This window comes from Numenius arquata, chromosome 2 (assembly GCF_964106895.1).
Source record: "Numenius arquata chromosome 2, bNumArq3.hap1.1, whole genome shotgun sequence".
In the NCBI taxonomy this organism is placed as follows: Eukaryota; Metazoa; Chordata; class Aves; order Charadriiformes; family Scolopacidae; genus Numenius; species Numenius arquata.
Window position 1 is genome coordinate 112031480 of NC_133577.1, and position 144179 is coordinate 112175658.

The 144179-nt window shown below is 37.4% G+C and overlaps 1 protein-coding gene across 1 annotated transcript; it reads left to right on the top strand.

Annotated features, from left to right (window-relative positions):
• Nucleotides 1–2483: 2483 nt before the first annotated feature.
• On the top strand, nucleotides 2484–67091 carry BRD1 (bromodomain containing 1). Its single transcript, XM_074144649.1, has 13 exons — nucleotides 2484–2785; nucleotides 6830–8210; nucleotides 21564–21720; nucleotides 28746–28877; nucleotides 29806–29934; nucleotides 30761–31073; nucleotides 31919–32179; nucleotides 35347–35835; nucleotides 53444–53579; nucleotides 54936–55063; nucleotides 60474–60583; nucleotides 62322–62476; nucleotides 65195–67091. Exons 2-13 carry the CDS (start codon nucleotides 6844–6846, stop codon nucleotides 65376–65378), a joined length of 3561 nt encoding a protein of 1186 aa, XP_074000750.1. The 5' UTR covers nucleotides 2484–2785; nucleotides 6830–6843; the 3' UTR covers nucleotides 65379–67091.
• The last annotated feature ends 77088 nt before the right edge of the window (nucleotides 67092–144179 follow it).

Genomic DNA, 144179 nt, shown 5'->3' on the forward strand with positions numbered 1-144179 from the left:
CTGCCTACACGTGAGTAGTTTGAGATGGAGACACGTGTCTTCAGTATGGGCACCAGGAAACGAAGCTCAGCAGTTCTTTCAGATTCTCTAGAGAATCTGAGGAGCAGCGAGGCCTTTTTGCATTAGGCTAAAGTGGATCAGAAGCTTTTAATTTCAAATTTATTAGGAGGTCAGATCCTGGCACCATAGCACACTGTCGTGATTGACTCAGGCTGTGCTACGAGAAGAAACTTCTTTACGGTGAGGGTGACAGAGCACTGGAACAGGCTGCCCAGGGAGGTTGTGGAGTCCCCTTCTTTGGAGATTTTCAAGACCCGCCTGGATGCAGTCCTGAGTAACATGCTCTGACGTGCTCTGGGCAATCCTGCTTCAGCAGGTGAGTTGGACTAGATGATCTTTATGGTCCCTTCCAACTCTAAAAATTCAGTGAAATTCAGTGAAATAGGTTGTGGGAATCAATAATGCTGCCGCTATCTTTTTAATAAAATCATTTTGGAACTGCCACTCCCTTTTTTTCATCGTGAGGTTGAAGACCTTACACCTTATGGATGGAGTGTTCTTACCAAGTGTGCCCTATGCACAGGGCAGGCAGAGCTGGAAGACAAATCCCAAGAAAAAGTCAGGTAAGTAGAGCTTACTAGAGAGAATAAAGCTTGAGTTTAAACTACAGAAAGATGGTTAAATGATACAAATACCAGTAAGGAACACTGCATTATTGGAGGGATGTCCAGCTAGGAAATGCTGTAGTCCACCTGGCAGAATAAAGGAACTGGAAAAGTGCCAGATTGACTTGAGCATCAGAGACGTGAGGGTATGGACACCATCAAGCTCTCTGTGGAAAACCTGTCTCCAGTTATAAAGCCTTTGTACAGCTGCAGGGCAGATATGCATGTGGATGATCACTTAAAAGATAAAACAACATGTTTTCTATCATAAATGAGATTTTATTATGCTTATTATTAGCTTCTTGACAATATTTATCACTTCTAGTCATTTTTATACTTTGCACACTAATGTATGTGATCTAGTATGCTGCTCCCTCTTTAATATCTACCACAAGCTGAATTCCAGTGCAACAACATTAACTTACATCAGCATCTTGTAAGACTTTCGGAGACTGATGGTAGGATCGCTTACGCGATACAACCGGAGAGTAATTCCTCACAGGCAGTACACAAATGACCAGATGGCCTCTACAGTTCATACAGCCTTTCTTTTTTACTTTTTTTTTTTAAAATATTGGAAATTGAGGTTACTGGGCCTATCTGATCCTAAAGATCTATTTCTACACTGAGTGCACTGCACAAATGTTAGCTGTTTTAATAGCTGTAAGAGATGTGTGCTGGATGGTCCCTGATGGGGGGGCAGGGAAGGAGTTGGAAAGCACTTTGCCTATTCTACAGGATTTCCGTAGCCAAGTTACTTAAGCTCTCCGGGCCTTAAATCACTTTCTACAAGTAAGTAATGACAGGTGTATCTATGTCTGATTTCCTAGTCATAAATTTATTGTAAACGTATTGTTACTGCCCTTTGAGGCAAGCAAACACAGTAGCGCTACAGAAAATGTAGAAATGAGTTGCTAAGTCGTTTTGAAGAAAGCTTTACTCGGGCGATGGCTCTTCCAGGTGGGCAAAGACGATCATAGCTGCTCTTGACCGTTTGCTTTTCCTCACGTGCAAGACTTGTTGTGTATGGTCAGCAAAGGCAAGTTTTGGTCTCAGGTTGGGCGAGCTAAAAGTTCTGTTTTTTTGAATAAGTGGGTGCAGCAGCCTTGCAGAAATATATTGCAGTAAAATCCTCCACATCTTGAATGTGGCTGTAATGGCTGTCTAAAAATAATACATAACAAAGGGTGCCCTTCGCAGGGAGAGTCAGAAATAACTTGCTTTTGCCTTGTCAAAATGTAAGGCTCTTACCAGGTAGCTAAAAAGCATCAGCCTGACCCCTGACCACGCAAGAGCCACCTTTCAAGCGGATTCTCCCCGTGCCAATCCGGAGCTTGGCCTTCCCCCAGAGAAATAATAAAGAACCGCTCGCTCGCTGCTGGTCTCGAGCCTCAGTTTTGTAACGAGCCGCGGCCCGTCCCGCCCCCGTTCCCTTCGCCCCGCCATGGGGCCTTTAAACGTTCTGGCCGGGGGCGCCGCGGCCCGGCCGGCTGCCCGGCCGTCCTGCCTGCCGCCGGGCCGGGCCGGCCCTGAGCGGGAAGGCGGTGGCCGGAGCAGCGCCTTCCCGCCCTCTCCCCCGCGGTCCGCCCGCCCCAGGGCCCCGTGCCGGCTGGTGCCAGGCCGCCCGGCCCCGCGCCGCCCTCCGCCATCCGGGGGGAACGGCGGCGACGCGCAGGCCCCGCCCGGCGGCAGCGGCGGGGCTGGGCGGTGCCTGGCGCCCTCACGTCCCTTCCCTCCCTCCCTCCATCCTTCCCTCCCTCCCTCCCTCTCCGCCCCCCCGTCGGCGCAGCGCTGTGGTGAAGCCGCATTGTTTGTGCCGAGGGGGGAGGGGAGCTGCTCAGCCCCGGGAGCTGAGCGCCGAGCCCGCAGCCGGACGGCGACCTGCGCCGCCGCCTCACGAATGCGCCGTGCCCGGCTGCAGCAGCAGCAGCCCCGCTCCCAGCGCCGGGTCGCCGCCGCGGGCAGCGCGGCCCTCTCCGCGCCCGCTCGCCCGCCGGCGGCTGCCGGACGCGGGGCCAGGCGGCAGCACCGGCGGGACCTCCGCCATTAAACCGGCCGCAGCGTCGGCCGCAGAGGCGGAGCGGGAGGTCTGTCAGCCGCGCTCCGGCGGCTCCCACAGCGTGAGTGAAGCCGGGGGGTCGGCGGGAGGGGGCTGCGGGACCGGGGACCGGCGGGTCCCGCCGCGGCGAGACGGCGACCGGCGGCGGGGGGTGGTGGTGGGGGGAAGGGCAGGGCGGGCCGGGCACGGCAGCGGGGGAGGGCGCGGGGGGGAGCGGCGGCCGGGGGCGAGGCGGGGAGGCTGGGCGGGGGGGAGGCGAGCGCGGCGGTCTGGGGGAGGGCGCCGCTCGAGCTGTTTTGTCAGCCGCCATATTTGTGGGCCGAGTATTTTCGCGGAGGGGAGGGAGGTGACTGTTGGGGAAGGGCTGGAGATGATGGGCCTTGGGCAGGAACCATCCTCCCGGGGGCCGGGAGGGGGGGGAATGCCGGGGCCGGGCAGGAACCATCGGCGCGGAGGGGTGTGTGCACGCTGGAGGCTCCCTGGGCGTGGGCAGGAAGTGTTCGCGCAGGACCGGCGAGGGCGGGCCCGTGGGCGTGGGCAGGCCGCGGCAGCCGCGCCGGTGGCCGGGATGCCGGGGGGAAGCGGGGCACGGCGGGGGTCCTGCGGCCGGCTCGGGGGGAGAGCGGCCCCGGGGATCCCCGCGTCGCTGAGCCGTCCGCGGGCCGGTCCACCGAGCTGCGAGAGCCCCGGTTGTGTGGGTTCCCCCCGAGGGGGAATTGCTGAGGGGGCGGGGGTTGCTCCTGCTCCGCAGCTGAAGTTGGGGGTGGTGTCTGGCCCGAATGCGTGTAAGCGCTGTTCGCTTACCCCCCCTCATTGTCTGGGACTAAAGAGCATTCCTGTGTCTTTCTCTTTCTAATGGTCTGCATGAAAGTGTCCATTGAGAATGGAATTCCCTTCTCCACTGAGCAGGGGATGCAGGGACCAAGGGCAGTTTATTTGAAGAGGAGGAAGGTATCTAGGACCGAGATTGTAAAAGGAGTTTGTAATCAAAAAGTACACGTTATCATACTTTTCCTGTTGGTTTTAGTTATCCTACACCTTGATAAAAAATATTTTCCCCCCTCATTCCATGCATTCCGCAACAAACAGCTGTTTTCACGGACATGTTTGTTGTGGTGAGGTTTCCCTCACTGCTGTGATTTTCCTCCCAAGCAGCTGATGTGATTCTAAGACAGGAGAGCTGTGGAAAACTTTTCTTTTTAATCTCCTGCAGTCGCTGAGTTGTTGCAAGAGGCAGAAAAGTGCTAACCGAAGTGCGTTAAAGTAATTTCATTTTGCTGTTACTGTGGTATCTCTATTAATACTGAATGGAAACTCTTAGTTCACTGACTGTTTTTCAAACTTAGGTCCGTGGTCTTCAGTCCGGTGGATCTGCAGGATACCACGGGGGGAGGGTGGGGAGGGAAGAGAAACGTCTGATCATTAACTACGAAAAGCAAACCAATTGCCAGGTATTTGCTATGCAGAAATCTGGTCTTCCACTGGCATATTTATAGGGCATTTGCAAACAGAAGAATCTTGGAGAAACAAAACACTGCTTTGGCTTCCAGAGCATTTAAGTAATTCACACTAAGTTTCTATGAAATTTGGCCAGAGTGCTACCAGTTCCTGTTCTGTGTTCATTGCATTGTATTTGTAGGGTGTCCATTCTGCATTTAACTGTGACTGTAATTTGCTTTCTAATTTAGCTTTATTTACAGTTGAGTGTTATAGGGAAGATACTTAGATGTTAGCTCAATTGGGTTTTTTTGTCATTCTGGTTTGTACAGATTATTTTACTTTTACGGTAGTAATCCTAAATCTTAAGGCAAGAACACTTGTGCTTCTGAATATTTTCTTCCTGTTCTTATTGCCTGCTTGCAGCCATGCTTAAGAATCTCGGGAACAGAGAGGAATGGAGAGCTTGGAAACCTAGCAGTAATGTGTTTTGGGTTTTTTTTTCTGTGGTACTGGGTTAGGTTTGATAGTGAAGTGTGGACAAGTTGCACATTTTTTTTCTTTCTGAAGGCTACTTCTCATCCCTCCCCCAAAATTTTGTCCAAAACAGTCGCTACCGTCATGTACCACTATGAATGCAACTAGGTAAGATCTAGGAAGGGACATTAAAAAAACCAAACAAAACAGATTTTTACATCTAGGCAGGCTTGCAATTGTATGAAGTAAACATAATGTAAATGATCTATTTTTTCTTGATTGGTGACTAAATTAAAGACAGATTGAAAAAAAAAAAAACAAAACACAAAACCATAAGATTAAACCTTTCTGCTCTGTAGTAGGTTACTGTACATTGACACATCGGTGTGTTTTAGCTGAAGAATCCCTCATTACTTGTTCACAATAATAAGCAGAAATCAGGACAGATCAGGCAGAAATCATTGCATTATCTTTGGCCTCTGAATTATAAAATCTATTGTGGAACTGGGAACTAACTTTTAATTTCAGTTAAATTATCAGTATGCCTTTGTTTCTAGTTATTGGACCTTCTGTAGCAGTATTAGTGGTTTAAACTTTTTCTGCAGTTAAGAAATCAATATGGTTTAATCCTATGTTGTTTTCTAGAATTAAGTAATTAAATATTTATTCCAAACTTGTTTGAAGAGGTGGAGCCTTTTTTATTCATCTGTTGTTTATATAGAGCAGATCAGAGGTTTGTCATGATTAAACACTGACTGTTGTCTGGTTCTGTGCTTGTGCTATAAAAACAAGTAATAAGAGTTAAGGATTAGTTGTATAAGTTGAGCAAGACAGTTCTTGCATGAATAATAAAACCAAGGATCTATAAAAACAGGGTCAGTTTGTGAGAGCAGATCGATTAGACCCTCTCAAGAACTAGTTTTAAGGCTAGCTGCTTAAATTATTGTAAAATTATTGTCTTCTGTACAAGGAGTTCCTTCTGTACTTTGAAGGTTCACCTTTTAGCATTTGTCATCATAGACTGAGCAGAAGGCAAGTTACATGGAGTAGCTTATGTAATTTTTCCAGTCCTTGCTATTTTCTTCATGAAGTACATATACTGGTCTTTAACGATAATTGTGTTTTGATCTCTCTATTTCTCTACTATTTTGGCAATACATGCTAACACTAGCTGCATTATTTTAACTAATACACAACACTGACTTGAAGTGCAGAATTTCTGATTGGTCAGAATTGAAATGGTGAGGTCCTAATAATACTTTAAGACTGTGATTAAAGATCAAGAGCTTTTTCTGTAGCTGGGGTTGAATTTTGCTGTTAATTAATGATTTATTAGGAAGGAAAGGGATATAACTTTTAAACTTGACATTATCAGTTGGGTTTATAGTATTTTTCAACCCTCACAGGGAGAAACCCCCCAACCTTAGAATGTCAAAAGGGATAAGTATGGCAGCTTTTAATTAGAAATGTTGTGATCAAAATGGGCGCTTGTCCTAGTCATGGTATTTCACGGTTGGGTGGCAAAAAGCTATCTTTTTATGTGGTATGTGGAACGATCTTTTTACAGTAAGTGATGAACTTGAAAATTACATTAAAGTAAAGGGCTGTCAGACTGCATACTTGCCAAGTTTGGAAGTATGCGTGTTTTTCTAGCTTTAAGTATAGGTGTAATAATTGAGTTAACGTGACTGTTTCAAATTGCACTGGAAAATATCATGGGGAAAACTTGTATTTTCTTTCACAGTGAGTTCTTTTGGGGGGAGATCTGGAGAAAATAATCTGTAGCTGTTTCAAACTGCAGACACCCTTAAGGCATTGGGAAATACTGTATTAAAGGTTTTCTTAAAATGTAACAGGTGTAATATTTTTTTTCTGGGGCACTTCTGAGATTTTTTTTTTCTCATGCAGAGGTCTTACAGATAGCTCTTCTATAGGATTTTTGTGTAAAGGATTTTGTATAGCTGTGTTTACGTAGAGAAGCTGTTGTTTAGGAGATTTACTTATTTTTAGGTTAAATTTGTACAAAACAGTGTGAGCAGTCCTATTAAGTGTGACAGGCTTTTCTTTTTTTTAAATTGTGTAGATAGGTTGGGAACTATGGAACTGAAGGGGTTTTTTCCTGCTATAATAAAACCAATATTTTAATACATATGTTTGGAGTTCATAATATTAACTGTTGCTCTAATTTTAGGTAAACATTACCAAATGAGGAGAAAAGGAAGATGTCATCGAGTATCGGCAGCAAGGCATTCTTCTTCCCCATGCAGTATTAAGCACTCCCCCACACGAGAAACCTTGACGTACGCTCAAGCTCAAAGAATGGTTGAAATAGAAATTGAAGGTCGCCTGCATAGGATCAGTATCTTTGATCCTTTAGAGATTATATTAGAAGATGATCTTACAGCCCAGGAAATGAGTGAATGCAACAGCAATAAAGAAAATAGTGAAAGACCACCGGTTTGTCTAAGAAGCAAACGGCATAAAAATAACAAAGTGAAAAAGAAAAATGAAGCTCTTCCGAGCTCACATGGTATACCTGCTACAACAACTCCTCTTCCAGAACCAAAAGTACGGATTGTTGAATACAGTCCCCCTTCGGCTCCTCGGAGACCGCCAGTCTATTACAAATTCATTGAGAAGTCAGCAGAAGAACTTGATAACGAAGTTGAGTATGACATGGATGAAGAAGATTATGCGTGGTTAGAAATAATAAATGAGAAGCGGAAAAGTGATGGAGTGTCAGTTGTTTCACAAAATATGTTTGAATTCCTTATGGATAGGTTTGAAAAAGAGTCTTATTGTGAGAACCAAAAACAGGGTGATCATCAGTCTTTAATTGATGAAGATGCAGTGTGTTGTATATGCATGGATGGTGAATGTCAGAACAGCAATGTAATCCTGTTTTGTGATATGTGTAATTTAGCAGTACATCAGGAATGCTATGGGGTGCCATATATACCTGAGGGCCAGTGGCTCTGCAGACACTGTCTGCAGTCCCGTTCTCGGCCTGTAGACTGTGTGCTATGCCCAAACAAGGGAGGTGCCTTTAAAAAGACAGATGATGATCGTTGGGGACACGTTGTGTGTGCTTTGTGGATTCCAGAAGTTGGATTTGCCAATACAGTTTTTATTGAGCCAATTGATGGTGTCAGGAACATTCCCCCAGCCAGATGGAAGTTAACATGCTACCTCTGTAAACAGAAAGGTGTTGGTGCCTGCATCCAGTGCCACAAAGCAAACTGCTATACTGCATTCCATGTGACGTGTGCTCAAAAGGCCGGTCTGTATATGAAAATGGAACCTGTGAAAGAACTGACTGGCAGCGGGACAACATTCTCTGTAAAAAAGACTGCCTATTGCGATGTACATACTCCACCAGGTTGCACACGGAGACCTCTAAATATTTATGGAGAAGCTGAAATCAAAAACGGTGTTTGTAGAAAGGAGGGATCAGTCAGAACTGCTAGGTCTTCATCAAAAGTCAGAAAAAAGACAAAAAAGGCCAAGAAAACAGTGGTTGAACCCTGTACAGTTATGCCAACAGTATCTGCTCCTTATATCCCCCCCCAGAGGTAAGCAAACCATCCAAGTGAGAGAAACCTTTACTTAATTAGCCGTTTAATATTAAACCAATGCTTTTAGATGCTGATTTGAAGCTTTTGTGCATTTCTTATATGCTTTCCTAAAAGGCCATACTCAGAGGATTAATGTAAATTATGTACATTGTAATCCTTTGAAATTGCATTAAAAACGCAGTAACTTCCCCAGATAAATTAGTGATCTGTCTTGTCCTCAGAAGCCTTTTTTTTTTTTTTGTCAGACAAAATCACGTTGTGTGCTCAGTTGTCGTTTGCTGTACTTTTGAGAATTAACCATTGAATTCAGAATACCATATGTAGTTGACCTTCATATTAAAAAACAAAACAAAACAAGCAAACAAAAAAACCAGCAACCAAGCTCAAGGTTAACTGTATTCATGATTTGGGAATCTGAAGTTCTTTTCCTAATTTTAAGAGCTCCAAACTGAAAATTATATTTGCATGTATAAAATTTGAAACCTGTTCATCTCACCTAAATTAAATATAAACTTGTACTGTAAGATCTATGTAAGCAGTACAAACAAACCCTCCAGGCAGTATTTTCCTTGTGGGGCAGAGCAACTTTTCCAGAGGTTTTTCCTTTTGTGAATGCAATAGTTTTTTATCAAGGCTTGGATGAATTTGGTACCTTGCAGACTTTTTTTTTAGAAAAGTTAGTGAGTAACCGATGGTAAGTTAGTTGGTTAATATATTCATAGTTGTGGAACCTGAGATGAATGTGCCCTCCTGTTCAATCATGCCATTAAATATCTGTCCTGTAACTTCAGTAAAACATTTATGGCTGAACAAAAATTAATTAATGCGTGTGTCAGAATTTTAATCCTAATCTTGTTTTTGCTTACGAATTTATACTTTGTAAGAAGTTCTGTTTAAGCTGATTTTTATATTAGTGTGTCTTTTGCAGTTCTTGCAGGAGCTTTTGTTATGTGAGTGCAAATATAAAGCATGAACACCAGAACTGAACTTGCTCCTTACGTTTAACATGTCATATTTTTGTATTTTAACAGTGGGGATCAGGGGCTGGAAGGTGCCTCTAGATCTGGTAAGGCTAGTGAGGTGATGCATCAGAAGGCAGGGTTGTTTCAAGTGATATTTTCATAAGTAATAACAGAATTGGAGCAAAATGAAGATTTTTAATGTCTTTATTTCATAGAGTTCAAAACCTCAGCATGAACTTCAGTTAGCTTAGAATAGTAGCATTTCTTCAGATTTCCTTCAGTTAAACTGAGTTATAATGCATTTCAACAGTGGAAGTAATTTGTTTCTAGGATTTGAGCAATGGTAGAAATATCTGTGGTAGAAAGATAGAGTTCTGGCTTTGCTTAATGTTTGAGACATGATACACTGGGCTGAGAAACGCAATATTGGACTATAGGGACTAAAACCAAGTTTGTCTTTATTGAGTATTTGTTTTGTTTCTAGCATTTACAACACCAGTATGTTTGTTTACCCCTTGAATTAAATTCTTACTGATTTAAGAACAGTAGTTTCGAAAGTTTCTCAAAACGGGCACAACTTCCATGTGCAGGCTTATTGTTTGTACTGTGACAGGACTCTGAGTGCTCGGACAGTGAAGGCTCTTAAAATAATGCAAATAAACTATGCTTTTTTTGAAAGCTGACTCCCAGGTCTCAGGTAATGGACAATTAAGGCTGGTGAAATTAATCTAAATAAAAACATATTTTGGTGCTGCAGTCCTTTTCCGTAATAATATGTTTTGTTAATGTAAGGAGCTACTTAACTGACTGACAAACAGCCTTTAGCTCCTGTGTGGTGTTTACAAACATCACATTGATTGCACTGTTCTCTGTTATAATTTGCTTAGTAGAATGGTGGTTTTGTTTAGTGATGCAGTGCAGAAAAGGTGAAGTTGATTGTTAAGTAAACAAGTACTGTTGTCCATGGGATGGGGGAGTTCATATAAAAGAATTTAGCTTTGTCTTAATTATGACAATTCTGATTGGTGGTGTAGTGTGTTTTCTTTTGTTTTAAGACAAAGTAAGAAATAACGAGGTAAATGAGAGTTGAGGATTAGAATGCATGTTCTCAGTTGTACCTCTGGCAATTCTTCCCGTAGGTAATTTTCATAAAAGCCAGACTCTAAAAGGAGATTATTATCAGTTTTTTCTTTTCTTTTTAACAGTGTTATTAGATGCCAGGAACAAAAAGACTTTTTTTCTTTTTTCCTTCTTTTTTTAAAAATAACAGCTAAATGCCCTTTCAAGACTGCAGAGAGATTCAACTTCTGTTTATGCTTGGTTTCATGTCACTGGACACAAGTATAGTTCCCATATTCTATATCAGAAGTGTAAAAAATGGGCACAGTTTAAAACTGTTTCAAAGTTGAGCATTGCTATAAATTGCCTGTCTTCAGCTGAAGGAGACTCTTGCTTAAGTACTCTTTGTGATGTGAATGTGCATAGTCCTAGAAAACTAGTAAAGCAAAACAGAAATGGGCATATTAAAAGGAAAAGTGATTCTGCTGTAGACTCAAATCTCTGTTTTCTCATTTTCTTTGGCTATTTTTTTTTTTTCCTTTACAAAAACTCGTGTGTGTTTACGGGAGTTAAATACATACCCATAAACTAATAATGAATGATGTGGATCATTTCACAGCAGTCTTCGTTTAAATTACCCCTTTCCTCTAATCTGTTTTTTAATGCGCCTTTTTCCCTTGGAGCTGAAACATGATTTGCCTTTCCAGAGATCTCGAGGAAGATCAGTTAAGGTATTTAAAGTATCAGAGAAGAAAAATGCACACATTTTCAACATCTCTGGAAATTAAGGCACGCATTGAGATGTTTGGTTTACTTTCTATTCATTAATAATTAGACTTTATGTCTCCTTGGCAGATAGCTGGGTCTTTAGAGTTGGTAGCTGGAGAAGTACAGAAATACGAAGATTATAGTGAGGGGGGATATATGTGGTGGATGTGGCCTCTGAGCACACCTGAAGCTTGAGGAAAACTCTCTTGCTGTTTATGTTTAGTTAAAGGTGGAAGGATTGTATGCTGTTTCCTTACCTGGATAGTGAGGGTGCATGAAAGACTGGGTATTTTAATAACACCACTTGTAATAATTCTGTTTTCCAAAACACCTATGTTTATGTTCAGGACATGTTAAAAAGAGTGGTGGAAAACAACATGATAATTTCCACACAACTTTCTGTAGCTCGTGAATTTCTGTATCAAGTTGTCTGTAGGTCAGGTTTCTGTGCTACTGCCTTGGATGATTTTGAGAGCTTTACACTTTTCAGTTACCAGAATTTCTTACGCAGATGTCATACTGTAAATTTTTTGCTGTTCAGTTACATAGTGTCATTCTGTAGGTCATTTGTAATCTAATTACATGGCCTCTCAGACTATCATCTGTGAACTACTGATTGAAGAGTGTAGGATCAGAAGGTTTTAACCATTGATGATAGGAGAGGAATGCCTGCTTCCTGTCTCCTCTATTTTTTTTTTATTTTTTTTTTTTTTTAAATCTATCCTGTTGCCTAGGTATTTTAGAAAGTCTGTACCTAAGGATCTACTTCCAAAGGTGCAGTAGGTCATGTTAGAGCCTTAAGATGACTCAGTCTTCAGTGCCATGAGTGCTGACTTCTTTGGAACTTGCATAGCTCTTGGAATAGTATATGGGACCACCGAGGAACCCCTTACGCATCTATGATTTGCATCAGACCTTCTGGCTACAGAAAGGTGTTGCCTCTTCACTAGGAAATTCCATTCAGTTTTTCTTGAAGTATAAAACTGTTGAGATTGTTGCTTATGTTGCACTCCCTGCATTGATCAGCTGCTTTTTTCTGGTGTTGAAAAGGCAGAAATAAGTGTAGTCAAAAAGTGATGTGCTTCTGGGAAGTGTGAGAGCAGCTGTGTTACGTGGTGGGGGTGAGTGAGGCAGGACAGTCCCTCAAACTGTTCCCCTCTGGAGGGACAGACAGTACCTGCACCTGTTGGCAAATGGTCATCAGAAAAGTGGCCTCCCGCTGCCACCAGCTAGGTTGGCTGAAGACAGGGGCAAATTTCTTCTTGCAGTGTTTGTATTCCACGAATGATGTGCGATGGTTGACTATAATGATTGATTGATTTTTTTTTTTCCCTAATATAACAGAAAAATAATTTTATTTATATTGCAGGTCCATTATTTCCAAGTTAAGAAAATCCTAGCTTTTAGGGCTGACTTGACAATCTAAATCTAGCTGCTTGTCTGTGTTAGTTATCTTGTACTGGCTCTGTGCTCCATTTCTTGTGCATTTTTTTTTTTTTTTCCCCTGTTGCTGCTCATCCTTGTCCTTTATAACAGCTGCCTTATCCAGTAAGTAGGATGAATAGACCAAGGAGAAGAGTTGCAGTGTTAGCTGTGAAAACTATGGTTTCTCTGACTTTTGAGTGCTTGATTCTTAACTACAAATAACATCATTTTGGTGTAACCTCTTGCTCTTGTATATTGAAAGAGGCGTTTAAAATGTAATTGCTTTATAAAAAGCAAAGCCAGTTTCAATTTCCATGTTCTTTAAAAATGTTGTGAAACTAAGATATTGTGGCTATATACGTGGAGGGAAATTGAGTGTAATATAAAATATTTAATCTTCAATATTTTCAAAATATACATTGAGATAACAGTGTAATTGTCTTTATTAAAATACCATACATGCAAGTATTGCTATATTAAGTGGAAGCAGATATTTTAAAGTGTATAAATATTTGCTTTCATCTTTAGTTTCAGTTTCTGCATGGTATATTTGTAGTGTCTGAAATTAAGAAAGCAGAAAGTATTTGAAATCCAATACTTTGTACAGAGACCAAAAAAATAAGCAAATAAAAGCCCTGCTCATGATAAGTAGGAATGAGGTGTTATACTTGTTTTCCATATTGTATGCATCAGTTGTGTTGCATCATATTATTGAAAGAGAATTGAAAGATCCTTATGGAAGTAGGTAAGTGCTGGGCAGATAACTGAGAGCAAAAATTGCTGGTATTATTTTAAAAGCTGTCTTTAGAAATCAACATGTGTGTGCTGCACGTTAACTGATTTTTTTTTTTTCTATGTTGACCTTTGCTTTTATTAGAAAGCATATTGCTCCTGGTAGTAAAACTGGATTTCTGTTATTGTATGTCTCAAGACAGAACCAGTGTTTCCTATTGTTTTATAATTTATCCAGTTGGAACTATCCTGAACTTTTATTACCAAATAATGAAATGTAGTCTTGTTATCTCCGCACAAGAATCTTGATTGTTTCTAAAATAGAGTATGGACCAGAAAAAAAAATGAACAGAAAGTGATGAAACACTACATAAGTAGAAAGGAACATTTACAAGGCCTTTGAGAAACACTGTTAGCCTGCATTCACAGGCATATGGCTTGTGGGTTTCTTTGGGGGATTCGTTTAATGTTTTTTTAGGGTACTGGGGTTTTTGCTTCTGTTGTTTTTTTGGTTTTTTTTAATACCTTCAGAAAATTTTTAAGTGGGGGGAAAGAATTAAGAAATGCTGGTTAAAATTCAGGATAAAAAAGCCATTGAAAAAATACTACTAGAGCCAGAGTTTCAAAAAAATTGAAAGCTGAATAAATCCAGACTTATGTCTGTTAGCTCTTTATCCTTGAATGTACGTGTATGTATACTTTCACAAAATCATGTGGCAATACTTATTTTAGTTACAGGAGAGTATGATGTAGATTTGCCTTATGGCTGTATGTAATGATTTAGATGATGGAATCACCTAGGTAAAGTGGAAGGGGATGTTAGCAGTCATTGTCCACTGATGTTTCTTGTAAGATTGATCAACTTTGAAACCTTTTTGATACATGTGGAAACTACTGCTGATGTCATCCTTACCTCTTTGCTGAAATAAAACAACAATTTTGCCTAAATCAAGAAAAGAGCTACTGCGGTGTTTGCTAGATACACCTCGGTGGTATTTAAAAAAAATAAAATGAGGTAACTTTAGATCTCTATTTTCAAGCTAGTTTGTCTTGACTCTGGTTTGCTTATTAAATAAGAATCAATATGTTCGAGAAAGTGTGATTTATTTATTAGTTTGTAAAACTGGATTTTGAGTAAAAATAATGGGGAAGATACTTGTATTTCTGGTATTAAAAGCCACATGTTAATTAATTTCTGAAGGGTGATTCCCCTCCTGCTAAATCCAGAGGATGGAAGTGCTATCTCATGTTTAAATACGCCCTTTTTACAAAATGGATGTAGGAATATACTGTACATATAATTTCTTTTTGTTCGTTTGGGTTTTCCCCCCTGTTTATTTTGCATGTACAGGGTAAAGAAGCTAAAACTAATATGTTAGATATTTCTGTAAGGTACACCATTAGTATTCTGTGTCCTCTAAGGATTTCAGTCCACAATGATTATATATGTGATAATGCAGTTATGAAGATCAAAATTAATGTGTTTTTATTTTTCTGTACTTCTAAGTTTCACCAGTTACGTGACCTTTCATTAGATTTTTTTGGTGGCAGTTAGAGGGTGTTGTGTCTTGTTAGTGCTGTACAAAACCAAGATTTTCAGAATGCGTTGTCTAAAGAACTGTCTCCTGGCAGTTTTTTATTCAATAATCAGGTTACAGAGTGCACAACAATTACTAGACAAATACTGAGATTTCTTTTATTAGAGATAAAAAGGCAGGTTTTGATTAATACTTTATCTTCTGCTGATGTGAATTTAGATTTTTGAGATTAGATTTCAAATTAATGCGTGGTATGGTTATGACTACTACAGAAAAATATTTTGAGTAATTTTAAGGAAAAGTCACGACTCAGTATTATGTATAGGAAGTGGCAGCAGTAAATCTTTGCATGTGATTTTTCTGAGAAGACCGAGGAAGTTTTCCAGTGTGACAGGGTGGAGGTTTTTTGATTGTTTTGGGTTTTTTCCTTATCCAAAGGTTTGGAAGATCACAAACTTAATTGTTAGAATAGGAACAAAGTAACCTGTTAGAACTAATAGAGAATTGACTGAAATAACATAGCATTTTCTTAACTCTTAAGTTCAGTACTTTATTTCCCTGTCCAAGAAGTTTTACAGGCTCTTTGCTTAAGTAGAAAAATAGATGCCGGGTTTCACAGTCATGTGGAGCAAGAAAAAGCGCTTCCTACATGTCCAGTCAAAATCAAGTATTATTTAAATGCCAATAAATGTAGAATAAAGAATAGGAACCTGGAGAGACTTTCAGGCTTCAGAAGATGAATCAGTAGATAAAATATCTACTATTGAATTCTCAGCCTAGCAGAGAAAGGCAAATTCAATAGCTAGAATTTTAAAACTTACAGACAAAAAGGAGTAACTATGAAGGTGATTGAACACTGCGTTAGGCTAGTGAGGGAAGTGATTTTGGAACGGAATATTCCCGTTTCTTCAAATCTTTAATACAAAAGTTGCAAAAGTAGTTATAGTTAGGAAACTGTGTATTTGCCATATGGGGATTCTGCAGACTTACTTTGCACAGAAGTTTAAATGAAATAATTGTCAGTCTCTTCAGGATTTGATACGTACCCTGTTAGGTATGCAGCTGACTTCTGCTACTTAGAAAAGAAACTTTAACCTTGTCCTCTGTCAGAAGGAAATAAACACACGCAAATGAACTCTAATTTTTACATAGTTGCTCATCTACCTGTATTCTCTTTAAAGCTTATCAAAGAGTTTTGTTTGTTTTGGGTTTTTTTAGTGAAGAAATAATATGGTAAGTTGATTTTTGTTTTTTTTTATTGAGGGAGGTGATAACAAATACAGACATAGCAATAAAACTGTCTCAATCCACTGTTTAAAAAAAAAAGTTGTATTGAAAGGTGAGTTTTACACCATTTGATAGCTTCTGCCAAAGGTTCTCTGTGAGAAGAGCAGGGTTTCATCTGTCAAAGCAGGCTTTCTTATCTTCAGAAGCTAAAGATTTTGGATATGGAGCTAGGAGGAATAGTTGGCAAGGCCCCAGAATTAATTGCGATTCCCAAAATAGACACTTTCATAGCTTTTTATTCTGTTTTTCTCCTAATTCTGTTCCAGTTAGTGTCAGTGGAATTACTATACTTGTTTGTAGGTAATTTTTTGTGTTCCTGCTTCCTATGAGTCTTGGTATGTTCTGTGGAACTTTGCTGAGCATGGGTTGAAAATTCAAATGTTCTTGAAACTCAGTTTACTTTGTTGCAATTTGTTCAATTTGTATTTTTTATGTTGGTTTTTTTCTGACAGGTTTTAGAAACGTATCTGCAGTCTTTGTGTTGAAAAATAGGAGTATTTTATTTGCCCTGTAAAGTAGAACGTCATTTGCTTGTTTATGGGTTTTACAGTAGGACAAGAGAAACTGGTATTTTATTAATACAAAACAAAATTTTATGGAGTATAATTTAGTTTTACTAGTCTTTTGCATGTACCTTTAATACAGCTATATTGGATAAAGGAAAATGCAAAATAACAAACTGATGAAACTGGAGGCTCAGGACAAGTGTAGTAATTAAAATACTAGGTTTAGTCCATGTTTAAAAACTAATTTAATAGGGTATTTGATCTTTCTTGATCTTGCAGATTTCCATATTAAGTTCCTTCTGCCTGAGTTACTATAGTAATACTTCAGCAAAATGACATACTTAAGGAAATTTTCTTTCTAGTCTCTATTCTGAAAACTTGAGAATGGAGAGATGCTATAGAAGTCTTCATATATTATAATACTTAAATTATATTTATGAGGTTAAAAAGCATGTATAGTCTGTGGAGCGTTTAGTAATGATTCATAGAAAAGTGGCTGATTATCTCTTGTTGGCTTTCTTATGTTAAACTGACACATAGTTAGTCACCAAAAATACTGTTTTCACTTTTTTTTTTTTCTTGTAAACAGTTGCTGTAGTTACTACAGTGATATGTAACTGAAACTGGGAGAGGAAGGCAGTTGTGAGTAGGAAGAAGGAAGCTGTGAGATTGCCAATATGGCAAGAGCACATCTCTTATGTTGACAAAAGTTATTTTATGCATCTATCTGAAAGATGAGGAGACACAGGACTAACACTCAGCTTTCTCTGAATGCCTTGACCAGTGCATTAAGAGCATCACCCTTTGCAGGGTACATTATCCATCAAATGTCTCTGTGAGGAGAGGGTTAGTGTAGAGCAGATGATAAATCAGTTTCTCACCAAAGCTGTTGTATGTTAACTTCCATTTTAAATTACATTATTTGAGTCTGTCTTATCCTTTCAAAACAAACCAGTTTCCTCTCCTCATCCTCTTGCTTTTGTAAATTTAGTGTATTTTTAATGCCATATTTTACAGTTCAGCCTAAACTATGATTTCAGGCTGGAATTGCAGGTGCTATTTGAAAGCTTCAGTTGAAAGGGAATCTTTCCTTTTTAAAGACAAGGAGGGAATTGTGTGATACCTCCGTATCATGTTTGTGGTGCACGTCACAGTGCTTTACAGTTGAATACAAGTGGGACTGTGGAAGAGAAGTAGTACTGGTTTTCTCAGTTGCCTGTGGCACAAATAAAACAGTTTTGAAAACTGTTTTGACATCTGTGTAGCCTTGGAACATAGTCCAAAAAAAAGGAAAAAACAAGAGGGAGTATGACTGGTGGTGCCAAACCATCAAAAGGCTGCAGTGGTCACCAGCTTGGAACCTAATGCTTCTTTGGGACCAGTTATATATATAACAGCAGCTACTGAGTTTCACTGGAACACAGTCACCTTTTTAAGAATTTTCAAATTCTTCTATGTACGTCATTCTAAGTAATTGGTAAGTTGAGACTGTTCTTAAGACTTCAGAACAGTGGTTCAGGCTGCAGCAGGTTACAGTGCAAGAACTGTTCTCTCTGGGTTTAGCTTAATTTTGTTAATTGTTTAAATGTTTTGAGAGAAAAGTGTTTAGCAATTAATGTGTTCCGTTTCTGGATTCTCTTTGGGAATTTTGTCTTAACAAATTCTCTGTTCCATGAGGAACTTAGATAGCAAGAGCGCTTCTTGTCCCTCTGCTTGCTTTCTGTAGTTCCTATAGTTATGGCTTTGTTTTTTCCCAGACATGTTCTAAAGCCTGTTGTGAAAGGGGAGACCATAACTCTGGTAGTATCTTCCAGGTACATGTCCCTACTTTCTCTTCTTTGTTAGCTGTCTTCAATAGTAGTCTTGCATTTATTTGGCAATCTTAAGAGAGGTATAAAAAATTTCTCTCAGTAATGAGATTGGTCTGTTGTTTCTGAAGAGAAAGCACAGGTTCAACTTATATGCTCATGTTTAATGTGCTTTTAAATATCTTACTCTTTTTTTTTTCTCTCAGTACTTATGCTTGACTTGCCATTAGAAAATAAAACACCACAGAAAGCTTTTCTTTCCTGATGTTATTATACCTGGGAAAAGTTCTAGGGTGGACAGATACCTTAGCAAAAAAGTGCCTTTTCTGAGGTGTCTTGTGTAGTTCTGGGAGGTGACTTAAGTTCTGTAAGCCTTGCCTCTGTGGGGGGGGATTTATTTGTCAGTGTAGTGTAGCAGTTAATCCTGTCTTGTGCAAGTCAGATCTTGGATTGCAAAACTGTAAAGTCTTCAAACAGCTCTTCCTTACCAGCCTCAAAATACACACATTTTGATTTTCACTCTTCAATTTTTTTTTTTAATTACATCTCTTTGTTTAAAAAAAAAAGGGGGGGGGGAGTGAAATGGGCAGCAAACTCTTTTGAAGACCTCAAGGAATTTCAAAATTCTAGTTTGAAAATTGAATTTCAACACTTACAAATTTAGTGCAAGCTCAGGTAGGCAGAAAGGAACTTGTTTGAGACCGGTGCATACCTATGTGCCTTACTTCATGCTTGCGTTCAGGTTCTTCGCAGCTGAATGTATGTTTGTGAGTAAGAACCTCTTCCCCAGTATGGGGTAGTGCTATCAAGGGTGGGAGCTTCAAAATCAGTACACAGTCTGTGCTACTTCTATGGTTCTACAGCAGCAGATGAATCGTGTCTTATTTCCTCAGAACAGTTGTGTTGTTTGTCAAAATGTAAAGTGTTTTGGACAGTAAAAGTCTACCTGGGAGTGTCTGATTAAGCAAAAAGATGATCAAAGAGCTGTGAGTGGGTTCTTAGGGTAACATCCTCATTATATCAATAAGATCATAGTGTAGAGGCTCTGTAGATATCTGCCATGTGAAGAGCCTCTGACCTCTGTATTTTGAGAAATTAAGGGGTGATTGGTGGATATTGTCACTTCTAAAATCTGGTGTCTAAGTGAAATATGAAGAGCCAGTATTTGGTTTTGTTTGGAGGGATGGCAGAGAGGAGTAGATGCCTACCCTGTGTTAAGTAGTCTCTGCACTCCAAATTACTTTCTGTTTATTTGTATTTTCAAAGTTGGAGAGTATCCTCTACAAAGATTTTTCCTAGGCTTATTCTAGCACTTTACTATTATAATTATCTATGAATAAAATGGTTGTTATGTGAATGGGCAAATGTACTTAAAGCTGTAATTAAAGATGTTTGCTTAGTCTTGCCACATCTGATGGGCATGAAACCAAGACACCTTTCTTCATGTTAAGTTACGATCCTCTGATCTTTCCAAATAGGTATGTGTTTGGCTGTGCTTTTTTTGACTCAGTTCAGTAGGTTGTGCTGTTTCCAAGACAGAAATGTGAAAGTAGTTACTTGATTTTGATTGCATTCTATAATTAATTGTAATTCCGCTCTGTTTGAAGTTTAATACGGTCACGTCAAGGTCTGTTCTGCTTTGAATAAGTATTTCTGGAGCCTGCTCTTGCCCTTCAGTGAAAGACTTACAAGACAGTCCTAAGTCCAGCTGCAAACTTTCTGAGCTTTAAGTTAAACTAAAATTTTTCAAGAATGCCAAACTAGCTTAGTTATTAACTGAAAAACAATGTCACTGAAGGACACAGTGGCGCTGTATTTTGAAAAAAACCCTGTGTTTACTCTGCCTTTACCCTGTGATGGCTGAAAGCTCTGTTGCTGCAGTTGGTGTAGCACTGAGGAGACCTATTGCACCTTACCTTCTGTGCAGTCCAGGAAAAAAACCCAGGGATAGATGACCTCAGGGTAGACTCGCTTGTATGTCTGTCTGAAAAATATCATTCCAGTTTCCCAGCTATTCTTAAAAATCACTTTACCTAAGGTTTACTTATAGCTTTACATTTTGTTTAGGTATTTGACTGCTTTTCTTCTACCACTTACCTGAGAAACTGCTTTATTCCTAACATTAAAAAAGAAAAAGCAGAAAAATACTAATATTTGCGTATGTTCATGATTTTTATTTAAACGCCTCATGGTAGTGCTCTACAAATCAGGCACATCTTGAATTTAATTTTGCCTACTTTGGTATTAAATTTTATTGGAGAATATCTGTTTTTTTTTTTTTTTATGGGTAGTAATATACTGAGTGAAGAATTAACAGGTTTCTGTTCATTGATATTATCCTTTCTGTAGTTCTGTTTTACGTCCAGCTCAGGAAAATCCTTTTCTCTCTCTCCAACTCACCCCAGCCCCCAAACAAACAGTCCTCCTATGATACAGGTGGTTGGTGGTTGCCACCCTTGCAATATCATGCAAGGACAAAACCTTTTCATTCTACAACTATAAACTTTTTTTTTTTTTTTTAATTTTTTGTAGTAAGTTCAAGATACCATAGGCACAGAGAGTTGCAGATCTGTTTCAGATAAACTTTTTTTTTTAATGTATGTTTTCAGAGGTTAGCGCTGTGTGTGACTTGGACATTTTAAGGTGTCATTATTTAAAAAAACAGGTGTCAACGTTGTTGCATGTGATGTTCAAATAGCACTTTCCTAGGCTATTTGTAAACAAAGTATATGTAAACAGTATTTGCATCCATTAAAAACCAAGTATCAGTAGATGAGTAATACAAGCTTTTCATTGCATGTTTTTGTGTAAAAAGTTTGAAGATATATTGTCTTTAAAATAAACTATTAATTCTGTGTGAAGATGGCAACAAATTATCTGAAAGCTTTTGTAGGGATTTAGAGCTTTATTTCTGATTTTATTTTCAAGAAGAAAATTAATCTAGAATGCTTATAAAGCTTTATTCTCATTCCTAATCTAGGATTGCTCCTGAGATAACAATCATGAAAAAATTCATACCCTTTAGCTCTATAAAGTACCTTTAACATATTAGGTAGAAACTAGAGTCAAGCACATGTATTTGATTGTAATCTACTGCTCAGAAATAATTGTGCTGAAATGGATGTTATTGAAAGAAATTAGTAATATGGTGGTCATTGCTGTTGTTACATTATACCTTTATATATATATGATGTTTAACTTTCATAGACAAGTGTGTTTTATGCTTTGCTGTGAAAAATACAATATCAGTTTTTCCGTATTTTAGATTAAATAAGATTATGAATCAGGTGGCCATTCAGCGGAAGAAGCAGTTTGTTGAACGAGTGCACAGTTACTGGTTGCTTAAAAGACTGTCTAGGAATGGTGTTCCTCTCTTGAGAAGGCTGCAGTCCAGTTTACAGTCACAAAGAAACACACAACAGGTATGTAACAAACTTATTTACTTATAAGAACAAATCAGAAAATCTCAATTTTATAGAGTAAAAAACTAACAAGGGAACGTAGCACAGTGTAAAAACTTCCTCTGATTCAGCACTGAGCAAATTCTTTACGTTATCCTTAAGTAATATGACCTATATCGAAAATCGGGCATTATCTGATCCTTTTAAATTTGGGAGATACGAGGAAAAAAAATTGTGTGGGTTTTTCTGTTTTGCTTAAATGTTTTACAGAAATGCTGTCACCAAAAGTACCTTAATACCATTGTTCAGTGACTAGAATTGTGGGGTTTTTTGGAACTTTTTGCTCAATGAGTTAGTAAGATAAGAAATAAATTCTATTTTAAATTCATGAGAAATTTCAAAACAAATGTCATCTTTGACACTTAGAGAAACAGGGATTTTTACAGACTAAAGGTTAGACTATGCTAGTTTACAGTTTTTGAATTCAGATCCATATTGTCCACCTTGTTCGGTAATAACAGGATGAAGAGGAAGTTGTTGATGAAATTCGATGACCTGTTTCAACTTTTAGTTTCACTTTTGACATATTTATAGTCAATAAGTGGGATTATAGACAGGCATAAATTTATGCTAATATTTTGGTCAAGTAAAACTCATCCTATCTAAGTTGGTTAAAGTTGTACACGTTTGCCAGTCAGAATTGCTGAAAAAACCAAAACAGTTACTCCAGATGTGAATCAGATTCAGAAAGCGGTACTCTTCCGCTTCCGATTTTTGTAATATGAACAACTAACTCTCCAGTGACATTAGAGATTTTGGCAGGTTTTTTATTGTTTTGGTTTCAAGAAACTGGGTGGCTTCGAAAATGATTAAAACTTCTTTTCTGAATTCTGTATATGGATCCTTGTGTGTAGACCTTGAAATCTTGTGATGCATCATGATGTGGAAATTCTTACTGCATCCCAGTTGGCTTTTTTAATTGAACTAAAAACATAGTTGGCTGTGTTCTTTCCATTCTCCAGGTGTTTGAAGTGGAATTATTCCTATAAAATAGCCTCTAGAACTTAAGAATGCATTTTATAGTTATTTACTTACATTAAATTGAGATTCTTTTTTTTTTCCCCTTTAAAGCTTAATGGCTATTCTTGTTTGAATTGCATTGCTCTGCTAATTAAGTCATTAATTGATGTGGTCATAAAAATACCATGGTCAACAATGCTTCCTAATTATTTAATTTGTCCTTTCTGTGTGTTTCTTTTCTTAGTTTTTCATGAAAAATCTAATTAATAATTCCTAGAAGAGTTGAGGTTGAAAGGGACCTCTGAAGGTCATCCAGTCCAACCCCATTGCTCAAGGAGGGCCCAGTAGAGCAGGTTTCCCAGGACCATGTGCAGACAGCTTTTGAGTGTCTCCAAGGATGGAGACTCCACAACATCCCTGGGCAACCGGTTCCAATGCTCAGTCACTCTCACAATAACAAAAAAGTGTTTCCTGATGTTCAGGTGGACCCTGTGTTTCAGTTTGTGCCCGTTGCTTCTGGTCCTGTCACTGGGCACCACTGGAAAGAGCCTGGGTCCATCCTCTTTGCACCCTCCTTTGAGGTATTTATATACATTGATGAGATTCCTCCCTGAGCTTTTTCTTCTCCAGGTAGAACAGTCCCAACTACCTCAGCCCTTCCTCATAGCTGAGATGCTCAAATTCCTTTTAGGTGGAATTTAGGTGAATTGTAATTGTTTTCAGGTGGAATTAACTTTGGATAGAAATTGGCCGCTTGATGATCTTTCTTTCATTGCTTCTGTATTACTCCATTTTAACCCTATTTTTTGGGTTGTAGCTTCTCTAACTTTTTTGTATTCTACTTTTAATCAATCAATCTTTTAGTTCTGTTTGAGAAGTTTTTATTCTGAAGAGTGATGTCTGGCAGTTAGCTGAAATTAATTTATTCAGATAGCAGACTTTTTTTTTTTTTCCCCCTCAATGAACTTGTGTCCTTAAAAATAATAAAATCAAGCACAAAAGTCCAGGGCTCGTGTGGCAATATAGACCTAGACTATAGTTAGTGTCTGAAAAAATTATACTTGCTAGGTGGTAGTTGGTACTTTTCCTATTGAGATGATATGATGAGACTGCAACATTTCCAAACATTTGAATAGTAACTACCGAAATAAAAAGATTCTTGTAATTATTGTTTGTTTATAATAAAATAAGCCTTAGGAGCTGTTTAAAATCCCTTTGCCTGTTTGCAGTCCTGTACAAACACTATTTTTTTCTTTCCTAATTTCAGAACTGTGTACTATTCTTAAGTAAGAAAATAATGAAAATATTTTCTAAATTAATTGGAAACTATTTATATTGGTTTATAAAATATTGGGGCACTTCTGAGACTTTATTCTTAAAAACTTATAATTGAAATTAACTTTGTCATTTGAGAAGAAAAAGCAAGTTTCAAGCAAAGCTGAGTATTAAAAGACGCTGTTGATGTAAAGTGTGTAGGTAGTCCTTTCCAGTAATAAGCAAGTGTCCTGTGTATGATGTTGTTTTCCTCATAGCTTCCTTGGTATGTATTTATAATACATATTAAAGTAATCATAACTGCAAAGCCTTTGATGCATTAGTCATCTTCGTTACTCCAAGTATAAGCCAAACCATCGTGAAGACTTTAATAAACAGCTGTGGCTTAGCTGTTGTGAGAGCACCTCAAAATTTTGAGGTACAGATGATTATTTCGTTTGTATCAGTCTAGATGGGAAAATTCTTCTTACCTTATTTTATGTGAGAGGTCAGAACATCAAGAAACCTAAACAGGTTTTCAGTCAATGAACATAAATGCTGATGTGATACAGATTAAGAGGAGATTTTTATTAATACTATTTTTACTGAAACAAAAAAGAAATGTTAAAATGGGGAACCAAAACCCTGAAAATGGTTTCAAGATGCCTGGTGGAAGGTGATTTTGATCCATCCCTAATGTTTGTTTACTAGAACAAATTTGGCAGGGAGAGAAGTATCCAGTGATTTAGAATTACTTTCTAATGAATGTGTTTCAGAGCTCAGTTAGGATAAGCTTTTGAAGGTGATGGTACGTCAGCTAACAGTTCTAAACCAGGCAAGCAGAGCTTGACTTGTATACTACCTCACCTTCTGCAGGAACAAGGAAGCCTCTGAAAGAATGGTTCATACTGTCTTTTCTGTCTCCACCTAGAAATTGAGGAAGGGTATTGGAAATACTCTAATTCATTTACATCCCCATTATTTTAGTTTTTCTCTGTACTTAAAAGAATGCTTGAATAAAAATAAGGCATGAAATTTAAGTGTAGTGGCTTGTTGCTGCTGTAGTAAGTGAGGTTGGTTTAAGACTAGTATTTGGAGAAACAAAGTAGGTGATGCTGGTGACTAAGGCCAGTATCTGCACTGGAGGTGTCAGTAAGAACACAAGTTTCAACCACAAAATGGTTTTGACTGATTGGCGTAAAAGCGCCAGTGGAAGTTCTTAATAAAACTAATTGTATTGATGAAGATCCAATTTAATCACTGTAATTCTGTTTTTGTTTGGCTTATATTAAGTTACAGTCCCTGTAGGGAGTGAGGCTGTCCCCATGTATTCACATCCAGCCTAAGGAGTGGTCTATTGGTACACTGACAATATTCCTGATAGTTCTCAGAGACTGGTAACGTACTCGTGGTAGGAGCTGGAGCTGAAGACCAGTTCTCAGCTGATGCATGTTCTGGGGTTTTCCCTCTTCCCTCAGTATTGATACATGTCTGAGTTTTATCTTTTCTAGACAGCATTTTGTGTTCAGCATGATCTAAGCCCATCAGAAATATCACAGTGTTTCTTGGGTTTTCAGCCAGAAGAAACTTCCTGGTTTTGTTTTAGAAAGAAAGATTTGGAAGAACAGCTCTTTACCAGGAAGTTAATAGAAACTTTCCTTGTCAGAAAGCTTTTGAAAACTAAAAATTTTGAAAGCAACTCCTTTTATCCAGATTTTTACTAGTTAGATACTGGAAACCAGTCCATAATGCTCTTTCCAGCTTGACTGGATTTTTTAATCAAATTAAGGTATATGTTGTATGTCAGGTGATAAATAGGCTAGGGTAAAGGGGGTTTATCTTAGCTATTATAACCAACATTACTTCTCATAGAAGTGTCAAATTGGAGGCTTGCTGTTAATCCCCAAACTGGAGTGACGTTCAAGAAGGGAGTGTATGTGTGCACAAAAAAAAAATCAAACAAGGTGCTCTTGATACTTCGAGTCACATCTGCAGATTTACACCCACCTAGCTATTTTATGGAATGAAGTCGGTCAAACAACTGATTCAACTAAAAGAATAAACTTGGGGGGGGAGGGGGGGGACAAAAAAAAAAGCTCAGATGTACCTCCAGCTTTAGCCAAATACTTGAAGTCTCCGATGAACTACCCAAAGACCTGATGTAACCAAGTAACATTTTTTTTCTGCTGTGTAAGTTTCCTGACCCACCCTAAAACTAGTGTGATTTTGTTGACTTAGCTTTCAGCAGGATCAGTTCCCCAGTTCCATCAGCTGTGCAATTACATAGGGCAAAAGAGCAGACTCTGAATGGCTGCCAGCAAAGGGATGACAAGCCTTCCACTTTTAGCAATAGCCACAACTTAATTTTGGTCCTGAAAAAGTAAAACTATGGAAAAAATTGTATAGCTTTGTCAGTTAACAGTTACATTGCTTTCCCAGATGTGAGATCTGTACTCAGAGGTGAAGGGTTGTAGAACAGCAGTTAGTGGCAGTGTAGACTTAATAATTCAGTGATTCTCTGAGAATTTCAAGGAATTGAAAATGTGCATATTGTCAACATTTACTTTGAACTATTCTGGCCCTCAACGGTTAAATTATTATGTGTCTCCTTAAAAGAAATGATAAATGTCAGTATTTACAGTCATTAGGAAAGGGAACTAGAAGTTTCTAGCTATATTTTTTGATTTTTTTTCAGTGGGGTTTTGTGTTTTTTGTTTTGGTTTGTTTTGGTTTTTTTTTGAGAGGAACAAATTGTTGTTGTTGCTAGACAGCAAAATGACAATGAGCAAGCAGTGTGCTCTTGTGGCCAGGAAGGCCAATGGAATCCTGGGCTGCATGGGGAAGAGTGTGGCTAGTAGGTCGAGGGAGGTCATTCTCCCCCTCTACTCTGCACTGGTGAGGCCACAACTGGAATACTGCATCCAGTTCTGGGCTCCCCAGTTCAAGAGGGACAGGGAACTACTGGAAAGAGTCCAGCGAAGGGCAACGAGGATGATTCAAGGATTGGAGCATCTCCATTATGAAGAAAGGCTGAGAGAGCTGGGACTCTTTAGCCTGGAGAAGAGAAGGCTGAGGGGAGACCTTATCAATGCTTATAAGTATCTGAAGGGTGGCTTGAAGGAGGAGGGAGCCAGACTCTTTTCAGTGGTTGCCAGTGAGAGGACGAGGAGCAACGGGCACAAGCTGGAACATAGGAGGTTCCACTCAAATATGAGAAGAAACTTCTTTACGGTGAGAGTGACAGAGCCCTGGAACAGGCTGCCCAGGGAGGTTGTGGAGTCCCCTTCTTTGGAGATTTTCAAGACCCGCCTGGATGCAGTCCTGAGTAACATGCTCTAACGTGCTCTGGGAAATCCTGCTTCAGCAGGGGAGTTGGACTAGATGATCTTTATGGTCCCTTCCAACTCTAAAAATTCAGTGAAATTCAGTGAAATTCCAGATTGGTATATTGTAATACAGAGATAGTTGATAGTTAAGGACTTTCAACTGCAGCGAAGTCAGAGATTTGAATAAAACTAGCTTCATAGCTTCCACAAGTGCTTGCCTTTACTTTTACAAAGTGTGTAAAGCAATAAAACATGTTGCAGGTCAGAGAATCAATTCTGTTAGATATTTTTTTAAACTAGTTTTTGCAATTCTATTTTTAGAACCTTGTGTGTAAAAAAATTGCATAAGCTTGCTTTAGAGGAACTCTGATATTTCTAAATTATTCTGTTAAGGAGGTTTTTGCTGTGAGTGTAACAATTTGTAATGTTTGGTTATTGTTCATCTGCTTAGCCAGTTTTCTTTATTCCTTTGTCTTCTATTTTTTATAACTTATGGAATTTATTGTTTGTTTTAGTTTAAAAAAAAACAACACAATTGCTTATCCAGTGTATATTGCATTATACTAGTTACAAGCAAGCATACAAAACTTTGTATCTCTTTCTGAGATTATCTTATAAAATATGAATTTTAAATAATTATCCAAAGCAGATGTTTCTTTTGTGTACTTGGTACTAATATTAGGACTTTTACTTTTTAATGGCCTTGTTTCTAGCGAATTGCCAATACCATTTGAATACCCTAGTATTCCGATATACTACTACTACTTATGAAAAATAGTAAGAACAAACAAGAAAGGCTCTACTTTCTGTATATATAAATCAAACTAAATACTGCAAGTTTAAATACTACTGCTTCCTAAAAATGTATAAATTAAATTCTTTCATGCATTCACTGAAAGGTTGTATTACTCCATTACCCATTTGCAGTACCATATGAAGTTACTGTTTTATTTAATAAACTGCTTTTCATCTCCTGTCCTCAGAAGTCATAATGATTTTGTTGTGTTAGAAGTGTGTCCTAATTCTGCTGTGTGTGGGGAAGCTGGACTGTGTTGAGCACAAAAAGAATTTGTTTCTACTAGACTTGAGTTTCTGAAGAAGCTAATGATGTTCACCTGGTTTGAATTTCAATGTGAAAATAACACAGCTTGTTATACTGCTAGGTTGCTGTTTGCTATGTTGTTTTCTCTGATGTAGGTAGCCTTCACCACAGGATTGCTTTCCAGTTTATAAATTTTGTTTTTAGCTAGACAGTTGGGAAAATCAATAAGGTACCCTGACCAGAGGTCTTCTTTTGTTGCAGGATGAAGCTTACGGCCAAGTGCCGTAACTATAAGACAGTAGTTTCTCCTTTCCTATGAATATGTTCTATAATTGCATAAAACAAGCTTATAAAAAGAGGTTGATGTTTTTCATTTCATGAAAACCTTTTGATTCTTTTCTTAGAGAGAAGATGATGAAGAAATGCAAGCCTTAAAAGAAAAACTGAAGTATTGGCAAAGGCTGCGCCATGATCTTGAAAGAGCGCGTTTGTTGATTGAACTTATACGTAAACGAGAAAAATTAAAAAGAGAACAGGTAGATTGAGTATCTTTCAATCTGGTGAAACTTTTCTGAAGGAAAAATAGTTGAAGTATTCTCACACACAGCTTTTGCAATAGAAAGACTGCAGCGTTTGTCTTTTAGTCTTCATGTAGGATCAAGAAATAAACGTGCATGTGTGCACTCACACAAACTGTTCAAAATACATAAAATTATTATACAATCATAGAATGGTTTGGGATGGAGGGTAAATTCCATTACGACGATTAATGTGTCGTTAAGAACTTATTTTTGCCGTACAGGAATGATCCAATGTTGATAATTCTTTAAATGGACTGAAAATAAAACTTTAGAGGAGTTGTAATATTTAAAAAATAATGAAAATTCTGGAGGGTGATCAAGTATTTGAAGGTGGTGTTGATTCTGAGTTTTTTTAAAAATTATTTTCTTGGAATTTATACATAGAACGTTGCCTTTAAACTGAATCTGTTTCGTTTTATGTAGCCTGTAAAGGTTCATCAGATTCTCTTTTTGCATTTTCAACATGGCACTACAACTGAAATTTAATTTTAAGTAGGTTACCTTTAAATTCTTGTATTTATTTTTGCATTGTTGGCAAAATGTGAAGCTGTACTTATGTAACATCTTTCCAAAGCAAAAGAATACGGTTAAAAAATAGAACAAAATTAACTTATAGATAAAATACAAATTTACATTCTGAGAAGCTGGAGTTGAAGTTGAGTCTACAACAAAGGGATGGGAATGTTTTTTCTTATAAAGTCATTAGCTGAAAATATGTCAGACAAATGCCAACCGATAATATTCAAAGCCGTGTTGAACTCATTTACTTAAAAGTACATTTATATTGTTTCCTATCTAAAGGACTTTACTGTTGCTGCAAAACAACTTAACTTTAAAACATATTAATGAAAAATGCTCAGTTGGATAATTATTGCTTCTTTAGGTCAAGATTGAGCAGGTTGCTATGGAACTTCAGCTTACTCCATTCACTGTACTTTTGCGATCAGTTCTGGATCAGCTGCAGGAAAAGGATTCTGCTCGTATATTTGCTCAGCCAGTGAACCTTAAAGAGGTATGTTGTAAGTTCTGTTTCCTTATGTTTTAGATATGGCTTGATGGCAGTTAAGTAAAAGAAAAAAGTCATTGCATGCAGAGTGTTACCTTTTAATCTCTATTCTGATAATTTACAAGTTGACTTACTGCTATGAAAGTCTGTTTATGCTCATATACCAAAAGATTACTGGTAAATAATTGTATGGAATAACACAGGTACACATTGATCTTTTCTGATAAGATTGTTTAATAAAGCAAACTCAAAGGGTGTCTTAAAAAATGAAATACAGAAATGAACTTTGTTCTTAGTTGGAGGTGAAATTCCTTTTCGTTAACTGGGAAAATAGATAGACTTAGAGTGTATGTGTGCGTATGTATGCATACATACATATAGAACATGTTTGTATGTGTCTATAAATAACATGTAGACATGTCTATAATTTGTATATATACACATGTGCATATACTGCATACATGTGTATATATTGCACATACGTGTACATATGTATAAATACATTTATAAATATTTGTATCAAACACACATATAATATGTACATAAAAATATAGAATTCTTAAAACGTGTAGTTTGGGCATCTGTTAATAGGGCTCCAGCTTGTTACCTAAGATGCAGAATCTTGTAATATGTAAACTGATAATATGTAAAACAAGTATGTTGGTGTGCAAATGTTTGCAGTATGAAGTGTGAAATTCTAAGCTACGTTTTGAGGTTACTGATTTGAGATGTTACAAAAAATGTTAAAAAAAGTGGGTCAATTAATAGCTAATGTTACTTTGTCTGTAATAAGATAATTTTACCCATTCATGTTTTAAATATTTATTCAAAGGTTCCAGACTATTTGGATCATATTAAACATCCGATGGATTTCTCTACCATGCGAAAACGGTTAGATGCTCAAGGCTATAAAAACCTCAGTGAGTTTGAAGAAGACTTCAATCTTATAATAGATAACTGTATGAAATACAATGCAAAAGATACAATATTCTATAGAGCTGCAGTGCGGTTAAGAGATCAAGGAGGTGTAGTTCTCAGGCAAGCTAGGCGAGATGCTGAAGGAATCGGTTATAATAATGAAACTGGAATGCACTTACCTGAACGGCCTAAACTTGAGTCACCCCAGCCTTTCTCTTGGGAAGATGGTAAGATGTTTTTGGATTATTTTTAAAAGTTGTTTTTTTCGTTACACACAGTGTGTGCTTTTCATACAGATGTTTAAAATTTGTTGCTCTTCAGTTTACTGACTAGACTTCCCCATTAAATACATTGCTTGAAGGACTGACGCATTTCTGTACTGCTAGATCTGTTGTGAGAAAAGATTGTGATCCAGATTCCGATTTTGACAATGCCAGAGTCTAATTCAACAAGATACATGAAGAAGGTTTTTAAATTGAGTGCTTGCTTTCACAAGAATGTATATGCTTTTAAGTCATGGAAAATGACTACCAGTGTGCATAAACTTAAGCACATTCCTAAATAACCTACTGAATTGAAAAATCAAGCACATTTGTAATACTGGAAATTAAAATGACTTCTTTTGACATACATACTGGTTTTCTGAGGGTTTGGCAGTAAAGGAGAATACTTAACGTGTTTCTCTTATAACCATAATCTTGCCCTTCTCTTTGACAAGAAGGAAATAATCTATTAGGATGGGAAGGATTAATTCAGTCTTCCTTCTGACCTTTTAATTCTTTGCTCTACTACTTAGTTTTCTTGAGCAAAGTACTGATCAAGAAGAATAGTAATTATATGGTAGGAATTCATTTCAGCATTTCTTCACTGGTAATGGCGAAGCTAAGACTGTAATCTTAAGTAGCTTTTTGATTACATTTTTTAATTCTGGCAAGTAATTTCTTTTTCTATTATTATTTCCGCTCCTCTCCCCCTACCCCCCTCTGCCCCCACCCCCTTCCTGTTGGTATTATAGTTGTTAATATTCTGGGAAACACTAACACCTTTTCAATTATACGTATTTTGACTTCAGTGGATAGGTTACTGAATCCTGCAAACAGAGTGCATATGTCCTTGGAAGAACAGCTGAGAGAGTTGCTAGAAAAACTTGATCTCACCTGTGCAATGAAATCCAGTGGGTCGAGGAGCAAAAGAGCAAAGCTGTTAAAGAAAGAAATCAGCATTATTCGCAACAAACTAAGTCAGCAACACAACCAAGCTCCTCAAATAGAATCAGGTATTGGAAGTTTTGAAGAAGAAGGTGCAGCATTAGAACAAGATGGAGAAGAAGAAGGTAAGATTTTAAACCATGTTTGAATCAGTAATGTTCTGGACCTCTTCAGTCAGGTGCTTTAATAATGTGAATTAAAGAGTGTAATAAATGAATATTATATTTAATTTTTAAATGGACAAGTAACCACTTAATCACAATTATTTTAAGTATATGAGAGTGATCTATTTAAGCAAAACATTCTTCCATTATTTTTCACAGTAGCAAGGCTTTTTAAAAATGTAGGTGTTAAGAAATGAAAGTACAAACAATCTCATAAAAAAAGGAATTGGAAATGCCTGAGTGGAAAACGTCTTTGTACTTTCAGAAATCCACTCGAATGTCAAAATATGTTAGGGATTGTGTGAGCCTGGGTCAGTGGTGCTGAAAACTCTGGCTGTTGTAGCTTTTTATTCTCTACACCAGACTCTGGGGAGGGGGGAGGGTAGGTTTGGGGTTTTTTTTGGTTTTGTTTTTTTAAATAAAGCTAGCTATTGATAGAACTTAACAAGCTTCATGTTGTAGAATCAAGTCAGCCATATCTAACCAGCCCTTCCTCTTGCGCTACTCTTCCTCCTCAAAACATTGGTCTCGGAACTGCATCTGCTTTTGGCTAATTCCCATTGATTTCAATGAGAGCAATATACTAGAAAGACCTAACTTTGGATTTCAGCTGAATATCGTATTTCCTTTTTTAGCTTTTAAATGTTACTAAGGTCCTTATTGCTCATTTTTAAAAGATGCAAAGAAAATCTAGTATCTTAAAAAAAAGAAAAAAATCTATTAGAGTTTTTTCACGATCAGCTCTTCTCTAAAAAGCGAACCTGTTTAGGAGGGTTGGGACGTGTTTCATTTTGAATAACTCCATTGTATGGGGTAAGGAAAGAGCTCAAGGGAAAGTGGAAGCATGATAATAAATAAAACAGTTTGTGTCTGGTGCAGCTTGATGCTATTAAAATTTTTGAAGGGTGAAGTCGGTAAAATGCCTGTCCTTAACTGCCATTCAAACAGCAACTTGGCGTTTAATTCTTAGTGTGACTGAGAGCATGCTTTTCAAACATACAACTTGCTTGAGTTTGGAATGACAACAGTAGAACAGGTGTACGTGAATCAGCATGCTTATCTTCTTCTGAGGCTGTTAAGTATTCTTCAAACATTTAATGATTTTTTTAAATTTTTTTTCTAATTTTTTTTTTTAAATCTTAAGTGATTATGCTAGTGAATATAGTTCTTCAGGAGTGTACTTGCTAGAAGATAATGAATACACTAACTTTTTTTACTTGTAGCTTAACATTTTTATGACATAGCCTTTCACTGCAGCTGTTGTGCAAAAAATAGTCAAAGAGCAGTAGCTGTTTTCTTATGCAGAATGAAGAGCATGATCCAGAGTTGATGGGCATTGTTGTTACAGTTCTGATCTGGTGAAGACTAACAGTCATTAGTTAAAGTTTTGATTCTGAAATGGAAGGTATCTAGAGGAGTAAAGAAAACAAATTGCTAAAATGAAAGTAGTAGAATCCCGTGCCCAGGATCTCTACAGGGGCTGAGTTTTAGTAAAGCTGTGAATTACCCCCTTGCAATTCTGTTTTCAGTTTCCGATTGTGTGAAAAATAGGATACCAGAAAAAACCCATGAAATTTATGTTTTTCGTGTCTAAATAGTTCTCAGGTGTTTTTTTACGCTTAAGTCTTTTTTGTGAATATTTTCTAATTAGTTGTAAGAAAACCAGAATTTGTTCACAAAGAACAGTCACCTTGGACATTGCAAACTATGGGCTTTTTTAATTGGTGTACTTTAAGTGTGCTTATCTGACTGTAAATTTCATTTTAAATATCCTCCAGAAATATTATTTATTAATTCTAATACTTGTCTTCAAAGGATGTTGAGCATAGTCACAGTTTATTTTAACATATTTTTAATATGAACCATGCTATTGTTCAATTCAACCTTAAGAAATGGGGCAGAGATCTTTCTGTCATAGATTTCCAAGCAAGCATTGCTGAGCCGAAACCAAAACAATATAAAGATAATATTTAATCCACTGCAGATACAGGGTTTAAAGGCTTGGTTTTTTAAACCTTTTTTCAGGTGGCATAGAAAAATAAACTAAATTTTAAGATTTCATGTATTAGCATAAATATTATGTTGATCTTGTACAGTTATTCTAGAACAAACATCATTTCTCCTTATTAAGGAATATTTTAAAAGATTCTTTTGAGAGCTAGAAAGAAGGTTGTAACATCTTTTTGAGTTGATAATTATGGGTTAGGAAGTCCTCCTACTTGTATTTGGGAATGCTGCAGTAGTATAATGTTTTATTTTCTTTCCCATCACTTGGGATGGAAAAACCGAGACTAGTTTTATATGCTTACAGTTATAGCTCTATCTTTTCCCAGCATGGAATTATTGGAATTAACTGGGACATGATTATGCTTTAAAAAAAAAAAATTAAAAAAAGGGAAGGAAAAAAATGGTAGAGGGTGGTTTTTCTGATTTCTCCTATCAAGTCTGCATTGTCAAGTGTGTATTTGCCAACTAGTGGCTAATCAAACTGCAAGGCTTTGGGGGTGGTTGGGGTTTTTTTCTCCCCTATTTCTTTTTCTTTTCGGTAGATAAAACTTACAGCTACAACTGTAAATCAGCTTTGCAAATCTTGACTTTCTGTAAATTTAATAACACTTTAGCTTAGTCCAGCAGATCAGGTTACAAATACTTTTTTCTTTTTTTTTAATGCTGATCTGATAAATTTTTTCTTAGGCAGGTAAGGTGAATATTGACAAGGTAAAATTGATAAAAATGTATTTTATCAAAAATTTTACTTGAATGGCAGTGTAATTGCATTTAACAGATAATCATCCACCACACCAGCTTTCTATTTAAAAAAATAGTTTTCTTAGTTTTTAGTTAATGAAACTAACATAACTGCATGAGAAGTAAAAAGTATTTATCCAGGTGTAAATTGTTAACACCAACTATAAACACCTACTTTTCTATCCATGTTACCTTCCCAGTATAAAAGTAGGAACTACTAACTAGGAGAGATTGTTGCTAGACAAGGTTTGTTTTTAAAATGTTATGCTTTGTTTCCAAACAACGATTTATTTGGTGGGCTGCACATTTATAGTGAGTTTTATAATAGACTTTATAACTACAAGTTTTCAAAAATCACACTCTATTTATAATTTTTTCAGGAGATAAATCTCCCCCTAAACTTGAACCATCAGATGCATTACCTCTTCCTTCAAACTTGGAGACTAATTCAGAACCACCAACCCTCAAACCAGTAGAACTCAATCCAGAGCAGAGTAAGCTTTACAAAAGAGTAAAATTTGATAATGAATTATATAGCACTTCCATTCAGAAAGAAATAAATGGACACACTCCAGAACACTTACTTGACAGTAATCTCAATGAGTCGACTGTTTCTGCTGTAGCTGAGTCATCAACTGATGTAAACAGACGTACATCCATTCTCTTCTGCAAATCGAAAAGTATAAGCCCCCAAAAGTCTGCAAAGAACACTGAAACCCAGCCAACTTCTCCACAGCTAGGGACCAAAACCTTTTTGTCTGTAGTCCTTCCAAGGTTGGAGACACTTCTGCACCCAAGGAAAAGATCAAGGAGTGCATGTGGAGATTCTGAGGTTGATGATGAGTCCCCTGTAAAGCGCTTGGATACAGGTAAATGTTACAAAACTTATTTGAATGGATGCATCTCAAAAGTTAACGTACCTGTTAATTTTTTGACGTACATGTTAATCTTCACATTTTAGCACTGGAACAGTTTGTTCTCATAGTTGAGTAATCAGATGTAGTTACAGTTCAGAAAATACTGATCCATTTTTGTGTTGGCCCTTTACAATTAGACTTAGTGAACCAAATTTTGCTTTTTCAGTTTTTACTTTAGCAATGGAATCTTCAAGTTTACATGTATGGGTGGGTGTGGATTTTGGGTTTGTTTTTTTTCCCCCCAGATATTTTCTATTTCCTTTTGTTTCAACCAAAAGAAATGGAGAATCAGCTGCTTTCTTGGAAATTCACTGTTAAATTACATAGAAACATCATATGTGGTACCAAAACTAGAACTCTTATAAGGAGGAGCATGGAAATCGCATATTCCATGTATGACTTCATTTTGCTGTAGTGTTACTCCAAGAATATTTTCACATTTTGAAACTGATGACTCTGTATGAGGTGCTTTATATACCTGTGTATTTTATGGAAGTGTTTAAAATCCCAAAGTATAATGACATTTCCTGTGTTTCTTTTCTTTAGTCTGTGCACTTTAAGTAAAGAAAGTTGAATAATCTAAGTGTAAGATTATGTTCTTAATGAGACTTCTCTAAAGAACATTAAAAAAAAATTATCTTGATACATTGGTGCAGTACAGTTGAAGACATGAATTACACTTTTCTTAGGGAATTGCTGTTACGGTTACTGGAGAATTTTGAATAAAACCCTCTTTGAGGAAGAACAGCAGCATAAGGAAATTACTTAAATATATTTCCTGAATGTTATCCATGGCCATTGCTGTGACTTTTATATTACCTTTGAAATAAATACTTTGTTTCATTGTCTTGTTGATAAACTCATATGCAGGTATGAAAAAAGCATGTGGGTTTTTTGTGTCTTTGAATGAAAGATACAAGAATTTAATTTGAACATTTATTGTGAAGATGTGCTCCAAAAGCTGCTTGTGTTTTGGTTTTTGTTTTTTTTTTTTTGTGGGAGCGAGGGTTGTTTTGTTGTTTTGGGGGTGTTTTTTGTTTGTTTATTTGTTTGGGTTGGATTTTTTGTTTATTTGTTTGGGATGTGTTGATTTTTTCCGAATGATTAAGTGAGGAGGAAAATTAATGCTGGAACCATAACATGAGAAAACGATAAGTAAGATTTGGTACAAGTGTGTGTGGGATGTTGTGGTTTATATTTTTACTACTTTGTTTTGCCTCTTTGAAAAGCACGTTTCCATTTCTTTTCAGATAAGCTTGGGAAGAGCATGTAGGTTTGATCATGTACTTTAGTTCTGAAGTAGAATCATGCAAAAGCACTGTGATGATAGAAATGGGTTAATCTTCGTTAATGATATAAAAAGCTTTGGTTCCCAAATATTCCGATTTACCAGTCTTTAATCTAGATAATTACATTATGTACCTTTATACAGATCACATTTTATCACATGCACAGTGAATCATTTTATTCTAGATCACAACAGGAATTAGTACTAATTCCTTGAAATTTTTATCATAAACATTGTGAATTGCTTCTTTGGGGAAAAAGTGTTTTTATTATATAGGAAAACACTGGATTTTTGACCAATAAAAAAACCCAAACCAAAAAACATCAAAACCCCCAGATTTCTGAATATATTTAAAATCTGTCACGTTTTTTCCTTTTCTCTCTGTGGAGTTAGTTGTACGTGGAGCAAATATACTTTTGTTTATCTTCAAAACAAAAAACATCAACCCAAACAATTACGGATAGTTGCTTCTAATTTTAGTACTCTTCCCATTTCAGAATTTCTGGGTTTTTTTTTAATGCAACATGTAGGCTAGTAACAGGAATAAAATTCAAAAATTTAAAAGAATTTTTATTTTTATTCATTTCAAAATAAAATTCTATAGCCTTTTCCTGAAGCTAATGAAGATACGCACAGAATTAAATTTTGTAGAACTAATACTTAGGAGGCATTTATAGTTAAAGTCTTTATTTGCTTGCTCAAGAAGAGACTCTGTATGAATTGAAATATTTTAGACAAATTCACCTGAAGGTGTTCTAGTTATGCTTTAATAGTACGGGGTTTTTTAAGCATATATGGTTCATACAGATGTGTCAGCTTATCAAATCTTGTTTCTGTGATTCTTTTTCCATTTGCAACCAAACTTCGCTTTCATGTGGGATTTTATTCCTTACGTTATTTTCAAGCTTGTGTCTCTGCACTGTTTTAAGCAATTTGCAATTGGCAGCTATTTTGAGCTACGATTCAGCAGGAAACCAGCACAAACCTCAGATGCTTTCCAAGATTTAAAAGCAGTTAAATTGTTTTTCTTTTGCACATGCAAGCTGGTGTCGGTTCGTGCAGATGTCTGTATTCTGATAAAAGTAAATGAGATGATGCATACAGTAATGTTGGAATTTTTTTCTATTTGGATTTTTTTTGCAAAAATCTTAAATTCATGCTCCTAGTAAAAAATGTTTTTATTCAGAAGAATTCAGCAGACGTGAGTCTTTCCCTCCAAAGACGTACCATGATAGAAAAGACGTGCTTCAGGCTTCTTGCATGCCATTCTTGTGAGTTAGAAATTTCATGAGCAGTCACTGTAGTTGAAAATGAATTATTATTGCAGTTTTCTTGCACTCTGGTATGAATGTTAAATGTCTTAATTTCTGGTGGATACAGAAAAAAAAAAATCATTAAAAAGGACTTTGATTAATATGCAAAGCATTGACATTTTTAAGTAACCGAGAGGTGCACTGTCACATCTTTTTTCTTCTTTAGCTATCCATAACCAATGTAGGGGGTTTGCCATTACTTAAGGATGCCTTGTTTTGTCCCTCACCTTACTTAGTTTCTTCAGTGTTACTTAGTTTGCTTTTGTGTCACTTACATGTGTTCTTCTATGAAGTTCAAAAGAAGACTCCTAAAGCATACCCAGTTAAGTAAAACCACACCTAATTTGATGTTTCGTTATTCTCATAGACTGCCTTTCATTATGCTCTCTTGAGTTACATTTGAGGTCGGTGTGCTTGCCAGTTAGTTTCAAAGCAGACAAATAGAGAATCCATGGCACACTGCTTTGTAAGTATGGTGTCCCATACGTAGTTGGTTTTCATATACAAAATAATTACTGAAATACTAGCTTTTTTGAGAAATGGGACATTATTGTACAACATGATTTAACCTTCAAAGCAGACTGAAAGCAGTTCACTTTAATGCTCTGACCTCCCTTTATATGTGAATCCTTTTTTAAAAAATATGAAGCAATGGTGTAATGTGTTCTACTAGGGCACTATCACTTCCATATATAGCACAATTTTCCGCATAATCGCTGTGTGGAACCTGACAACTACATAGAGGAGAGATGTGTTTAATACTTGACATACCTTCGTTTTGCTTTATATATAGTACCTACCAATTTCAAAAAGATGATAGGTTGTTTTTAGGAAATTTTGGTCACATCAGAGACTGATGGATGTATGATTCTTCAAGTTCAGGCATAACGAATCTTAACTGCAACAAGTTCAGGGCACTCTTCAAAATATCCATTGTATTCTTACTCTTTTGTTACAAAGATGAATCCTTCTAATCAGGAAATTAGTTGGTGCAGTTATTAACTCTGAGAAAAATAAAGCTGATTAATGGATAGAAGGTAGATTTTTACCAATCATTTAAAAATTTGACTATATCAGTTGTGTATAGGTAGAATAAACTGGAACAAATGACTGTTTTAAGATATCTTTTGAGCAGCGTAAAATGATAGATTAGGTTCAGATTAAATTTTCATTTTGTTTTTGCTTTTATCAGTCACCTTTAAGCTTTCATAAATTTAGGATATTAACTGACAGTTACTGTGTTGGTATCCTCTATTTTAATTAGAAACTAAATATATAGAATATACTATCCTGAAGTAATTAGCTTATAGAATTATGATTGCAAATATTGATTATTATAGTGCAGTATGTTGGTTTTCATGGCTAAATAGCAGTAATAGAATATTTCAGTGAAACATATAATTTACTTAGTAGTATTCTTGCTTCCAGCAAGATTTTCCAGATTTTCTCAAGGCACTGAAATGGATGTAAACAAATATTTATAATGTGGATCACTGAATTAAAATCTTTAACACAGTAAAAAGCACAGGGGTTTTTGAGGGGCGGGGGAATTTATCATTTCTTGATACATACTTTGCATGCAGTTGTCAGTATACAACAAATGTAAATCATATTAAATCTATTAGTAGATGTTGGGCTGACTTGATGTCCTGGGTTGAGAGACACAGGACTAACTTTTCTTCTAATGCTGGGGAAAATTGCACTTTTGGAAGACTCTAGTGTCTGAATTTGTGAAAATATTTACTTTATAGCCAGCCAGGCTCTGTGGGATTCAAGGTTAGTGGTTTTGAGCCTTGCCAGGTGCAGGGACAAGGAGGAGCAAGGCCTGGGCATTTGACCCAGGCTGGCCAGCAGGATTATTTCATACCATGAACGTCACATTCAATATAAATTAGAAAAGTTTGCTGCATAGCTCTCTCTCCCTGATGGCGGCGGGTCCAGACAACTCCTTGCCCTGGTGCCGGGACCCTGAGGCCTTCCCTTCCTCCTGAAGCCATTGCGCTCGCAGTGTCCGACATTTGCTGTCCCTGCTGGGAGAGCACAGCTTCCTACTGATATAATTGGCTGAGTATAATTCCTGTATATCTTATATCAGTATTGGGATTAATACTGGTTCTTTAGTATTGTTGTCAATTGTTTAGTCTTAGTCTATTAAATCTATTTATATTTCAACCCTTGTGTTTCTTTGTGTTCCCCGATTCCCCTTTCCGGGTGGGGAGGGGTCATCGGGTGATAGAATAATTGTCTAACAACAATAGATTGTTATGGGTTCTCTCAAACCATAACACTTGGTATTTGCCCGATTGCTACAAAATATTTGATAGCACTTAAGAACTGTCTGCAAGTAGCCTGTACATGAATTCCACTTGCATTTGATATAATTTAATACTGTAGCAATGACCACTTCTATTTAATTTTATTTGGTGTGATAAGGATGGACATTATAGTTGGGGTGAAATGAAACACAGGTTATTTTTTTAATTCTTCAGTACTTGATTTCTAAAAAATCTTTGGCTCTGTGGAGCACAGGCCAATTTAATTAAAAGTCAAGCATCGTATGTGCAGTGTTCAATTACTGTTCTCTAAATAGAAGAAGTGAAAGTAAAACATGCATATCTAAGAACGTAACTTAGATCCTCTAAGTTAATGACAAACTAAACTAGAGGTTGCTCAGTGAAGAAACAAATTGGCATAATTACTTGTCTGGTTAACATAGGAATTACAGTCTTTACATTCATGAGTAAAATGCAGTATTTTGACTTAATCTACTGACGGATCCAGAGTTCTTATACTTTGAATTAAAACTATTATTTTTGTTTTCTTTTTTCTTTAGATGTGTAGTGATTCTTTACTGTACAATCTGAGGTGAAATTTAGTTATTTAAGCACTTAGCAATGTCCAGAAACTTCAGCTGCCTGCCTTCAAGAAGTTTCAAAACATAAAATATTTTAATGTGTATAGGCAAACAAACAAATAAAGCATTGGAGGTTGTGATGGCCTAAAAGGAATTATCCCCTGGCTTGTTAAACTTGTCAGTACAGAGACATGGGCTGCAGGAGCTCTAGTGCTGAGCTCTTAGGTACCCAAGAGGCTGAGAAAGAGAAGTTTGACTAGAACACTACTAAAATTATTGGGAGGGGGTTTGCTAGTATGTTTTTGCTTGGTTTTGACAAGGTTTGTTTTGTTTTGTTGGGTTGCGGTTTGTGTGTTGTTTTTTGTTTTTTTCTTAATGGGATGGTAGGTCACTGAGAAACTTTGACCATTTGCTAAGAAAATTGGGCAAATAAATGAGAGAAATTGATAATAAATAATAATAAAAAAACTTGAATGCTGCATTTCTTTATTTGTGTTTGGGCTGCTCAAGCTTTAGACAGAAATTCTGGTAGCTCTACTAAAATTTTTTCAATTTAATTTCTGGGAAAATTTTAAGAAATAGGGGATTTTTGTAATATATATGGAATAATAAGTGCATAAGGCAGAAGGAGGGGGAAGGAAACTATTTGATACCAGTCAGCAATTGCAATGACATTTAAGAGAGTCAGTGTTCCTTTTGGTTTTATTTTCTCTAAAGAACCATAGTTATTAACTTCCTCACCATTAAAAATCCTTTGCTTATTTCTTGGTTTATGTTAGAGTAGAGAGAATTTTGAGCAACAAAGGTGAGGCCTGATGAACAACTAGATAAATGGGAGGGTTGTCCTCTTTCAAGGCTTGTAAAGTGTGGCATGTATACGTTACAATACACGTCGATATTTTAGAAGTTTTTCTTGGGTCTTAAGCCTGTTAATTTCTTTAAAAGCACTATCTTTTGGGTTATTTTTAAGATATTAGTTATTAGCACTCCATTTACAATTGCTGTGTTTTCTAAGATAAAAAATTCTTCTAGATGCCCTTCTGTTTTACTTGATGCTCTAGGAATTGTGGAGCCTTTTACTGTATTTTGGCACTTCATTTTTTTTGGAATGCTTAGCTCACTTCTTGGCCCAGGTTTGGCTTTCTAAAAAATAAAATGTCATAGTCCCCTATGTGCTTCATCTGTGGCGTTTAACACTAATTTTTCTGTGATGCAAGTAGTAACCAGAGAACTGTGGGATTTATTGAAGGTATTAAAAAAAATAGTGAATTCAGAGATCCACACTATGCTTGAACACACTTGCACGGTGTTGAGGCTGAGTATAGATGACCTGCCTTCAAATTCACAGGCTTGGATATCATGAAGTCCCTTTTATCAGGTACGTAAGGTACCAGAGCTGATTAGAGCACCGTTATATTTCACTTGTTGGTAACATCATAGAATGGTAGAATAGTTTGGTTTGGAAGGGGGCCTTTAAAGGTCATCTAGTCCAGCCCCCCACGTACTCACCTACAGCTCCTATTTAAGAGATGAACAATCATAAAAGTGAATCCAAAGACTCCAGTGCTAACCTTGAGCACTGAACCTGGAAGTCAAAAATGTAGGTGACTTAGGGCACGTTCTGCTGTGAGTGGAGAGAGGAGACAGTTCCCACAGTATGATTGACTGCAAGATGAATGTCTCTTAGAAATGGTTTGTGTGGGGGTTTATGTGTTTTGGTTTTTTTTTTCTTTCCCCTTTTTTCCTCCTAGACAAAAATAACTTCTGTAGTTACATATGCATAGAGGGAGGTCCTCCATTAAGAGTAATTATGGTAGTATGTACTCTTTTACTGTACCATACATGCTCTCTGGATCTTTCCATCCTGAGATGTAATTCTGATTTCTGGATTACTACTTAAGTCAGCAGGATAAGTCTTCTCATTCTTGTCTTGTGCAATGGCTTACATTCACCCGAAGTAGAAAAGGAAGCATACTAAATCGTAAACCCATAAACAGTAAATTGTTAATCCTCTATTTGTGATATATTTCTAGCTTTTTCTGTTCTGACAGAGCAAACTTCAAAATTCAGGACTGAGTGTTTATCAGCCTTTGATTTTTCGCTTAATTACATAGTTTTTCTGTGCCCATATGTTTCTCCAAAAATCTTCCACAAGCATTTGGATGGGGCAGAGCATCCTGCCATCGTAGAGTGCTGGACTTAAGAGCTCTACAAAAACAGAAGTTCAAAATGGTTTTTAAAAAGTCAGAAGGAAGATGACTGATTAAGTTTCTGCTGAGGCAGTACTGCAAGCAAAATGAAGAGTTTGAAGTAAAAGGAAACCTGTGGCCTGAGGGCCCCTTTCCATGAAGGAAACTTCGTTTAGAAAATAATTTGTGGCTGTTACACAATATACTATAAAAAAAACCAAAACTATTCTCCAAGTTGTTTGGTTTCTTTATCAAAAGCTCATGGGAATAGATCAGCTTCACCCTTTCAAGTCAGAACTCGGACATCTAAAATTTCCTTTTTGTCTGGAAATGCTAAATAGGAAGTAGAGATCCTTGAGCCAAGTAGAATTGAAATAATTGCTGCAAGAAGCAATACAGCAGAAATGACACTTGAACTGTGATTTTGCATGTATGTCTATGCTTGTGTGTACTTTTCTGATGGAAAAGACTGTGTAGGCATTTCTGCTGTCTGGGAACAGGCACTCTGCTCACGCTATGGCAAAATCTGCTGTTAGTCTATTAAAATTGAAATTACTAATTTTTTTCTCTAACATTCACATGCTAGGTGTAATCATAATGTTGATGAATTAACACTTTGGTATCTTCTAAGTTAGAGCAGTGTCTCCAGCTGATATAGGAAAAAAAAGTTTAATGAATCCTGTAAATCTGGGATATGCAGAAGACTCTTAACTGATTAGTCTTCTCTTGGCTTAATTAGCTGAGTGTCTTTCTACGTGAAACTGTACTATTCGGTTTATTCCTTGAAGTGAAGTTCTTTTTGTAACTAGATCGTGAGAGGAACTGTTGCAATAAATTGCATTAATACCTCATGACAAAAAAGTAAAGTCAGTGCTATGTCAGAAAGGACACTTTATACTGGTAAAGGTTGGTTTGTTTGCTTTTTGTAATTTCTCAAGTTTATAAAAATTTTACAATCTGTCAGTGTTAGGCTGACCTAAGTGTTAGCCAGTATAAGGAGATGGGAATTATAACCGAAGCATCTTGTCTTTCGGAACGTAATGGATGTGGTATTATTACTTAATAATGTGTAGTGTTACAAGTTACATTTTTATAGTAACTGCTTTTCAGCTGTTGGTTTTGTGAGGACACCCCAAAGGATGGTTCATTCATTGTTTGTTGAAGGAGGCACCCAACATTAGTATACTTTAAATACAGATGCCCAGTGAAGTCTCGGTCAACTCTGGTTGTTGACAGAAGAACCTAGTAAACATCTTTGAAATTAAGGTAGACTACTTGAACAATTGCATTCTTGCACTGTAATGGAATCAGTTTACATTTATTATCTCAGTTCCAGTTGTGTATAATATATATGCCTCGTAATTTCAAGAACACAATTTTTAATGAGAATGTCAACAGAAATGGTGGTGGTGAGCAATGTGCTTTCTCCAAAAATCTGACTGTACTTTCTTCTCATTGTCTCTGTTAAGCAACTGATACGGGAACTTGGGACTAATTTAGGGACTTGAATCTTGCACTTTGCTTTTCTGTTGATGCTGCAGAGTAGTGTTTGTAAGATTTTGACAAATAAAAATGGTATCAAGCGGCACATGTGACTAAGAATCCTTTAGCTAGTCCTGGGGCTACAATATTTTGGGACATTTTTAATTGACAGCTCTCTTCTGTGTTTCCCATTGTAGTATCCAGACACAGGGTTTTTTGGTGTGCGTAGAGGAATTCTACACATAGGAAGGTATCTCATGCAAGGAGACATGTATTGCTCAATAATAGGTGAAATACAAAAAACGAAATTGCTCTTATTTTGTTTGTACTAAAACAGGGTTCGTTGGTCGTGCTCTCAGTTGAGCTTTGTGAGGCCATGCTGTCTTAAGGTGGTAACACTCCCCTCAATTTCATTCTCCTTTTCTTCTCTTTCTTTCTTTTTTTCTCTTCTATTCCTTCACTTTTCCCTTTTCCCCTCCCTCCAAAGCCGTAACAATGCAGCTGTCATTCAGAAATTACTTTCTAACAACATGTCATTGGAGAAAAATTGAGACAAAAACAGATCTTGAGAACTAACCTTTGGCTGATAAGAATGGCAAAGTACCCCTGAGTTCCAGAAAAATGCGGGGTTTGTTGAAGATAAAAGTATTTTAGGTCTGAGGGGAAAAAATGTACTGTAGATTCATCTGATTAGATACAAAGATGTGAATATTCAAGTCAGCCTTATTTTCACTCTTTGTGTTCAGTGCTGCCTAAAAATAGCGAAGCTGTGGTGGTGTTCAATAGCCCTTGGTTGTCTTCACTTGAGGAGCCTTCAAGCACTGTCAGATTGACTGCATGAGCAGTGGAACATCTTGTTTTGTCTTTGCAGCTCCTTCCCTTGAAGCCAGGAAGACAGTCTTAGGATTGCAAGCACTATTAATTTTTGCTAGACTGGAATAAATTTTTAGTGTGATGTTACGGTCTCTAAAAGGATCCGCATCGTGCATTGTCTTGGGGATAGTGGAAGCTGTCGTAGGAGGAGACTGTTCCATGCATGTAGCAAGCACTGGATCTTTTATACTGAATCAGTGAAGGTTTTCATCTCCCTGTGTGAAATACCTCTCAAGGTACAAAAGGCCTGGAAAATTAGGTCCAAAAATGCAACTGTGTAACTTAATGAAGTAACTGGCTAATCCAAGGACTTGCGGTTTACTGTGCTGTCCTGTAGGTCGTCTCGGGAGTGGCAGATCTCTGGTAGACATTTCTGCCTATATCTTTTTCTCAGATAGCAACTTCAGCTCCAGTTTCTGTTCCCTGTCCTAGAATGCGGCACAAATTAAGAACTGATTTTTCTAAATAGCTGTAAAAGGCAAATAAATGGTATATGATTCGTTTCCTTTTTAATAGAGTAGAATTGCTGGACGTGTTTACATAAGAGAGCTCTGAAGTTCACATGTCCGTCTGTTTCCTTTTCTTTGCATCCCATGCCCAGCAATTGTGTTCTCAAAATTACAGGGAAACATTTACTTTCGAAGAAGAAAAAAAGACCATGTTGGTAAAAGCTCTGTATAAAATCCTTTAGATAGTAATTTAAGAAAAAGAAGTTAGTTCAATTTGGGAAATGGAATAGACTGCCTCTGTAGGTCCCACTGTGCTGCTCTGAAAGAATGCTAGGCACTAGGATTTTGATGCAATATATAGATAGATAATTCTCATGCTTTTTCTTGATAAAAGTTGAAAACGCAAATATTTTTTATTTATTTATTTATATTTATTTTTTTATTTTTATTTTTTATTTACCTTTTTTCATAACTCCTTTAAATTTTCTTTCTTTTAATTTATATCACAATTTGGTAGGTGAGAGAGTAGAAATCTTCAAATAGAAAACGTGTAAGAAAGTATTTTTGTTTCTAAAGGATCTTTATTGTTTGCATTACTGCATAATTCAGGAAAAAAGATTCTGATCTTAAATCCCCATAAGTAGTCTTTGCCAAGATAATTAGAAGTGAATGATTCTAAGTATTTCTGACTTTCTATAATCATTTATTTCTTGGATCCAGAATGACATACTACTGATCTATGTGTGATTCAGGCACTTAAATCTTGTATTTTACAGTCATCTGTGTGTGCTTTACGTGTCATAAATCATATCAACTAGAACTGACTAAAGAATTGAATTTGTGAAGACAGTTTCAAACCAAGTTTTGTGCTTGTGCTTGTTAATGGCATTTTCTACTATACTGTTATCAGTCTTTTCTGTACCACTGGAACAGCTGATACTCTCTAGAAGAAGTTGTAAGAGGTTTTTTTGAGAAACATTTCTGCTTGTATGCTTTTTTTACCTGTCGGATTTTTCTGGAATGTTTTCATACTCCTCCACTAGTGTTGCCTCACAGTTATATATTTTAAAACGTCTTGAACAGTCATCCTACGATACAGTGATCCTATTGTTGTAGTTCACAGAGCAACAGACAATCCTTATCTTCTGGAAGCTGTAGTTATTAAATGTTGATTAGTTTTCCTTTCTGTTGTGCAATTCCCATTCAGCTGTTTTAGCAGCCTCTCATCTGATCAGCCAGAGATTCTTCTCATTCCCAGATTTTGAAGAAAATTAGTGGTTACAGGATGAATTCTGTAGCATTCTTTTGAAACATATCAAACTGACTATTCAGTGAGCTACCAAACTGCATTCATTGTGTGTTACTTAAAGATGAAATTTTTCTGTCTAGGATCTTGAAAGCTGCTGCTGTTTAGTGTGTAGGTGCTGTGTCATGGGCTCACACTGAGCTCTCTTTGCTGCCTTTGGCCATGACCAAATTTTTAAGCAAGTTTTAAAAGCTTTATTTCCAAGGGTGCTCTTCACACCAAACTTCATCATCTTTGTAACTGGCTCCCATTTTTTCTGCATACTGAAGACTTGTTTTAAGAAATGTAAAGTTTGATGTCCTCAGATATTCATCTGTGTATTCTGAAAGAAGGGTTGTGTCTAATATCTTACTTCAGAATTTACTGTTGGAAGTAGACATTTATAGGGTTACTCTAAGGTTCACTTTTTAAAGACTTTGTGGATGCCTTTCTATGGCTGCAATGTGCCCATTTTCAAGGTTTCAGTAGGTAAGAATACATAACTTCTGATTATTTATTACTTTAAAGCATTTCTTTATCCTGTCTGTGCATACCTGTATATATAAACCCTCTTAAATTAGGGTCATCCCCCATCTTACTCTTACTGGAGGGGTTTATTCTGTGCTTTCAATGACTTGCATATATTTTCTTTTTCAAGAAAGGCCTGAATCAAAGTGAAGCTTTTAATCTAGTTTTGCCCCTTTTGAAACTTTAGCTGAGTATTAGTGTTAGAATATGTAGAACACTTGTATCATTCTCACTGTCTCTGTACGCTGCTGTAAGAGTGGCTTATTTATTTGAAAGCTCTGTTTCCTTTCAGAGAGACTTAATGGCTTTTTCACTGTCTTCCAGGTTCTCATATTAACTAATATCATGCTGGGTATTTATCTCTTTGGATCCTAATTATTTTCTGTTATCCTCAACATGGAATGGAATTGAATTAAATGATCATTTTGGAACGCAGAAAGACAATTACATTTGAAGTAATTATTTTGGATCATGTTGGAGACACCAGCCATCCTTAAAACAAAAAAAAATATGAACACTGTTGGAGGAAGTCTTTGACATATATGAAACTATGCTCTTCATTCAATATATTGCCCCATTTCCGTAAGTTATAAAGTTGTACATGTTGTAGTATATGTGACACAAGTTGGTCGCAGATTTTTACCAGTCCCAGCGTTCTTATTCCCACAACATGCTCTGTGAGAGCAAATTAGTTAAGAATGTTCCATTTTCATCCTCTTCCCTTCCCCAAAAGCCAGTCTAATCTTCCTTGGAGAAGTAAAGCTTACAAAATAAATGTTTTACTTATTTTTTTGCATTTATGTAGTTTTAATAAAATACACATTTTTCTTTAATATTTATATATATTTTAATAAAGGCTAACATCACTGGTGCTGGGTAAGCGCACAAGTCAGGACTTGATTGGTCCTTGCTTGTTAAAATGAACATAAATAATGTTACGTACATGCTGGTGCACTGTGTGCAGTCGTTTTTTGAATGCTCCCACTTTTTTTAGTGGTTGACATTATCTAACCTTTTTCATTATTTCTCAGCTCTTCAGCTGTGGTTTTAATGCAGCACTTCATCTTACATTTGGATATGCTTGGTTTTGCATCAAGCTATGAAAAACAAAGTTTTAATTGCTTCAGAATAATTTTGTACAAGTTCTGCTTCTTTATTTTTGTTTCAGTAGTGCTGTGAGATGTGGTTACAGTCTGAAATGCACAGTTCAGTATTCTGTGATAGCCTTTTGTTCATTTGTGGAGCGTGTTGCTCCTTAGACTATCCTGAGTTGTGTTCCTCTGTCATTTTTTCTGAACTTCTGCTGTCTTTCTGGAGTTACCTTTTCCTGCTTCCATTAATTTGGTATGGGCGACAAGATTCTAACGTGCTTGATGTAGGCAGTCAGTGAAAGTTTTTTAAGAGCAAACTGCTACTGTTGAAAAAAAGGTGAAACTTTCCCTGATAAATACAATTTTCAGGGCAATGAGAAACTTGTGAAAAAATATCAAGCTGATCATCTTTGGCTTACTTTTATTTTCTTCTTAGTTTAAAGTTTTTTGTTAGCATTTCTTTATTTTTAAAATGGTTATGTGTGTTATATGCCATGATTGACATGTCAGTAAAAACTTTCTGTGTAAATTGAAGTCTAGAGCTGAAGATTGGAAATGGCAGTAACGCTGCATTTAAGATCAATAGCAGCAGACTTCACTGTTTTGAATTCCTTTTTATTTTTAATGAAAATAGTTGAGCTCTGCCTCTAAGAGTGGACTGATTTTTTGAAGGAACAGAGGGGAAAATAAAAAGGCATCATCCACTAATGAAAGGTTTTAGTTTGATATTCAGGATTTATTGGGGGGGGGGGGGGGGGGAGGGTGATGTTCTCAGTCAAGAGCGTTGGTGAGTGGGTATGCGTAAGAAGTTTAGTATCTAATCTTATAGTTTCTCTCTGTGACTCTAGAGAAATCTCATTTGATCTAACAAAATCGTGAGCTTTTGGAAAATGTAAATGGCTCATATAGGTTTGTTGCGAGCTTACCCAGGCTACTAATCCGCAAAAGCAGGATGAGTTACTTTTGCCATGGATTTTCTTTATTTGACATTCTTAGTAATATCTTTTGAGCCACTAAAATGCAAATTACTTAAAACAAATGGGGATCTTTAGTCTTACTTGTTCTAGTAGCTACAGGAGATTGGTTGTTTCTTGGTTCATGGGAGAAAGAGTTTTGTAATGATCTAAAAAAACAAATTCTCAGTTATAGCATATAAATACAGTATAACTGGGTGGGGGTTTTTTGCACATCAGTGATACCATAAAAGCAGTTATGTTTTATTGCCTGGGTTTTTCTGTCAAGTTACAAGATCAGTTGGGAACTGCTGCATCTTTGACTAGATATGAGCGTGTTTAGCTTACAATAAGTGTCGAGGTCTTCCTTTCTTAAAATAATGCCTACTCCTCATAATATCTGAAGAGTGGACTGTATAAACTGAGTCTCGTGGACTGTGTAAGCTCATGTAATTCAGGGGTTGATATTCAGGAAAGGTACTCCTGCTGATAGCCTGTGTGTTCTTTGTTTTTCATACTTCCACAAGCAAGAGAAAAATGTGTCTGAGAAGCTCTAAATTCTTCTGTGCTTTAATATTTGTCAGAAAAAGTTTTGGGTGTTTTTTTAAACCTGGTAGTGACCATTCTACAGATTGAAAAAAAACAAACAAACTTGCCGTAGTCTAATCTTAAAAATCTGTTACTGAATTAAATGAGTCATTAAATTCACAATGTTGGTTATGTTTAAATTAATATAAGACTGGACTACCACTGCAGAGAGCTGTCTCCATTGCTATAGTTGCTTGTTTTGTTGCTTCCCTTGTTTCTCACCGTCAGCAATTGGTCAATCCCATGGTTGCTTTGCCCAGTGCATGACTGAAAACTAGTTCATTGCCATGACCGCTTATTTCTTGGTACTGACATGGTGACCATGAGACAAAACCATTGCAAGGGACTGAGACCCAAAATGTCCATGTCAGCAGCAGCACAATCATAAACTGTTTGAAGCAATCAAAATGTAGAATGTTTTGTTTTGCCCTTGATACACGGAACCGGTGTACTTAGAGATATGTAGCCAAGTCATATTTGGCATACATATGATTGAACATTTTATACATACTCTTACAAGAGTAAACAGATATATCCTTCCACTGTCTCAGTCCACTGGGAACGTCAACTGTACTCTGGTTCCAGTAGCAGTATTTACTCAATCTGTCTTTAAATTAAAAATTTAATCTGTGATCTACCTTGTTGCTGCTGATAGCTGATATATATATATTAGAAGCCTGAATGATAACTTGAGTAATGTGTCTCTAGCTTGTGGCAGGATGAAAACAAAACTGTTTCTACACCTCACTTGAAAAATAGGGCTGACAGGATATCTTAGAATAAAAAATAATTATTTGCAGAGACCTAAGAGATCTCCTTTTTATCTTTGCAGAATGTTTTCTCAGCTTTTCATTTCAGATGCTATGTGAAGTGTGCTGTGACAGTTTATAAGAGAATTTAAGCTTTCTCATAAAGCATGCTCTGCTTTGACAGGTCTTTAGGCATAGTCTAGGACTGAACTACTTAATCTTCAGCTATTTGTACTGACTTGCGGAGAATGAGAAAAAGATTAATCAATATCATGTGGTTCAGTGCAAGACAATGGTACCTTTATCATTTTCTTTCCTTGTATAGGAAATCAAAGGCGAATATAGGAGTTACAAAACAGACGCTGTTAAATAAATGTTCTACTATGTCAACTAAATGACAATGAAAGAGAATGCTTATCTGTAGTAAATCTTTCCGACCATTGAATAAATTCTCCCTTTTCTCATAAAAATCTAAAATTGTGTTGATAATTCGAATGGAAGGTCTCCTGGGGGCAAAAGGGGAAGTCCCTTAAATCACTGTATGGAAATGAATTAAAATAGAACTGGATCATACAAAGTAACTTGCTGAGCTCAAGTTCCTTAGTTGTCAGCCTTCTTCGCAGAGGTCTTTGTAGCAAACAGACTGGAAGAATTAGAATTTAATAAATGGAGTTCTGCCATAATGGTCTCACAGCATAATGCTCTATGGAGAGGCATGTGAAGTTGCATGAGCTTATTTGACTACATCTGAATGAACAAAGATCATGGTGAACCTTTAAGACTCTGCTAATAGAACGGCTGGGATGGGTGGCTCTTTCTTGCATTATGAGAAGCATGCTGGTCTTATGCCTGATGTAAAAACATTAATTTATTGTAAGAAAATAAGCGTGCTCAGAATTGAATTCGTGTTAAAATTCTGTTGTCTTTGCAGCCTATAGCTTGCAGTAGCTGATTGCAGGCTGGTACCGTTGTCTTTAGCCAGTTCATTTCTGTTGATACTCTGGAGTCTGTGTTGGATTCTTTCTTTTTTTAGCCCTAATTTCCTCCCCTGCCCCGCCACCCTGCCTTGGTAAAGTCTTCAGAACACTATCTTAAACATCTTCATTTGTCTCTAATCAAATATGGAAATGCTTTAATAAGAACTATACTGTTTGTGAATTAGCAAACCCAAAGCAGGATTGGTAGCAGCCCATCAATCAGTAGCTTGTAAAATAAAAGCCTTCTGTTCTGGTTTCATTACAATTATGAAATTAAAATATATCTTTGGACGTATATAAACTTGGGCTAGGGGAAGGATAGTAAAAAATAGTAATGTGCATATTATTGCTTGTTGGTCTCAGAGAACAGACACAATTATGTTAATCTGAGTTTACTGAAATGGAAAGATTGTCAGGAAGAATTAGGTAGCATCAGGAGGGAATCCCTACCACTCTTTACTTCCAGTGTTTGAAAAGGATTTTCGGTATTTCTTGACTTCTAGTTTGTAACATTATATTCCAATGAGTCTTGTGTTGACCTGGTAAATCTGCCTGGTTTGTAACGTGGGGATTTGGGTTTTTTTTTCTTGGTGTCTTTTTTGTACCCAGCTTCTGCGGCCTGACTGTCTTACTAGTTGGAAACATAACATACAGAGACTGATTTGATACTGCATTTGGCATTTCCCATATTATAATCTTCACTTATTTTCATGTTACCTAAATTTCTATCATGTCTTTAAAATTGGGACTACAGGAACTTCCTATTTATAATACTGTGTTTTGAAATGAAATTTTTAGTTAATGTTCATATTCTCTTTTTCATTACATCAAAGTACTTCAAGTACAGAACAATAATGATGTAATGTGTGAATATAAAATGCTGTTAATGGAAATGGTGTGGTTTTCAGTTTGATGCAGTTTATTTATGTGTTATGCTGTAGGTCTGTCAAATGGTTTTGGAGATGGAAGTAAAGAGAGAACATTAGATGATACTCCGGGAAGAAAAGTTGAACCTCGTCGCCGCTGTGCATCAGAATCTAGTATTTCATCTAGTAACAGTCTTTTGTGTAACTCAAGGTAAAGCTGTAAATCAGAAATACAAATTTGAGATTGAATATATCAGTTTTCTGTACTGTTCATGACCCACATCAGAGGATTGCAAAAGTTTTAAACTTCAGTATAAACTTCAGTTTATATAAACTGTATAAACTTCAGTTTTTTCAGCTGTGTGTCAAATCTGAGACACTTTCAGGATTGCTAGCATTCATTTGTTGATTTCAGGGTATTGTAGATCCAGGTAGTTACACTTCATATTTGACTCTGCTTCTCTTGCTCTGTATAGATACATATACATGTTTGTGTGTATAGTGTCTTGTTTGAATTACCTTCCTTAATTCTCAATACTAAAAACGGGTGTGTTTATCTTGGTGAGGGGAGGAGAGAAGTCATTTCCAAAGCAGAGTCCTGTACATGGAGAAGGTAAATTTAGTAGCTGTGGAACTGTATGTAAAAAATCAGTCTGTGATTTGGATTACTGGCTAGTTACTACAGTGGTGGTAGTGCCCACAATATCAGCTACTGACCACCTCTTTGTGAAGTCTGTTGTTAAAGGTAGGACTGTCAGAATGGTCACCTATGCCACCGCTGATAAATATTTCTCTGTTTTCCATGGTGCACGTCTTCCAAAAGCACACAAATCTCTGGGGTAAAAGGTAGCTGTCTCCAGTCCTAGGCTATGAGAACGGGGCATACAGGCGTATAGAGTAAATCTGATTTTTAAAAAAAAAAAAAAAAGGAGGTCGTGGTGCCTTTATTCACATGTTCAAGATTGGTATTAAACTGTTTAAGGGAATGGTGTTAATGCACTCATGTCAAACAGGGTAAAGATATTAAATATCGCATCGCTTGTAAATGTGATATATTGAGCATTTGATCTAGAATAATTGCTGTTCAGATTCTTTGATCTCTTAAAGAAAACTCAAGTGTGCAGAGAACAAATTTCCCATTTTGTGTATTGACATTCCACAGTTAAAAAACTTGATTTTGAAGTGAAAACCGAAAGAGAAAATAATTGTGTTTCCTATGTAGTGGAACTGTTGCAGCAGATGGAATGTGTTTCCATTTGGCCAGTATCCAGTGTAACACTAGAGACAAAGCAGGTTCTCATTTGTGCATGTATAACCTGTACGGCAGTTAAGGTGCAGTTGTGTACTGTTTGTCTTTTGCTGATAACCAGGCAGTTCTCTGCATGAAAATAATCTGGGATTTTAGCTTTTATGTTGTTGTTTTGGTTCTGTTACATAAAATTTTGTTAGAGCTTGCCGCTCTGATTTTACTGTGTAATGATGAATTTTAAATTCTTTTTCAAAGTCTTGATTTATACTAAACAATGTTAATTATCAAGTAATGGTTTTAATATTAATACTTTCAAAGTTTCAGCCTACCGAAGTGTGGTAAAGGTAAACCAGCACTTATACGGAGACACACACTGGAAGACCGTAGTGAATTGATATCATGCATTGAAAATGGAAACTATGCCAAAGCAGCAAGAATTGCAGCTGGTAACGATAAATAATTCTATTCTATTCTTAATAATATTGTATAACTATAATTTTGTCCATTTATTCAACAGATTCTAACATTCTTATTTTCTCTGCTGTAATACAACTAAGCGTTCTTAAAGTGGTGTTGATAGCATTGCAGAATCGACTCGTTTCTGCTTTTGACTCTTCAAAGACTTTGAAGAGAAAAGAATAGTACCTGATCCTGTTTTTTTAAGAAGTGGTATTTGAAGTGATCAAGCTACTCTAGTAATACAAGCAAAACTTGGCCTGAAGTATTACTTGTGGTTCTGTCACTATTTTCCTTTCCTCTCATGCTTGTGGTCTGCTTTGATTCAGGAAAAATTTGAAATTGGAAAGAAGTGGAAATTTCTAGGAATGGATAAGAAGTTACCAAATCTTAGGGAAGTAACTATGTTCTGGTGATAAGTTTTCCATCCATTTCAAAATTGTAATTGGATTACAAGATTTAAGTAGGTCATCTCTTCCACAAGTAGAACTGTGTGTGTGTAATGCAGCGCTCCCACGCTGAAGTTAGGCATTAGCCTTACAGTTTCTACAGGCCTGCCTTTAGTTTCTGACCTTGGAACTCTTCTCCCCCGATCCTGGGTGTTCCTTGTCTAGGACTTTGATGTCTTTGTAGTGCTTCTATCTGACTTTTTGTTTGCCTTAGTCTGTTCTTTCCTCCCTATATGATCCCTTTTGTTTTTCTTTCTTGCAGCTAATCTGTTTTCAGCTACTGCTTCATTACTCTCAGATTTAGTATCTATTATCTGTGTGGCAACCTCTTATACAGGACCTAACCTTTTCCATTTGCTTTTCTTACTCCGTCCTGGGTAGTCTTATATTTAACACTTTCCACTTAGAATTCCTGTACCTGTTTTTTCAGAAGTCTCCTTGATCTCTCTTAATTCTGTCTCTGTTCTCAGATACATTCTACAGCTGCCTAAAAAGAGGAGCAAATGGCATTTAACAGCATTATTTTATGTATTACCATATATATTCTGTCTAATTGAGCTCTTTTGGCTGCCTTCTGCACCCTGTTACCTCAGCAGGTCAAGAAAAGGGAATGAGTAGGAGTGAAGTGAAATCTCTTGCTGTACACTGTGTGCATAACTGGAACTTTACCATTATTTACTTCTTTTAGTAAAATTCTGGATCTTACAAAGAAACTAAAATAAAGCGTTGTTCATTCTTGTAAAAATGTCTCAAACAGTTCTGTTAGAGTATATATGCTTTAGAAGCACACACAGTTCTTACAGTCATGCTGTCTTTATGTCCAAGGAATATCTTGTTTCTATTTACAAGATGCTATCTCAGAACCTACGGTATGGAGTGTTGTAATACTGCAATTATGACGGGGTGCAGTTTTGCATTGATTAACGGCTGTAATCATTGTAATGCACGCACACTGGCATATGTTAGTTCAGACGCAAACAGCGTTACAGGAGTGCTACTGAAATCACAAAGCCAAGGGTGCGCATCCGGGCGTGCTCTGCTCTGTAATGCTGCTGCCACATTCCGTGGTTTTAACTCGTGAGGCTGAGGTACGCCCTAGAACCAGGTCCACTCTGTGTACTGGACAAGTTAAGGTATTATGGAAAAATATGTTCTGTACTGGAATATGAAGATTATGTTCAGATATAAATACAGAGGATTAATTAAAGTTTCAAAAATTACTCGGAATTCTGCCGAGCTTTTGGGGCTTGGACATGTAGGCTTAATAGGGCTTTGATTTTCGAATAGAATTATCTGTATGTAATAGCTTGTTGTCCTTGATGTGCAAGAGTACTGAAAGATGAACAGACAATGCGCTATGAGTGGTTTTCATTGACAGCTGCTGTATACAGACATGTGCTGAAGTTTATAGGTCTTGGATTCCTTTACAGGGTCAGGAAGTTGCTGTGCCAAAGTGGCAACGTGTTCTTCTGCCTGTCCCTCCTGAACCTTGCCTGATTCTTTTGCCTGGCTATTTCTTGTTCCTTGATCTGAGGTTCTTGTCTAGTTCTCCTGTTCCCAGGCTCTCTTGTGCTTTTTGTCCCAGTTTTCAGTTCTTTCTCTCCATACTTGCCTAATCATTTGCTCTACCTTCTTGTCAGACTATTTTTTTTCCTCAGTGAATCTTAGCAATGGTATTTTTTCCAGCAGTGTCTTTCTTTTCAGTCACACCAGACTCTTGAGCAAGAGTGGGCAGGGGGCAGGTTGTAGGGGAACATTTGCTGCGTTAGGCTAAAATAGCTTTCCCCTCTGCGTGGTCTTTTAATTTCAATAGGTAGTAGTGACAGCAGAGGGAACGCTTTGTCCAAGAGTTACATAGTAAAAGGAAAATCTCAATTTATCATTTGTGCTAAAGAATCATCCATCTAAGCTGCTGACACCACAGCTACCTCTTGGGTGGCAGTAGTTTTGGAGCTTCAATATGCTCAGTGTCAGTGGATTTGTCTGCAGATTTAGGTATTAAAATCAAAGTTTCCTCTATGTAAATAATTAAAATAAAAACAAAACAAAACAACACTACGCACTGTTAGTCTGATCATCTGTCAGGAAAATTACTTTTCTGTTTGTGGCTGAAGTTTCATGTTTAAAATAAAATTAGCCTATGAAGAGCTCACATTCCATATTGAAAGGTGTGCAGATACTGGGTTTGAAGTTCTTGGTTCTGATTTTGAAGACAGAAGCACCTTGAAGTTTTGAGGATTGTGACACTGGCACCTAATGGGTGTTTTGCTCAACTTCCCACAAAAAATGAAACACATTAACTTTATTGTGAGAGTGATGCTGAAGAAAACAACTAGTGTTTTTAAAATACTGTAAGAAGTAAAAAGTCTGTATGGGGAGGAAAAGTATAATGAGATATCCTTATCTTTACCCTAAACTATGTAGAATCTTAAGTCTGGTTTGTGGTATTTTGTTACTGTTGATTTTCAGCTAGTAAGAGTAATGTTATTTAAAATCTTAAGCAGTACGTTGTCCTGACTGCAAACTTGATATTCATTATCTCTCATAGCTTGAGGAAATAAAGGGGGGTTTTTATGTTGTAAAAGAAAAGTACTAACTATATGTGCTAGTGTATTAACCTGCCACCAGCACATGGAGTAAATTTTGACTAGGAAAAATTCTGAGACTCTTCCCTACTGTGTCTATGCCTGAGAAGCCTCTGAGGGAGTCTGGGTGTGTGCATTCTGTGAGATTGTGTATGGCCTTCTACTGTGCATTAAAATATCATTTGCTCTGTTTCGTATCAACTCTGCAGCTTGAGAATATTACAGGTTTCTTTTCTTTCCTGTTAGCTGCCCTGAAGAAGGTGACTTGTCCTGTTCTTTCTACCAGATGCAGTTCTGTATATATTTTTCAAAATGGTCTGTGTATGAAGGATACATTAATCGAAACTTTCATTACTCTATAACTGACATGGATACTTAATATACTGGTGTTAATGGAGCAGAGAAATAAAGAAGCTGCCCAAATTGCTTTTTCTGTTGTGTTAGCAATTGCTTTGATTGTTTTGAGATACTGCCAAAATGGTTCATCTGGATTTAACACGTCTTTCTATAATGTCCAATATTTTATGTATTCAGCTATACTCTTAGAAGTATAAGACTGCCTGTGTGTATTGTATTTGTGTGTATTATATATTTATAAATCTGAGGAATATTATTGTGGCTTTTCATGAGAACGTGAAAAATGTCCTAAAATGACTTCTCTAAAAATATACAGAAAGGAACAAATAAATAAACCAGTAAATAGATTTAGTAACTGTTTTTCCAAGGTTATGTAGTTCAGTAAGAAAAAGTGTAAATAACACTTAAATAATTTTCATGGTTTTGTATAATGGAATCCAGTGATTAAAGATCTCCCCTGTAAAGTCTGATGGGATTGGTGGCAAAGATGTTTTCTTTAGACTTGAGATCTTAAAGACACTGGAAAAACTGTATTTTTTTCTCTTTCTCGTATGTTACCCACCCCTATAATAGAACCTGTAACAACTTTTAGCTTCAGAAACATCCAGTGTCTTCATTATGTTGTGATGGCAAGTTATTAGGAACTAGTACATTTTAATAACTGATGTTACATAGTTGTGAATATCTAAAGCTAAGACTTCCCAATGAAATATTGATACCATTATAGATTAAAAATAAATTAAAGTTGAATGAATAGCCTACAGCTGAAAATTGACCTAGAATGTATCGTGAAGTATGATTGACGTCTTTTTATTTTTTTTGTGTGTTCACCTTAAACACTTTTTCCTTGCTATTTCTACTCTTAGAAGGTTTGAAACAACTTTTTTCCAGTACTACTTGTGATATTGAGATGAAACGTATATCTGCACACTACATTTAATTACAAATAAGCATTGCCCATTTTAAATGGGAGCAGATTTGGGAGAACTGAAGAATAAATTGTATTTAGGCAAGTAGAGAGCTACTTGCATTGCCTTATTGCTAGAAGAAAGTGCATCTGCAACCTCTGAACTGTATTTTCGTGCCACGTTTCCCCATCCAAGTGCCTCCTCATCTTTACAGCCTGTGAACTTTCATTACCTTCTTCCTACTTTTTCTACCCCGAGTTCCATCTTGAGGGGATAACTCACTGTCTTCTGCCCAGTCTCTTGACCATGTCCCCGTGTGTCTAGGGGGCCAGTTGCAGTTCTGGTTGATTGAAAGGCTTAAATGTGTCTCATGTTTCAATCCCATGGTGAGCAAGAGAGAAGAAAACGGAGGATTCTGGCAGAAGCGAGCAGTAACATAAACTCAGTTTTCTGTTATGCTGCCTCCTGAGAAGGAAAAAACCACTATTGCAGCTGCTTCATTGAACCCTGTTGGTGTTTTTAAACTTTGCTGAAGGAAAGAGCTGGGCAGAGAGACCAAGAGGGCTGATCAAAAATAAATAAATAGACAGAAATCAAAATGCAGGTTAGAACTTATGCATAAGAATAGAAAGGTGTACCAGACAAGCGTTGTAAATTAATTACCAGGTGCTAATCCTACTATGTTATATCCAACACTTTACAAACATCCATGCAACTTGCATCTTCAATACCATTACCTCTCTGACAAGATTGTTGTCATCGTTTCAAAAGACTGCTTATTTGGAGTACTATAATTTTATGTTTTCATTTGATCTTCTTCAAAGGGAAAGAGTTATTAGAATTAAGGTGTTTTAAGATATGCTTCTTTCTAGAAGTGTCTAAAAACTTGTTCTTTATCTGTAGGCTTGGATTAAAGTACTAGCATCATTTGAAGAGCTGTCATGAACATTACCTACTTTTTGTTGCTGTGTGCATGGAAGGTGGTATTGGTATTTAGATTCTAATGTTCATGACATACTGATGAGGAAGCAACTACAGAAGATTTGTCTGAGTTTTCATTCTTTAACATTAATTTTATATTTAATTATTATTTGTTCTTAGAAGTTGGGCATAGCAGTATGTGGATATCAACTGATGCTGCAACATCTGTTCTTGAGCCTCTAAAAGTAGTATGGGCCAAATGCAGTGGATATCCCTCTTACCCAGCTCTGGTAAGTACACAGCTTCCCACCAGTACCTTAGTGATACTGTTTCTGGTCTGAGAATATTGGTGCATGAACTTAAGGTAACTGATAAATTCCCATTCAGGTTGAATAAAAGTGGATTATTCTGCCCTGTTTACCATGCATCCTGTTTGTAAAATTATCAGAATATCAGATACTGAGTCAATAATCTCTACTACCCTACCTATCTTTGAGATGTGTAATACCTGTCTCAGTAGTCTTTGTTTCTGCAATATGTAATATTGTTTAAAGAATCAACTGAATAAGCATGTCAAAGACATCTTGTTACTGTTTGAACTATAGAATATTTTCTGGTTTAAAATGAGTATAACAATACTGTGATTCTGTAGTTCACTAAAGAAACAAAAAAACTTGGTAAGGTCGAAATAAACTGGATAATTGTATCCAGTTGTGAATGATGTATGGAAAACTTAAAGCTGTTGTGCCCTTATTTTAGGAAAAATACATAGTTCTACTTAAATCAAAGTGTGCAGAGAAAAATGTTGTTGATAAAGTGTTGTGTTTGGGGTTATAGAAACAGTTCCATACACTATGCCTTGATTTATATAATAGACTGTTTTAATATATGTGTGTTGAGGAGATCAGGAAATGACATTAAAACCTGTGGAGGTGAGATTCAGAGCACTTGAGTTTAAGTGCTCTCAGTGGGTGACCTGAACAATCTTGGGTCAGATGCTGAAAATTCGATTATTTGATTGTCTCTTGAATGGTGTTAGCACTTTAGTGTTAGATTTAAGATGATCTTGACCAATGGGCTCCTTTTCTGCCCACTACTTTGTCATCACTGCTGTTTCTCCGAGTATGTGATGAGTTGATTGAGGAGTTAAACCTCAGTCAAGAAAAGAAAGTTCTCATAATTTCTACAGGCTCCCCACAGTGATAATTTTCTGTTGATTTAGTTCCCGTAATCAGTTTACTGTGGATTGAGATTGGTGCCAGAAAAACAACAGTTTGTAGTGTAGGAGATGGGTGGAACAGGCATGGAGTGACATAACACCTCCTTGGTGGATGCTGAGCACTTGATAGTGCTGTGATCTGCCTACAAAGGAGTTTTTCCATCAGCCTGATTAGTTTAATGTTTCCAGCATCTTCCTGCTCCCCCAGCCTTTGTTTAGAAAGAGTTTTTGACTGTAATTGCATGTGTTACTGAAAACCAGGTTATTAAATTAGAAATGGAAGATATTTGAAAGTGAATTCTGATCATTTTTTTTTCCGATTTGGGTTTTTTTGCTTGTTTAAGGAATGTTTTGCTTCAGATTTTGAGTGTGAGGCTTGTATTTTGCAGAAGCAAATATTTATACCTTAACACAGGTTGTTTCTTCAAGGTATCTGAAATTCAAAATGCAAAATTTGAGGCCCATTATGACTGGTTGCTTTTGGAAATCCTGGGTCAACTTTCTCATTCTGAAACCTGCTTGTCAGGCTGCAAAGTTGTGCGAAGTGAAATTCAAATGTGACTTTAAGAACTGATACGGGTGAAAAAATGCTCTAGGGGTAGTTTTTCCAGTGTAATTTACCACTGTGTCCCCACTCTGCCTCTTCAGCTTCTGTCAAGAAGTTGTGTTAAGTGTGTAACACAAAGTCAGTTTATATACAGTGGCTGTTTAGGTTATGATTCTTTGCCCATTAACTTTATTTGTAATACCTCCTTAAAATAACTGATGGAGTTAAAAAAATAGGAACTGTCCTTTCTTCTCTTCTGTAGATTATTGACCCTAAGATGCCTCGTGTTGCTGGCCATCACAACGGTGTTACTATACCAGTGCCACCTCTGGATGTACTGAAAATTGGAGAACAAATGCAGACCAAATCAGACGAGAAACTATTCTTAGTACTATTTTTTGACAATAAAAGAAGTTGGTATGTTATTGAAATGTATTCTTTGATGCAATGACTTAAAGTTTTAAGTAACTTTAGTCTAAAAGAAAATTATAACATTATCTTTCCTTTGATATTTTTCCTATGGAAGTATCAACTATAATGTTAAAATTTCATATTTGAGTCTATTCTTGAACAAGGATGTATCATCACTGAAAGATACTTTTTTTTATGGTCAGTTTGAAAGAAAATAATAGTCTTTTGGTTTGATTTACAAGCTGGTTTTATCTTTTAACCTGACAAAATTGCTTCTTTGGCTAAACTGATTTTTTTAAAGGTAAGATTCTTAAGTATTTATCTGTATCAGCCTTCCTTATTGCTTTCCAAATGACACCACTTTTTTTCCCCTCAGTCTGCTCAAGTGCGTTTTCTTTGAATTTTTAACCTCTCTAGTTAAATGCTTTATTAACACTCTCATTTGTAGTTCTTAGCCCTTTCTAAATTTTTTTTGTGAAACCTTCCTTTTTTCCATTTCTTTCAATATCAGCAATATGCTGTGTGGAGCCTGAAGGAAAAACTCTCACAATAAAACATTTTCTTCCCCTTCCACTAGCCCTTTTTGTGTGTGTGTGTATTTTTGGTTGGTTGGTTGAGTTTGTTGTTTTTTTGTTTTTGTTTTTTTTTGCCAGATACGAAGCTTTTCATCACCTCTCTTTCCTCTTTCCTTCAAGTTATGTATTTCTTTCCTGTGTTCTTAATTCTCTTAATTCCTCTCCTCTCTGGGTTTCCATACAGGTCAAGCTAGCTTTAAATTTTTTTATATCTCAATTTTACTTTTAAAGTTGTTTACACTTTCGGATACCATTTTCCTCTGTAGCTGATTAAATGTCTAGAAATGCTGCCATTCTGCTCACTCTTTCCATCCCAGTGCACTATCACCTAAATAACTTCTTGCCTGAAATTTAGAACTTGCATTTGCTTTTCTGTCCCTGTAGATCCTTTGGCATAATCAAGATTCTTTGGCTTGCTCTCTCTGTTTTTCAATTCTTTTCTTAATGAATTGGTACTTCTTCATGATCATCTTCGTTCAGTTGTGCAGGATTCCATTAGATCCTGCATTCTTCTGCCTTTGTTCATGGAGAACATCCAAATTTAAAAGCATTTTGTTCTGTTTCTCTTTTTTTGTCTCCTTGGTATCACACGCTCTCTCTAGCCACTTCCTTACTAATTGCTGTGATTTGCTTCTTGATCTTGGGAGTGTTCTGTAGCTTTCTGATTCATTGCGATACGAAGGTGGTCCTAAATCTTGCCAATACTATGCAAAGCTGTCTCTAATGGATACTCTGTATAGACGGACAGAAAAGGCTAAATATTTTTCCAGTCCCTTTCCCCTCCTTCCCTCTGCCCTCCAGCTTTTTTTGGTAATGGTTCTTTTATCTGATTGTTTTGGCCATTTTGGCACTCATCACTCGAACTCGCTTTTGTCTCTTTTACTCCTGAACCCATGTCTGTGATTTTCATTGACTTGCAGGGTGTATGTAATCTCCAGTCTGTGATACCAGCTTCCGTCACCTATGGATTCCCTTTTCAAATAGGCATATTTGTTTCTCCTCCTTCACCACTTGCATCTGGAGGACTTGGCAAGCTTTCTGTTAAAAATACCGTCTTAAAACTTCCCTTTGATCTGTACTGAAACATTATAGTTAAACTGCTGCTTATCATGCTGGTCACTGACATTATTATTCTTTATTGTTCTGTCTTTGTCCTTGTACTGTTTTTCTGTCAAGTTCTCACATCTCTTTACATTTTTTTTGTTGTTGTTTCAGTGTCTGTGCTCAATACAATGGAGTTGTAGTTTAGAGTGCTTTAATAAAAAATAATGTTTCAAGAGGAAATTTTATTCTGTTAAAAAAAAAAAATCTTTGAAGAAAATGTTTTGTATCAGGCTTTACTGGCCCGTTTGCAGGGTTGAGATTGCAGACTACAGTAACATACTTCAATAGATATTCATTAGTGTGGTGGGTTTTTTGTTTTCCGTAATACCTCTAACTTAAGAAAACAGGATTAAGATAAACGTTTATGGAAGCGAAGTAAATTTACTTCATACTTTTAAAAATAAATATTTAGAATGCTGTTCCTTTAACTAGAAAAATGGGGTGTAGAGCTTTTTTCATTATTGCTTCTCTATGCCCAGCATTTAATGATATTCATGGAGCTTAGAATGGAAAAGTACTCTGAATGCAGATTTAGTGGGGTTTAATACTGCAGGATAAAAGCATACTAAGCAGAACTTCCTTGACAGTTTAGTTTTCCTCATAAAGACCAAATTGAGATCTTAAATGTAAGGCAAAAATTCATCATCTGCAAATTCCTTGTAATAATGGCAGTGAAAGAATGAAGAGGAACGATACTGTGTCAAGTAAATCTTGAGTCATGCTCATAGTTAGTTGCTGCTGCCTATTCGTAAACTAAATTGTGTCAGTATTTCAGCTAATTTTTTTGAGTTGATACTTAATCATTAAATAATTAGCATTGAATTGGAATGTATTCTTTGTTTTGTGGAAGAGTCTTTCTTATTTTAAGAATTATTTTAAATATTTAAGGCAAGTAAGTACTATCTTAAAAGGCATTTTATCACTTATTTAAGGTGGTAAATCTGATCTGCGGTATGAGAAACACAATATATCAACCCTGACATTTCTGGACAAACTTCTTGATTTTATTCTGTATTTTACATACCTATTTTACTCTTCCTTACAGGCAGTGGCTTCCCAAATCCAAAATGGTTCCCCTTGGGATAGATGAGACCATAGACAAGTTAAAAATGATGGAAGGGCGTAACTCAAGCATACGAAAAGCAGTAAGAATTGCTTTTGATCGTGCTATGAATCACCTGAGTCGAGTCCATGGAGAACCAGTCAGTGACTTCAGTGATATTGACTAACACGGATTCTACCGAGGCATGAAAAATACCACACGGACTTGAACTCTACTAATGAACCTCTTTGTCTAAAAGAATGTATTGAAGATACAACCCCTTAATTGTTGATTCAGTGGCTGAGTTCTGCAAACTTGAAATAGTTGAGCAATTCTTCTAAATCACCATTGCCATATTGATTAATGATTTTATCGTGTTGTAGTTTGGAGGATTTTCCACTAAACCTGTTAAAATGTCTTGTTCATAGTGTTCATAATTGTACATAAATGTATATTCAACACTTAACTTATTCTGATTTTAGAAGTAGCTCTTTAATTCCTTTTATAATTTTGCTGGGGAGGGAGTTGTTTTTTGTTTCCATGCTTTTTACTTTTTTTTTTCTTTCTTTCTTTCTGAGGTTAAATTACCTAAGCACCATCTTCCAGCTTAAGGTGTTTAGTGGATCTTAAAGCCTAATATCAAAATGGCATCAGATATATGTTTGCCTAAATCATATACAGTATGGTGCTGCTTGTTATCATTTCTTCCTTGGTCTGTAGCTTCTGAAAAAGACTTCTGAATGTTTGTGTAAATCCTTGCTCTTTGCACAAAGTACCACATATTTAAGATTGATGTAAATTTACAATTACAAATATGTATTTTAAGAAAGGAAGTTGCATTATTTTGGAGGGTACTTTGTGAGAAAGACATCAAGAAAAAAAAGATATACTATGTACATCACTTGCAAATCACCAAAAACACTCCATTGTTGCCCAAAATAACTTAAGATTGTTTTTGTTTTAAACAAACCTGGCTTAAAGCCTGCAAGCACATTATTTCTTTCAAAACCATATCCCATTTATCTCCCATTGATTTTAATCTTGTTGATATGTGTGCCTCCCTGTGTTTTATTTATTGTAGAAAATGTATTAATTTGCTTTATAATGAAAAATAAAATTGACAAATATATTGATATGCATTTTTATACAGGCACATGAGAAGACAACTTGCTTTGGGAGAAAAATGTATTGGAAATTGTATAAAATAACTTGATGGTTTGTGTGTAATTTGATTTTTTTGTAACTTGTAATCTTTTGGTTCCAATGAGGGGATTTATGTAACTTTTAATTTAGAACACTTTGGTAGCAATAGAAACTTTGGATACATTTTTGTATGGTACATGTGATGTATATAGAATTAGTACTTTATTTTTATTTTTAAGAAGTAAAGCATTATGTTTGGGCAGGGGGAAGAAGGAGGGTGGGTTTCCAGAACTGCATTTTTATATTAAAAAGAAAAAAAATAAAGTCAAGATATTGATTGTTGTAGCTACTTTATTCCTACCTTCACTGAGATACCGAATTTGTAACAATGAAAATGGCAAGGTATGTTTGCAATGTGATTTATAATGACTCCATTATTTATAAATGCACTGTGTTTGAACTCTTTTGCAGTGATATCTTAAATACTGTACCAAGCTATATAATATGAAACACCAAATAATGCATATGAATGCACGAAGTATTTATGCCCAGCTTTTTTATAAAGGATTAGCAAATACAGCAAAACCAATACTTTTTAAATCTTTTTTTAAAACTTCATTGAATAGCATACTTCATTGTTAAACCTGCTTGAATCTTTATTTTAAAGGGACAATTACTTTTTAAATAGTTTTTAATGTTTTTATTCTCTATTGTTTGTAATACCCCCTTAGAAGCTTGAAATAAAATTTCTTTCTCAACTGTTAATTTTGTCCTGAATTTAGCCCCTGGGATTTTGCTGTAGTGCCCCTTTTCTTACCCCATGACTGAGCTGTTCCAGAGGCGCTACTTCAAGAACCTGATGGTTTTCTTGCCCGATGTGGCTTTCAGTATCCTCCTCACTGAGCCCTCTGTGGGGTAGGTGTTCTAGTTACGCTACGCTTGCAGAGACCAGTTGCTCATAACGGACTCTCATAATTACAGAGATTAGTCGGATAGATTTCACAAATGATCAAGCAAATGTTTTTCTCAGTCTTGACAGTAAACGCAGCTTTAGGGGGAGCAGCGGTGGCAGGTAACCTCTAAGGACCGTTGTTGAGGCGCGCTGGCTGTGATGGAAACAACAGCCACATCAGGTAGAAAAATAAAACAAAAATTTGGTTGTTTGCCCTAAATGGAACTTCTGTGTAATGACTTGAAGGAGCTGCCGTATAACCATGGTCATCTTTGAAGGAAATGGAGCTCAATTTGTACAGTACTGAGACAGTAGAACCACTTGTGATCTGTTAGGACTGCCTATTAATAAGTCTTTAAAATACAGCCTGCATCAGATATTGTTTCAGACTTGTTCCACCAAATAGACAAATTTGGTGTGTGTGAAACTGGATCATGATTCACAGCCTCATTCTGAGAAAATGGGTTTTTTGGATCTGTCAGATCTTGGAAAGCTGAAGTTGCAGTTACAATAGGAGTAGGAAGGGGATAATTTGGTACTTGTATGATACGGCTGTGGAGTCTCTTCTGGAGATACTCAAAACGCGCCTGGACACGATCCTGCGCAACCTGCGCTGGGTGAACCTGCGTTAGCAGCAGGGTTGGACTAGATGATTTCCAGAGGTCCCTTCCAACCCCATTCTGTGATAAGAATTTTGAGATCTGTCAAGTGTGAAGTCCCAGTAAAAAAACCCCAAGGTATACACACAGTTGCAAGATGATTCATTAGAAGGCTTCCCAAGTTCTCAACTGCTTCTGATAGTAGCAACATAGGAGGGGGGAAGAAGAGCTATTTTGAAAGCAATAGCAGAGCATTGATTTCATTATTCTGTAATAAATTGTTTATCCACGTCTTCAGTGAAAGCTTTAGTTTGAATTTTGCTTAGACTTCCAAGTTTCTGGCTTTTATCTTCAGAGACAGCTCCATCAGTTCTTGGAGAAGGTAAATCTGCTGCTTTGGTCTTACAGGTGTCTGTATGCACTTCAGAGAATTCTGAGCTGGAAAACTTCAGTGATTAAGAGCGTTAGGCATCTTAACGAACCACACTGCGTATTCTTTTGATGAAACGCATGAAAGGCTGCGTTGTGTTTCTTTGTGTGTGTGTGGTGGAAGCTGTCCCAGGAGTTCCTCCCAGGTGCTGTCTGAGAGGAGGATGCAGACATGGCTTTGGTTGGCGTCATACTTGCTGGTGCCCAAGTAGAGTATCATCCAGTGGCTCTTCAGATTGGGTTAAAATCTAAAATGGTTTCTCAGACTTGTCAATCTCTGATGTGACTTGTGTGTTTTACAGGTATTTCATACCTGTTTTAAGAAAGAAAGCCTGAGCTCCAAACCTGCTTTGTTTCCAAAATCTAGAGCCTAACCAGGTACAGAATCGGATGAATACATGCATATCACAACGTGATTCACTACATTTTAGACGAAGTTCTTCTATGGCACCATTTGTCACTGTAACATAATCACAGAGTGGAAATTAGGAGGGAACGTCACGTTGTATCTTACCAATTTCTTGGGGAGTGCTATGGCAGTAAATGCAGGGTGTAGGTTTGCATATTCACTACTCTGTTCTGGTACAATCCTTTCCTGCTAATAAAGTGTGAATGTCCCAGATCAGAAGCTGAAACTAAGTTAACATTTGTTATCTCTTGTATTAAAACATGAGAAATCATTTTAAAAATATTTAGGGAAAAAAACGTGAATAGAGAATGACTTTTGTAAAAAACCATCACTGTATTTGTTACCAAACTCAGTGATTTTTTTGAATGTTTGTTGATGTGATTTTCTGGTTTTTACGCTAGAGGGAGCAATACATACAGACTATCAGCATTCACAAAATAAATACTGAATATTTGCTTTTCAAGGTGCTGCTATTAAAGCTTTTTGCTGGTAAACAGTCTTTTCTGCTTCTAGTATTTGTAGTCCATAAAAAGTAGCTTTCTCTGATGTCCTTGCTGCGAGTGGGCTGCTTTGGGAATGCTTATTTTTAACTGTAGAGCTGGTACGTAGAACAACAACTCTGCATTTTCTGGCTCTCCTACTTTGCGTCTAATTTCTAGTGACAGGCGAGTTACTTCTTACACTGGTATTTAGCTGTTGATTTTCTTTTCACAGGTGTGCTGCTGTGGGTGCCTTCTATAGCGCTATAAACAAAATGACGCAGAGCTGCTCGCTGCTAGTAACGGCAGGGCAAGTCAAACACAGCAATTAGCAACAAAAATATTCTAGTTTGGAGGTGAAGGTGTGAGATGAGACGATTGCTCTGTCCTGCAGGCTAGTGAAGGAAGGTTGTCGTGAGGATATTCACAAGGGAATTAAGTAAAGTTAGCTCTGATGTGTGATCGTGTGGGTAAAGGTCATTGTCTATAAAAGGAAAAAACTTTCCCCTCTGCCCTATATTTACTGTCCACATTAACACTTTTGGGTTAGCTTGTTTACATTTTTGTGTAACATCACTCAGTTATTATGACTTGCCTATTTTATCAGTTCTTTCTTGGAAGATTTATCTCCTCTAAAACTCTTAAGGTAGAAAAAGAGTAAATTCAAGCTAATGAAAGTTTGAAAATACTCCTTTGGAATAGCATGAAATTGATAAATAAGCTTTTTTTAAAATTTTTTTGAAATAAAAAATTGATGGGGGGGGGCTATAAATTTATTTTTATCTGCCTACTTATTCAGCTTTCTCTTTCTGCCTGTGCACAGAAACTGCTCTCAAATCTCTGCCAGTCAGGGAAAAGAATGCCAAGATCTCAGCAGCTGCACTTTTAAGGTTATTCAAGATTCTTCTCGATTGTTTCCATAGTGTTAAAAATCTATCACTGTAGTGACTGCAGTCACCCTGTTCTATCTTCCGCTAATACTACCTGGAGAGAGGGGACAGAATAAGGAAATCTTTTTTAATTTAAATTCAATTTTTCTGTAAAATTTTAGAAATAGTTGTCTGTGCAAAGAAAATGACTTTTACAAGACAAACAGCAAGCAAAACTACAGTCAGGTTGTATGTGAACTTAACTAGCAATCTAAATTTTATGCCTTTTCTATAACTTCCATATTTATGACAGTGCAACTGGGTAGCCTTTCATTTATATGTTTTAGAAGAAAAGTGAGATTGAAGTTACTTCTTTGCACTTCTGCCAGGTGATGATTATGGGGAGAATGTATACAAGATGCTGGTAAGATGCTGATGAAGCATGAAGATCAATTTTTCAAATCAACTTCATCAAATAATTTGAGCCAAGCTAATCTAATTTGCTGCGTAATTGTCTGCGCCTTTCCACAGATGTTTATTTCTTCTGAAAATGTCTAATACAGTACTTGTCAGCAGGTGTTACCAGCTGACAAAAACATGGAGTTTGGTTGCATTGTTGATTACATCAGAAAATAGTCCTAACTTTTAATGAAAAGATTACTCTAAATGGGGATTTCAACAGTGTAGAAAAAAGGCTTTTTGTAGTGTCTGACTGGAAGAAGAGATGTGTGTATGCATTTTGTGTTGTATTCTGGAAACTCACAAATTGGTATATTATTTTCTGAGTTTCCATTACTCCCTTTTCCAATCACAGATCTTTAAACCAAATGTATTCTATAAAAGTCTCTTAAAATTCCTGTTTGTCTAGGATGTAATTTGTTACTGGTTACTTATTTTTAATACTTCAACTGCTGTGAAAATGTTGAGGTGTATGTAAATAAATTACAGTTGCAGTTGGTCTATAATAGGTAATGAAATGTTTATAGTTTTTGGTACTGAGTAGGATCGAGCAGCCTTTTGCGTGGCTTCCTGTATGCAATAGGTTTCACCCAAAGTTTATGGTGATTGTTTCAGAGGAAAGAGTAATATTTTCATCCAAGAAAAAGCGTAAAGGCATTTCTTAAGTGAATCCATCCCAGACTTCCTCATTTTTCTTAAGTGTTCTCAGCTCTTACTCAGCTGGCAAATTAATCTGGATGAGAAAAGGCTTCTCAAAATCTTCTAAGCATAAGGCTGTATTTCATAGCTTTCGTTGGGTGACAGGCAGCACCACTGAGCCTTTACCTCTTTTCGTTTTGAACACCACCATACGTACTCTAACAGTTACAAAGGTTTTTTTACATTCTTCTGCTGACAATTAGATTTAGAAATCATATCAGCTATTGCTATCCAATTTACTTCCCTGGCCCTGGAAAGTGAGCAGTGGGAAGTGAGGAAGGGTGAACTTAAGGCACCTAATACTAAGTAGATACACTGAAAATCTTTCATTTTTGGCCTTTTGAACAAGCTAGACCTGACAGTGAAAGGTTTCCTGGAGATTACATGTTACTGTGCACATGATTAGTCCTGTTTCTTGGGCTGGGGTTGTTGATATTGAAGGTTTTAGGTACAATAAGTGGAAGATTGTGTTGAACTGTTAAAAATGTGGTAGGTGCTTGTGATGTCACAGAATCATAGAATGGCTGAGGATGGCAGGGACCTCTGGAAGTCATCTGGTCTGACCTGCAGGGCCACCTAGAGCTGGTTGCCCAGGACCACGTCCAGACAGCTTTTGAATATCCCTGAGGATGGAGACTCCACAACCTCCCCGGGCAGCCTGTGGCAGTGCTCGGTCACTCCCACAGTGACAAAGCATTTCCAGGTGTTCAAAAGGAGCCTCCTGTGTTTCCATTTGTGCCTGTTGCCTCTGGTCCTGTCACTGGGCACCACTGTAAATAGCCTGGCTCTGCCTTGTTTACACCCTCTGTTCAGGTATCTATGCGTTGATAAGATCCCCCTGAGCCACCTTTTCTCCAGGTTGAACACTCCCAGCTCTCTCAGACTTTCCTCACAGGAGAGATGCCCCAGTCCTATAATGATAGTTACAGCCATTCATTGGACTCTCTCCAGCGTGTCCATGTCTCTCTTGTGGTGGGAACCCCAGAACTGGACACAGGAGTCCAGCTGTGGCCTGACCAGCACTGAGTCAAGGGGAAGGATCACCTCCCTCAACCTGCTGGCAAGACTTAGAATCATAGAATTGTCTAAGTTGGAAGGGACCTTTAAGATCATCTAGTCCAACCATCAACCTAACTCTGATAAAAACCGTCACTAAACCACGTCTCTAAGCACTTTGTCTAACAGCCCAGGATGCCATTAGCCTTCTTCCTGAAGATCATCTAATTTTTCAGTGTGCAGAACTCACAAAGGTTTTGTAACACTTTAAATTCGGAGGCACCTTGGGGAGGGGAGGAGGTTGTGAGGAAACCGATCATGTCTTGTGTTCTTTTCTTAGGACTCATTTAAAAAAATAATTAAAGGTTATGATGGTGTTCCTAAAATGCTACATCTTTAGGCTTTCTCTTTAGCCCATTTTTATGTACCATGTTATAGCAAAAATAATGAAGACAGATAAAATCATTTTATTGCAAAACAAAGATCACTTAAAAAGAAAATAAGAAGGGCCAGCTTTATTTACCACAAGTCTTTCTTTTACAGTAATTCTGATTTTTAATGCTACCATCAAACTCTGTTCTTCCTCAGCTGTTTCTCTTTCACTGAAAATGAGTATTATAACAGCAAATCAGTACATGTTAGGAAGCATGAAAACAGCAAATCACAAGACATTACAAAGAAGAGAGTAGACGTCCTGGGGTTTGGAGGATCCCTATCAAGGTGCAGGGTGCAGCAGCGTTTCCCCTCTGTGATTCACGCAGTGCATTAACGCGTGGGCAAAGACAGACAGACAGCTTTCTGCAATGGATCTGACATGGGGCCACTGAAGCAGTAGGGTAGAGGCAACCGGGCATTAAAATTTAACTGTGCAAAGCAACAAAAAAGGTACCTTAATAATTTTGTGACAGCAGCTATGCGACTCAATTGTGTGCAATAACGGGTGATTGCCCTTGGTGGCCCAGACGGTCTCTTCAACGCTGTTACTTCCTAATTGTTGAGCCGTCTCATGACAGGTAAATATGACTTGGTTTTGGCATTTTAGCTAATTTTCATAACTCTAATTCTACTGTGAATGATTTTCCTCCTCTCCCCCCAGTTCATATGTTAAAATAAAGACAGAATAAGTCATCAGAATTAATGATTCCCAAGATAAGAAAAGCAAACATGCTGGGGCTTTTACTCTCCTTTTTGTTTATTTACTCTCACATTCTGTTTATTATTTACTTCATAATATTTTGCATTCTTCCAAGGATGGTTGTAGTGGTGTTTATACAAGGCATATAATTAAAAGGTATAAAAGCTCTGGTTTATGAAAGATAATGATATTTTAGGTAAACAAAAATGTGTAATCTAATATTATATCTTTTTCTGTTTTTCGGAAGAGCTTCTGGAATGGAGTGAAAAACACTTGTCATCAAAATAAACCATAAGAGAAATGTTAGCAGTTAGAGATGTTACTGAATTATTTGATTTATCAGAGACTATGTCAAGCAGAAAATACAAAAAAAAAGGTAAACAAAACCGAATTTGACAAACAACAGTAAAACATCTGTTATTTAAAAAGTCCTAATTTCTGGACGAGGAAAAGGAGGCTGCATAGAAAATGAGGGCAGAGTTCTCAGTTTAGAGTCAGAATAAAAAAAATAAGGTCAAAGACAATAGCAGCAGCAGATAGTCGCCTGACACCTCCTCCAGAGCCTTGTATGCCACAGACCCTGCTCCTGCTGCTGTCTTATTACTGCAATTGCTCAAAGTGTCTATCAAATCTCCCATGCTTCATACAAGCTACTTGCATAAAAATAAATCATTAGCATTTTAACACCTCAGCAATAAAAAGTTTTGGCTTTGAAACTCTGGTCTTGTTTCATATTTAACATTCAGTATTTTCATTAATCTTAGTTAGTGTGACACTATCTCCTGTGTCCAAGGTTACTGGCGCTGACAATGATGTATTCAATCAGTCCTAGGGTTAGGTGTAGTTAATGAACTCTGCAAGTCTGTTTTATTACCTGTCCTACTAAAAATTAGTTTGGGGGACAGTTTGAAGTTCATATTAGCTCTTGCATTCGGCTGTCTCTTTAATGTTAGCCATCTGTGTACAATGGCCAGCTAAAGAAAGTCAAAAAACAGTTACAAAGCTGAAGATGAGCTTGCTTGGCTGCTGTGTTTGCAGCAAGGGAACATGTGAATCCTTTGCAGTAGATTCTTGTCCACTCAAGCACACATAACCAGATTACTACTGTCTTTTCTGATCTTCATGGGATCTGTTATGACATGAACCCAGAGGCTGTATGGCTAGAAGTTTAGATGACCACTTATTGATTAATTTGAATGCAAACAGGAGGGAAACCATTCCTAGAGAAAGACAAAAGGAACACATGGCTTAGTGCTGCTGCTGCCGTTAAGTTAGTTTTAGTAAAAATAGAAACCTCCTGTTGGTGGAAAACTATTTAGTTTAAAGGATTGAGGGAAACTGCATCTCAAAGGATGGTAAGAAAAAAACTTACGAAAAAAGCCTCCTAATTGGGATCACACTGTGCAACAACCTATGAATACCCCCATAGCTGACAGCACCGGTGAAATCTTCTTTAGATCGTGTATGTAGGTCTGCAACAAAAAACATTAGCTGGGATGGCCCCATACTTGGATCAGGTATGCAGAGCTAATCAATAGATTATTATATACGTGATCTGTGCATAGACAGATTTGTGTGTATGTGGCATCATGAAAGTATTTATCAAGGTACTTTTAATGATCATTAATGGGAAATGCACTTCCACTGCTTGTGTTTGGTTTTAGATGGTATTGCTTCCCCTGCTGCTTGGGCTTTGATCTCTTGCTCGTGTTTGGTCTGGCATTGCACCACGGCCCCCACCCTTCTGGGGGCTTGGCTGGAATTTAGATGTGACAAAAGAACGTAGTAGGAAGTGTTGTTATCTCTGGCTAATGGATAAGAGGCTGAGGCAGAAATTTAGGGAGTTGTCTAAGGACAACAGAAATTCACTGACTTGTCCCAGGCCACAAAGGAAGCCTGGGACAGAGCTAGGAGTTGAACTGAAAAAATTCTGCCTCAGCCACCGAATTATGGCTTCTTTTTTAATCAGCTGATAAATTTGGAACGTAATCACTAACTCAGCTGCCCGCTGAATTTTGTTCTAAAAAGAAGTGTGATGGCTGGCCCCGGCCAGTAGCGAAGTACCCACACAGCTGCTGGGTCACTGCCCGCTCCCAGCGGGATGAGGGGGGCATAGGAAGAGCAATTGTGAGAAAAGTCATGGGTCAAGATGAAGACAGTTTAATAAGTGAATATGGAATATGCCTTTGGCCTGTTCAGGTCAGCAGCCTTGGCTGTGTCCCCTCAGCCTCTTGCCCAGCTCCAGCCTACTCACTTGAAGGGGCAGAGTGAAAAGACAGAGGTGGCCTTGGTGCTGTGCAAGCACTGCTCAGCAACAGCCAAAACACTGGTGTGTTGTCAACCCTGTTTTAGCCACAAACCCAAAACACAGCACAATGCAAGCTTGAATGGAGAAAGTTAACTCCATTCCAGCCAGAACCAGTACAAAAAATTTCAGGTTTTTAATTTGTTTCATCTTGCATCATCAGCACAAAAGGTCTTGTTATGATAAATTTTTAATTTATTTTTTTTAAGGGAGAAGTCCTCTAACTTCTTGTCAGAATAGTCAACAGCGCTGTAGTCAGACCAACCCCATGGGATATGGGAGACTCAGATTTACGGCCCCACTTTGAACTTGGCACAGGTATTTACCTGTGAATCTTCTGTGTCCCGTATGCATCCTGTGGACAGTGAACTTGGACTCCTGTTACCCCAGTCATACATCCTGAAAATAGGAAGCCTTCTAAAAAAACCTTGTTGAAATGAATGTTTCAATGAAAAATTAACATTGTTACAAAAAACAGCTTAATAATTTTATTGAAAAGTTTCTCATCAGTGCAATTATTCATCTCAGACTCTTATCTACCATAAATCTTGACTCTACCTCATCTCTACTCCTGTGCTGCAGATGTGAGGCAGTATATAAAACATTTTTTATTAAACAGATACTAATTGATCCTAATCTATTTACTGCTATATTGACTGATGGTACTAGCTTTTCACAGTATGCAATCCATACAGGTATGCCATGACAGGATTGAAATAAACAAAAGTTCTACTGTGCTTCCTGGGAATGGGTTTGGGGACTACCGAAACAAATAATTAGTGCATGTAGTTAAAGAGTTAAAATTCATCTGTACTGTATTTAAAGTTGTGGGGTTTCACCGTTCTCTGCTTCTTCATTTAGAAACTGTATTTCTGTTTCCTTATGTGCTGATTGAAATATGAATGTTTTAACTTTCTATATGTAAGTTTATTTCATACTGCTAGCTCTCCAGGCAAAAAGATGACAGGTTGTTAAGTATGATTCCCTGGATGTTATGTTGAAGCAGTAAAAAGAGGGAAAAAAAATCCCTTATTTTGGAAAAGTGGAGGCACTAAGTATTAATCAAATGATAGCACTGAATTAGCACAATGGTCTTTAAGGGACTCGAGTACTTCATTCTGATGGATGAGCTGCTCATTTAGTACAAATATACTACAAAGACGTAGGAGAACTGTAGTATGCATAACTTTTCTTGTGGAAAACTTTCTTGTTAAGACCAGCTTATTGTGAAAACACAGTAAAATTATAAACTGCTTATATATCTTTCACAAACTTAAATAATTTTCATTAAATTAATACAACCTTAGTTAAATAGTTCTCCCTCAGAGGTAAGGTATAAATACTTTTATGTGCTGAATTTTGCCCCAACTTAAGGTTTAGGCTAAAATTAATGTATTATTACTGAAAAATTACAGCCATGGACCAAAAATTTTGACAACAAAAGACTAAACTCTCTTAGTCTGTTAAGGTTGATTGCTTGCTTGTTTGAAAGGAGTTGTGGGAATGCAAGAACAGAAAACTTGTTCTCAGCCAGTTTGCTTGATATAAGTCAACTGAATTGTGGATATGTTAAAATGCTGAAGATACCCTAATATCTTGGAAAGGCTTACCCTAATGCACAGTAGACTTAACAAGAATTATTATTCCAATATAGAGGGGGGCTGCCCTCGAGTAAAGGGAGCTGCTGCCGGGCTGCTCCAATGCCGGCCATTTTCACACTTCCCCCAGGCCCAAAGACAAGGATTGGTCTGGACAGAGGTTATATATGACCCTGCTCCCCCTCCCTCTGCTCATCCCTTACAATTTCTGACGATCTTTCTCAAGGGTGGCACTGAAAAGTAACTGCCTGGAGACAGAGATGAAGAGGACTTGGCCCTGCCTTCCATTTTCTCTGTCTTCCTTCATCTTCCAGATTTCTTATGGGTCCATTTTTAACAGACATTTTCAGGTTTCCCCTTGATTGATTTTCTTTCTTCTTCTCTGCTTTGAGAGAGGAAATGAAAATGTTAACTCTGAAGGAGGTGAACAAACTGAGCAAATCTTCAGCATGGGACTTCTACCATTGCAGAAGGTGAGATTCAGAAGGTGCAGGAGGAACCCTTTAGCTAGATCCTGCTCGGTTCACCCCAACAGGCCTGCTGCAGTGAGCCGTCTCAATTTTTAAGACTAACACTAAGACATTTACGACTGCATGAAAATACATATCAAATAAATTTTAAAGTACCTATTTGATTGGATTTCTTGTGTTAACTCTTTAAAAACAATACATATTACAGACAAATACAAGTCTGGAAAGATGCTGATTTCCAGAGAATGTGCTACAACTAGCAGTTCAAACAGAATACACAAAGATAATGTAATTACAGCATGTTATTTTTCAGTAAATATGCCTGCATTCTGTGAAGTAGAACAGATTTATGTTCAATTTGTTTTGGTAAATTGATGTCTTTTAGATTAATCTTTTTGGATGATGAAAGACTTGTATGAAAATTTTATAATATGTAAAATCAGTTGTCTTTCACTCAACAGAAGTCCCATCTAGGTATTTATAAAAGTATTAAGAGTCTAATGCTCTAAGCTACTACACCTTAAATGTATAGCCAGTGAGATAAATGCTATGGTATATTTTCATCCCTGCTGGATCACTCCTGTTGCAGAATTAGCATATTTTGGGGATACCATGTAGTTACCTTTTTTTTTTTAATGTTTTCCAAATTTCTTTTGTTTAGACCATTTGAAAAGCCTTCTTATTCCCCACTGCCCACAGTCTGACTGGCTAGAACTGACTTCTCACTTTTCCTGTTTCCTGATCATTAAGCTGCTGTTTCTACATGCTGATTCATCACTACCTGTCCAACATATCAAAATACATTAGCTAGAGTTTCTTCTAAAATTTACTGAAATTATTTGAGTGACTTTCCATTAAATCTGTATTTGCTGGGCTGATGGGCTGCAGATTCATCAGTCTGGAGTCTATATGACCAACATAGCATAATTTGTAGGAATCTGACGCTTAAGCAGACATTTTAAGACAGTTGTTCTTCTGCTGTTAATGAAGGCTTTAAAGTGACAATAACCTCAAAGCCTGAGCGGTGACTGTTTTGTCAGATTCAAACAAGTACAGCTTTTCTTTTGTATTTGAATAATCAGTTGGAGTCATGAGGTTACAGAAATAAGTTGTGCTAAAAATGATTCCTACTTCAAAGGGCACAGAAAGAGCAACAATTTCAGGTATATACTAAATGAATAGTTTATATTTATTATAATATAATATAATAGTTATATATAATATATAATATATTATAATAGTTTATATATACTAACTACATAGCAATATAGTTTTCTGCAATTATTTGCAGCTCATCTGTTGATATGAATTTGCAGCAAAGAATTAAAACAGTTCATTGAGGTCTAGGAATAAGAAGCAGCACCTAATTAATTACAGGAGACATTCTGATGAGTCCACCTGACGCTGCTGGTCTGGATGATGGCCATGGTCCTACTCTTGCAATGTGATTACAGGACAAGTCTGACTGCAGGATTCAGGTTCATGTAAATAAGATTTACAGAAATAAAAAAGTATATGTATAACATACATTTTTAGTAACAAGTGGGTGAGAAATGGTTGGATACAGAAGGGTCCAAAGCTTATTCTCCTCCCATGATGTTACTCATCTAGTCATTTCTTTCCTGTCCCTTTCCTGTTCTTAATTCTCCTACCAGTGGCAACAGGAGAAGACAAAGCAGCGTAAGCCCTGCTACCTTCATCTTTTGGGAGGTTTCATTCAGCATGAAGCTGGCTCTATTTTCAAACAACAGGACAGATTTCATTTTCAACTTAAAGAGAAATGTCTAGTAGTACATACTGCTGGTGGTGTTTAGTGCTGAGAAAGGAAAAATGAGCCTTCAACATGTAAAAAGTAGCTAAAAAAAGGAACTTTTTTTCTGCAACAACTTTTGTGTAGGAAAAGAAATAATGGGCTTTAATTGCAGTCAAGATGGTTTAGGTTTCACATCAGGGAAAAAGCTCCCTAATAGTAATAATTTCACAGCTCAGGTTTAGATGGCTGATGGATTTTGTGGAATTTTTGCAATTTGCCATCTTAACAGAAAAATGAATTAAATTATTTCAGGATGGATTTTTCTTTTCTTCTTTTTTTTTTTTTTTATAGTAGTCTTTCAATCCCCTTTTTTCTGCAAATTTCATTATGATTAGAACTTCTATGTCTGATGCGAACAATTTTTACATTTTCCCACTTGCAGGCAGTTAAAAATAAACCGAGGCAGGTTCTGAAGCAAAATGTTTCCAAGTGGAAAACTGAAATGGCACACATTAAAAATGGTTCAAAGTTTTTGAAATTTTCTGGCTGAAATTTCAATCTATATGAGTTCACAAATATTTTTGTTGTAAAAAAAAAAAAAGACAAACCATTTTACAAGATTAAATCATTGCCAACACTTCAGTATTCAGTGGAAAATTACACAAATTTTCTTATTTTTGTTGTGGTTTTGTTTGTATTAAAAAAATGAAAACAGCAAATCTAAATTAGTCTGTTGAAACTGCACTTGTTCATCCTCAAGACATTTCACATAGCCTATTAAACACAAATGCATTTTAATTTGAACAATTTTTTCATGGGCCTGATGTTATCCATATTTATAATATTGATATAAGTATTTATAATGAGTCTCATCACATTCCTTAGTCTTTTAATTGTGAAATACTTACTAGTAGTGACATTTAAAATAACATTATCTGTATTAGAGTTAATACTGAAATTAATGGAGTAGTTGAAACTTTAAGAACATCTTTGTTGTACAATGACATTGTGTAGCACACTTTATTATCATTTTAATAGAAAACTATTTCATTATTATGGGTTTGCCATCATCTGAACTCTCATAAAAGTGCTCTGAACATGAAAGCTGTGTGTGGTTGAGGTGTAAATCTTTTTATCCTAACTTGATGCTGTAATTCTTGTTATCAATCTGATAAAAAATGTGCCTGAAAACATTTTGGAGGCTTACAGACAAAGGAGAGCCAAAAATGTCCTATATATCTAGTTTAGATGTCACCAAAACCTTGTCAAACCTTTTTCTTTGTAGGAATTGTCTTACATTTTAACATCCATGTCTTAAAACCAGGAGGTTCCTTTTTTTTGTACCAGAAATGAGAGCAGCGTAATCATTTGTGGTTTTCTTCCTATGTCGGTCTTGATTTAACTTCACATCTAAATCATATTTTAATCCTTTTAATGAACATGCCCATTCTAATTGCACTCAATTTTTACGCAGAGAACATTCCAACTATTATTTGAATAAAACCTCAAGACTATATTGACAGCTTTGAAAAGAATTGTGTTTTCCCCCATGAAGGCCTGCTCTTTATGCTGCAGATATTCTCTTTGATGGATGGTGCTACAGGGACAATTTTGTTTTAACATAACATATTGGCTGTTAAAATAAATCTAAAAGAACACAGAGGTCACACTGAGCTGGTCCCAAATGTCCCTATAGACATATGTACAGACAGGTGGTTAACGCAGCCTCCTGTCCAAAACAAGATCTGGAGGGATTTCTTCTTATTCCTGACAGGTGGTCAGCTCTTCCCAGAGATCTCTGAATATGGCTGTTTAAAATATTTACATGATTTTTAAGATGGAAGTATGGGTTCTTTGGGTGCAAAGCCACTATCCACCTTTTGAAGATGGTTTACTTGGGACTTTGCAATTAATTCCCTTTTCACGAAAAAATGAATACAAAGTGCTGAGGACAGAACTTGGGTTATCTCGGGCAAAACCAGCAGAATATAGTGGCATTGCATTACTGTGTATTTCTACCTTTTTCCTGGAGATATCTGGGGCACTACTGAGTTGGTCCCTGTACAACTGTCTCACTGCCTGAAAGTTTCTGCAAAGTTGCTGCTGTTTGAGAGCGCTGTATGATGTGGGTATCTATCCATCGTGAACAGAACACAGATGAGACCTCTATTCTGCAGCAGCATCGATGCAGGGACAGTGAATCCCTCCATTTCAGCCACGTTTCTCTGGCAGTGGCACAGGTGCTTTGCTGCTGGCTGATGCTGTAATCACATCTTGCTGTAGTCACACCTTCATGCAGCCTTTCACAGACACTGTAGCAGGTTCCGCATCCTTCAGCTGCTTTCTTCATCAGAAATGGGGTCTGTGGGAGCAGACCAAGGCCTCCCATGTTGGTTAATTCTGTGGGAATACAGCTGATATCGTTGCTATGACAGAAATCACTTGCCTTAGGGCTCTAGTCAGTTTGCGCGTATTATTGGCCCCAAAAGTATGATGGAAAATAACACCCACAGCTTTAACTTCTTTTCTTCATGAAGTGACTTACAGCAATTGAGAGAAGCCCAGAATCTTGTTCCCTCAGAAGAGCCCAGCTCCTTCCCTGGAGGAGTTCAAGGCCAGGCTGGATGGCGTTTTGAGTAACCTCATCTATTGGGATGTGTCCCTGCCCATGGCAGGGGGGTTGGAACTCAATGATCTTTAAGGTGCCTTCCAACCCAAACCATTCCATGATTCTACGACTCATAAAAATGTCTAGCAACAAAGTATAAAGAATACATATTATCATGTAGGATTAATATCTTTTCATCTTTGGGTTACAGAGAATTCCCATAATGTGGCGGACCTGTGGGTAATAACAGCAAGGCTCATTTTGTTGCATTGCTGAAAGTTATCTCTGTATTTCCACCAAGATTATTGCACAGGTGAAGAATGTAGGTACAAAAGTATCTAGGCTCAATTTTCAACACAACATGAGAGAGAGAGAGTGAAAATGTGTTCCTTCATAGGCATGTGTGGATACATCACAGCCTTTACATCTTTAGATCTCGTGTTCTGGTAGAGAAATGTCTTTTCAAGCCTATTCTAAAACCACTAAAACTTAAAGCTGGTTTGGAAAGAGATTTTGCCCCTTTGGCTTCTGCACAATAATGGTTCAGTGTCTTTGTAAATATGGAGGTTCTGTTAAACCAAGTGAAGCAGACCAAGTCTGTTCTTCCAAAAAAGTAGATTTCTGACAAACGGCTCTGACTCTTTTTAATCAAAGGAAATTTTTAAGTGAATTTCAGCACGTTGCTGCAGCAAACATATGGACCAGCAGGTGATTAATATGTGCATACAGAAATTCCCAAGAAATCCCTATTGCTTTGATAGACAAGAATGACTCCCAGTGAGCACAAGGTTCTAATCTGTGCTAACATCATTTTTTTTAAAAAAAGTCAAATTGCATGAATAAAGTTTGTTAGCCCTAGAAAGCTGTAACCGTTGATGTGTACAGCCTTAGCTTTAACCTTATTGATTTCAGCCTGGAGAAGTTTAGCCCTTGCTTGAAAGGAAAAATACCACAGATGGATGCTGTTGATGACCAAGATACACAAGTCTAAATCATTTCTGTTGATGTTTGATTTTTTCCAAAGGAATAAATCCCACCTAAATTGTTTTCTAGTGTGGTGGTTTAACCCCAGCCAGCAGCTAGGCCCACGCAGCCCCTAGAGCAGTTCTCCCCCTTCCCTCCAAGAAGGGCAGGTAGAAGTGGGAGAAAAGGAGGGGAAAGGGAAGGAAAAAAACCACCCCTCATGGGTTGAGATAAAGACAGTTTAATGGAACAATAGCAAAAAAGGAAAATAACAATAATAATAACAGTAAAAGAATATACAAGATAAAGTAATACAACACAAGTCACTCTTACCACCCCATGAATTGGTTGTCCAGCCTGTTCTAAGCAGTGATTGCAAATTCCCACCCCACCCCCTGGCCAACCCCCATTTATATACTGAGCATGACGTCTATGGTTCAGAATATTCTGTTAGCCATTCCATTGTTCTGTCTATGCTCCTTCCCAGCTTCTTCAGCTTAGGAGGTAGAGCAAAAGCCGTGCACGGAAGCAAACCAAATCAAGAAATGAATTCACTGCTTCCCATGGGCAGGCAGGTGTTCAACCACCTCCAGGAAAGCAGAGCTCCACCATGTGTAATGGTTACTTGGGGAGACAAATACCGTAACTCTAATCTTGTGTCCCTTCTCCCCATCTTCTCCCAGCTTTATATACTGAGCATGACATCATATGGTCTGGAATATCCCTTTGGTCGGTTAGGGTCAGCTGTCCCACCTCTGTCCCCTCTCAACTTCTTGTGCTCTCCCAGACTACTCAGTGGTGGGGCGGTGTGAGGAGCAGAAAAGTCCTTGACTGCTGAGCAGCAACCAAAACAATTAGTGCACTATCATCACTGTTTCTCAGCTCAAATTCAAAACACAGCACTACACCAGCTGCCAGCAAGGAAGTTAACTCCATCCCAGCTGAAACCATGACAACTATTAAAATTAATCTGGACACAAATGGTTGAGTAGTTTTGCATCTTTTCAACTCCTGTGATAGAAGTTGTGTGTATTAACTTAGAGTGTCCTCTGTGTATAACTACCCCAAATAACAGCAGAGACAAAGTTAACTGAGAATGAGTGATTATTATATAAAATACTATAGAAAATTACACCAGAACTCTCTTACAGTTAACTAGCTGATATTATACATTTAACCCATTGTTTAAAATTACTACAATACAATATAAAATATTGAAGGAAAGTTTCCATTTAAGAAAATGAACCTGTAAATGAAATGTAAATCAGGCCGATAGTAATTATTGATTATTACTGGATTGCTACTATGTGATTAGATTTCAAACTTGTTATTGTTTGTCATTTGTATCTCTCAAATAAAATGCAAAAAGTTTAAAGAAAAATAGTATGTCTTTAATAATGTCCCTGTTTGACACCCTCTATATCATGTATCTCCAATATATTGTCAATATTGATCAAGGGGCTCTTTCAACACTTGCTCATTGGCTTATCAAATGAATTTGGCATTTTGAGGTCTCATTGTAAGCTACGTATTAACAGTACAAAGAAGGAGCCGCACATACTGCAGGGCCTTGGAAAACATAAAACAATGCTCTTAGCTTTTATCTTTGGATGAAATAGGCTCCTTGATAGCAGATGACAGAGCAGGGAGCAGGGCTCATCGTTCCCCATAATGAACCTGCATTCTCCAGATGTGCCCTGCTGTTGAGAGCATCTGATTGCCTGAGATTTCCAAGCCCAGCAATCAGACTCATGGAGGACAGTCTGCTTACAAAGCAGGCAGTTTGAAAAACTATGGCAATGGTAAAAATAAGTAAATCACACACACAATCCTGCATCATATATGTATATTGGATGTATGTTATCTGATCCAGATAAAGGTGCTTAAAATTTCCCCTTATTACACTCATCTTTCCTTCAACACTGAATGTGTTTTTTTTTAAAAAATCAACTTTCTATAATATCATTAACTATTAAAATAATTCAAATCAAAATGTTGAATAAACAAAATACTTCGTGCGCACTAACCTCTTCAAAGAAACCACACTTACTGGGGTAACTCAATAGGAGAGAAGTTTTCCTGTATTAAAGCTGCTTTTCCCAGCTGATGTCAGATGGGAGAGCAGATTTCTTTACCAAGCCACTCTCTCTCTAAAAGATTTAATTAAATTTTTATGTCTGAATTTATAAACCATTAAATTATATTGAAAATTCTTGCACATAAAACTGTTCCCTGTAATTGTAAAACATTGCAGCTGTAAAATATTTATTATTAGATATTATTAATTTTTTTGTAAACTGCAATTTCTCTGATTGTTTCAGGAGTACTTAACATCCTTAGTTTGCTCTTAAAGGTTCATTAAAGAGTCTTTAAAAAACTAATCAATTTTTTTTGAGTGCAATAAATGAGATACAAAATTTGTCTTCATCACCGATCACAGGATGGCAAGCCTAGATTTTAAAAATTTTCTTCTGCAATTGCAGACCACAAGATGGCAATCTTGGACTGAAAGTGCCGCCACAAATTATTCTGATAACAGCCTTCCTGTTGCTTTTTCCAACTTTGGGAGCAGGTTTGAAGCATCGAGTGTTGTGTCCATGGCTGGGGCTGCGCTGCAAGCAACCTGAGGCACTTTCAGACAGGGCCCAGTATCCTCAAAATTGGCAGCTCAAGTAATGCAAAAACATCTCTGTTTGCTCTAACCGGTTTCCAGTGACACTCAGATTCAAGCATCCAGTTTTGAAATAAACTGAAAATATAGAGGATGTTTAGTAGTATGAATACTTTTTAATGGCTTCTGTACATTTAATGCAAACAAAAGCTGCAAACAAACCCATATACTGTATGTTAATAGCTGGATGTAGATGTTTCCCTGTCCCTACCACAGCATTAAATCACTGACAATCTTTTTAAAAACATATATCCTCTCAGCAAGTTATAAATTTGGAAGTACTGTTGCTTCTTTTTACACATGGTCTTTCTCTCTCAGGAAACCTTAGGAGAGACCCATGTGTACAGAGGTTTCTTGCAGACTTCCACTGTGTACATGTCCGCTTGTTCAGCTGTGCTTCAAGACCAGGCTGGATGGAGCTTTGAACAACCTGGTCTAGTGGGAGATGTCCCTGCCCCAGTCCCTGCAGGGGGGTTGGAACTAGATGACCTTTAAGGTCCCTTCCAACCACAACCATTCTATGATTCTACAATTGATTCTCCAAGGATGTAAGGGAAGAAAGACTTGGCAAGTCACTGCCCTGGTGGTGGGCAGCCCTTATTCTGGTCTTGTGGCTATGGCTGAAGAGTAGGCAGAAGCACCACTTCAGATACATAATAGGCTTCACAAACAAGAAGTACAGGGATTTTTATAGTGTAGACTGCTGCATCACTCAAACAGCTCTGCAGTGGGTGCAGCTCTGCAGCATGAACAGCAGCACGGTTGTCCACAGCTGTTAGGTACCTAACACTTTTAAGAATGAGGACACATGGATTCAAGCGTCTAAGTCCTGCCAAAGCTTCATTTAGGGTGAACTTTTGGACTAACCAGAGTTGTAAGAGCCTGGAGCTGTGCTGACTTAATGTGAGACCATTAGTATTAGCAAGGCCCCACAGCTGTAGCTTCTCAGCTTTGTGAACTAGCATGGCTCCATTGAATTCAGCATAATCACCGTGGTGCACACCCTGGAGTGAGTTGCTTTATGCCAATTTTAAGATTAGGCTATTTAACACGGTGTAGCTGGTGGTGTAGTCCTAGGGGACAGCTCAGCCTTCCTGCAAATGATTTCACAAACAGGCAGCAGGAGGCCCTGAGAAGGTGTTCGGTGGAGGCCATGCAGAGTATGAGTGCCACAACTACGTATTGGACCTGGACTTCTGGTTGTCTAGTTGTTTCCTCTAGCTTAAAATAAGATTTCAAAACCTGTACAACAAGAAACCCTCATTTGCTAGCCTCAGTGAAAAAAAGGAATTAATTTTGTAATTTATTTGCTTTCCTTCGGTGAGCAAGCTGTACCTACTCAATACTGTTCAGGGCATCTCAGCTTGCCAAAGCTTGAATTTGAGATATAGAAAGTGCAAAATCCCAGAATTAAGTATGAAAAGGATATTAGCTGTGAGAAAGCCAACAAAAATAAGATGAACAATTTTCTCTTTTCTTGAGTTGGATTTTATTGCTATTTTCTGAGTTACTGAAGGCTTCTCCAGATCAAAATGTGGTGCTACTACCTTTCTTTAAAGCATAAAGTATACAGAGGCCATGGTGACTTCTTTCTCACCAGCCTTAGTTAAAAGAATAAAGATTGGCGGGGGCCAAAATGAAGAAACCAAGCTTGCTCATGCATGTCTTTCAGAAAAGGGGACAAAAGCTGAGCTAGTCCCAGAAAACTGTATTCGCTGGGGCTTTCCTCTGACACCGTGCTCGTCCTCTGTGCAAGCGGACAAGAGCTCATCTGGGTGGCTTTAGTCTCAACTTTGTCCAGAAAATAGCAGTGTAGGCAGCCTGGGAGGAGGCGATGCTGTCATGTAGCCATAGGAAATTGCCATCAGCCCAATCCCCTCTGATGTTATTGCTTTCCTGGTTTCTCCTCCTTTCAAGTTTTTGATCTACATTAGTGTTACTCAGAGGTATAGGACTGTGTTTCCTTAAGCTCTACCACTTTTTGGTATCACGTTTCTAATTTCTCTAGATACCTTTGTTTTAGTCCTACTTTCCAGATCCGACAGGGAAATTTTAAACAAAACTGGATCTTCAATACTTCTGCCCACAAATCAAAACTTTGATATTGATCATTGATGTGTATTTATGCCTATACAAATAGTTTCCACTTTGTATGATTGTCTTTATTACTATTCCGATTGAAATTAACTTTGGAGATAATAAGGTTTCATGAGACGTTACACAAAGTGTTTTAATAAATCTATCTCACCTCTATTCATCACCTGCAATATTTTTTTGATTATGCATGTGTAAGAAAAATCGTATTTTTCACATTTCAGGTAGTATTTCTGGGAAAAAAAAAAAGGAGCTTACCAGAATTCAATATTACTGAATTATAGTGTATTTCCCTGACGGAGTTGATTGTGAAATGAATTTAGAGTAGTCTACAATAATTCTCCCTTAGTATCTCCTGCTTATTAAAGAGAGGTTTGATTCAGAAACACTGGTAGGAAGGTTAGACCTGATCCTCACAACTGTGTATAAAGCTATTAAAAAAGGTAATCTAAACACTAAGAAAACCTGCCCATCTAATTTCTCATTTTATCTCTATTGCCAGCAAAACCACAACACACCTTACAGTGTAGAAAGGAGACAGAAAAATTAATGGTCTCATCTAAGTCTTGTTATGTAACGGGGAGCTCTTCAGTAGCTTTTAATAAGAGAGAGACCAGGTCTTGAGAACGTAAAAAGTCAAATTATTTGTGTTAATTGCTTTTATTCTTAAAATGTCCCAACAGGAGCTCTTTTTTTCAGTCCAAACTGCCTGAAGAAACATTACAGTATATATATATGAGCCGAGTTTCTTCTCTTCTTTTACGTTTCTGATAACCTTCTGTACTCTGCTAGTCTATTTCTACATGCAAAGCTGTATTATTTGGAAGTTAAAGGAAGAATATGTCTCTGCAGTGAACACATGCACGATCAATATTATCTTTTTATTTATTACATACACTAAGAAGCATAAGATAAAAATTAAAATACAAACGCGTTAAGAGACGAATCACTTCAGAGGGCATGAACTTCCTAACTGACTGTTTGGTTTTGTAGGTTATCACAAAAAACCACCCTATTATAGAGAGTATTATGACTTAAAAAAAAAAAAAAAAAGGGGGAGAAAAAAAACTTTTCTAAGATTAATTACCGTATAAAAGACCATTATATTGCCAGCTGAGATTTGTGTAAGAACAGCATGGAAAGCCTTTGTTCTTCTAAACCCAAACTGTAATACCACTTTGTTTCACTTTGAGGGAAGCAGAGTTGGATGCAGTTGGATGTTCATACTGCACTGCTGCTCCAAAGCATCTCTTGGCAGCTCTTCCCAACGGGACCTTGATTCCCACTCTTAAGCAGTGGGGTTTCACTAGGCAGGGAGGAAGCGGGGGGAAAAGAACATTGAATAATCTAATTATTACTCCTCTCAAAGCTTATTGCCTTTGTCTTCACAAAGTAAAACAAGGGAAAAAACAGTGATAAATGATAATCATTCTTGTAGGCTGTGTCCAAAAGCCTCTCTGGTACGTGGCTCATTGGTGTTTGCCAGATGGCTGTTGCACAGTTACCGAAATGGTGTGCTTGGTAAGGAGGAGGCTTGCTGCCTGTATGTGTGCCCTCACTGCAACTCCCAGCCAGGACCAGGGCTGAGCTCACAGGGAACCTGCGCTGGAGCTGTCCTGAGTGTGAGTTTCACTAGGGAGCTGCCAGCCCCACCACAGTGGCAGCCAAGGCAGAACATGGACCCTGAGGAGCTGCATTACTTCTGGCTTCCAAACCCTTCCTGCAATTCAGCTCATCCCGCAGAGCTGAACTACCCCTGCAGAAGGAGTTACCTTACTTGAGTTTGGTGGTTTTTCTTCTAATAGTGTGTGAAGCCCAGAGAGTATAAATGTTGGTGTCATCTGATGTGCTCGCCGTATGGAAACAGTGGAGCAGCTCCCTCTCATGGCAATAGCTGAGTCAGGATCTCATCAACGAGGGAGGGTAGAAGCTGCCACTCCTTTTACTCCCAAGCAGAGCTCCTGACAGAGCCATGGACTCCTGGCACACCAGAGGCCCTCAGATGGCAGGTGTTAGCTCAGGCCAATGTTTGCCCCAGAGGGCAGGTCCTCCTTCATCTTGAGAAGTGACTATGGTTGGTCGGTCATGCAGCTCCTCTCCTGTCTCATACATCAGAGTTTTATTGACCTCCTGTCACTGGCATTGCTATTCCTTCAAGACAGGGTTTGGGCTCATTAGTGGGGCAGCTTGTTCAGCTCCTGCCCCAGCTGTGGCTGCTTTTGGAGGAAGTTACGAATTGTTGATATGGTAGGTCTCATGAACGTTTATTTCTTGTTAAAAATAGAGGCCATTGATACACTTTCCAATTAAAAGTTGGGTTTTTTTACCCCTGTCAGAAATGCTTCTTGCCAACTGCCAGTATCATGCCTAGTTAATTAATCTGTGAGGATTCGTTACATTATTTACACTGGAATAAATTGTATTACTTTCATACAAATTTGGCTAATCAGCTGTTGCTATGATATCGCACCGGGTTACATAGCCTGGAGAACTGCATGCAGGTTTGGAGCTAGGTTTTCTGTTTCCAAATCAGAGTCTGTCACTACGATCACCCTGGAAGGACAAAGGTTGATTAGTTTTCTCTGAGGCATCAGCTCATTACATGATGATACAGTCCAATAGGTAGATGAATACAGTCTGAGCTTTTACTTGGGGCCTTTGGGAACCTTAATGCTCCCTGCTGCCTCTGAACCCTAACGCTTGGCTCATTTTCCAAAGCAGCTCACCCCGATTCATCCAAACCCCTGCTTCAGTTTCGACATTTGTGAAATGGGACTAACAGCTGCGTTGCCAGTCTCAAAAGATGAAATATGATGAACAGTATTCCAGAATATTACCACTTTGTTTTCGATATTCAGAGTTTTTGTGTGTTTTTTTTTTCTTTATTTACTGTGTAGAGTTTTTATGCCATTAAATTATTAGAGACATATTTTTGTGTTTTTTGTTGTAGCTCCAAAGGCTAGAACCTTCATTGAAAATAAAAAATCAAGACTGGATATTTTCATATATTCACAATATTGTAGTAGTAAGGTGCTCAAAAAAAGTCTAGCAATTATCAGAAGAAAATAGCCTGCAAAGGTATCTGAGAAATAGCCCGGAAGAATGAAATTTATTATTATTTATAGAGAAATTATCAAGGTGCCAGTCATGATAATTTTAGTTCGGATCCCAGAGAATCTAAAGTGTACCATTTACATATAACACGAATATACTTACTTACTTTAGTGTTTCTAATATTTCAGGCAGCCTAGAATCAACTGAAAAAAAATTCTCCTAAGGGGTACAGAGTCTGCTGTGGCAAAAGATATTCAACTGGTTTCAATAACATAATTCTGTTGGCTTCAGCAGAGTCTTTAGATTGATTCTGGTTTGGGATCAGGCCCAATATGAAGAGGACTCGTCCCAGATTAATCTGTGCTTTCAGATATTCTATTTCTGAGATCTTAGCTTTCCCCAGTGAAGGTCAGGGCAGTAGGAGGTAAAACACGGGCATGATTAATATTCCCCACATCTGTCTGGAGCTGAATGCCTAGTGCAGAAAGCCAGCTGACCAGAGGGCATTGTTAAAGAAGGTGATGCATTCGTATCGCTAAAAGCACAAAGACATTAGTGAACAAACTTTTTGGTGGTAAAGAATAAGGTCCAGGTCTTAGTCTGGCCTATCAAATTGTTATAGTTGCACCTTATTCAAAGATAGAGGGAAATTGGTTTGAAGCAGATTTTTTCAGTCACAATGAAATGTTGCCTTGTTTCAACACTAAACAAACCCAAAATGTAATATGAGTTTGTTTAGTAAAATAATTAAAATGTGTGATTTTTTTGTCTGTAGGAAATACTTAGCATGGGAGGATTTTCAGCATTAAGAGGTAGTACTGTTATGACTTCCACAGGAATGGTAGGAAAATGAACTGCAAGAATTATGTTCAGAATCTAAATTCATATGGCTTATGGGTAAATAAAGAAACAGGTTGCATAGGACAGGAATAAGTTTGCATACAATTTCTGTGATTCAGTAGCATAGGAGATGTTCTGCAGTGGCCTTGGAAATGCTAAGACACCACAGTGCAGAGAAAGTCTCATTCAGTTTTTTTCTGATGAAAGCTGCCTTTATTTCAGTCTGTGTACACATACACACTGAGAACTCCGCTGCCTCTGAACAGCTAATGGTGTGTTGAGAGACAACAGTCACCTCTCTTAGATGCTTCAGATGAACTTATTTCTTTCAGTGAAGTTTTTGATAAGAAATAAAAGAATTATCCTAGATTTTTCATTTAATGAAGAAAATGTTAAATATTTTAAGCAGAATATAAAATACTATAAACAGACACCAAATTTGAAGATGAACTTATTCAATATTAACTTTTCTATTTTATTTTTTCCTCTGTTTCTATTTCATAGGCCAACCAGTTCATCATCTTGATCAAAATGTCAGAATTTCTGCAGCATGTAGAGTTTCCGGTTCATGTGAGTGGCAGTTATTTTGGATTTTAAGATTTCAGGTAAAGGGAAATTTGACCTAGCAAGTCTGGAGAAGAGCTGAATTGTAGCTCATTTGCTGTGAGCTTCTCTTCTTCCTTGTCTGATTGAGGGAAAGTTTAAGTCTGCTACACAGAATGAAGCATTTTTGTAGGAAAGAATATTTACTAAGAAGTAATATTTTTCCAGCTAAGGTCACTGCTGCGAAGGTCAGTGCATAAAACATATTAATAATATTTTGATTTGTTCTTTTCCCAGAATCTCAAAGCAGAAGTCATTATGTTTCGAGAACAGGAATAAAGATGGTCTCTGGTGTAAGACAGTCCTTTTGCACACTGGAGGTTGGTGACAGCAGACTGTTATGGGTTTCCTAAAGAATAATGACTTGTGTTACCATTAGACTGAGAGGGTAGGACCAGGGCTTATGGCGCTCCGTCACTGACAAACCTCACGCCTCAAATGTCATCAGTGACAGCCCTCACTCCTCTGTACCCTCCTGCATTACCAGAATGAAAAGATAAAAGAGAGAGCCTTAGTCTGAAGTCATTTAAGTCAGGAAGAAGGACAGAAGCTTGATCACCTCCCTGAAATCTTTGGGCACAATGTAACATGTAATGTAAATTATAGAAGGACTCAAGGTACCAATAAACATCAGTTGTGACTACAGTGAGCAAATAGTATGTAATTAAATATCTGGAAAAACAAAATGTGTACAAAAAATGTTGCTCTGAGATACTGTTTCTTCACATTCCAGTTGCTTGAGAGGTGTTTTCCTGCTGCTAGAGGCATCTTCCCCATTTTGAATTCACTTTAAAGCAAAAAAAAAAAGAACAAGGATACTGTTAAATAATGCATCACTGAAATTCAGTAAATGGTTGTTTAGAGATTGATTCAAGCTGTAAGAAAATCACTATTTTTTTTAATGGTTGGGCATATATTAATGGCTTTGGTCATGTTATGAGTCATTTTGAAATGTAAAGCACCAAAGCTAATTTAAGGAAATACTTAGTGTTGTAATTGTATATCCTCTTTATAATGATGCTGTTAACCTGAGATTTCAGCCCCAAAGCTTACCAGACCTATTTATATGTTTACTTACCCCAAGGTACTAGCTGTGAAAATCCTTGAAAAAGCACCATCATTAGCAACCAATTAAAGAGAAAACTTATGCTAATAAAGCCAGGAGTTGCTTTTTAATGCTAGGAAAAGGAAAAATTGTTAATGACTGTATTTCTGGAAACCTTTTGATGTTTGTGATAATTAGCTCAGTCCAGCTACTAAATTAAGGGCAGTGTAAGTATTATACAGACATTTGAAGGTTGCTGTATTCAGAGAAGACCTTTTGCAATCCTCTGGCAGTGAATGGCATCTTATCCAACATTCAGATTTAGTCAAAGAACTTCAGCAGTGGAAAACCTACTCAACAATTCTATTTGGTTTTTTTTGGATGCTTTTTGTAAATCTTAGATGAGGAAAACAAACTGAAATATTTGAAGTGGCAGCTGCATAGCTGCAAAAAGTTATAGTTCCTACATTCAAGATCATTGTTATCATCAGTGCATTCCACTGAAGAATCTAGAGTACATCATTCTTGAATATATTCAATAGCAAGGAGTTTATGACATTTCAAACACAATACATTTCTGAAGAATTCTAGTACTGTGCAAATACCTCTGAGCTAAATGACTTCACGTGTCTGATGCTAGTTTCAGATGGCAAACAAATATACATTTTTGAACACTCTAGATCAGCTTTTGATCTTTTCTCAGAGCAGTTCAAAGGGACAAAATTCACTGTTATGTAAGTTCCTAAGAATTTGCTGTGGTGGAGATGATCTGGTGGAGTACAAAAAACTGTATCAAGAGGGTACAGTACTTTCCAGTCCCTGGCTGGTCCTACAATCCAGAGGATTGGTTGAGACAAAGTGGTGCAAATTAGAGGTAAAGTTGCTTTACATTTTATCAGCTTCTCTGTGTCCCTGTGGCAGCCATTGGTCAAGGAGGCCTGCGGAGATCTAAAGCCATCTTTGTCCCACCTTTTTCAGTGAAGATCAGGGGCAACTTTGACGATTCGTTGTACACCTAACTCACCTTTCCACCTGATACACCTATGCACAAGAGATGTAAATATAAATAGTGAGACTTTTAAAAAAAATATATATAAAAAAATATTTTTGTTAGAAATGAGGATTTTCTTCTGGGTGGGTAAGTGGGAATTTCAGTTGTCCTCCCCACTCTGTATGAATTCCCAGCACATTCAGCAGGTCTTTTGTATTTTCCCTCTCCTCTCCTCTCCTCTCCTCTCCTCTCCTCTCCTCTCCTCTCCTCTCCTCTCCTCTCCTCTCCTCTCCTCTCCTCTCCTCTCCTCTCCTCTCCTCTCCTCTCCTCTCCTCTCCTCTCCTCTCCTCTCCTCTCCTCTCCTCTCCTCTCCTCTCCTCTCCTCTCCTCTCCTCTCCTCTCCTCTCCTCTCCTCTCCTCTCCTCTCCTCTCCTCTGTAAATGTTCAGAAATATTTACTGAAGTCAGAGCTGTTGAAGAATGCCTTGATATGCACAGACCCACTACAGGTACCTTTTAACCTCTATAGATCGGATTCCTCTGGGATCTACACAATACAGTCCCTAAAACACTGCTAAAAACATATACAACTGTATGGTCTGTGTCAAAATATAAAGTGATGTAAATGTCATCCCTGCCGTAAGGCATTTGGATAGTACAATAAGGAAAGCTGCAAGAATTTTGGTTGTACATTTGTCAGAATATGCCATGGCGTATTTTTGATCTGAGAAAAAGGCCTGAGCTAAAACATCCTGCTGACCTTGTAGCAAGCTAAACAAATCAAAGGGATGAAAATGTGAAAAATGCAACATTTCAAGTAATAAGTATATCTCTCTGTGGTCATGGACAAAATGACAAACACATCTGAAGATGCTTAAATAAACGTCAAGAAAATTCTGCTCAGTTGTGTTTGTGCATAACCCTGAACTAAGGCGGCTGTTGCTCGCAGTCTGCAGCCATAGCCAGCGGAAATCACATCATCTGAGAGACCCTACAGAAATTTCTGGCTGACAACAAGCTGTAATCACCTGCTGAGGTTGCTCTGTCACACTCTGAAGTTAAGATCTGGGGCAACTCGTTTAACCTGTCTGTGTCTTTGTTTTCAAGTCTAGACATTAGCAAATAGCACATTCCTCCACCACAGGGCTTGTGTGTGCTGGTGTCCCTGCCCAGGCACTGGCAGTGGGGGCTATGGGGCAGCCTCTGTGAGGAGAAACTGGGGCTGCCTCATGCTGGACACAGCCAGTTCCAGACCAGTTCCAGATGGTTCCAACCAGCTCCGACCAACCCACCTCAGGGCATGGCTGAGCCCCTCAGCCAAGATGGCAGCACCTATAGGAAAATGTATTTAAGAAAGGGTAAAACACTGCATGGCAGTGAGGAGTGAGGGGAAAAGTGTGAGAAACATCCCTGTGACACCAAGGTCAGAGAAGAAGGAGGGGAGGAGGAGGTACTACAGGTGTAGCAGGTTTATCCTGAAGGACTGTAACCCATGGGAGGACCCATGTTGGTGCAGGGTTATCCTGAAGGACTGTAAGCTACAGAAGGACCCATGCTGGAACAGGGGAGAAGCGTGACGAGGAAGGAGCAGCAGAGAGGAGCTTTTATGGACTGACTACAACACCCCATTCTCCATACCCTTGTGCCTCTCAAGGGCTGGGGGTGGGTAGAAGAGTTGGCAATGAAGTGAAATTAAGCCTGGGAAAAAGTGTTTGGAGGTGGTGGGAAGGTGTTGTTTTAATTTGTCTTTGTTTCTCACTAGCCAAATCTATTTTGATTGGCAATAAACAAAATGAATTTTCCCTAAGGTGAGCCTGTTTTGCCATGATGGTAACTGGTAAGGGATCTTCCTGTCTTTATCTCAACCCGTGAGCTTTTTAATCTTATTTTCTCCCTCTGTCTTGTTGATGAAGGAGATTGAGAGAGCAGCTGGATGGGTGCTGGCAGCCCACCAAGGTCAATCCACCTCGACAATGCAGTAGAGGTTGCAAAGTGCTGTAATTACAGGAATGGTGGATTCACATACATACACTAATATCAGGGCTGCATGTTGTCTACCACACGCAGGAAAATTTCTGTGATTGTTCTTCCTTTATGTGAATAAGGAGACAGCTGTTTTATGAGTCAGTACTGAATTAGGGATATTCTGCTGTGCTGTGGGGCGGTGCTGTGTTGACATAGCATATATACTATGCTTGGAGAGGCACTACATGATAGTCAGCGCTGTGGTGGAGAACAAGCCTGGGAGGCAGTCCTGTGTTTGATGTGCTAGATTAGCTTCCTGACATAGAAGGATGTTGCAAATAATACAGCCTCCCTTGGATGGGGCTGATGAGTCTCAAGGCTGAGGCACAGAAGTTCAAATATTATCCAGAAAGGGATCAGTCTTTGGCAACAAAATTTTACAACTAAACCTCAAGGACAGATAACCAGACTGACTGAACATATATGTAAAATGGAGACCAACTATGAGAATTAGATTTCCCTTTCATGATAAGACAGTACATAGCATAAGCAACAGTACAGCACAGCACAAGACAGTAGTCAATTCTTGAAGAATTTCTGTGGTGTTTCTTGCATCCTGCATATACAACTCAGAAGTGATTCTGCCTATGCTGGTCGTTAGTTGTTTTTGCTGCTGAAAATTCCTGCTTGCACTAATGTGATGTTCTGCTTGTTTGTGGATAACCTTTCATAGGCAGCTAAAGTTTTTTAGGTATTTATCAGGTTAATTTAGTGAATTTTCTTCAGCTACAGATTCTTTAAGATGTTTTTTAAGCCCTGGTATCTCAGTGATATTTTTCCAGATGGAATGCAATACAGTTCCGATACATTCTTTGTCACAAAGACATCCTTATTTTAGGGTTCCCATACTTTTCAGGGTCCCTGGAAATTCATGTTACATAGCAATGGTGAGATATATATATATATAACTTAACACTTAACTAAATATTATTAAAATATTGCAAGATTATAGCAACGCTATTGGTATGCGTTCAAATTTGCTTCTTTTCAGGTTACAAAAGCCCATCAGCCATGCTGCCAAAGACGACCACAAGAATGTTTGTCCTTTGTCATTTAAAGAGCCCAGCTTCATTGTGAGTACAGAGACACTTGGCCTAGGTAAGACTTCCAGCAGGGTGAGGGAGACTGGAGGGCTTCTGGGACTCAGAAGGAGGAAAGAGTAGCTTTGTTATTCTGTAGCTCAGTCATGCAAGGGAGATGTCACTTATTCAGTCAGATTTAGTGCTGCCCAAATCTAATTTTCCTGCTTCCAGACCTGAGCTGTTTTGCCTGCATGTCACCTCACTGAAATGTGGCAGTCACTGCAAAAACCAGGGAGCTACATGTTGGGCTGTTAGACACAGGGTAGACCTGCATCTTCCAAAGCCTTCAAGGTCACATCTGTGCAAATCCGGAACTGAATGAAATGCAAAGAGTTGCACATATGTATAAGGAAAGAATACGATCTTTTTCTAAATTGCTGATATTTAATAAGACATGTTTGAGATCCTCCCCTCAGTTGCTCAGTCATGCTGAAAATATTAATATTAATCATACCAAACAATTGACTTCCTTATCTGAGAATATTTTGGTGGTTTTTTTTTTTTAGTTAGGAAATGGTTGACATCTTAAAAACATATTTGTGGTACATTGTTAATGTCTATTGGAATTAAAAATTAGGAAGTAGAACAATGTAGCATGAACACGGATGAATGTAATTCAGTAAAAAAAAAGTGAAAAATAAATACTTGAGGTGCATGTATAGAATACAATATTGGGTAGAAAATTTAGACAGGAGATTGCAGAAACCGAATGAATCACTATATAGAAAATAGATGAAGAGTGTAGGAAGTCCTTTATACTGGAATTACAAAGAAAAAAAGGAGAATAAGAATGATATTATAAAAAGGATGAAAATAACTAGAAAGGACAAAACATGGAAATAGGAGAAGAGATCAAATAAAGCACAATTGGAGGAATTGCAGGAATGGTGAGAGGAAAAAATAGACAATGGCAATAACAAGAAAACTGTGTGAGGAAAAAAATTTGTTTTATTTGATGATAAGTCTACTTCTTAATTTCTGCCTCCTTTTGGTAGAATGTTATGGATTAGGCTTTATTGATATGGCCTGGCTGACTATCTGGTTATTCTGCGTAATCATGCATTGGGATTATTTAATCTTGATGGTTAATAATTCCATAAAATGAAAAGTAAACCTGTATTTCATGAATCTATTCTGCAATGTTCTCTTTTGCATATAGAGGCAAATGAAACAAACATCTTGAGAGCAAACTTTTGAAAGATATGTTTATTGTTTGCCTTGTAGGTGGTACCCCTTGTAGCTGAGGGTACCATCTTCTTTGTGTTCCATGATTTGGTGATATATGTGTGCAGAAAAAAAAGTGGTCATCTAATCACCAAATTATACCAGAAGTATCTAATTCAGTTAAGAATGGGGGATGTATTGGATTGGGGTTCATCATGTGTTTCATGGACTTTGTATGCACGTCAATTCAACTCATGATGAATTTTAAGCATTGAAGAACTATTTTACTAAAACTTTTCTCTCCTATGTCAAGGAGAATTAATTACTGAAAACATTTATGCTTGTGGTTACTCCTTTAAAACATAATTATATTGAAAAACTCTGAATGTTTTATATATTTTTAGTAAGCAGTTGATGTTAGAAAGCAGGGACGACAGAATACGAGGCCTTTCACCCACCTTGAATGGTGGATCTAGGCATGGCAGTGACTAAGTGTCGCTCATATGTTTGGTTTGGTTTGCTGTGCCGAACGGGATGCAGAATTTCAGATGACAATGCAGGAGGAAAGTTTATAAAATGACATTAATGGAACTCAGCTCGCTTTTAAATCTCTGCTTTTCAGTTCTAAAGCAGCTTCTGATCTAATAGTAAAGAATCATCTTCTTTTCCCCCTTTTGGCATTAGTAAATTGCCAAGCATATTTTACAAAGAATAAAATAAATGAGATTTCTTGATGTGCATGAATAATTCTGGGCAAGACTGCAAAGATCCAGATGCCCTGGATGCTGTGAGCAAGGCTTGAAGGGAAAAAACACGTTACCCAACTCCTCATTAAGCAGTTATTTTTCTATTCCTTTAGAAAGAACTATCACCTTTTGTGAATTCACTCTATCTCAGTCAGAAAGGAGCGACTCTGTCATCACAATTTTGTAAAAGAAAGATCCTGAAATTTCAGTACCCGGATGGGCTGAGCGGAGGGATGATGTGACACATACACACATGAATGCCTTCCCCTGATCCCAAAGAAATCTGTCACCTGGATGTTTTGTGTGTAGGTCAGCTCTCAAAACAGAAGCTGAGATTTCTGGCTGTATAGAAACAGTCTCTGTAACGACCTCTTGTTATTTTCATGTTTCTTTTATTGATTTTGTTCACTGTGGAAGCTTCCGAGCCTTCAGATCTTGTATTTGCATTGTATAGATGCTCTCGCCACTTTTTTTGATACCTTTACATCTTCAGACTTTCTCTTATAAGGGTAGTCTGGCTTGTCATTTTGTCATTAATGGTTCCTCTTCTCATAACTCATATAAACATCTTTTTGAACTGCAAGCCTATTGCACAAATGCTCTGTAAAGATTCTACATAAAATGAGAACAATAACTGAATAAGAAAAAGGTAAACTAGAGATTTTAAACTCTTAAAGCAAAGAAGGTTTTTCGTAGAAAAAGAGAACTGGCTATCTACCTACCTCTATTTAGAGATACAAAAATCCTTAGATGGTTCTGTACTTAAGGGACCCTCTCCAGAAAAGTATTAATTATTTCATCTTCTACCTGGAGTGGAAATTCCTGGGGACGCACCATGCAAAAGTTGTCCATATAGGCAGGGTTTTGCCAGGTTGAGGAGTGTCTCATCAGGCATTAGAAATGCGTCCTGAGACTTTATTTGCTTTTGGAGGGACTCTAAGCTCTAGCAGAGCAAACTAATGCGATTTTCCTAGAGGACTGAGATCCGAGGTACCCTTAAATGGAATTCGAAACCTTGCTTGTAAATCGGCTTTCTCCCTAGCTTTAATGTGCTGTTACATTGAGTAAAAAAGGTCCATGAATTACAGGAAGATGAAAAATTATCAGTCCTCTGGATTATATGCTTTGTATTGCTTAGTGTACTGTAATTTGTGAAAGCAATACCTGTTAAATTGGTATGTTAGTTTCTCTGCATCACTTTTTTTGTGTTAATTTAACGACTGGGACCATGAAGAGATAGCCGGGGAGATAAGGAATGCAGCAGGGAGGAGGAGTTCTCCCTGCACACAAGGGAGAGAGTGCGTTGCAGTAAAGGTGACTAGTCTATGAAGGTTTGGACAGATTTGCTGGAGCAGGCAGCAGGGCTCAGACAGCATTAATGAGATTGTTTATTAGTACCGGATGAACAATTCTGCAACTCACTTGACAAATACCAAGCAAAAAACACCACAGGGGAGCGTCCCACTGCCTTTAGCAACTCCGTGATCTGTGGAATAAAATAATTACTGAAGAAAAACAATCTATTTTCCATCTATTGAGTTTTCTCTAACATATGAAACTGCTTCTATCAGAATTTAAAATCTAGGCTAACCCTGCATGAGCTCAGGAGCTTTGTTTAAAAATCAGAAGTCTGTGGTTAAAATAGCAGCACGAAACAGAAATGTTGTGACTGACTTAATAACCCATGTATGCTGTACTGCATCTATTTCATGTCTTTTTTTTTTTTTAAGTTCTTTGTTTCGATTCTTAAACTCAAAAATGTTACCTTAGCTACTGCACAGCATCGGATTTTCTTACTACTGCAAACTGTTGTTTTCCACAACTGTCTACCATTCCTGCACGGCACAGTGTTTGAATCTGTTTGAAATGGGTGTTTGTCAGATAACTTCAGGGTGCTCAAAAGCTTTCTTATTGGAGCAACTTTTTTTTTTTTTTTCCTTTTTGAATGTGTTCCCTGGGATCTGACTGAACTAAGCTTTGTCTATAGCAAATATACTTTTTGATATATACACACATAAACTTCTATATACATGAAAGCTGTGTGTGTGCATATACTTATGCACATGCACATTATCTTTCTCTCTCTTTCCATCCCTCCATCCATTCATCCATCCACCCACCAATTCACTCATCCATTTTGAGAGCAGTTTCTTATAGTTTTGGAAAAGCAATAGACTCTGCACAGTTTTCAGCTTTTACTTTTTCTTGTCAGTGATCCAAGATATTAGAAAAGTGAACATGAAAGGTTGATTCTACCTCTTTTTTTTGACTAAGACTGTGAAACCTGAGCAGAACTGAAATGATTTGGTCAACCACTACGTCATTTACATTTTTAATTAGTTCCAAGAGATGTTGTTTCTTCAACTGGTCACTAAAATGTTTCTATGATTTCTCAGGTTATCTGTACTCGAAACTGAACCTCAAGATTATCAGTTAAGTTATATCATTTTTGGGGCAGATGTGTCTTTGCCACATTCCTTATCCCGTTTTATGCTTGCTTTCTTGTGACGGCCAGGTGATTTCCTGTTTATCTTGACCCCATCTTCATGAGCATCAGCTGTCATTGCATATGGTAAATGCTGAGTGGATTCCTCCTTTTCCTCTAGTTCACCTGGCTGCTCCTTTCCTTCATCAGGGAAGTGAACAACTATCTCCTACCTCAGCAGAAAAGTTGGAGCACACATTTGTACTCATACACTGTTTTCCTTCTGCAGCCTTCAAAGACTTGTTCGTCCTTCTTGATTTCTCATTTGATTGCTACAGGGACACATCAGATCATACTGGATAGGTTTGAGTTTTATGGTTTTGAATTTAAAGTGTTCAGTACACCACAACTTTCATTGCTCTCCAAGGTTTATCTTCCTTGACTCTCACGTGTGCTACAGAAATGAGACATATTTTTATCCAGCAGAAGAGCTGTTATGATTGCTGGCAACCAAACTGTATCTCGAAGGAATTTCATCCCTAGAGCCAGATTTTCAGATGAGCAGGAGAGCACCTGTGCGGGTACATGTAAGCCATCTAGTTGGAAAGCTTTTGCTTACCTGGTTCAACATAAAGCAATACCATAGAATCATAGAATTGTCTAAGTTGGAAGGGACCTTCAAGATCATCTAGTCCAACCATGTAGTAACTGCAGAAAGCTGGAACATCTGTTTAAATAACCTCTTGGTTTTGGTGTCTTTTGTACATAGAGTTAAGACCTAAGGAGTAATTGAAAGGTAACTCAAGTCAGTAGAAAGTCTCCTAATGATTTTAATAGGCCTTAGACCAGTACTTTAGATTAATTTAGATTTACATTGTAAATGAAATTATCTATAAATCAAGAAACATTCATGAGAGAGGAATAAACTGACTGGAGCTGCCTAAATGCTATAATCTGCTGATTACTCAGACATTTAATAAAACTTATATCTTTTGTTTGATTGATTGCCATTTTGCATGAAAGTTCTCCTACAGTAACCAATAAACAGTTTCTTTTTGGGATGTGATTGTTAAGGACTGAATATTTTTTATGTGTACTAATAATGATTATAGTGAGTAAGAAATAACCACTGGGCATATGTATCGTTAACAAGTGGCAATCTAGTTAGGTGGTGTTTTGAAGTTTGAAATTGGCCCTGTTTACCAGTCTTTTAAATGTTTCTGTCACAGTGATCTCTAATTTTCTGGCTGATATATCTACCCATAGTTTTAGTTGCAACACCATTGTTAGGCAGCCACTGAGGGTGCGAATGAGAATTTTACCCTTAACCACATACTCTCAGATTTCCCCCACCTAGCTTTCTGCAAGCTGGGTATTGAGTCTATGCAAGGCATTTATGGTACACCATAGTCAGTGAAGGAGAAAGGCAGCAAATCATCCCAGCTCTCCCGGACACCTAGCTTGGGATTTGCAGTCACCTCACTGGGTTGTCTACACCTCTCATCTGATTATAGAGAAAGCCTGTATGAATTTCTTGGGTTTGGAATGGACTACTAGTCATTGGTGAGCTGTGTCCTATCCCTGAAGACTGTCTCTTCTAGGTTCTTGATCTTTCTTTTAATTCTGGCCCAAGATGCCTAAACATAAACCAGTCAACACAATTTTTTTCAAAAGTACACACCAGCCACCTGTATTAAGAGGAATATTAATTTATTTCAGTGGACCGTTTGCTGGGAGTTTTGAATGTGAGCTTACATATCAGTGGTGGGAAGAGGAGAAAGCTTTGTCCATTATCTGGTGTGCCTGCAGCTAGGCAGCTGTACTCATTTTATTGAACCAAGTTCAGTGATTCATAGATTATAAAAGCCAGAAGGAACCACTATGATCATTTACTGTGACCTCTTGCATAGCACTGTCCATTGGAGACTTTTGAATTAATTCTCATATGAACTAGAGTGTTCCATTTAGAAAAATAACCAATCTTGTTGAAAGTGTTTCCAGAGATAAGCCTGCCATAATCAGTAGCAAATTATTTTAATGTTTTATTAGTCTTTGACTTTAGTGCTTTATAGTCAATCTGAATTTGGCTTGCTTCATCTAGATCATTTGATCTCATTACAGAATTACCTCCTGAACTGATGAATCTTCTGTTATGAAGTGCCTGTTTGTCATGTAGGTACAGAGACTTTGGGCATGCAATGCCCTAACCTTCCCTTTATTAAGGCAGACTGAATGAACTACTTGCTGAAGGACATATATTGTGAGAATTATTTTCTGATCAATAGATTTTCTATAAGCATTTTCTACAACACCCTTGTAATATCACAGACCTTGGAACTGCACAACACAGTATCCCGCTAGGTGTTTGCACCACTGCCAAGTACAGAAATACAGATACCTTATCTATTCCCAAGAAACATCCAAGAACCAAGGGAATCAAACAACTATCGGGTGAGGTAGATTCTTGAAGGTGGAAGCTGCTCATACCCATTTAGGAAACTATCAGCCAGTTTTAATCCTTTGATAGGTTCATATTGGCTTCGTGTTGTTCCAATTTCATAACCAAAATGTGTTAAGACAAAGGCCTTACAGTAGTCTAAGAACATTACATCAAGAACGCTAATCAGCTGCAATTACTTCTATCACTTTATTAAGACTTACAATGTGATCACAAAGATATTAAGTTAGGTCTTTGCTATCATACATAAGAGGAAAGAGCCCTTTATCCTTAATCTCATTAAGTCTATGAAACTGAACTGGGCTGTTGTTGCTGGGTTAATGGGATAATCTTGGCGTGTCAGCCTCCTTTCAGATTTCTGTGACATGTTAGTGAACACATTTTTCAGGGCAATGCTTGAGAGCTGCTGCAAGGATAAGGCAAAGGAAACTTGACAATTCCTACCTTGAGCATTGTTTTCAGTGCAAGTCATGTTCTTCGTCTTCCATTCAGGTCCTGTTTCTCCTGGGGTATAGGATTTCTTAGGAATATGCTGGCATAATTTTTCCCTTCGGCAGCATAAGGTGATTTCTCAGGATGATGGTTTGTGTGCATAACCTTGGGAGGGCTAGAATTGCAAACGCCAAAGGAACACACTACACCAAATATCTTCCTGGAGCACATGTGTATGGCTTGGTGATAATTGTGCTTGCAGCTTGAAAGCAGCAGTGATTTATCTGAAGTTTTATTTTTGACTTCTCTGAAGTTTGAATTCTTTAAGTGAGGCACGTGGGCTTTGACGGGAGCGGAGAGGGTTCTGCACTTTACAATTAGTTGTATCACTTGTCAAAACCAGAAAAGCCTCCACAGGAGGTTGTGGCATGCTCGTTACACTGTATACTTGGCTTTCTCCATAACATTCTCTTCTTTTCTCTCAGACACTATGATATAATGAATAAAAGCATAAAGTCTTCACAGAGATACTGGAAACAGACTTGCTTTCATTAAAATTTGCCTATATAAAGATATTTGCATAATCAGAACAAGAATAAACAATAGAAACATCGTAATTTAGTTCAGACAAAAATCTGACTGAGCAGAAAATCTTTAAGATGATTTTTTTTTTGTTCATCAGTACTATCTAGATAGCAGGACAGAGAAATAAAATTTAGAAATATGAGAAAAGGGGGAAAAGTCAGAAAGACTGTATTTCTTTTAGTTCAAAGAGGTTATTTAAAAAGATTCAATACATGGCACACTGCACGAATAAAAAATTTCCTAGGAAAAATGTTTAATTAAAAAATGAAAGAAGATAGCTACTAAGCAATTAACATTTTCATAAGATATAAAGCAATCCAGGCCCAAGGCATTACAAGTTTTATTTCACCTAGCACATAGTTCCACTTAGTACATAAAATACAACTTCCCCAAAGAAGTCAGTGCCAGGCAAGGGCAGTAGTAGGGAATTTAACTACAAGGCTTGGTACTGCAATATCCAGCCTACTGCCTTTATTTGTTCTTACCTGTTAGGCTGAAATTGCGCTGAAATATCTAACAATGCAAAGGAATGAAATGAAGGTGGGGACATATGTATTATTTGGTTGTGATCACACCCGAGTGACGTGTGAATATTAACTGTATTTAAGCAAAGTGTTCTTTAAAATATTTTGTACCTTTTGGGCCATTTCCTTCTGATCCTCCTTCTTCAGGGAGTGCAGCACTTTGTTAGCCTAGCACAAAGGCTAGCAGATTTCAAAATCTCTTATTGCTGCACGTAATGGGCCTGACTGTGCTGCGAGATAATACTGAGTACACACCTTCCCCTTGCGACAGCCCTGGTGCTTACTCTCATGAGGACCAGTTTCCACGGCTGAACAGGCAGCATGAACAGTGACTGATCAGATTTCATGATAGCGCTGTGCTTTTGCAGCTCAGCCCTGAGTTAGAGACAGCTCCTTTATTATTTGCATTTGGAAAGATGCATTATTAATCTTTTCACACCCAGCATCCAGTTATAAGTGTAGCATCTGGGCAAATAAGATGTCCAATGATACCAAAAGGGCACTTTTGTCTAGCTCTACCATTATAAAATGTAGCTGTTTGGTGCTAGAATGCTTGTGATAGCTCAGCTACTGCAGACATCCACCTCTCTGTTGCATTTACCATAGGCAATATAAGGTAGCCACTGCGCTTAATCATTCCCCAGAGCAGTACAGAACACTGGGTATCTCTGCAGAGACGATTCCTCTAGAGAAATAGCTCAGAGCAACAGGGCTATCACACCTTTCTTCTGTTTTTCCAGTTATGTAATTAACTTTGAGACTATTCTTCCTACTGTGTTTAATATCGCTGAATTTTCTAGGTCTTTGCAAACCCCAGACCCCTTGCCAGGGTGATTTGTTTCCTTTTAAGGAGTCTGTATCTTTGGTCTTTGCTGAATTTCAGTGCCCTTTGTGAGTGCAATGACTGAAACATTGGCCCGCTTAGATATATATGTACAATTATTCATAACTTTCACACTTTTTGAAAGAAATCCAATTAAAAACCTATAAACTTCTTTTAGTTATTCACACAAAAAAATCAGTAAAAGTTCAAGGTGGCCATGACAAATAATTAGTTTAAACTTGCCATCAGGAATTGCTTTTCACTTGCACAATAATGTTAGAGTATTGTTGCAGGTATCCAGGCAAAGCAGTTCACTGAACAATGTGTTTTCATTAAGCAAATTTTAAAAGTCATGAGAAAGTACTAGTAGAAGCTCATTCCTGATTTTGCAAACACAAGCAATTCTTCATGAACAATGAAGCAATCAGTGAATAGAAATTTCGCTATGTAGCTCCTTTGAGCAATCTTAAGAAAATGTATAGTTTAAATTATGAATATTCAACAGTCCATAAAATACCACAGTTAAGGACTCTTCTAATATGTCTGAATTATGAATAGTTCCAGGAAAGGTGGCTCACAATGTAGAAGGGGAATCTAAATTTGTCAATTCATTCTCACTGAATTATATGCTAATATTATTATACGTAATTTGAATATTACATCTCATACTTCCTTAGATCTTTCACTCCTATGATCTAAAAGCATTTAAGAAATTAAAAAATTGTATTTCACGAAGTAAAGAAACTTGGCTGAGAATGAAATCTGTAGCAGATGTTGTAAACTCAATTTAAACCACATAAAATCAATCTCCAGGTGGCAATTGCCACATAGTGCCATGTTTGAATAACATGAAAACCTATTCCAAAGGACACAATGAATGGATTGCTACAAACAGGAAAAAAGGCTAAAATACAGGGTAGTAATTGTGTGTGAAGAGGCAGTGCCTGCCAAAAGGGGCACCTTCAAGATCAGGGAGTGAACTACTGCATCTAGAATAGGTCAGAGCCATTTTGACAAAGTCTTTTTTTGACATTAAAAAGCTAATTTGTCAAAACCAGAAGTCTTTCTCTGAAATAATTTCGGCCAAAGTTGAGTAAGGTTTCAGAGGAGACTACAAATGTTCCAAAGAGAATACAAATGCAAGCTTCATTTCCCATATTGTGTGGTGTCCCCAGCTCTTCCCTCTATGTGCCTCTCTTCAGGTAGGAGAGACCCCACAGTGAGGGACAGTAAGGGAAACAGCACCTGTTGGCTGAAGGGGACAGAGAAGACTTTGCTCTTGCAATCCCCAGCTGAAGAAGGGCTCCTGGCCACTGCCGGATGCAGAAGCCTGCACTCTTTTGGTCATTCTCAAAGGGCCTTGGAGTCTTCTACGCTGATGATCTACCCAGGCTTTCTTTTGCTTTCCCCTCAACCCATCAGCTAGACCCTGGGGAGCTGGCACAATGAATTGCTAACAGTGGCATCCCTTTTAGTTCAGTAAAATTACTTAAATTTTTTAATTGTGAGTAGTGGTTAATTGTGCTATCTAATAACTGTGATAATTCTCGGTACTTTCATATAGCTATTCATCTTCAAAGAGTATCACTAACATTAACTAATTAATTTTCTGGTTTTCTTCTAAGACACAGAACTGCAAGCTGTGATCATGCAGACCACCTAGGTAATTATAATTTTCTTTGCATTGAAGATTATTCCAAAGATTATTTTTGTTATTTTAGGTGTAGTCTTGCAAATGCTAATTTGATCAGATAAGAGTTAAACCTAAAGTGATTAAATGATAGAATTTCTGCTTTAAAAACTTCAAGAGTGACATGCTAGTAATCCTTATTGAAAAAAGACTTCTTTCATCTAAAACTTGACTATTAAGTACTGAAAATAATGCTAAAGGACTGTTTTTACAGAGTCCAGGCACAGAAGGAATACGAGTGAATCTAACTTTTATACTATCAGAAAATGATTAAATTAAATATTCAAAGTTGTACTGGGTTTTTTTTTTTTTTTTCAGTTCACAGCAGCCTTTTGAGAACATTTTCCGCAATGATTTTCAGTAGAGCAGTAAGTAGAAATTGGTCCTTTTCACCTAAAAGAAGTACAAAAGCTGCAGTTTGCAACAAATAATTTGGTCAAGATGCATAATGCATGAGCCACTGTTCCACTGACCACCACTTTCTTGATTACTGACTGCTTCTATCATTCTAGTGATTATTGCTTCTTACTTAAGGGACAACAAGTGGTTAAACTGAAGGAAGTTCACTTTTTTTTTTTACCCCGACTCTAAGATAATAAGAATTAAGTAATAAAAGGTATTCAAAGTGAGCAATAGTCCAGGTTCCTTAAATGTCTTCTGTCTCCTCTCTCCAGAGACAAGCACAACGAAGTGAATCTCATCATTATTTGTCTTTTCAAGGGCAAAGCTGTGATAGACAGGGCTTAATGTGTATCTTGGTAGAATTGGATTTGATCCTCAGGGCTGGGCCAGAGGGCTGCTTTGTTAGATTTGTTAGATTTACTCTCTCTCCCGCACTCTCTCTCTACCACAAACAATATTACCTCTTGGAGGCCTGCATCAGCCCCAGCATCCTGAGACTATCTCCTTTTCTTGATTTCAGTCACATCTAAATCTGTTTAAACTGTCGACATGATGATTTGTGGAGAGACAGGGATTAAGCAGAAGGGAGATTAACACAGTTGTCTGTCTTCTTCGAAATAATATACCTGCTGACAGTGAGGGCATTCTTCAATTTACATAACTTAGCTCACAAGAAGGGCTTTACGGTTGTTATTGGGTTGCTTTTTTGCTATCAGCAGTACAAACTCACCTGCTCCCTGCAAATTTAAAACCTTGACAGTCCATCTCCTCAATTCCTATAAGATTGAGAGACATGCCTCCTCTTTTTCTAGATGGAACGAGCTTTTTTGGTATTTGAGTAATATGCATTCAAATAGATTATTTAAGAAATATGTATTAAATTCTGCTGGATGTGAGATGAACTTTCAATGCCCCAAAGAAAATATCTACATTCCAGTAGAGTCAAAACTCTGTGAACAATTGTTTTGAAACGCAACCATAATTTCTGTGGTTTTCTTTCATTTGTGGCTAGAAATTAGTAGATTACATTCTTCTAATTTCTAGGAAGAAAACCCCCATGCAATATCCATCTTTACTACTTACCTAGGTAAATCTTAACAGAACTAACAAGAATTGCTTGGGTGGTATTTTGTGCTTGGCCTCTGGTGGAGAACAAAGGACTACAGAGGAACAAGAAAATTTTATTTGAAAACAGGAATAAGAATGTCTATTTTTCTCACTTTCTAGTTTTTATCTTTGTTCAGTTGTAAAGGATAAGGGACAGAGCCTTTTCTTCTGTATTTACAGGGCTTTGTAAAAGAAATCTTGTTTTGAATTAGGAACTGAATTGTGAGGTAGCATTATGCAAGTTAAGGGAAAGCACAAGCTTTGTGCAGGCAAATTGATAAATGTACTGTCACAGCCTCATAAGATGGAAGAGCTGCATATTCAGGAAAAAAAAGAAATAATTACGTTGAAAAAAAGACAGTAGCTTCCTAGGTGTGAAATTTCTTTTTTTGGTACCTTATATTTTTATACGAAATCTCACATAAAGGCTGCTTTGTGATTCCTGGGTAATATGCTGTTCTGTTAGGATGAGGGAGCTTATATAGTTATATCCAGCCTTGCTTCTCTGGGAATCGAAACACTTGCGAAAACATCTGTTGCACCAGAACTGGGAAAGTTTTTCTATTACAGAGCTTCAGCTTGCAGCTCAGCACGTTGCAGAGGAGTGAAGGCAGAGGAGCTGACAGAAACTGTTCATTTCATCTCCTTCTGTGTCTCACTGAAATGCTAAGCAAGTTTTTTAGCATGCTGTAAAGTGTTCTTTTTTTTCAATATTAACAACTAAAAGTGATGACATACATAAAGTCAATCCATTTCTTAATGTAATTCCTGAATCAAATCTGAAGTAAATATATTTCTGGGGTCTGAAGAAATTTAGTTCTTTTTCTTCTTTTTCTATTTTTCGGACCTTATACTGAATGATTATCCTTGAGTGTCCTCAGTTGTATCTATTAGCCATGCCTCAAGAAACAGATTATTTTCCTAACTTCCCAGCTAAACTGGGAAATCGTTCAGATTTTTTTTTTATCAATAGTTTTCAGATACACATCCAAACTTTGAGGTGCTTATCAAACTTGAACAACATCTTTAATATTCATCCATTATTGGTAGAAATTCCAATAGAAACTGCTTTTCCTTATTTGTGTTAAATCACCATTTTTAAATAGCTCCCGTGACATGACATTTTGGTTACTTAGCACTTGTAAATATCAGCATTGCTTTGAGGGAATAAAGGTGCAGGCTCAGTCCTCGGGTGTGTATAAGTCAAGACACTGAGCTGAGAGAGATTATCCCAGTGATGACAACGGGAGGAGGTGTGCACCGGTAACATTATCAGTGGCACAGGCCCTTATGCAGGACACTAAGTGGGCTCCATATACTCCAAAACCACGCAAAGTTTTTGCAAGTCTTTCCAATGATTTCACCGGATTCTGGATAAGTTCTATACCATTTATGACTACTATTATTTTTTTTTTTAATTCCATATCAATTAATGTTGGGCTGTTGGTGGCTGAAATGTGAAATGATGGTTGAAATGTGAAAAGAGAGGTTGTGTCCTACACGGGCTTAGAACTGGAGTGGTAGAGATAGATAACTTCACAAGAAAAGACACACAATGATTAACAGAGGCAGAACACTTGATGAATACATCCTTGAAGTAAAAGAGATTTGGGCAGCTGTATGTTTTCCAGTACCTTCTACCTACAGTAATTGTAGTCGTTTCTGTAGGTCAGATCTTATTTTTAATTAATTACATTGCTGAATTGCTGAATTCAGTGGTTTTAGGAAGGACAGTCTTAATTTTAGCCTTAAAATCCTAAAAAGCTTACTCCTAACTAAATAAACCAGTCAGGAAGAATAGGGCACCTCTATAAATTATCCTGACATTCCACTTATGGGAAAAAATTATCTGGAAATTACCTTGTATTGCCACAGATACAAGAAGAATCAGAGGTGCCAAAGGGATGCTGAGAAAGGCTGCTGAACTGTACCTGTGTAGATTAACCCATTAGTTCATTTACTTTCACTCTTAGACTTTTCAGAAAAAATTGAAAACAGCCTCTTGACAAAAAAGAGTTCATCATTCCTTTTTAGTGTGTGAAATAATGTCAACTGTTGCCACTAAATCAACAATGTGGAAGGAATTCATATTGTTTGCTTTCTGAAATGTTTGTTTTAGTGTGTACAGGTTTAGAAATATATGGAATTTGGTTTATGCTTGCAATACCTAATCTAAAATGGAAAGAGAAAACGACTTCCTCTAAACTCATTCAGCAAATTAAATTGCTCACAGTATTCTCTGTGGGAGTAAAAAATTGCATGAATGCCCAGCACAAAGAAGCACTGGGATCAAATACCATCAATTCACCTTACTGTGACTTCATATCAATGGGTTAAACATGATAAACAATTTATGTATTCACATCATTTTAAGCAGCTGGGTATATCAGTTGAATGAACACACTTACAGTTGTTTTTTGGGCTCATCAGTAAGTCAGTAGAAAATCTGATAGTATACCGGTTGGATTTATATTGCTGCAACAGAGAGAGATTATTACTGATGCCAAAACAACTGATTTTCTGCTGATTTGATTAGGACAGTAGCTGTGCAAAGCTACGTATTGATATAAAAGAACACTACAGTCCCCTAGAAGCCCACAGAAAGGAATTTTGTGTTGGATTTGGAAAAACAGATCAGTTGTTTATCTATCCTACTGCATCTATTACACAATTCATACAAACTCTTTAATCAGCCTCTTCATGTGTGCTAGGAAATGGGCTTTCCATATTAACCAGGGAAATGTCAACTCAAGGCTATAGGGGCTGGTGCTAATAAGGTTAATGAATAGCTGGCCTGAAAAGCAACAGATGGGCCTAACAGAGCGAAAGCCTTAATGGCATTTATAATGCCTAGGGTCAACCGCAGTTTATCTTCATTTTTTTCTCATTTAAAATATTCCAAAGGAATAATAAAGTAAGTTTAAATTTTCCCCACAGGGAGGTGAAATTTTATGCAGCACTGTTTATTGAATGTCAATGTGTTTGGTTATAAACAGGGGACTGCTACACTGTGCTAGAACTGTAGTTGTTTTTTATTTGCATTTGCAGAGGAATTTTTCATTTAGACCATTTAAAAGAGTACTCTCTTTTTATAAATTGCTGCTGCAGAACTGTTTGGTTTCGGTTTTTTTGCTGACGACAGTCTAACACAAAAGGTCCATTTCTGGTTATACATTGCAGCTGGACATATGTCTATTATGCTAAACTTGAATACAGGAATTGTAAGGGTAGAGTTTGAATGCCCGTGTTGTGGTCTCCTCAAAGATGACAGAATTCATGCTCATTAAGGTAGAACATGTCATACTCTAGAATATGGTAGAAATGACAAAAACATATGGTAGAATTCATGAAAATTTCCAGCTGTAGCAGAAAATGTTTCTGATCAAAATGTATTTGTTTGATAACTATACTTTCTGTGACCTCATTGTCCTTCATTTTGGATACATTAGTCTTGCCCTGATAGAAACAAACTACATAACAGGCAATTGGTGTAGTCTTTTCTGCTCTGAATACAGGCTCATGGTCATGTTAAACTAGTATTAAAGCAGTGATATCTTGCCTGAATTAGTCTACAAGATCTAAGCTCTAATACCAGCTAAAATAGTGAAATACAACGTTGACAGAGATTTTAAGACTTGTCCTAACAAACAGTTTCCTGCATAGGGGTTATTATTGGGGAAAAAGAAACTACTGCTTTCTTACTTAGCTTGTATCTCTCTGAAACTATTCAAAGTAAACATATAGACCCAAAGTAGTTTTACCTATGCAGCTCACTTTCATACTTTGGAAATACATGGAAATAGCTGAGAACAAATTTGAGTTTGAGTATTTAAGATAGAGGACAAGATTTTTTAAAGTACTTGGTCCTGAGCTGATGTTGTTGTGTTTGCCACATCAGATGCTTTCAAATTACCTCCTTTCTACTTCTTTAGTGCTCTCATAAGTCAGTGATAAAATTCCCGTTGACTTTAATGGGGGCAGAGTTAGGCCAATACTGTAGATTTTTGAAAATCCACTTTATATGGATTTTTGAGATACTATTGGATTATTCATAATGAAGACTATTGATTTAACTATGAGTTTATGCAGCTCAGTGATTCCAAAGTATATGATGAAATTTGTCTCACCCAATATTAGATGTCTAAAAATTAGGTGTCGAAGTCATGGCCAGCCAGTAGACTAGTCAAGACAGATCTTGCTACTGAGATTTTCCAGCAAAGAACAGAAGACACAATTAATTATTTAGTATTTAATGACATGTGGTGGGTTGACCCTGTGGTGGCTGAGCACCAGGTGCCCACCAAAGCCACTCTATCACTCTCCTCCTCAGCTGGACAGGGGAGGGATAATAAAATAAAAGGCTGGTGGGTTAAGATAAGGACAGGGAGAGGAAATTCAGTCATTACCATCACAGACAAAACAGATTTGACTTGGGGAAATGAGTTGAATTTATTACCAATCAAATCAGAGTAGGATAATGAGAAATAAAACAAATTCTTAAACATCTTCCTCCCACCCCTCCCTTCTTCCCAGGCTCAACTTCACTCCCAATTTTCTTTGCCTCCTCTCCTGAATGGCACAGGGAGACAGGGAATGGGAGTTGTGGTCAGCTCATCACATGTTGTCTCTGCTGCTCCTTTCTCCTCAGGGGGAGGAGGACTCACACTCTTCTGCTGCTCCAGTGTGGGGTCCCTCCCATGGGAGAGAGTTCTCCACAAACTTCTCCAACATGAATACTTCCCTGCTGTTCCTCATGAACTGCTCCAGCATGGATCCCTTCCACGGGGTTCAGTCCTTCAGGAACAGACTGCTCCAGTGTGGGTCCCCGACAGGGTCACAAGTCCTGCCAGAAAACCTGCTCCAGCGTGGGCTCCTTTCTCCACAGGGTCTCAGGTCCTACCAGGAGCCTTCTCCAGTGCAGGCTCTCCGTGGGGTCACAGCCTCCTTTGGGCATCCCCTGCTCCAGCGTGGAGTCCTCCATGGGCTGCAGGTGGATAGCTGCTCCACCGTTAACCTCCGTGGGCTGCAGGGGCACAGCCTACCTCACTGTGGTCTTCACCATGGGCTGCAGGGGAATCCCTGCTCTGGTGCCTGGAGCACCTCCTTCCTCTCCTTCTTCACTGACCTTGGTGACTGCCGAGTTGTTTCTCTCATGTATTCTCACTTCCCTCTCTGCTGCTGTTGTTGTGCAGTAGTTTTTCCCCCTTAAATATGTTATCCCAGAGTAAATATCTTATCCCAGGTAAATATGTTACCACCGTCACTGATGGGCTTGGCCTTGGCCAGTGATGGGTCTGTCTTGGAGCCGGCTGGCATTGGCTCCATTGGACATGGCGGAAGCTTCTGGCAGCTTCTCAGAGAAGCCACCCCTGTAACCCCACACCGCTACCAAAACCTTGCCATGCAAACACAATACATGACAGAATTAATTTTCCTACTGATCGTAAAAGGATTTCTGTTTTGATAATCTTGACGTTTTGAGTTGCATGGATCTGCTTTATAATACTGTCAATTTAAACATAATTCACCAAAAATTTCAAATGTTGGTTTAATTTACAAGTAGTTTAGGATATTTTACTAATGAATATAGTATTCTACATACAATCTAGAATGTTTTAGTGCCAATGAACTGGAAAAGACATTCATCTATCTCTGAATACTTTACTAATTGTTCTACCATCTCTCTAAATTTGGCAAAAGTAAGAAAAATATTACTGAATAATTTATATAGTGAATTTCATAGATCTTGTTAAGTAGTATTTAATCAGATTTTCTCACTGATAGCCATGGGCTGGAATAAAACTCATCACAAAAATTCAAGACCAGAATAATCTAATTTTCGTTCCCACTTCATCACAGAAGGATTTACCTCTGCATATCTGTTTGTGGTAGATTTATGGTGCTTACCGGTCTGGGGACAGGACCATCCTTGTACAGTACTGTACAGTTGCAACTAGTTGCAAGTTGTATAGATATAGTGAAGAGGAGCTGAATCTACCCATTTTGGCCTTGAGCAAATAGAACTTATGTACTTATTAAACAGGTAATTTTTACACTCTTTTGTGTTTTTAACTACACAGTGACAGTGGGTCAGTTTCAAGTCTGGGTTAACAGAAAGCAGTTCCACTTGCCTTCTGAAAAGTTCCATTACACCAGTCCCTGATGTTTATTAAGAAGAAACAATTTTATTTAAGTGTATATGTGACGTCTACCTCTCCATACCTGAGCCTTATTTATTGGGCTTATTACTTGTCTTCTGACTCACCTGCATATTTCCTTCATTTAATTTACTTTTTTACACAATATAGTTTTATTCATTGAAGGGAGAAGAAACTAAAACTTACATGTTAAATTGAAAGTCAAGTACGAAATAGCTGTACTGTACTTCTGAAATTCTAATTGCATTCTGTTTGAATTTGGGGGGTTTTATAGTAGGATAACTTTTTATTTATCTTGTCTGCTGATTTTTCAGGATAAGAGAAGACACATTTTTGCTATTGATAATTTTTCAGACATTCAGTTTCAAAAATAGTTGTGCTTATGGAGCTACCACTTATTTCATTATTTTAGACAGTGCAGACTATATTTGTAAGACTGCTAGATGATAGGCTTCAGAGAGGATTTCAAACTCCTAAGTCCAGAAAATCGCTTGGCAATCACTTGACAAGATTAGATAACCAAGTTGCTAAAAGATACTTAAACTGATCCTCTCTAATAAATAGATGTAACATTTTTTAAAAATAAGTTAATCTTGCTTTTTTTTTTCCTCCCCTCACCTCCCCATCCTGATAGCTGTATGAATAGCTAGAACTCTGCATACATTAATTTAATGTATGAATGTTCAGTGTCTGGTCTTTTGCACACTTTCTGTAGTTCATATCTTGCAATTGTTTAAGCATTACAAAATGACACATATGAAAAATATAATTCTAATGAAATCTGATAGATGGCACTGTTGGATTGTTGATAAACTATCCTGAGACTGACTCCTATGTTTCTAGTATTCAGAAGGATGTTATTGCTTATTAAAGAACCATTGCTTTAGAGAGCTTGATAGAAACACGCTTATTTTAGCCTGCATTTGTTCAGTAGTGGGAGTCAATGTACTGGTCTGGTTGTTGTATTTCTCTCCCTTTTGTGTTCTCCAAAGGGTCTTCATATGGTTATACAAAGGTGTGGGTGTTCCTCACTTCACATTACAGGTTTTCTGGTTAGAGCAGACTTTCTGTGAGCCAGAAGTTTGATTCTTTCGTCTTTTATTATAAGCCAGAGCATTCCATGGTGCCTTACACACTCCTGTCATATTCCATTATCCCTTTCTTTGTGGTCTTAAGAATGATGACTACCTCCTGTGGGATTGACAGGACTTACATATGAATTGACTATGATTATCTGAAGCAAATGAAAGGCTAACTTGTCTAGCTCTTGCACTAGCTTAAGATCAGATAAATCCAAAAGTGCTGTTGGAACTAGTCCAGGTAAATCCAATGGATTTTGTTTGGACTAAAACCTAATGCAGCTTTTGCAGGAATATTAGAATGAGAATTTTCTTGATATATTATCTGACATGTGATTTGGAGTGTAATCAAAAAGTGATGCCAAACAATGAGCAGCAATAAGATGATTCATCTATCCTTCAATATATAACAGTATTGTTGAGCAAAAAGAACATTAAAGAGTTATTTTATGCACAAATGGGATTCTGTTATAGAAAAATATGCATATCAGTTGTGAATTCTTGACTGTTACAGCAAAAACCAAAGCTAGACAGAGACTTGTTAAGCATCTGCTTTGCAATATTAATTCTGTCTGTGCTGTGACACTTATTCCCACTTTTCTCAGCATTTTAGTGAATTAGATTCCACTGTAGAGTTTTCTAAGCAACTAAACATATAGCCTTATTAAATAATTGGTCCAATTTTTCCTGTTTTAAAATTGACTACAATTGTGTGATTTCCATGATTTCAAATCATAACAAATATACCTAAAATCACTAAATGCAGTCATCTACCTTAGAAGAGCTAAACAGCACTTTGGAGGAGGTAATGGATTTAGGAAGGTAGAGTTGCTATAATTGTATAGCGTGAAATGCATCATGCACCACTAAAATTTTCCCAGATGATAATAGAAAAACAACATAACAACTTTAGTGATTATCTTCTTTCAAGTTTGAGGTATTTGGGAAATGCGGGGACAGATCTTCCCTATTGTGAAGAAAAACTGAGAGAACAATGCTAAGTAGGAACTATCCCTGCAAATTTCCTCTTGGGAAGCTTTTCTCCTTTTCATTCCTTGAAATAGTAAAATGTTTGTTCTGCTGGAGAACAATTACAGGGACTGCCTCCAAGAACTCTGAAAACTGTCAAGAGGCTAGGACATCCCTGTGATGGTCCTTTGCCTTCACATTTTCTCTGTCTACTGAGTGTCTTTTACTCTCTGTCAGCATAGTGTCAGCTCAACTGTTCTTGCTGGATAACAGCAGCTGGATCCAAGACCTCGAGTCTCAAATGGTTTTACAAAGACATTAAGGTGTAAATGGGAAGAAAGCACCATTATTTTCCTGTGAGATAGATAATGAGATGCTACAAGTCTTACTTTACCTCAAGGCTACCTCCTGGCCTGCCCTGTTGGTTTTTTGATCGCATTCACATACTTAGTATTTACAGTTCCCTGTGTGGGAGCTGGAGGATTAAGATATATACCAGCTTCTCTTGCCAAGGCTTTCCCATTTCTGGTTTGTACATCTGTTTACACAGAGTTCTTAGGGGAATAAACTAAGTCTCAGTTATTTTAATAGATATTAGAGATTAAAAAAAGATGCTAGTCAAGCACAGGAATAAATCATGAGGACTGCACATACATCTTAGTGGAGTACAATTTATTTGCATTGAGTCAAGTCACATAGAGAAGTAAATTTTTCTTCAGCTAAAAGTAGTTGTGGAGAAACAGAACTTACCTATTTATCATGTCTTAAGAGGCTTTCTAATTTCATTGCTGCACAAAGTTAGCAAGCTATACCAAGAGTACAAAGGGACTGTACCAAATTCAACAATTCCATTCCAAGAAAATCCTATAATGGTATCACATGATATAATAAAAATCAGTTTATAATAGAGGGTTTGAACCTTTGATGAAACAAAAACCAATTTTGCTGATGAATTTTACTCCTTTTGTTTCAGGAGATATTTTTTAATTAAAAATTAGCATCCAATAGAATAGAAATAGATTATTAGAGGAACATCCAACCACATGTGGTATAACACTTTAATATAGCTTCTTAGTAGACCAGATTTGTTCTAAAATAATTCTCTGAAAAATAAGTGCAATGACATCCATTGTGAGTTTGGTCTTTTGAACATTTATAGCTTTTAAAAAGTAGTCTGTTTAAGAAATGCTGTTGTTTGTATTGATGCTTCAATTGTGTAATTAAAATGACAAATCTGGACTTCAGTAGACAAAGATTTTAATCTCCACAAGCATATGTAATAGATACCTCTCACCTGAATGTGTTCTAGATGACCAGTTGCACCATTTGCGAGGCATTGATGTTTCAAGTGCTTCCATAACCAGATGCTTAATGTTCAGGAAAAAAAAAGTAGTAGTAGATTTTTTAAAAAATCTGCTCATTTAGGTGGATTAAAACAGGTTCTAGGAGTAATTGGGGACTACTTCACTGCCTGTAAGAATTCATCAAGGCAATCTTTTTGCCTAATGATCCAGCTGTGGTTATAAATTACAGCACCATTGTAGTTTCAGCTAGTTTTTGTTTCAGCAAAAGAGAAAAAGAAAGGGTGCCTTAGAAAGAAAAATAATTATCTGGTACTTTAAGCAATATTTAAAATCATATTTTAACAATTTTAAAGATATGAATTATAATTACTTTCCACTGATATCTCTGCTTTTCATCTCAAAAATATTTGATCATTTCCCTGAAAGCAGATAAGTTGAGAAGTTTTTGTCCCGTATTTTTAAAAAGGAAAGGTGAGCTTTTCAGTACCTTATGTCAGATATTCAGATGATTTACAAGGGATTAGGAAAATGTTTCAGTGTAAGAAATTCTGTTTAGAACTTTATTCAAATGGTCATGCAAATGTTTTTCACGTAAATGAAACAAAATGAGAAACTTAATACCAGCATAATAACTGCCTCCTGTTGCATACTGAATTTACTGAAAAAAGGAATTTTTGTCAAAAATGAGGAGTGAGGTTTGAAAAGCTGGTGAAGTTTGATGGTATCAGGAAAATCTTTGCTGTGTTGAGGACATGCAAAGCTGTAAAGCATCTCGGTGAGAAGCACAGTGGAACTGTTAGAATCACAAACCAGAATTAAGTACAAAGAAATAGACTGCCATGATTTGAGCTCTCTGCATAATTTAATTAGTCCTTTTATTTGCTGAAGAAAAATACTGGAGGTTGGTTGTGGAGACAGCAACTTACAAGATTCATGACCTTAGGATAATAAGTATCCAAAACCTTGGATACTTCAATGGATGCCTCCTTTGGAGAGGATTTTCTCCCTGAAAAATATGAAATGCAAGAAAAAATTTCTTGCTTCTTTAAAGACTAGAAGCCACGTGAATGAAAAGTTCATCTAAAAAGTACCTCTACTGATTTTGTATCTAAGAAGTTTTAGAAACAATTCACCAGTGGCAAACTGTTTTCTGAAAAATTATCAACAAATGTTATACACTAAAGCATTAACACTTCAGTGCATTTTTCTCCTAGGAATGCATACAAAAATGTATGAAGATACTTCTAAAATTACTTTGGTTAATCCATCTTAATTTACTAATTCATCTTAATTTAGTAGAAAAATATGCAGGAAAATCACTTGCAGAAGTCATTTATGTGTTTGCAAACATTGAAGTTTGACACATACTTCAAAGGCAAACAGCCAAAAAGTCCGATCTATGCCCAGGGATCTGCAGAAATCTAAAACGCACTGTCTTTCCCAGGTGAGTGCCCCTCATGAGTACCTCTTCAGGTGCGGGTGCACAGCCCCACCACACTCTCACTGCACTTACATCCTGCTGTCCCACATAGGGAAGGAATCCAGCATAAGGGATGGAAGAGAAGAGTGAAACGCTACAACAGTTCCATCAGTCTGGGCATCCATCCTACCAGGGCAGCAGGGCAGTCAGAAAAGTATACTTGTGCTGTTACCTTGACATAGAGTTGGGGAGTTCATAGTAGAGCAGGCAAATGTCCTGGTAACTGAACCGTCCTTGCTGTGGTTTCTGCAGCAAAAATGATGGAGAGTACCTGTTCTGCTGGCTTTCACCTCACACCTTGCAGGCAGTGGAGGTGGAGTCAGAATTTTTTAAATTTTTAAAAAGTATTTTTTAAGTACTTTTTAATACAGAATTTTTAAAAAGTAAAAACTGAACTAGGGCTAGTAGGCTGAAAGGAAAGAATAGGGTGCTTCACAGTGAAAGCTAAGAAGACAACTGGAAATGGACTAGACAAGGAATAGAAAATATTGCTTTTTTTTCCAAATGAGCAGTTACCCATTTGTCAGAGTGGGCACTTGCTTTTCAAAATAATTTTTTATCACTTTACACGCAACTCCATGGTGTCTGTCACTGGGTGAAAGGTACAGGTAGATGAAGATCTTTTGATTGTAAATATAAGTCTCCTGCATTAATAGCTATAGTATTTGGCTTTGTTGGATATGGCCATTAATCTTTTGTAGCAAATAAAATTTAAAACAATAATCAGATACCATGTGTTTATAATTCCACATTCCTCAAAACTATTTTCAGTTTTAGGTTTTGACATTATTTAATTTAATGGCATACATTATGGCTAAAATGGGCAGAAACTTACAGTAACAGATATAACCCTTCAGTTACCTAGGTAATATGTACTCAACCATTTGCTCCTGCAAATCACGTGAATCACATATGTGAACAATGTAGATTGAATTATTAGACATAAACTGTTATAGGAATGAATGATTAAGAATGTTTACCTGGATATTTAGTCCAACCTTACTATCCATGTGCTGCAGTTTGTTATAACAAAATTATTTAGAAATTGATTAGAAGATTTCTGCTTGTGATATGACTGTTTGAAGCAATAGAAAGAGTTGCTGGAAAGTTGAATGTTAATACCTCTTAAAAGGAACAGCTTTTGTGAAAATATTTCTCCTTTCCTGCATTGGTTCACTATAATATACTTGGTCATTTTATTAAAAAAAAATTATGATTATGAATAGTTGATAATTTTGCCCATAATCCGGGTCTAATAAAACCACTTGGTCATTAAAAAGTTTTTAATGATAATTCTTAGATAAAAGATACCATATAAAACCACAAGTGGGTGATTTAGTTCTTTTTTTTTTTTCTGTGAAAAAGAAAGAAAAAGAGATAAAAGAGATAAAAATATATTACAAGATTATTTTTTTCTTCAATGAGAAACCAAGTAATCTTATTGTAATTAACCTCACAATGTGTCTTTTCAATAAATAGTTATGTTTCAATTTGGAATACACAGAGAATATCTATTGCATAACGTCTCATCTCAGAATTCAAAATTGAGAAGTATGTATTTGCTGAACACTAATGCTTCAAACTCTATTACTTTTTCCTTTGTAATCTTTTTATGACTTTTCTAAAGAAACATAGATGTTATTCAGAAGTGTAGAATCATAGAATAGTTTGGGTTGGAAGGGACCTTTAAAGGTCATCTAGTCCAATGTCCCCTGCAATGAGCGGGGAGATCTTCAACTACATCAGGTTGCTCAGAGGCCTGTCCAGCCTGACCTTGAATGTTTCCAGGGATGGGGCATCTACCACCTCTCTGGGCAACCTGTTCCCGTGTTTCACCACCCTCATTGTAATCAGGTATTTTCCAATAAACTGTTTACATGTGTTTTCTTAATTTCTGCTTAAGCCAAGTTGGTATTTTTTGCAGTTGTTGTTTCATTTTTTCTTTTTTTTTTTTCTTTTATAACCCTATTGAAGCCAAGGGAATATTCTATGGGAGAAAGTGGCTTTGCAATAGTCCAGGCTCCCATCATCTATTTGTGAGTCAGCTGATCCTTGCTTTATAGTAAAACATTGTCACCTCCCTACCAAAGCTTTGCCAAGTCAGGTTTTATTTCAGTGTAAACAATGACATTATTGAGTAGCAAATAATCACTATGACCCCTGTGAAACCTGAAAGTCGGTAATTTCTTATAGGAAGGTTGATTGATGCTTTCTCTTTTCTGCAACCAGAAAAAGTGGCCATAATTCCCCCTTGCACGCACACACACATATATACACTTATTTCTATGCTACATCTCCTTTTAGAATTAAAAGACTACAACATTAAATTAAAGTTTTAAAGAATTAACTAAAAGTTAAATGAAAGATTTTGGCATAGAAGTAAGAGAAATGTGAAGGTTTTGACGTAGGGTGAATAGAGTGGTCTGGTGAAAATGAAGGAGCTAACACTGGTACGGGAGACACTTTGGGCTGAAAGACGATGAAGAAAAGTGGCTCTAGGCTGGGAGGTGTGAAGGGCCTGTAGGACAAAGCAGGTGAGAGGTAAGATTTCGGGAGCAGAGGGGATGGTTCCTCTGGAGAGCAAGAAACTGAATTATAGACTGGCCTAGGTTATAAGTGACCTACAGTCCCACCTTGTGTTAGGATTGGTGTCAGGTCAAATTGCTCAGGGCTTCCTTTGTCAGGAAGCGTCAAATCTGGACACTTCTAACCTGGACCTGTTGTGAGAAAAATATGTGAAGCCTCTTCTCCCTGCCAAGGGAGTGTAATTCTTCCCTTACTCTTCAGCATCCCAACAGGTATGAGTGTTTAGCACTGCTCTGCCCCTAGCCTCATGGTGTTTCTTTTGCTAGAAGAAACAAACACCTTTAGTTAGAATGTCATAATAGTTTTGCAATGTAAAAAGACCCCAAACCACAACCCAAACAAACCCCAAACCAAAATGATGCACTAGACTTTGCTGGAAAATTTTCTAGTCTTCCTAAGAAAAAAAAATATTAAATCTCCTGAAGTTGTTTGTGTTTAAAGAAAGGGTCTGACTTCCAGGTTTTTGAAAACTGCTAAAGTAGAGGTGATGAGGTTGTAACAGCTGTCAAGAGACTGAACTACACTAAAGACCCCCAGAGTGTACGAAATAGTAACAGGCACTGAAAGAGTCATGGCGAAGCTTACAGGTACACAATGCAACCAATTTACTGATTATCCTGGAAAGATAAGAAAACACCTGCTGCTTGCTAAAGTCCAAGTATTACAGAAAAAAATAGTAAAAACACTTTCCTCATCTGCTTGTATTTCTTTTATTTTATGATGCACATCCTTATCACTTTCATGTAAGAAGCTCATACCATGAGGCAATTTGATATATACCTTTTTGCATAGAGAGTGATACAAATAAAGATTACTTAAATTTACGATTCTGAGAAAAGGAGGCTTTTAAAATTCTGTTTTAAATAAACTCTTCTATATGGAACCATTTTAACTTTCCCCTCTCCCCCTTTTCAAGGCAACATGATACTTTTTGCATAACTTGAATGAAGGGTGTGCTTATGAATTTTTTTTTTAAATGACAAAATTTGATGAGAACAAAAAAGAGGTTAAAGACATTTGCAGGCTGTATTTTGATACCCACGCTTATCTCAAGTCACGCTTTTGTCCATGAATCCTAGTGCTGCTGGGAACTCTTTTAGAACATAGGTCTGTAACTCATGGGTGAATAAGGATATCAGCATCTGGTCTGTGTTCAACAAGTGTGAAAATACTTTAATTTTATATGCTCAAAGCAGAAAGATGTAGTAAAAAAAAAATAAATTTGCTTGCATGAGTACAAACTGCAAATGCTTTTTGACCTTGAATACTACTATTTTTTTGTGTCATTTTTAGGAACCTGTCTAGCCCAACCCCATGAGGCTGATTTTATATTCTGATTTCTTATTCCTTTTTCTTTAACCTGATTGATAGCACATGTGAATTGGGCAGTCTCTGATATCTCTTTCTATTCTAATTGAGCCTCCTGAAAGCCATCCAGATAAAGGTTCGGTGTTTTAGAGCTGGAGGGCTTCATTCTGCTCTATTTGGGGAATCAGGTATTTTGTGAATATGTGCATCTGTGATAGCATGTGTCAATCATTTGTGGCTCTTCTGAAACCCATTGTGAGTGTTTGTGAGCTGGCTGCCACATCCAAAATAGAACCTCATATACTGCTCAAGAGAATCACAGTGTATGAGGTTGGATTAAGTGCTCCCTCAAGAATTAATTTTTTTTCTATAGAATCGCTTTTTAAACTGTGTTTATCAAAGTGTTCCATCAAAAAGGTAAAACTTCTTCAATTAATACTATTCAAACAATATTGTTTTAGATATGAATTCATATATGCACTGAATTTTATCTGTGCTGTTCAATTTTAGTTTGTATCCATGAAATTGGAAATTACACTCATTTTAAGAAAGGTGAAAAATTATCACTTAACTAATGAACAATCATGAATCACAGTGGTATTTAATAGCGTTCTTAGCTTTTACTCTGGGATTAATATGATGAAACCAAGGACCCCTAATTGGTAAATTTGCACAAGGAAGTGTACTGGGTGTTGGTGCCCAGATGCTGGCATCAGGGGCTGCAGGGCAGCCTCTGTGAGGGGAGGAGGGGACTGTCCCATGCTGAACATAGCCAGTTCCAGACAGTTCCAAAACAGACCTGGCACCATCCAAAGCTGAGCCCATCAGCAATGCTGGTGGCACCTCTGTGATAACAGGTTTAAGAAAGGGTAAAAGCAGCTGTGCAGCAGATCTGAGGGAGGAGCGAGAAAATGTGAAACAGCCATGGGAATATCAAGGTCAGAGAAGGAGGGGGAGGAGGTGTTCCTGGCTCTACAGCAGAGACTCTCACGCAACCCATGGAGAGACCACGGTAGAGCAGGTTTATCCTGAAGAACTGCAGCTCATGGAAGGACCCATGCTGAAGCAGGTGAAAAGTGTGAGAGGGAAGAATAGTCAAAGAAGAGCTGTTACGTATTGACCACAACCCCCCATTCCCCATCCCCCTGCTCTGCTCAGGAGGGGAAGAGGAGATTGAAGAGTCAGAAATGGAGGCTTGAAGCTGAGTCTGGGAAGAAGGGAGATGGGAGGAGAGTATTGGCTTAATTTTTATTTTTGTTTCTTGCTACCCAAATCTATTTTAACTGGCAAGAAATTAATTTTCCCCCAGTCTTTATCTTGACTCATTAACTTTTTCTTTTTTTTTTTTTTTTTTTTTTCCCCTGTTCTGTTGATGAGGAAGAGAGAGAGAGGGTCGGGGTGGGCATCTGGCAGCTGGTCAATGTCAACTCACTGCAGGAAGTAATGTTTTCAAGTCTGTCTTCTAATGTTTCTGTAACCATTGTGGTTTAACCCTAGTGAAGAGCTAAGCTCCACACAGCCACTTGCTCAGTCTCCCCCAGTGGGACAGGGGAGAGAATCAGAGTTTAAGAAGTAGAGCAAAAGCTGTGCATGCAAGTAAAGTAAAATAAGGAATTCATTCACTGCTTCCCATGGGCAGGCAGGTGTTCAGCCATCTCCAGGAAAGCAGGGCTCCATCATGTGTAACAGTTACTTGGGAAAACAAAAGCTGGAGCTCTGAATGCTCCTCCTTCCTCCTTCTTCCCCCAACTTTTATTGCTAAGCATGAAGTTGTATGGTATGGAATGTCCTTATGGTCAGCTGGGGTCAGTTGGCTTGGCTTTGTCCCCTCCCAACTTCTTGTGCACCCCCAGCTTACTTGCTGGTGGGGCAGTGTAAGAATCAGAAAAGATCTTGATGCTGTGTAAGCACTGCTCAGCAATAATAAAACATCCCTGTGTTATCAATACTGTTTCCAGCACAAATCCAAAATATAGCCCCACGCCAGCTGCTATGAAGAAACAAGTCCATCTCAGCCAAAACCAGCACAAGCAGAAAATAATTCAGCTATAAATTTAGATAATTCACAACTTTACACAACTTAAATGAGTATTTAATGGAGACTGCATGAGATCAGAAGCTTTTGTTCTGTATTCTCTTGGGCGTATTGATAAATCACACAAGTAATTATATTTCCTGTAATTTCCCACAATGCATGTAGAGTGAGCCTCAGTTTCAACTTTTTTTGGCAATTGAAAACTACGCTTGTGCTCATGGGTAAGTATTTCTTTCTCCCTCCTTCCCCATGAGGTTATTGGAAGTAATGGTTAAATCTAAGAATGGGAGTCATTGATTCCAAGTTGAGGAGTTACCCCTAATGCGTTAGTTTACACGCAACATTATCTTAATTTTCTTATTCATGCCAGCAAGCAGAATAATGAGAATAATAGAATCTTTTACTGTGGATGTTGTAAAAACTGCTAGCTGTTAAATTAATCAAGACAGAGAACAGTTTTAAACTACAAATGGTTCAAGTGCATGGAAAATGTGAAATATTGGGGGGATACACCACTTAAACGATTTTTCTGGAGTAGCTATCTGAAATATTAATAGTTTTTATTATTTTCTATTTTTTAATTTTTTGTTCTGTAGTTTCATTGTTTGTTATTAATATATTTGATTGATTTACTCTTTTACACTTATGAATCTTAGTAAGTGCCATTAAAGTGCCATTTTGTGTGCATTTGATACCCCTGTTGATAGGCAATGCAATACTTTAAACAGTGACATGTATCGATGCCCTAATAAGTTTAAATTAAACCATTTAGGTGATGTTCTGCCTTTGATGTCTGTGTTGAACATAAGAGTAGAGGAACTATTCTCATTCCCTCCTTTCTTGTTTAGCTCCAAGTTGGTTCAACTCTTACTGTAAGAGGGGTAAATATTTTGTGATAAAACAGAAGTAAATGTCAGATAACGTGTTTGTGTCATGTAATCCTTTTCTATCAAGCTGTAGTCTTCTATAAGATTAAGGAGGATTCATATATCACTGCTTCCTTATCTGTTAATTCACTGATATTGGTTAGAGAACATTATTTTATCATTTCCATCACATTACCCATTGTTAAATAGTGATATGTTTTGTAAGCCATGGATTATATTTGAATCAAAGTGCAAAGCACATTCTACACTTCCATGAGATATAAACCAAAGCTCTGGGAGATCTCATTCTACATAAAGTCTGTCTGGGGAAACAAAAAGTTTCCCTAATAATTAAATGCCAATGGTTTGGCTATGAGTGAAAATAGTTGGATTTTTCAGGAAATAGTGGTAACCATCCATGTTGAATAATATTATGGTAGCAACAAAATGCTTATCTTTTATGGAGGAATTTCAACTTACTTAGGTAAAAAGGAATTAAGCAGCTCACTATCATTAGAGCATAAACATAAATACTTTTTGATCGCTTTGGAAGGTTTTATTTTGTCTTTATATGATCTATTGTTGTAGGATGCTGAAGATAAAGAACTAACTCAGGCAATATGTGGTATGCAGTATGCAAGAGCCTTGTAAGGAGAACTCAGCAGAGAACTTCACTGACCCTACCTGAAACTTTTGAGAGTTTCCTGGTATGTTTGTTTTAAGGAGCATGAATCCCAAATTTCTATTTTGCTTGGGCGAATTTGTTGGGTTTTTTTACTTACATCAGATGAAATTCATAATTTATCATGGTTTCATTTTCAAGCAGGTGAAGTCCAATGTTTTAACTGAGTTTCTGTTTGAGGTTTGGCATTCTTTTCATTCAGAGGCTCCAAATTAAACTAGGAGTTAGGAAAACATAAAATTATGGCAGCAAAGGGCAACACACAACCACATAGTCTTTGGGAGGAAAATCCAAATTGAATACCACCTTAACAAATTAGGTAAAATACTGTAAGAGATAGGCAATGTCACATGAAATAATATTAACATCTTTATTAAAGATTAACAAAGCCAAGCTTCGATACCTGTTTCATAATGGCATGATTGTTTTGGACTTCTTTTTCTTCCAAAAATGACATCTCATTATCCATATAAATGACACCAAGACAGATTACTTAGCTCTCAATTGATCAAATATGTAGTATTCAATGTTAATATACATATGTTTAAATTAAACCTGCACATCAGTGCGCTGCTTAATCTATTAAATTGAAGGTTTTGGAACTTGACCAAACAGCTGCATCTATCTCTGCATCAGCTCCACATCTGTAGAGAATAGCTGCCTTCCTTCCCGCAATGCTCTTCAGATACCAAATGTTTACAGTTAACTGATTAAGTTGATGAAGTACATGAAGTACACTTATGTCACGTTTTTTTTGTGTTTTCAGTGTATCTTGATTTCCTTTGAAGCTGTAGTAGTCACGTTTTGACTCTCACTGCAAACACACAATGAGTGGGATCCAGTCTATTTAATCCTGACAAAATTTAAGTGTAGGCAACTAAAAATTCTTTCAAGTCTAGGCAGCTCTCCAGTCTATTTCTCTAGCTCAGGAGGCATCAGACTCATCAAACATTAGTCATTTGTGAATGCTCCAGAGTGTCTCTTCCAGAGACATGAGTGTTTCTCTTTTAGCACAAGCTCTGTTGCCAGGCAAGTTAAGGAGAACTTAGGCCATCCCAGCACTGTGAAGAAGAAGGGGCACTGTGAGGCTCTAAATGTAAATTACAGAGAGAAAAAGAACAGATGAACAAAAAATTTACTCTAGCCTAGTGTTTAGGGCATTGAAGAAGAAATAGTACTTGTATTGTGGGGTGACATACCAAATAGAATCATAGAATCATAGAATGGTTGGAGTTGGAAGGGACCTTAAAGATCATCGAGTTCCAAACCCCCTGCCACGAGCAGGGACACCTCCTGCTACAGCAAGTTGCTCGAAGCCCCATCCAGCCTGACCTTAAACAGTTCCAGGGATGGGGCAGCCACAACTTCCCTGGGCAACCTGTTCCAGTGCCTCACCACCCTCACAGTAAAGAATTTCTTTGTAATATCTAATCTAAATCTCCCCTCTTCCAATTTAAAACCACTATCCCTTGTCCTGTCACTACACTTCCTGACAAAGAGTCCCTCTCCGGCTCTCCTGTAGGCTCCCTTCAGATATTGGAAGGCTGCTATAAGGTCTCCCCAGAGCCTTCTCTTCTCCAGGCTGAACAACCCCAGCTCTCTCAGCCTGTCTTCATAGGAGAAGTGCTCCAGACCTCTGATCATCTTTGTGGCCCTCCGCTGGACCCATTCCAACAGGTCCATGTCCTTCCTGTGTTGAGGACTCCAAAGCTGGACACAGTATTCCAGGTGGGGTCTCACGAGCGCAGAGTAGAGGGGTAGAATCACCTCTCGTGACCTGCTGGCCACGTTTCTCTTGATGCAGCCCAGGATGCAGTTGGCTTTCTGGGCTGCCAGAGCACACTGCCAGCTCATGTTGAGCTTCTCATGCACGAATACTGGTTTGATTTAAAAAAAAAAAAAGGATACAATGGTCACAGCTGTTCATCCTTACATTTGAAATGTAAGGATTCCTACATTTGAAATGTAATTATTTAATTTTGGAGAATGTGAATTATCAGTGACAAAAAATATAGTCTTGGTTGTTTTGCATTTGGTTAGTGATGGAAAAGCTTTTGAAAGTTATTTTGGATTATTTTTTTAAAAAATATCACTGCGTATGTAGTCTTTTAAAAATTAAGCTACTGCAGGTCTTAGGCTGGTGCCTGGTTTGTTGGAGGTGACGTCTTTGTTGTGTAGTAACTCAATGTGTCATCTTTGAAAAGCTAAATCAAATATAATATCCCATTGGCAGTAATCTTCAATGTACTTGAAATTCCAGCTCCAGTCACCGACTATTGAACAATTCCTTGCCTAATTGCACTTTTTTCCTAAGAGACACATTCACCACAGCTCAAAATATTTTTGGATTTATTCTGTTCAGACTTTTGATAATAATGAAAACATTATTCATTAGTTCATTTCTTTAGAAAATTTTTCTATGAACTAGCCAGGAATCCATGCTTTTCTATAAATTAGAACAACTATAAGGGAAACTGATGTACACAGAAATAATCTATTAGGTAGGATCTCTACATTTCATCTGTAAACTAAGATTCAAGCTGGCTTTCTGGGTCACGCATGCTACAACGGAATGGAGGAGACTGATATTTCTCATGAACTCCTTCGGTCTTGGTGAGAGTCTGGCTTGCTGGTAATTAACCTGTGCCCCATCTTCTCATCTTCAACATAATATCTTTTCCCATCTTTTAACTGTTTCTTGTTTATTGAATTTATGAATGCTTTGGCTTAAGAATTGGCATACTTTTATATAAAGCAAAGCACAGTGAGGTCTTCAGGGAACTATTTTAATAATATTGACAGTGAGAGGGAAACTGGGCTTCAAATAAGCTACCTATATCATCTCTGGTGGGTGTTACTTGCTTCAGCTCTGAAGGAAGTTAGGACAGCAAAGAATCCTAGAAAATTGAACAAAATATGTTTATGCACACCTTTACTATAAAGGATCCTCTATTACTCCTTAAGGAGCATGGCTTTTTGTGTTTTTCTGCGAAAAGAAGCTGAGAAGATTCATTGTTCATGGCGTTCTATATTGTTTCTGTAACTTCCTAACACACAGGGAATTCCCACTCCAGTGTGTACACAGAACTGCTTGGATATGTTATCCAAGTATATTCTAAAGACTCAGAAACTATAATAAAACACACAGACTTACAGAAAAAAATTTCCCTTAAATATAGTAAATAATAAAAAAAATTTGATTTCTTGGATGCTCTGTTGTTGGCATGACTACAGCAGTGATAGCAAGGATATTGGCACTGGTGAAACTGAAAAGAAAATCAGAAGGAGTTGGTGTGAAATTGTTTATAGGTACGCTAAGAGAAAGTAAAAAGCCTCTGTATAAGAGAAAGTGATTCCCTCTGCCTTTTTAAAGGCAACTGAAGAATGGTTGAAGAGGTCATGAAAAAAATCCAGTGGCAGTGAAGGTTTTGCTTCCCTGCATTCTGCAGCATTCACCTGTGCTCACCTGTACTCAGGGATGAAGCACACTGCCCAGAAGAGAGAAATAAAAGCAGCAATCACACTTTGAAGCATGAATGTGAACTACTTAGAGGTACAAAAAGTCTTCAAGGACTCTTTACTTGTTTGCCCAAAACACAGAAGTTTAAGGAAAGGAATATAGAGTACTAGCTGCCTTGAAGGAGGTAACAGTATGTATTTTAGCCTGTGCAAGATGCCAGCTAAAACTAGTACAATGAAGAGGTCATTCTTTCAGCATGTTTTGCTTTCCTGGATACCAAGAACACTGACTGATGAAGAGCATGTTATCTTTGTGCTACAGATGCACTGTCAAAAGCATGGTTTCTCTCTTTATATATGCATAGGAAATACACTACTAACATAATGCATATATAAGCTAACTAACATATTAATAAGCTAATGAGTACTTACAATACATACTTCTGTGTAGTTGCAACAAATGGTCACAGTGGCCTTCAGAATATAGATTTAAAATAATGAAGTAGTGGTAGGCTGCCTGAGTTGCTAAATCAAAGGAAAAAAAAAAAAGAGAAAGAAAAATATTTTGTGTGAGTACATAATGTACATCTGATAGTTGGCCAAGTATGTATATATCAGTAGAGTTCATATAACTCAACTTCTGCTGTGTCCAGGCTAATTTTAGCACATTGGCCCAAAGCTCTCCTGGTAGGGCATGAAAGTGTTGTAAAGAATCCCTCTTTTGCTCTACTTTTTGGAGGGGATAGCAAAAATCAGAGATTTTGTTCCAGTGTAATGTAGGATCCACGCTTTTCCTTTGTAAACCCTCTATCAGATCAAATGTATAACAACATAAAGAGATTACAGAGTTTCTTTTCAAAAGTTCAAAGCTTCAGATAGTTGACTTTTCTAATAGGCTAAAGCTTCACTTCAAAAAAGGATTTAAGCACAAGAGAAATCCCAGCAAAATCAAAGAGTTTATGCATGCAGCTGCAATTGAACCTTGTCAAAGATTTTAACCATGTAGGGCTTAAGTTGCAATCCAGTGGTAAGTTGAAGATGCAGAGTCAGAATTTAAATTAACCAGCCTTGCAAATTTGAAACCAAGCACCTATGAAAGTCTAATTTTCACAATTAACAATGTACACTAGGATAATTTTAGCAGACCCCAATGACAGGCAATGCCAGAGATAAGTATTATTACCCCGTTGGGTGAGAAGCCACAAATCACTGCTTTATACAGGAACAGTATGTCCCTGCACAATGTTACTGCAAAGTCTCCAACCGGGAGGAATTAAGATGTATTAGTTCTCATATAAACAAGATGTTGCTTAATCAGCCATTTCCAACTTCTGCTGGAAATTTCTGTTGAGACGTATGTGGGTTTTCTTCCCGTACAAGACGAATCCCAAGCTAGCCTGCTCCACAAGACACAGCAGAATACCTGTATCGTCTTGCATTTGTGTGTAGCTGCAGCTTCCTCCGAGTTCCCAGTAGTGTTTGGGGTATGGATGTTTGTTGAAGCATTCTCTTTGGAGCACCAACATTAAATTGATTGAGACAAGTTTGGAAATGAAGAGCTTAATCTTCTCCACTAGCTGCTGTTAAATTTCTTTCCCCCAAAATAGCTGCTGTATAAGGGTATAGTCCAAAGAACCATAAATGAAGGGATTATTGTCATTCAGGATAGAGGTCCTGAATTAGCCAAGCAGGGAAGTTATTAGGAACAGGATGGTTTCACCTGGAAAATGAGCTCTTGTCTGACTTTTGTTGCTGTACTCTTTCTAAAGGAAAAACTGGGAACTTTTGGAAAAAAAAGAGGTGATTAGTATTGGTCTTTGGATTGGATGAAAGACAAAGGATGTGTGTTCAACCTACTGAGGTCTCAGTGTAAAGGTTGTTGCTTCAAGACATGGGGACTGATGTCCTAAGTATATAAATGGAAGGGTACTGTGGAAAACAGAAGAACTGTACTCTAACAGGATATGGTACTGAAACTGGGAGCCCAGGAAATGGCTTAGTTAAGAGGTATCAAGAAGTTATGGCTTCAACCGTGTCTAAGAATACTAAAAATAACCACCCAATCAATCTATTCTTCAATTTGCTATTACCAGTTTCTTATCTGGTAGTCCTGGGTTTGGGAACTATATATTAGATTTTTGTGGCTGGGACTAGAAGCTAGCTCTGTATATGCTGTGTGTTATAGTGATTGCAGTGCTTCTAGAAATGGGGGAAAAAAGTAGTAGCAACAAGACAAACAATTTAGGAAGAGCACCAGTCTCACCACTTTCTGTGGGCTGTTCTCAGTGTAGACATTTGACATCCATAGCTGTTTTGTTAGAGATGGAAGAGGATACATCCCTTACTATTCCTTACCCATATTTGTTTATGGATTTACTGCCCATGATTTTTTTTAATCCCTTCCTGAACCTGCTGATGCTGTCTGCTTTGAAAACCTCCTGTGGCAGCACATTCCAGAAATTCACTACATCTGGAAAGAAATATAACTTACATTCTGAATAAAGAAATATTCTTTTATCTGTTTGAAATTGAGCTCCTACTGTTTTTATCAAGCGCCCCCTATTCTTGTACAGGGGAATTTTGGGAATTTAGTGAATTTGGATTGGTATTTGTCTTAGCCACTGCTACATTGAATTTTGTAAACTTTGATCGTACCTCTTATCCCTCTGCTCTCCGAGTTGAAGAGTCTCAGGCTTTTTAGTCTCTCCTTGTAAGGCAGCAACACACACTATTCAGGATATGGGCACTTCTCAGATTTATGGCACCAAAATGATACATTTGTCTTGTTGTCAATGTTCTTCCCAATACCTTGTTGGCTTTTTTGGCTGCCATTGCATACAGAACTGATGATTTCAGTGAACTGTTAATGAACCCAAAGTCTCTTTTCTGAATTGCAACTGCTGCTTCTGAGGTCACCTTTGTGTAGACATGGTTTTTACTATTTTACCCTAGATGTATTATTACCTTATATTCATCTACAGTGAAGATCATCTGATGCTCCCTTTTGCCCACTTGCTTTTGTGATTTCCTTCTGGAGTGCCTTGTTACTGCCACCTGACAAAAATGAGCTTAGTATCATGTGCAAATTCAGAGATTTTGTTAAATCCTGCCTCAAGGAGCATCCAGTCCTATTCTGTGGTTACACTGTGCTTCACACAAGAGGGAGTCTGATTCTTGGCTGGACTGCAGGCACTGTTTTAATGGTAATAAGTATTTAAGATGTCTTGAAGCATGAAAGTATGGCCATAATTCTGAGGCTATATGATCTCTCTGTTCACTTGCAGCACAACTTTAATGTGTTTGTGTTTCAGTCTAGCAGCTTGACTGCACCACGTGTAAACATGCCAACACTGTTTTAAAACTAGCTTGCCTGGGGACAGACAGCAATTTAGCCATAATAATTGGGGCTTTCTATGCTCAGCTGGCACCTTATGTGTGCCTTTCATAGCTGTTGCAGCTGAATCCTTTAGTACCTGATCCTACCTAGAACAAAACTAGCTAGAAAATGTCTAGACAAAGTTGCAGAATAGACAGAACTACTGAAGAAACAAAATCTGGGTTTACAAGAATATATTTTTTGTCTGTTCTTTAACTCTTTGGAGGCTATTTTCATTCCTCAATTATATCTCGATACAGCTTTAAGATATGCGTGGTAAATAATTGATAACACTAAAGGCAATGGCTGCAATGGATAACCTGGTGTTACATGCTACATGGGGCATTACTGTGCAAGAGTACCTAGCAGGAACAGTTACAGAAGGCAAGTAGTCTTAGTTTTAGATAAAAATTGCAGTAAAAAAGTATAAGGGAAATGTTCCTGAAATAAAAGTTTTAATAGTTTCACCAGCACTCCACATTTAAATACCATAAGTGATAAATTTTAAAAAGACCTAATTTTTTTTCTATTAAACTGTCATGACTCCCCTCATCTTTTCACAATGTAACAGTTTGCGAACAGAATACTAAAGACAACTGTGGATCATTGCTAATTCTGTTAACTGGATGATTAAAATGACAAGAACATCTGCAAACAACTGTTGCCAGTATTATTGCTGTGCCTGGAAGCTCTGCTATCGTTAAAGATCTGACAGTGTTTCCATTATTAAATCTCATTTAATCCTCATTGGATTTAAACCTGGCATTCATATTCTCAGTCCAGAAGACAGTTTCTGGACAACATTTTGAATTAGGCACATTTTAATTACAGAAAGGTGAGAGAGCCACCAACATTTGACATTTTGTAAGATGCATTTTATGCTCTAAAAGATTTTTAACACTCCTCCTAAAATTATTCACATCATAAATTTATTATGATTGCTGTGCATAGTTGGCTATTCTGAATAACAGGAAAGTGTTAAGTGATGTGGCCATTTGAAATGGCAAGATAGGTGAAACATACAGGCCCAGATTCTGCAAATATTTACATGTGTACTTAAGTTCTTAAACATAAGTCCCCCTCCCCCTCAGTTTAGTGGAGGAGTTTTAGCGGAGTTCAAGTGCAAAAAATTAAATGAACATGCAAATATTTTTTGGGTGGCCAGTAAATTGGCCTCCTGGCGCTCCTGCAGAACTTCATTCTAATCTCCCTGGAGGTCACGCTGTCTGCTAAGATGACATCGAACTCAATTGAGGCTGATTGCACACATTGATTAACTTCAGTAAGAACCTGATTTCACACTCTAGATAGCACAAATAGTAGCACTGTTTTTACTTTCATAGCCTGTACATATAAGACACAGAATTTCACTAGTCATTTGTCACCCAGCAAGGCTGGATGGAAGTGACACAGGTGCAACAGTCCCTGGTGGTCCCTCTGGGTTTTCCTGCCTCAGTCCCATCACTAGGGCTGCAAGGAAGTTTCAGCAGTGAGAAACAAGCACTGGGACTATGTGTAGGTCCAAATTCTCCCAAAGCTAAATGTAAATCTTACATCTTCCCTTCCTTTTCTAATCAGTAATTACTAGGTGTAGTCTGAAAAGTTTGCTGTCTTGGGTTCTTGATATTCCAGCTGGCAACTGTACAATTGTGTAAGCACAGTAATTTCTTCACAAGAAAATGTTGCAGAACGTTTCGTAAGCTGTACCTTTGTAGAAGTTCAGGAGGAGGGTGACACATTTTATCAAATCATGGAATGCATTTAAAAATGCATTTGTGAAGTGCAATTAGCTTTGAATGTCTCCATTTGTGAAAAGTGGTCTTGCTGAGAAGAGATTTAGTTTATGATGCTGCGTATGCCCTAGAGAAAGCCAGTGCTGAGGCCTGAAAACAAACTGGTGTCCTTTTTTGAATTATAGATTTGTATTTAATGGCCTTTCCAGCATAAAGGCATATGAATTCTTCTTTTGATACATGTCAGAGCTGTCAGTTTCCCAAACACCTTTTTTGGATATATATTGAAATACCAGGCTTCCTTTTTCCTTTGGAAAAAAACAGGCCAAGAACATTTTCATCAGTTTTACTAAGCATAATTGTGGAAATGTAGGTCATCTAAATAAAAAGACCGTATTTTCAGAGATTCCTAGCAGATGAGCCAAAATAAGACTGGAAAAGGGAAAAGGACGATAAATATTCCATTTCATTATTGACACTATGCAATAAAACATAGTTTTTCTTAATTGTTTTCAACTAAATTGTCACATTCTGATATAAAGTATATCCTAATAAGGGACTTTTCTGACCCCAATATAAACGTATGAATTATACTGTAAAGCACTTTGTGTTAATAATAGAAGATATGAATCTCTGAACAGTTCAGATTTATGTGAAATTTTGCTGCAGGTTTATTTTAAAAGTGAGGATTCAAGTGGGGGACAATTTGCATCCAGTTCAAATGAAAGCTGAGTCCAGCTGATATATACCGATATATTTGAAAACTATTATTCTAGTCTCATCAACACAGTGACTTAATTCATAGGGGAATCAAAAAAATGGTTAATACTTGGTTCTGACTTGCTAATTATTTTTTTTTACCACAGTTGCATTATTCAGACAAATGACCCTCTCCCTTTTCTTAAATATAAGCAGCCACGAATGTTTTCTCATAGTGGGATTGTAGCTAATCCCTCTGCTTGCTGATATCATCTAATCCTGATTTTCGTCAAGACTACTGTATGCTTCCTAGAAAGCTGCTGAGTTTAAGCTTTTGTGTCTTAAAGTATTAGCATGGCATCCAGCAATATCACATAGTGAGGAATCTTGTCAAAATTGAAGATCATATCTTGTAATAGGCAGATTATTCAAATCAAATTTATTCCAGGTGCAATTAGAAAAACAGTGTTCTTTGCAGCTCTAGATTTTTAGTCCTTTACTTCTCTCCAGCCCCATAAATTTAGAGTCACACTTAACAATGGTTGAAATGGGTCAAATTTTCTTGTATTTTATATTTAGTCAGTTTACCTCTTTTCCTTTATGGGATCAAGCTGTATTATAATTGTATGATTATAATCTAATAACTAATTTACTAATTTAGTGAGGAAACAGTCTAGAAGGAGAAACTGGAACCAATTTTTGACTCTTTTTACTCATCACCATTTTCTTCACTCTTTCCAAATATGGCTCTCATTCCAGTACTTCCCTGTACACTGATCTTTATGCTTTGACCTTGGCTTCGGACTCTCCCACCGGACTTTGTGTAACTTGGAACAGGGATTACAAGTCTATTACTAAAATTTGCATGGGAAACACATTGATGATTTTGAAATCTAAGCACATAAATTATTAGAAATAATGACAATGACAAAAGTACTAGAAGACTTTATCTAATCTGCTTTCTTATTACTAGGACATATAGTAAGTAATGTGCAAGTAATGTGTACTTGAAGAAATACAGATTTACATGATCTTTTTTCATGTAAGTCGGTCACTAAACTGCTTGGCCTTCATTTTGCTGTCAGTAGAAATGAGACAACTGCACAGCAGCTTTCCCATCTAATGCAGGAAGAGATTTTTGTCATTGTTCATATCACTGACTTTGTTCTTAAATGTAAGGAGGTGTGTATCTTGGCACAAACCAGCCTTTGTGTTGGTGGCTGTTCTTCAGTGCAGCAGGAGTAAAGTGACTGCAATAGTTGCTGGTGCAGAGGGGAAGGTGAATGGGCTAGGAAAAGGTAGTATCAGTTACTATACTTTGAAGAATCCAGGATAAACCTGTTGCATGACAATCTTATACAGTCTGTGTAGCATACTGAATTACTGTCAATAAAGGATATACAGAGAAGCATCTCAATTCTCTCTCAAGTTGTTTTCAAGCAAATGAAAATTTTCAGACACCTGTTTCCTGAAAAACAGAGCTCTTATGAACAGACTTTTTCTATGACAGCTATATGAGATAGGTGCACTTGAATATCTAGCTTGATAACTTGGTTCAGTTCCCAAATCTCTTACTCTAAGTTTCAGACCATTTTAGGAAAGTTTTGTTTTATTTACATGCAATTTAAAGTGTAGGAAACATGCAAGGATACAGCTTCTAATGTGTACTTGGATTCATCAAAAAGAGTTTCAAGAGACTGAGACAACTTTATTGCAACTTTACTACATTTTGTATAAGGTCATGTGTCATGGTTTAACCCCAGCTGGCAACTAGGACCATGCAGCTGCTCCCCCTTGGTGGGATGAGGAAGGGAATAAGAAAAGTGAGGAAAAACTGTTGAGTTGAGATAAAGACAGTTTAATAAGTAAAACAAAAGCTGTGCATGGGAAGAATTGAGCAAACAGCTGCGTGGTCTTAGCTGCTGGCAGGGGTTAAACCATGACAATAGTATGATAAATTAACACACACAAAATATTTTCAGTTTTAAACAAATACATAATTCTTTTTTGAAAAACAAGCAGAAAACTATTTAATACGTTGTGTTACAGTATAACTGGATGATCATCTGACTCCCAATCTCAGCTAAGCAATGTTTCACTGTCTTTGAATATGATGCTTAAAATAAGTGAAGGATGAAACCCACAAAAAATTTAAGCTTAAACTCAGACTGATCTATACAGAGAATTTGGAGCCTGTATGTCTTTGATCTTCCTTTAATCCACTTTTCTCCAGTTGTCAGATATTAAACATCATGGGGCACATTGTGAACTCATGTAATTTGTTATAGTGCTATTGAAAGTTAATGGAGCTGAAATACCAGCAGAAGGTCTGCCCCTATAACACTTCAGCTAATGTACACAAATCTGTAGAGCTGAGCTATTACAAGTATCTTTCTCAGGAATGCCTTTCTCAGACACTCTTCTGTTCGCATTTGCATTTGATATACTTAATCAGAATTGAGGAAAGGGGGCTGCATTTTCCTCTAATTGTAGCTACCACACAACCAAATCAAACCTGAATTGCAATGCATAAAAAGTGAATTTTTCCTATTCCTAATCCAGCATCCATATTGCTCCAATTAATCTCATTTAGCAAACAGTAAGAAGGCATCTTTAACTTGCAGTGAAGTTTCATCATCTTAGCAATGGGAGCTGGGCAGGAGGTTACAGTGAATCAGTAACTGGTACCGTACCGCTGCCTTTGCATGAGCTGGAGGTTGCGTCACTGGCTCCAGGACTTTGGAGACAGCAAGAATACAAAACCCATTTTAAACTGGACTCAAAAGGAGTCATATATGAGTCAACTTTCTGGAGGAAGCTGGTCTTATATCTGATAATGTAAATAGGAGTGTTATCTTTTTCCAGAAAAATGTACTTGCTGTACTTTAAGAAGACATCACTTTCTTGTATATCTTCATTATATATTTTATACTCATGAATGTTACATTAAAAGCATCTCTGAATAAAAATAATCTGTAGGCATGCTCTTTGCACCCCTTCCTTCCTGCTTTTCAGAATGTTTAGGTAAGTCACAAGCCAGAAGTAGTGTGGTTTAGAATCTCATCTTTAAAGTCCGGTTTCGTCAATGTACAAATGTGTTTTCATTTTGACAGGAGCATCCTTCCTGAACTTCATATGTGCTCTTTAATGAAAAGGAATGTTTCAATTGAGATTATAACTTGATTTGGAAATGAATTTCTGATGAGACTATAACTAGTGAATAAAAATAGAGGATTTTTTTTTCTTTAATGTATCTGAAGACCATTAAAACTTTAATTACATAAATTTAACACCATGATTGAACTGAGTCATAGTAGCAAAGGGTTGAGTAAGCTTGTTTGGTTTTTGTCCCATGTTCATTATCTTAATGGATATGATGTTTATGAAGGTGAAATAGGAAGGAAAGAACTAACCTCAAGTGTTGTGTATGTCTTGCTTCTTAGCAAGTCTCATTATTTTACAGAGAGAATAACATCTTGATAATTAAATTGCTTCCACATCTGTGCAGTGGTTTCAGCAGGATGCTGCCATATTGCATATGTTTAACAAATTACACTTAATTTGTCTTTATATTTTCATTATGGAAATTACATTCATATTATTCAACAAGAAGTACCGCCATGTAAGAATGAGACCAGAAAATGGAATAACAAAACTGGTTTTGATTTTTTGCAAGGTAAATGCATTTTAACAAAGACAATAAAAAACCTGCTTTGGCAATTTACAAGAGAAATAAACAAAGTTGATATTCAGAGGAAACTGATTAATGAACAAATTATTTACTTCTGTAGGATTGGAAGTGTTTGCAGCATTAAACGATAGAAAGGAAAATGCAGTCCAAAGGGAATGCAAAACTTCAAGGTTTGATGAGGAATGAGACTTGATGGAGCAGCAGTGAACATGCCACAGAGCTTTGGGGCATAACTTGAGCTACTGCAAATTGCAGGTTAAATTTAATTGTGATTGGTATCAATTGTTTAGCGAAAACTGTTTTTTGATAAGTAAACCTCTATGGGTTTTTTGGATGGAGAAGAGAAGTAAACAAACCATCTCAAGAATAATTTTAAACAGTGGTTGGTTAAAAAAAGTTATGGAAAATAGGCTCTCCTCCTCTGGGTGTGGTGTAATAAAACTATTTTTCTTCCAGGCAGCTTTAGTCAATACCCTCTGTCTGTAACAAAGGGACAGATTTTTTTTCCTGTTGCTCAGAGTTAACAAAGTACATAGAGTTAATACCTAGAGGTAAGAACTACAACACCTGAGAATAGAGTTCCTTATAGATTAAGGCAAGTTGCTCTGTTTAAATATTTGCATGACTGCATCCTCTTCTTATTCTATCAATTCACATCCAATTTAGAGTGGTGCCTCAGGTGTTTGTTGATTTCTGTTCTCTGTTACCAGGCCCCTTTCTTTCTGGCATTAAATACAAACAGAACGTAAAAAATGAAATGTTCCCTGCAGCTTTTCCTGGTAAATAATTTTATTACTTGGCATTAATCTAGACTTTTAATTACTGAAGAAATACACTGATGAAGGCGTTTCTCTCTTGCTGAGGCAATAGATGGGTAGATGCCACAGTGAGCACAAGGTAAATTTGGTGGAGAGAGTGGAATGTCTCTGATTTCTGTCGACACTCATATTGCTACATGAAAAAAAAGGGCACCTACTTAATGTTCAGTGGTAGCACTTTGTAAGGGAACATATTTGCAAGGCTCTTTGGAGAACTTGAGTTGGCATAAGATGGTGTCTTCAGTAGTTATATTCTTTTGGAGCATGGTGCTTTGTGTCTTCTGAGGGACAGATAGTGATATCATTGAGATGAGCACTGAATAAAAAGAATAAGTAATGTAGCTTCCCACTCTTGCCATGTTATAGTTGCACTTCATGCAGCTGAATTTAATTCCTCCTTTCTCCTTGCTCTCACTCAAATAGGCAGAGTGACATCTCTCCTTTCAGGTCATCAAACTTGTTTTGAAATGCAATATATTTTGCGCAAATTTGGAAGATTCCTAAAATTAGAAGCAATTTTTAATAATCTGTTATAGGAAAATTATGTGTTTGAAAATCTTCTCCTGGACCTTTAGTACTGACAGGTGGTCTGAGATACCTTCTTTAGGTGTATCTCCTAGCAGTTCATCTGCCCCCGTTGAGCCCCACACAACAATTGAAGCAGTTCCAATGGAGAGCTACCAAGATGCTTAGGTGAGTGTGACAGAGAAAGACTGTGAGAGGACTGATTCTTTTCAGTCTGAAAAAGACAAGGCTAAGACCTGACTGCTGTCATTTACTCTTGAAAGGGAAGTTATAAAGAAGATGGAGGCAGCCTTGCCTCAGAGGTGTACAGTAAAAGGACAAGAAGCAGTGAGCAGTGGACACAAGCTGTAGCAAGACAAAATCCAACTCAAGGAAGGACAAAAATATTCAAAAAGAGAATGGTTAAGCTGTGGAAAAGGTTGCCCAAGGGTGTGGAATCTCCGTCTTTAGATATATCCAGAGAAAAACTTGACAAAGCCCTTAGCAGCCTGATTGAACTTTGAAGTTGACCCTGCTTTGCCCAGGGATTCGGATGAGATGACCTTCAGAGGTCCCCCCCAGTCTAAATTATTCTGCTGTGGTGTGACCTCTCTACCTCTTTCCTAGCTGTGTAAGGACAAAATAGGGGCCTTGCTACCTACCTCAGAGTAAATTCTTCCTCTCCCCAAGGACTGATTAGTATCCCATATAAAATTCCCAATGGTACTTTGCCAAAAGTTGAATGACAGAGATATGTGAAAGGTTATAAAGACCCAATTTTCAACAGATAGTCATCATTATTAATGAGCACAACCCAGGGAGGGAAAAAAAGAAAGCAATTTAAATTCAAAGTAAAGTATAAAAACATTTTCATTGACTTTGTTATTTTCTCTTTTTTTTCTTTGGAAAAAATTGTGAAAAACATTACTATAGCTGTTTGTCTGTGCATATTTTATCCATCTTTAGCTGCATATGAATTGTTCACAAATAGAGAAATATGGGACATGCAACATGATTGTTAACATTTCAAAGAAGATTCCTCATCACTATGGGAGGCATCAGTCGTATTCTATTCATCCAAATCCTTGAGAGTGAAGATCTGCAGCTCAGAATTCAACCAGTAACTTTCAGCTTTTGACACACACTACCTTTATGAAGCAGAATTGAGGGAGTTTAAGTGCTTGTAATGGATCCCTCTGAGAAATGGTATAATTGGTATGGCACTGGTCTGGTCTCTTCCCTCTGCCTGTAGGGTAACTACTACATTCTCGGATTCCCTCAAGATGAAAGGACTTTGGCTGACAGATGCCCTATACATGGAATGCATTGCTATAATCCAAACCTGTATGAAGAAGAAAATTTTCAATTCCCCTAGAGTTGCAGGAACTGTGAATCGCATATCTGAAGAGAAATAAGAATACCTTTCTAGCTGCTACTCTAACTTATTTCCCCTTTCCTTCTATTCACTACTGTTGAATCAACACCTGACAGAGGAGGAAATTGCCAAGAGCTACATTCCTTAGATAGATGTTCAGGCTCATCACCTTTTGTTTCAATGGTTATTGGATGTTTATCCCTAATTGTCTCATATTTTGATGCAAAATACTGTTGTCTG

Coding starts and splice junctions, on each gene's coding strand:
- BRD1 (XM_074144649.1), top strand. CDS start 6,844: ATGAGGAGAAAAGGAAGATGTCATCGAGTATCGGCAGCAAGGCATTCT. Junction 21,721..28,745: donor CACAAAGAAACACACAACAG/GTATGTAACAAA, acceptor TTCTTTTCTTAG/AGAGAAGATGATGAAGAAAT. Junction 35,836..53,443: donor TGTAAAGCGCTTGGATACAG/GTAAATGTTACA, acceptor GTTATGCTGTAG/GTCTGTCAAATGGTTTTGGA.